The 108,413-nt window shown below is 61.2% G+C and overlaps 1 protein-coding gene across 5 annotated transcripts; it reads right to left on the bottom strand.

Annotated features, from left to right (window-relative positions):
• Window positions 1-40,246: 40,246 nt before the first annotated feature.
• LOC123589132 (serine/arginine repetitive matrix protein 1-like) lies at window positions 40,247-96,611 on the bottom strand. Of its 5 annotated transcripts, none has more exons than XR_006708176.1 (7): window positions 96,105-96,611; window positions 78,649-78,738; window positions 45,691-45,786; window positions 43,353-43,556; window positions 42,815-42,934; window positions 40,829-41,839; window positions 40,247-40,502 (listed from the first exon to the last, which is right to left on the bottom strand). XR_006708176.1 is itself a non-coding variant. In XM_045460795.1 (7 exons), the coding sequence occupies exon 3, from the start codon at window positions 45,737-45,739 to the stop codon at window positions 44,708-44,710; it is 1,032 nt and encodes a 343-aa protein (XP_045316751.1). In that variant the 5' UTR covers window positions 45,740-45,786; window positions 78,649-78,738; window positions 96,105-96,611; the 3' UTR covers window positions 40,247-40,502; window positions 40,829-41,839; window positions 42,815-42,934; window positions 43,353-43,528; window positions 43,627-44,707. The 5 variants fall into 5 exon arrangements, 4 of the variants coding, with proteins under 4 accessions (XP_045316751.1, XP_045316753.1, XP_045316750.1 ...); XM_045460795.1 differs by having other exon boundaries at window positions 43,353-43,528; window positions 43,627-45,786; XM_045460797.1 differs by adding an exon at window positions 42,651-42,730 and having other exon boundaries at window positions 43,353-45,786.
• Window positions 96,612-108,413: the final 11,802 nt, after the last annotated feature.

Raw genomic sequence — 108,413 nt, forward strand, 5'->3', positions numbered from 1 at the left:
GAGGAGAAGGGCGGGGGCGGGGGGGGGGGGGGCTGGAGGGATGGCCACCCCAACCATAAGAAAGGCTCAGAGCCGGCACAGCCAGGGCGGGCACGGCAGCGGGCGAGCCCTGGGCACCGTATCTCGTGTGTCCCACGCAGACCCAGCCTCCCGTCCAACAGAGGAGGCAGGGCAGACTCAGCTGGGGCTCCCGCCCCTCCAGCCACACGTCTGAGCTGAGGCAACACCGGCCCTCCCTGCCCTTGAACTTTTGCGCTGACACCACTGCCCATCCGCCCCATCCCCTGCCGGGCTCCCCCGGGGTCACTGCCGACACATTTGCTGCACAGAGTCTGGCTCGGGCCGCGTGTCGAGGACCAGCTGCTGACCCCGGCCCGGCCCCTCCCGGCAGGAGTGATGCCCAGCCCTGTCTGTCCAGGCGCTCTGGACCAGGAGCAGAAGGGGCTTCTCCCACCATCTGTTCACCGGTGTGGCGTTCTCGGTGTGAGTGTGAACACGGGGTGTGCCGAGGGCCGGTTTGCGCCTGAGGATGACCGTGTACCTGCGACCGTGTGCTCCTCTGAGTGTGCACCATTGTGCATCCACGTGCAACCGTGCATAGTGCAGGTTTTGCTGGCGACTGTGCGTGTGCACACGAGTGTGCAAAGCGTGGGTTCTCTGGATGTGTCTGGGGGGGGCGTGTCTCACCCTCCAAGTGACAGGTGGCTGGGGAGGGCGGAACAGGCACGCGCAGGGGTCTCCGGGACCTCACGCTCCCTCACTCCCAGACGGGGGTCTGTCGCCGCCCTCACGACCGGCTCACATCAGCGCAAACCCGGCGGCTTCTCCCAGTCTTTCTGTGCCAAGACGTGTGTTCAGTGGCTCCTGCGAGGGCCCAGATCCCGCAGGAGTGTCTCCTCCCAGGGCAGGCGGCGGCTGGGGTCTCGCAGGGGTCTCCACGGTGAGCTCACCCGAGGAGCCAGCACCATGCGGCCGAGGAAAGCAATCAGCACGCCGCCCCGCTGAATGGAAAGGTTAGTACATAAATCAAGGGAAATGTCAAACGCCTTTTTACACTGATTGAGATGTAATTTAGGGCGGGGCCGTACCGGTCCCTGGAGCGCAGGGAACCGGGAAGAAATCACGTCCGTAATCACCTAGAGATTGATGGACCCTCACCCCAGACCCAGCCTTTGTAGCCTCCCAGGACACAGTGACTGTGGCCGGTGTGGGTCCTGCATCCGTGGGACTGACCAGAACCCAGGATGTGTCACAAACACAGGCCAGGCCACAAGAACTTTCCAAATGCCCCACCGACAGCACACATCCTGGGATCATCCCTGAGGGGCCGGGGAGGTCGTCTCTGGGCATAAAGCTCAGCTCCAGCGGCCGGTCTCTCCTCAGCCAAGACCTTCCCAGGCACTGGGTCTCCTCCTCTCCCCTGGGGCCCCCGACGGACAGGATCCGGCCCAGGGCCTAACCGGCTTAAGAGGGAGGTGGGGCTCCAGCCTCGCAGGTGTGACAGGCTTCAGATACACTTTTTACATAACATGATCCTCCCATGGGACGATGCACACAGTCTGTGGGTGTGTCAAATGTGTTATTGAACACAAGCATTAAAAACACTTTTAAAAATCACAGCCCTGGGGCACCCGAGTGGCTCAGTCGGTTAAGCGTCTGACTCCTGATTTCAGCTCAGGTCGCGATCTCATGGTCCGTGCAGTCGAGGCCCACGTCGGGCTCTGTGCTGACCTCATGGATCCTGCTTGGGATTCTTTCTCTCCCTCTGTCTCTGCTGCTCCCCTGGTCAGGCTGTCTCTCTCTCTCAATATAAATAAATAGATCAAAGTGGCCCCTTCCCTGTCTCAGCCTCAAGAGACCCTGGCCGTGCCCTGCTCCCCGACCCCGCACTGACGCGTCCTCCGGGTTCCCGAGCTGAGCCTGGCTCCCGGTTTTCTGCTGTCTGCTAAGGAACCAAATATTAGTCCCTTGTTCAGGCACCTGCCTTTGCAGCCTGGCCACCGGTCACTGTGCTCTGAGACTCGGTGCTCAGGCTGCCTCCTTCAGGAAGACTCCCCACTGCCCTTCTGTCCAGGCTAGGCCGCCTGAGGACTCTCACCACCTGCCCCAGGGTTTCTGACTCTCAAACCTCTTTCCTTCCCGTCTGGATCACAGCACCTCCCAAAAGGGGTTCCAACAGCCCCTCATTCCCCTTGGGAAAGAGTGTGCCTGCCCACAGCACCCCGGCAATGCAGAAGGACGGACCTCGAACGCTGCCTTTCCTCACCACGTGGGCCCTGAACTTGCTGATTATATGGCCCGTAACCATGGCTTTATTTTCTGACTCAGCTCACGGTGTCACCCAAAATAACGCTCATGGTAGCAGTGGCTTTCCCTGCACAGAGCTTCTGACATTCTGTTCCAGGCGCTGGGCCTACGTTCACTCATTGAACGGTCCCAACAGCCCTACCCGGTTGGTGCCACATCACCCCACTTTACAGATGAGAAATCCAAGGCACAGGAGGTGGAGACCATGCCCAAGGTCACACAGTCTGCAGGTTGTGAGGCCAGCGTTTGGACACAGGCATCCTGGCCCCAGAGTCCTCATCTTTACGCATTCTTCCCGAAGGACGTCAGGTTTAATTTTTACAGAAGAACCCGGACTTTATGTAAGTCTGGCCTTGAGGGGGGAAAGCAACTCGACTGGAGGGCTGCTAGCACAAAAGTCCATGCCGGCAGGAGGGCAGTGGGGCTGGATGGAGCAGGAGGGACACCGACGCAGGTGACCAGGGACGGGGCAGCAGGGACACCCATGTGGCCGACCAGGGGCGAGTGCGAGCGGGCATCCAGCGCTCACGTTGTCCCGTGGAGCTGCGTCACCTGGTAATCATGACAAAGGGACAGCTCTGAGGGGATGGGATTCGAAGGCTCTGAGGCTACAGCCAGACGGGGGAGGGCAACAGACAAGAGCAGGTCAACAATATATTTGTATTGCCAGAGTAGCCGTAACAAGGAGTGTTTTCGCTAACAAGTTAACAGAAGGCAAGAGCTAAGAAAACATTTGATTCGTTCAAAAGAAATCAAAGCTAAGAAAACATTTGATTCGTTCAAAAGAAATCAAAGCTAAGAAAACATTTGATTCGTTCAAAAGAAATCAAGAAAAAAAAAGGGAACGAAACCCAGAGAGGCAAAAGGGAAAGTGGACAGTAAGAGAGTTGACGTACGTCACATCTAAGGTAAAGGGACTGAAAACTCAGCGACACTCCCAAGACCAGTCTAACCACAAGGTCACAGAAAGGTCAGAAGCCAAGCAGCAGGGATCCGGGCCAGGACAACACGAGCCAGCAGGACGTCCTCTGATGCGACTTTACTGACGTCGTACGAGGCAGACACGCAGAGATGCAGAGGGGCGCCTCGGAACGGCAGATCCGAGCCCCGTCTGCAGCTCCAAACGGGTCCCAACGGAAACGTCGGCCAGCCCAGTCGTTGGGTCGAGACACGAGGTTGTCACGTTCGACGTCGGATGAGGTGCGCAGACGCAAACTCGAGGAGCGAGAGGACCCGAACCGGCAGGAAGACAGTAAATACAAAATGCAGATGCCCTGGCACGGGAAGGGAGGCGGCCCTACTCAGGGTGTGCACACTGTTACCGGAGGGCGAGCCACAGGAGGAACTCACAGGCACACAAACAGGAAAGGAAGGGACAGTCACATCGGCGGGCGACGTGGCTTTTTATGCAGAAAAGCAAAAGACTACACACTGTTGGGTTTGGTCGGCTGTATTTGCACAGCGTGGCAGGAACGCCCCTCACGACCGTTTCATACACACAGGAGCACGGGGAGCACGGACGTTACCAGAAGGAGCTGGGCGGTAAAGGGACAGCGTGTCGCAAGCCCGGGGCTGGAAGACCCAGGGCTGAAAACCGCCGATTCCCTGAAAACGAACCTGTAGATTCAGTGCGATCCCAATAAAAACCTCAGCAGGTAGCTCCTTCTTGTTTTGTCAATTGAGGGCCCATTCTAAAACTCACATGGAGGCCCACGCACAGGGCACAGGGTCGCCTGGCTGGCCACACCCCGGAAAACACTCCCAAATGGAAGGAACGAGGCGGCCGAGAGAAGAGGGACTGGCCGCCTGCCAAGCCCGGGCGGAGGGGGCACAGCTCAGGAGCATCTGCACAGACGCCTTTCTCTGCTCCTGCTCCCGCGGGCGAAGACGGGAGCTTCAGCCGACGGCCCCTGGGGGTCAGCAGTTCCGGAAGCAGCTGGCCACACGCTATGGCGGCACCGTTCCCCCCCCCCCCCCCCCAGCACTCAAGCACGGTTCCAGCCGGGGGAAGGTGCTGGAGAGCTGGCCGTGTGTCGGCATGACGTGGACCCTGCAGTCTGACCCGTGGCCGGCCTGTGGCGCTGAGCACCCAGAGGACAGGAGTCCAAGGGCAGAGGGCAGGCGGGGAAGAGCACGTCCCTATTCACGCAGGGGCTGTATCTCCGCCCGGCGTGACCCGAGGCCAGCGCACGTAGGCCTTGGAGCTGCCGCGGGCAGGCCTGGCCTTCAAGCCCCGCGTGCTCCTCTCAGGCCGCAGTGGGGATGTCGCTCGGGCCCCTGATCACCACTCGCGTGGTGTGGGACCCTGTGACCAGGCTCTGGCTCAAAGGCCGGGACACAAGCTGCATGCACCCCCTCCGGGTCGGATCCTCAAGCGGGAGGAATATGCTTCCTCCCCCGACCCCGTCCCACCGCCTGCCGGCTTCCTGAAGAACTCAGACGGAAGCCACCTGCGGAGGGTGAGCGAGCTACAGGACGGGGGTCCCCTGACCCCCAGCCAGCCCCACAGCACCCACCTGGACTTCTCTGATAGACGAATGCGTCCAGTGGCTGCTTAGCTGCTCCGCCCTGGATTTCTCTGGCACAAACCCTTCCCAAGGCATCGCCAAGGGGGACTGCTCCCCCTGGAGATGGGACAGCAGTCCCTGGGGCTGGAATCAGGCTTCCGAGCGGCCCCGCACCCACCCGCCCAAACCGAAGAGGCCCTCGCTGGACTCGGTCGCCTGCACGAAGCTGGTGTTCTCACCGCCACATCCCCATCTCAAGGCCACGTCCTCGGGGCAGCCCTGAGAGCGGGGGAGGGGAGCGAACCCACATTCCCAGGATGGGCAAGGAGCCCCCGAGTGTCCCGGTCCAGCTCGCAGGCCTACCAGTGGTCATGTCTCCCCGACCACGTTCCCCGTGCCACTGCCCCCAGCTGAGCGCACGAGGGGCCCCTCAACACGGCAGGGCTCGGGATGAAGGTGCGGCCACAAAACAGGGTCACCACAGACCAGACCCAGGCTGCCAAGGACAGAACCCAAGCCTGAGGACGGAGGGAGCGAAGGGCACAGCGGTTGGGGAAAACGCGAAAGGGACGTGGGTGCCAGCCACAGTTTGCTCACCGTCCTCCTTCTTGCTCTGTTCCCCGCAGTGCTCCAGGGAGTGATCCCTCCTCCCCAGGACATGCATGGCAGAGTCTGGAGGCAACACTGGTGATCACAACTGGGGGGCGGTGCCCACGGTGTGCACTGTGCAAAGGCAGGGATGCTGGTGAACACCCTACAGCACACAGGACAGCTCCCACTGCGAAGAATTATCAGGCTCCAAACGTTGATGTGCCCAGAGTGAGGCCCTGACGCGGGCCGTCCGGTGTCTCTGCGTTACATTTTAAATTTTTTTTTTTTTTTCAACATTTTATTTATTTTTGGGACAGAGAGAGACAGAGCATGAACGGGGGAGGGGCAGAGAGAGAGGGAGACACAGAATCGGAAACAGGCTCCAGGCTCCGAGCCATCAGCCCAGAGCCCGACGCGGGGCTCGAACTCCCGGACCGCGAGATCGTGACCTGGCTGAAGTCGGACGCTTAACCGACTGCGCCACCCAGGCGCCCCTCTGCGTTACATTTTAGACCTCCGGTTGTCGGATGGGTTTGTGACTCAACTAGAAGAACAGACGTTACCGGGTGGTCGGCACCCCCAGCGTGGAGGTGGACGTGGTAACTGATGAGACTCCACAAGGCTTCTGAGTACAGTTGTGTAGGTTGTGCACGGCCCCTGTCTTTTTACCGCCCTGCTCGGTGAGTGCTTGAAAAGAGTTTCCAGATGTTGGCCATTTTCTCCACTGACCGCTCATTCTTGCGTCTCAGACCTTCCTTTTCGGGTCAGTTTTCTCCTTCCTGAATTAGGTCCTTAAGTTTTCTTTCCATTAGTGGTCCTTTCTCGGTCTGAAGATGGCTTCTTCCTCCCCTCCTTCCCTCCCTCTTCCTTCTTCCCCTCCTTCCCTCCCTACCCCCCACCCTCCTGCCGTCCACCCCTCCTGGCTTCCGTCCCTTGTTGTGACTTCAAAGGGAGAGCATTCAATCTTCACTGCTCAGTGTGATGGCACTGGGTTTTATAAACAGACGCCCTTTATCAAGTCAAAGAAGGTTACTTGTATCCTTAGTTCGTGTTGGGAATGGGTATTGGAATTTGTCAAATTCTTTTTCTGCACCTACGGAGATGATTACGTGGCTGTTCTTCTCGACTTCCCAGCATGGTCAGCTACGTCGATTGATTCGCAAACGTTACACCACCCTGCGTTCCTGGGACGAGCGCCCTTGGTCATGGTCTATTTTTCTTCTTACACGCGTTGGTACCGATTCTATAGAATTTTGTTTGGACTCTACGTCTGTGAGGGATACCGGTCTGTAGTTTCCCTGTCGTGACTTTGGAAAACCGTGCGGCCACTCCTCCAAAAGGGAGGCACAGACTTGCCTCGTGACCACTTGTACGTGTGAGTCTCGGGGCTGAGCAGACGCCCGTGGACGCACTCTCACGGCAGCCAAAAGGTGGAAACGCCCCAAACGCCCACAGATGGGTGGGTGGGCGCGCACAATGTGGCCTGTCCAGACGGTGGAATATCACGCAGCCATAAAAGGTGCAGACGTGCCCAGAGGCGTGCTGAGTGACAGAAGCCAGTCGCCGGGGCCAAGTGCTACAGGAAACACCCAGGCAAATCTGGAGAAGCCCAGGGAAGGGAGGAGGAGAGACTGGGGAGCGACCGCTAACGGGTGAGGGGCTTCCTCTTGAAGTGGTGAGCATGTTCCGGAACTAGGTATGTTGCTCGGCCTTGTCGGCCTACTGGTACACTGAACCGTACAAGTTAAAATAGCGAATTCCACGCCATACGGATTACCTCCCAAGTTTTCCACTCCGTGCGCACACACACGACCTAACCTGGGTGAGCCCTGACCACACTCTCGCTGCCATGGAAACTGGGAGAGTGTCACTCCCTCAGCGTTTGCTTCCTTGTGTCGGAGACGGGGGCAATAACCCTGACTCACGAGGTGGCTGTGCCAATCAAGTCAGATAAGGCACGGAACACCCTGGGTTATTGTGCTAAATGAAGAGATAATGCGCCCAATGTCACCCGAGGCTCAAAAGTGGGGCCATTTACAAAACGTCACCTGGCCCTGTTCCCAGCACACCTGTGGGTGATTTGGGCCTGACACCTGGGAGTCAGCCTTCACCCCCCCCCCCCCCGGCAACTCCTCCCTCAGCCTTCTCCCCTGAGCCCTGCTCCCCACCTGCTCCAGCCACAGTGGGACTTCGAGAATCACACCGTGCCCACGCTTTCCCTGCCGTGCCCTGCGTCCCCACTAGGATTCTCACGCACCTACAGTAAGGTCACGTCCGTATTACAGTCCCACGAGGCCTTGGGATCTGCTCATCCTCACCCCGCTTTCTCCTCCGTGCTGCCTGCCTCTCCCCCACTCACTGGGCTCCAGGTGCTCCCACCCCAGGGCCTTTGCACCACTGTCTCCTGGCCTGGGATGATCTCCACTCCGTGTCCTCACTCACGTCTCTGTAGAAATGCCACCCCGTGGAACCCAGCAGGGCAGCAATCACCGGCCTCTCCCTTGGCTTTGCCCATAACTGCACTTACCACGTGAGACATGACGATGTTACGCTCTATGGCGTTATGGTTGATTAGCTACATTACAATTTGGGGCATTGGTTTCCTTGTTCACTTGCCTTCCCCATTACAATACAGGCTCCATGTACACACCAGACCTTTGCTGGGGGCTCTCCCCATGCCCCAGGACAGTGAGCGGATGCCGTGGGAGCTAATGTCCTCACGGGCGAAGCACCACGGCTCCCCAGGTGCAGCGCAGGTCGTCCCACACCGCGGGCGGCAACGCACTTGTCAGGGACCCTCGAGGCACGAAAGCTGAGTCCAGAGGGGTGGGCAGCTTCCCCTCCATCCCCACCCTCTCCCTGTCACTGCGTCAGGGTGGCCTTCCAGGAACACGCACAGCACCTGCTCGCCCCCAGGTGAGGCCAGAGGTGCACGCCCGCGCCGCGACACCAGGGGGCAGCAGAGCGCCAGGGAAGGACCCGTCCTCGGAGCCCGGAGCCCGGCTGGAGCGCGCGCAGGGTGGTGATCGGGCCCCGCCCCTCGGCCCAAGCCCCGCCCCTTTCCCGGCCCCGCCCCCCAGACCGAAGGGACCCAGGTTTGGGCTGCAGGGTCTTCCCGGGGGTCGGCATCCTGAAATGTGTGCCACGGGCGACGGAGCTGGGGAGTGGGGCGGCGGGAGGCCTCCGCCAATTGAGGTGACCCGGCCAGGCCTTTCTAAGGCCCTGGACTCCGGTTCTCCTGAACTCACCGCCACCCCGGTTCCGAGGGGACACTGCCAGGGAAACAGCAGACATCTCACTGGAACGCGTGCAGCCCGGAGAAACCAAGTGGGGGGTGGGCTGAGGCATCCTGGCCCCTCCCACAGCCTGCACAGCTCCAGCCTGGGCACAAACACGGGGCCCGGGGGGCCTCTGACCTGGGCCGAGGCCCGGGTGAGCTCTCTTGACCCCCAGCCCAGACGGGCTTCCTGGCCCCACGGAGCCCTTCGGCCCTGCCTGCCACTGCCCCTCGCTCTGCTCTGGTGGGGGTGGGCGGGAGGACCACTGTCCGCTGGGATGCGTGGTGAGACTGAGCCGGGAGGCCAGAGTCAGCCCAGGTGTCCAGGTCCCGTTGGACCTCACCCCCTCTCCCCTGTCCACCCCCAAACGCCACTTTAGGGTCTCTGGACCTACTCCCAGGCAGGCTGAGAAAGGGTCTTGCTCTCAGCGGTGGCCAGGAGGGACCCCTGCCTGAGCTGCCGTCCTTGAGGGAGACCCTAGGGAGGTCTCTCAGTCTGGCGCCTGCAGGCACCCCTTTGAGGCAGCCACGGAGCCTGGAAATCCCACAAACGGATTCTAACCTGTCCCACTAGTGTTTTGTACGAAAATAAACACATGTCCTCCGGCACCGAATTCGGATTTTCCATTAAATCCGGTTTAAAAAACAGGAATGTTGAAAAAAATCTGAATCTAGGGAGGGCTGTTTGGGGTGGCGCCCCCCAGATCCAGGTCAAGGGCACACTGTTCGTGTCCTCTGGGTTTAAAGGCGTACCCACAGAAAGGCCCCAAAATGTCCATCAGCCACTCACACCGCAGTAAGATTAAGAGTGGATTTGCCAGGAGTTTGGAGGCGGTAGCACCTGTATGAGCAGGTCACCGACAGCTGCAGGGGGAGGCAGGGCTGCGACATCCCAGGCCCACGGGGGGCTCTCCGGAGGGGGGTGCAGGGCGAGGCGGGCGGCTGTGCGAGCCTCCTCCAGCTTAGCATTTCCATCTTTCCTGGAGCCCTCCCCAGGATCCCCAGGACGCCCAGGATCGCCAGGCCCTGCCCACTGAGCCCCAGAGCCTACCTCAGATGACCAGGGGGTGTCGAGGGGTTGTTCCCGAAAGGGAAGATCGCGACTATCATACAGGCACAAAAGGTATCCGAGAATGTGTGGCACTCATTAATTAATGAGGAAACCAGCAGCATGTTGGAACTGGCTGGCAGGAAAATGCAATCCCCACATCACACAGGAAAGAGGGAGAGCTGAAGGGAGTTTATACACGACGGGAGGCAGGTCTCCCTGCAGGGCAGTGATCGATCACACTCGCCAAACAAAATGAACTTCATTTCTAGGGCCGCGAATCGGTTTTCTGCACAAGAGCTCACCGGAGAGGCAGAGGTACCCCGGGGTGGGGGGGGGGGGGGGGTGGTGTGTGTGTGTGCTGGACGGGCCCCTGCAGAGCCTCCCACAACTCCTCCCACCTGGCCAGACCACCTCCTCGCTCTGTTGTCTCCAATGCCACAGGTCTGAGCCCCGAGCTGGGCAGCTCCCTGGGGCCGGGCTCCCCGTCCATGCTCCCTCCCCACGGCTGCCATGACCCACACCTAGGCTGTCCCCACCTTGCAACCTTGCATGTCTCCTCTCCCGGAGCAGCTGGCCCTGCGCTTGAGAGTCACACTGGAAAGAGGCTGACGGGACTAGGTTCGAATCCTGCCACCGCGGACTGGCCATGTGATCCTGAGAGCCACCGCTCTGTGCCGCGGTCTCCACGTGGGCAAGGGGGGAGTGCAGAAGTGCCCACCTGGCTGACCGGTTGTGAGGGCAGAAGGGGCAGAGCGAGGGCCAGAGCTGAGTGTCAGGAGGGTGGGTAGGGGCGCCGGCTTCCCCCTCCCCCATCCACCCCCTACCATCCCCCCCCACTCCCCATCCCCCACCCCGCAAGTCCTCCCTCTGGGGCCTCACGGCCAGCTTCCTGCCAGGACATGCTACTCCTCCCAGGTGAGGCAGGGGACACTGGCCTGCACAGACCTCCCTCTGTCCTGCCCGCAAGGCAGCTCTCGCCTTCGAGTTCATAGGAAATAGTACCCAATGCCTTGCTGCAGCACGCGGGCTGTGTTCTGTCCGGCCCTGGGATGCGTAGTTCTGGCCCTGTCTCCACGGTCTTGAGCACGGAGACTGCCCGCATCCCTCCTCCCTCCCCATCCCAGTAACCACAGCCCGCGTGCCCGGGGCCTAGAGATGCCCGCGCCCCCTCTCTCAGACAGGGCCTAGACTCACTCATATACATCACACCCTCCTCTCCTGGTCCCAGGCCCCAGGCAAGCGTGGCTGTGTAAGCTAAAGGTCCAGTCAGGGTGGTTCCCTATGTAGACGGTTGGCACAGACCTTCTCTTTCCTCACATGTCAAGTCTGGAACTGGAGCAGCCATTCTGTGCCCATGAGGGAGAGCTGGATTTGGAACGGGGCCACCTATGCAGAAGGCACCCAGAGATGGAAAGAAATTCACAGCATCACTGAGCCATGGATCAAACCGACTCTGAGAAACACACACACAGCCCCACCCTGCCGTGTCTCAGGGACTCCCAGTACCTTCTGCCGTCAGCCCTGTTTCAGTTAAGGCCCCTGTGTTCCTCATGGACACCCTCCCCTTGTGTGCAGCTGGAGCTGGGTTCCGTCTTTGCCCTTATTTTCTGGGACGCTTCGGGCAGCAGAGCAGCAGCCCAGCCGGCCCGCTGCTCTGCTCGCCAGCTAGCCGGCACTCGGGGCCAAGCTCCCAAAGACCCCGGAAGGGGCCCCTGCCCAGAAGCAAGCCGTTCCCATGTGGGGAACCTGATGCGGCTGCCCGGCTGTCGTCACACTGCTCAGTAAAGGACACGGCGGGTCAGGGACACAGTGGCTCCCCTGCCTTCGGGGTCCTCGGCGTTTTCTCGGTAAGTATCCCCTCCTCACCAACCCTCCAGAATACACAGACTGAGACCTCCACCCCTGGGAGGCGGCGAGGAAGCTCCAGGCTGGAGGTTTACGGACAGATTGGCCGGCCCCACCAGCAGGCCCGAGACCTGCTGATTCCATGCCATTAGTTAACGAGAGCCCCGGGGTTTTCCTTACACAGCAGCTTGAGGTAATCACCAACCCCGGAGTGCCCGGCACGCCGGCCTGTGTCCTGTGCTTTTCAAATACCCTGAAATGCGCGTCATGATTCTGGAAGCTTCAGGGACGGCTGGGCGGCTCAGTCGGTTAAGATCACGGTTGGTGCGTTCGAGCCCTGGGGTCGGGCTCTGTGCTGACAGTTGAGAGCCCGCTTGGGATTCTCTCTCTCTCCCTCTCTCTGCCCCTCCCTGCTTGCTCTCTCTGTCTCTCTCAAAATAAAAACTACACTAAAAGCAAGAAGATTCCGAAAGCTTTGGCCAGTCTGCAATTTCAAGTAGCCCTTACGAAAAGTCCAGACAGCCTCCCCGTATCAAACGAGATTAATCAGTAACGAGCGGTAATGTTATGAGGTCATCTCCCGACACACGGTAACTCGGGGGCAAACCGACCTGATTGGCCAGCACCTAAAGCCTCGGGAGCTCCCCCGCACTTATCTGTGCCGCGAGCCTTACTCGAGATGTTTGTCTTGCTTGAGTTACGTGTGGGCGTTGTTTCACTGCGCACGTCCCCGTCGACCTGGCGGGCGTATCTCGTGGGGCACATGCCACGCACACGGCCACCTCAGGCCAAGACCACGAGGAGAGGTGTGGTTCCTGTAAAGGGGAGGCCCTCACGTGCGATGTGGCCAGAGTGAGCCTTTGTGACGTCCCCCGAATCTCATCGTCCACAGAACCTGCTTTCGGCGGACCTCGTCGCCCTCGTGCTGGCCTGGCCCGCGTCCCTGCCGGCCTGCGCGCCCGGCCCCTCACCCTGCCCTGGCGGCTGACCTCTACGGCCGCACGGTGTGGCCACCTGCGCTCCTCCAAGACGACACCACGGCCCCCCCCCCCCCCCCCCCCCCGCGCCGTGGCTCTCCCTGCAGGACCCTAGGGAGGTGTGGGTCTCCTACCGACAAGCTGGCCCTCCCTCCATTCCCGGCGGACAGAATCCGCCCGCGGTCGTGGAGGGACCGTGCTTTCCGCCACGGAGTCGTGGGGCGCCCTCGCACACGGCAGCAAGACCGCAGGCTTCCCCCGCCGGCCCGGCTCACCTCCACGTGCCCTGCACGGTGCCCCTGTGCTGCGAGCTGCGAGCTGACCGCCCGGGTGGATGAACGCGTGACTGTGACAGACGAGGGGCCTGGGGAACGCGGACCCGTGAGAACCTCCGAAAGGGGGAAGCGACGGGCGGCAGGGCTCTGGGGTCTCAGTGGGTACGGGCGTCCCTGCTCCGACGGCCAAGGAAAGAGGACTCTGCCCACGCCAGGACTGTCCGGGCGCTGACGTGGGAGGGAGGCCAGAGCCTGGTCAGGCCCAGTGCCCGGCGCCCAGCTGCGGACCCTGCCACGGAGGAGGGTCACCCACAGGGGAGGGCGGAAGGGATACCAGCCGCCCCAGGCACCGTTCCCAGCAGGCGGCACAAAGTGGCTGGTCCGACCTCAGACGGCCCTGAGGTGGGGAGCAGCTCAGAGGCGATGCAGTCGGGCACAGAGAGCAGAAGGCCTGGCAGGCCCCCCGCTGCCACGTGTCAGAGCCAGGAAGGGGCCCCGGCCACTCGGCTGAGTTCACCTCAATCTCGCTTTTGGATCTCGTTAAAGAAACACACTTTTTTTTTTTTTTTTTTTTTTTTTTTAACATTTATTTATTTTTGAGACAGAGAGAGACAGAGCATGAACGGGGGAGGGGCAGAGAGAGAGGGAGACACAGAATCCGAAGCAGGCCCCAGGCTCTGAGCGGTCAGCACAGAGCCCGACGCGGGGCTTGAACTCACGGACCGCGAGATCGTGACCTGAGCTGAAGTCGGACGCTCAACCGACTGAGCCACCCAGGTGCCCCAAAGAAACACACTTTTAAAGCAGGCTGCTTTCCGTAGAAAGTAACAAGAACCTTGCCTCAAACTGGCCTCTGTAAGTCCCCCCAAGCGGACATTTTGAGAGGTGCGCAGGGTTCTGGGGGGCGGGGGGGGGACCCAGCTGCTCAGCCAAGTTCCCAGAGCAGCGACAGCCCGCCGAGTGGCTGGCGGGACAGCTGGGCCCCCAGGCCCGCCACCCACCAGTGCTGGCGGCCAGGAACACGGCAGGTGTCGGGGCATCCAAGCGAGGGGTCCCCGACGCGGGTCCACAGCTCGGGCGGGGACAAAGGTACTGCTTTATTGTCAGGTGGCCTTTCGCGGGAGCAAGAGGGTAATTCTCTCTCCAAAGTGGTTGCTGCCATTCTGTTTCTCGTTGTATCGTATGCACGCATGCAGACATTGCCCCACATACGTACTCAAGCATACGGCCATCTGTAGCCATATACGTGCCTTTACGACCTCATCTGAGGTCACTACATGCTCCAAAATGCCACGCGGAAAGCTGCCTGGGATCCCGAGGTATGGATGGCCTAACTAACCTGCCAACCCGCCCTCTGAGCCAGGCGGTAGGCCCCCTGGCAGCGCGCTGCTGGGATGAAGGAGGGCAGGACACGCTCGCACGGCTCTCGCTGCGTGTGCTGTGCATGTGTTCTCTGGGACGGCTCTCCACAGTGGTCTCTCCCGCGGAATGGGGTTCTTCTAGCCGCAGTCCCTCTCACTCTGGGTTTCATCCCCCAAAGGATCCTTTGCCACTTTGGGGAACTTTCACGTTCACGGTGTGTATTCTTTGTCACGTGGAAACGGCCGGTCCACGTCCCGGGCCCAGGTTCCACCCGGGCAGCAATCCCACCCGGTCCAGCCAGCTGCCCAGCCGCCCCCTGGGTGGCCCGACCCCTCAGATGCCTGAGTAGCAAGCACAATTCATCTGTGACAAGCCGGTCCCGACCACTTGCCTGGCATCACCCACCGGTCCCCGTCCGATGGGCATTTTGGGGTCCTGTCTTTTTCAATAGATTCTGAATGATTCACAAGGACTAAATCTTCATCTCTGGGTCTTCTCAACACCCAATAAAGCCTCTTCACTCAGAGAATATTTTAAACGATAGGTGGGTGCCCATTAAACATTTGTCATTTGCCCAGTTGGTTGGCTTGACTCTGTTTAGCATTGCCCAGAGTGCTGGCCTCAGTTACCGAGCAGAGAGATTAAACAGCATATTTTAGTAGCAGCAAAACAACAAATGCCTAGGAATAAACATAACGAGAAACATGCAGGATATATACGTAAAGAAAATATTAAGATACTACGGGTAAAGCCGAAAGATAGTAAGCCAACTGGGGAAAAGATATTAACAATTTTATAATAAACCATGAACTAATCTCCAAAATATGTAAAGAGCTCCTAGAAAACAATAAGATAAAGTCCGGCGACCTAACTGAAACATGGGAAAAGAATCCAAATAAGCAACTGGCTTTCCAACGAGATGCTCAGTCATATAACAAGAGAATGTAACTTAGAACTAAGGGAGGGGCTCAGTCAGTTAAGCGTCTGACTTTGGCTCAGGTCATGATCTCACAGCTTGTGAGTTCCAGCCGCACACGGGGCTCTGGGCCGACAGCTCAGAGCCTAGAGCCTGGAGCCTGCTTGGGATTCTGTGTCTCCCTCTCTCTCTGCCCTTCTCTGCTTGCGCTGTCTCTCTCTCTCTCTCTCTCTCTCTCTCTCTCTCTCTCTCTCAAACATAAATAAACATTAAAAAAATTAAAAACAGAACAACTAAGGGAGATTCCACTTAATTATCAGATCATGGAAGCAAAATGCTGGACAACCTTCCATATCAGTGAACTTGTGGGAAAACAGACACTCTCGTACCCAGCTGACAGACACACAAGTTAGCGCGACCCTCACAGTCGGGAAGTGTCACCACCAATACGAGGGGTAAACACCTGTGTCCTCTGGCCCAGTGATTCACGTACCCTGTGTATACAGCCGCACTTCTCCGTGTATACAGCCACGCTTACCCCCATGTATACAGCCGCACTTACCCCCGTGTATACAGCCTCACGTCCCCCCGTGTATACAGCCGCACTTACCCGGTATACACAGCCGCACACAGGTGGATGAGTCCCATGCAAAGTTATTCGCTGCATCATTATTCACATGACCTAAAAGCCCATTAATAGGAGACTGTTAAATCATATCGGGTCCATAAAATGAACACAGTTTTTAACACGAATGAAGAGTCTGATTCGGGCTTTGGTCAGCCAGGCGGGAGAAGGCCCCTGCCTGTACACGTCGGAACGGCCAAACGGCCAGGGCGTGGAGGCCGGGGACGTCACGGCCAGCGGGAGGCCGGAGCTCGGTGCCTCTCCTATGAAGCAGGTACAGCTGTGAAGTGGTGCGAGCGGGGGTGCTGAGAAACAGAGGGAGGCCGCTAAGACACAGGGCAGGTTCAGCAGGGCTGGCAATGCCACCGGGGGGCGGGGGGGGGGAAGGACGACGACATGGAGGTTTGGAGCCCCTCACACAGCCAGGCACTCGGCAGCAGGATCCCAGCAAGAAGGCTTCCCCAGCGGAAAGACCCACAGGCGTTGCAGGCAAGGCGCTCAGAACCACCCCCTCCACTCACACCTGCTCCCCACTCGCCACTGCCCTCTGGTCTGGCCCCCACCGCCCCCCCTCTGGGCTGCGCGATCCTGTCTGGGCCCCGCGGCATCAGTGGCCCTCGGGACAGCACTTGCAGAAGCACGAGTCAAAAGTCCAATTTCCTTAGAATGCCTGCGTGGTCAGGCCCACCTCTTTATAAAGAGTTTCTTTTAGAACATTCTCAGGTCTACAGAAAGGCTGTGCAGGAACCCCAGGACCCACTCTCTCCTGTCGCCAACATCTTCCATGCGTGTGGTGCGTCTGTCGCAATCAATGAGCCAATAAGGCAAGTGGTTAGCTGAAGCCCACACTTTATTTGCATTTCATTGGTTTTCCCACTGGGCTCCTTGCTATTTGCAAGCCTGACTAGAGTTGTGACCCATGTGACTATGCTACCTGTTAATGACATTATTCCATTTCTTTTTCGACCATGTCTCAGTGGGCCCGGACCCACGACTCAATGGTTCGAGGACCCATGGGCCCCCACCCGCGACACCACAGCAGAAAACACCCAGGCCAGGTCAGGCTGGTTCAGGGGCTCCCCTCCTGGGCAGGGAGGGCGGTGAGGACACTGAGCCTCCGGCGTGTCTGAGCCCTGAAGGGCAGAGACCTTGGCTGGCCTGGCCTCCACTCCGCCAGCAGACGAGGGAGGACAAGGTTCAGGGCAGAGAGACAGGGGGTGTTTTCCCCCGGCTGCCTGGAGCTCAGCACCGTGGCAGATGACTGACAGTGTTTGCCTCCTGACCTCCGGTGATGCCTGCTACAGCCTGTAGGGCTGCTTTCCAGGAGAAATGCTATCTGAAGTGTGAAATCAGCCATTCCCGGGGCATGAAGTCACTGCTGGGGTTGGGCAAGGAGGGGGCCCCAGGCCCGCCCCAAGCCCTGACCTGGAACGATCATTTCCCAAGGAAAGTGCGGCAACCCTGCAGGTGCCAAGGCACCCTGGGGCAGCGACGTGGCAGTGGGCTCCCCTCCCCTGAGCGCCCTCACCAAGCCTTGGACCACCGTGGCTGAAACAGTGCAGGCCCAGGGCCCCCACAAGAGCGGCTCAGGGCATCTGCTCACCCGGCCCTGCACCCTCCCAGGAGGCTGCACCTTGACCAGCTCTGTCTCCTAAAGAGGCCACGGTGCCAGTGACAACCCCTCAGCAGCCCCGCCCTTAGAGCAGGGGTCCAGCCCCCAATCTTGGTCTGAGGGACTAGGTGGTGGGAGAATTTCCTCCAAAAGAGTCCTGAGGGGTGGCCTGGGATCTCCCCAGCACAACAGCAGCGGGCCCCACGGCTCACCCTGGACACCCAGTGCATGCTGGCCTCAGGGGATCCTGCCCCCAAGCCCCTGACCATCTGGCCTTGGAGCTCAGGGAGCCCCCCCCCCCCCCCGCTCCCCCACGGAAGGGGCAGGACCTAGCTGCCCCTCCTCCACCCCCCAAGTTGGAGCTTTGCGGGGTAGGCCCCTCAGGGGCCTGCTCCTAAGGGCTGCCCTGCTGCCTCAGGCCCTGCCTCCCCCCCCACCCCCCGCCCCCGCCCCCGCCCCCGCCCGCCGCCAGCCCTCTCAAAGGCCTTTTCATCCCTGTGTGGACAACACCACTGGCCGCATCAAAGAACTTCTATGGAAAGTCATATTTTTCCCCAAACCAGAAAAGTTCAGGCTCGGAGCACAAACATTCAGCTCATTATTTAGAAATAACAAGTCCTCTGGGTCCTGGTATCAGATCAAAGCCCAGAAATTAAATTCTCCAGAAGAGGGGGAGGCCTGGGATCAGCAGATTTGTGTTTGCTTATTTTTTTCATTCGGCAGCTAAAAAAAGGGGATCGAAATCTGCCTAGCGGTTTGGAAGTCTGGCCGGGGTTTGCGAGCCGAGGAGACAGCGTGCTCCGGAGGCTCCTGGGCGTGGAGGCTGAAAATATTTGGTTGACATGACAATGGAGACGACTTGGCGGCGGCTCAAGCGCAGGTCTGCAGGGGAACGCGGCCCCACCTCCCCACCCTGGTTCACACACGCAGGCGCACACATGTGCATGCGTACACACGTCCGCCGCAGCATCTGCACCCCGGAACCCACACGTGTGCACGCACGGGGACCCGCCCACCACGTGCACAAGCGAGCGCGCACATGCACAGAGCAACCGCCAGAAGGGGCACCGGGGGAGGCGCGGCTCTGCGCTTTCACCGCGAACCCAGGGAAGACCCAGCGCACGTGCTCCAAGGCCCCCAGCGCCAGCGCCCCCAGACCTGGGGCACGGACCCCACTCCTCTGCCCCTCCACTTCTGGGGCTCCCCTCGGCGGGCCTCCGCCACCCCCGCCCCGCAGACCCTGACCCTCACCCGGGGCGGCAGGAGGGAGCGAGCCCCTGGAGCAGCCGGAACCTGGATCTGAAGCCCCGCCCCTGGCCCTGGGATTGGCTCATCCGTGGGCATGTGACCTGGCCCCAGCCAATGAGATGGCAATAGCCCGGCGCAGGTGCCGGATGGTCCGTCGCGGTGGGTAAGCCAGGTGCAACGTAGCCTCTCTGAGCGCTGGATCGCACGGGCCCTGAAGCCCACATCAGCGCCCACGTCCCAGTCTCAAGAGCCCATACACGCCTTTATTACTCAGGTAGTTTGGGTTGGGCTTTCTCCTAAATGTGAATCCTGGAGGTTGGAGCCAGTGGTCAGCCCTTCCCGTCTGTCATGAAACGGGCTGACAAGGCGATCTCGGCTGCTTGCCGCCCCTCCGCCCCCAGGGCCTAGCAGGGGCGACCCCTCAGGCTCTGCACTGCCTCCCCTGCCCCCATCCTGGCACTGCACACTATCCCTCCTCAGCCTCTCCGGTTCTCCCCCCTTTAGGTCCTTCCTGCCACTTGGCCTTGGCCTGGAGACTTCCTCTGCCCGAGACACCTGTCCCCGCCCTCTTTTCCCCCTTCTCCCTGTGCACGTGATGCACTTGGGGCCCTCCCACCTAACCCAAGACAGCGCACCTCAGATCAAAGCCCCATTGTCATATACTCACCTGTGACATTGCCAGTTTCCAATAATTAGGATGTGGATATCTGAGCAGTTTTGGGGGGGGGGGGCACATTATCCAGCCTACCCCCTACACATGTAAACCTAATTGTGTATGTGTGTACACACAGGTACATGACATGCACACATGCTCACACATGGAAACAGACATGATCCTCTTGCCGAGGTTCCCTCAAAGCAGAGCCTGAGACAAGGATTGGGGTGCAGGTGGTTTCTTTGGGAGGAGATTTCAGGCAGCAGGAGTGTGAGGGCATCGCTGAGAACGGGAGCCTTTGCAAGAGGACACTCCCTTGGCCCCCGGCCTGCCTGCGCTGGGCCCCTCTGAGAGACCACAAGGCTGGAGTACTGATCATATTTATGACGCAGTCAGTTGGGGGTCACTCCTGATGCATTACTGGGCCAGCCCTTCTGGGGTCCACAGACAGAGCCCCGATGCAAGTACACTGAGGCAGGGGCCTCAGAGCCAGACATGCCCGCAACTCCCATGTGGCAAATGTCCTCGGCTGGCCATGTGCTTGAGCCCCCATGGCACCCCGTGTCAGGAAGTTGTCCCAGAGCAGGACACATCAGCACATCCCCAGGGTGGGGGGCTTGTGGGAGCAGACACAGACTGAGAACGCACTACTGTGAAACGGGGCGGATGGCCTTGGGTTTCTCCCAGAATTCCCGTCCATCCATTTGGCAACAAACACCGAACAGAGGGGAAGAAATGGGAAGTAGCTGGAAATGCTGAGATGTGAGGCTTTTTTCCTCCAAAAGTGACAAAAACTGTATCATAGATAAGCCCATCTTCCAGGCAATGTTGTCTCAGGCTGTGTGTATTAAAGGCGCGAGAATGAGTGCAAATTAAGTCCTCAGGTGCAGCTGGCCTCTGGAGCTGATGGGCGCAGGGCACCGGCCAGGGCCTGGCTGGGGCTCTCGGGGTGGCTGTGCTCTGGGCACAGGCCGGGGAGACGCGGTAGCCCCGAGGCAGCCGGCGGACCGGGAGCCAGCCAGAGCCCTTCCTGGACAGACCGAGGGCCCCCAGCATCGCGTTCTCCCGCAGGGATGTCGAAGCGAGCCGGTCCGCACGAGCCACGCCTCCACGAGCACCCAGGTGGGCAATGTCATTGGTGATGTCAGCCCTCATGCAGCCCCTCTCCGAGAGGACTTCCGACTCCTTCCACAGAGGAGCAGACTGGGGCCCGGGAAGATAGCTGAGTCTCCCCGAGCTACAGAGCTGAGATCGGAGACGCGGGTCTGCCCCACTCACCGCACACCTTCCCAGGTCTTGGGGGCACAGGGCTCAGTACAGACCCAGCCGGATCCCCACTGCCTGGGTGGCGAGGGAGACACAAAGGCCACCTCTGCAGAGCATACCGGCTGTCTGGCGTCCTAAGGACACGGGCGTGGGGTGGCGTCCCCCTGGGGTCCTCTGGGCTCTCCTGGCTGGGGCTGGGCACACCTGGGTTCCACGTTGCTGGTTGCCTGTGTGTGGCCCAGGGCAGGCCTCCCCCCCACTCCTGCAGAAGAGGCTGTCTGGTGGCCAAGAGGGCTTACCTGGGAGCTGTGTCCTGTAAGGCGAGTGACACCGCAGCAGGTGCAAAGTGCTCCGTGATGACCCTTATCAGTGTCACTGCCGCCACCATAAAGCTCCAAGCCCTCAGGTGCCCGACCTGCCATCTCAGTGACCTCTGGAGCCCAGTTCTGCACATCTTTAGGACCGCCTGAGCTTCTGGCGGAATCGCCTCCTCGAGGACAGACCGAACCCTCTGACCCTTTGCTGTTTACAGCCTGCACGCCTGAGGGCAGAGGTCACCCTGCTCTGCTCCCGGGTCGTCCCAGCAAACAGTGCAGTGCTCAGGGAGCATTTCTCGGCCGCTCGGATGAGCTGCAGGTGCTCATTCCTCCCAGCTCCTCACCAGCCCTTCGAGGCCCCTCCATCCTCATGCTCTGAGCCGGAGGGAGAAGTCGTGTCTGTGCTGCCCGCCCAGGGAGCCCCCACCCCACAGGAGCCTGGCCGTGGCCCCCAGTCGCCTCCAGCGAAGTCTCAACGTCCTCCCCCAGCAGAGGCTCAGACCCCCACGTCGGCCTTGGTTTGGGGCTCCTCACATCAGAGCCCACAAGAAGGCTGACGCAGGGGGCGCCCGGTGTGGGCGTGGGGCAGGGAGACGGTCACTGGATGGTCCGCCCGTGTGCAGATTCCGGCTGCAGAAACTGGGGGCCGCCCTTCATGGTGACCCGAGGACCTAGGACACGTCCCTCAGCGCGGTCCTCAGAAGGGTGGAGGTGGGGACGCGGGTCCGGGCTCCGATCTGCTGATGATTGCAAGGCTGCCCTGAGGGACGAGGGCGCATTTTTGTGGTGCCAGAGCGACCCCCCCCCCCCACCCCGTGCGGAGAAGCCAGGAGGAGGAGCTGCCCGGCCGGTGGGCGGCGGGGCCTGGGGCGGGACCCCACGCAGGACCGTGCCCTTCCCGCCCGCAGGACCACGAGAGGTGGACCTCCACGGTGTGAAGGCCCCCTGGCCTGCGGTGCTCTGACAGCCACCGAGGATGTCAGGCTGAGGTGCCGGGTGGACGTGTGCTTCCCGTGAAGGGTCCGGGGAAGACAGCACTGACCCGCCGAAGCCCCGCTGAAGCCCCGCGGCCCCGGAGGACAAGCCCTGCAGGCTCGTGGCAGAGGCCTGCTTGACCCCGAGACCCCGGGTCGCCGGCTCTCGAGGGTCCCTGCCCTGTGCCGTCCCTTCCTGGTGCCCTTCCCGCCAGAGGGGAGACAGTCGTCCCCCCCACTCGGGCTCTTTGGAGAACTAAACGTCCTGAACTTGAAGGCCGTGGCTTCAGAAGCGGCTTCTCCGCCCTCGTCCTCTTCAGCCTGGCACTCAGCCTGGGGCCCCCGAAGCAGTGGCATCACCAGCACGGGACGCCCCAGACCTCCCGAATCAGAAGCTGTGTCCAAACAAGACCCCCGGGGGCCTGCGCACGTGTCAAGGTCGAGAATCGCTGGCCGGTGGCCAAATGGACAACCTGTCCCAGACTGTGGTCGCCTGTCCACTCGGGGCAGCCACGAGTAAGCAGCCACTCCCACCCACGGAGCCACACCAGGCGTGTCCTCGGGCCCGAGGTCTTAGCGCGGCCCGAGGCTCCAGAAATACCGGGGTCTGCGCCCTCTCGCTCCGGTGACCTCCCAGCCTCTTTGACCATCACACGCGTTTGCCCAGGAACCTGTCGCTCCTGGCAGAAGGCGGGCCCGCGGGGGCCGGTGCACTGACCACGTCCCACGCGGAACGCGGGAAGGGCGACTGTGCTGCCTCCGAGGCCCCTGCAGCTGCCCTGGGCCCCTCTTCTGGCGCTCCGCACCCGTCCCCCGCCTGCCCCCGCCTCCACCCGAGGGGAAAGCAGGCCTGGCAGTGGGTGCAAGCCTGTCCCCGGCCCCAGCTGTGGAGCGGCTGAGCTCACGGGGAACCGGGCTGCGGCCTGAATGCGGCCCTTGTCTCCGGGCTCTTGTCAACAGCCTCCATAACCGCCCAGCGTCCTATTGACTCAAGATAAGTTCCGGGAGGCCCAGAGCAGCTCTGTCTGGCCCCGCGTCCGCCGGCCAAGGCCGGGCCGGGCCAGCTGGGCTGGGCAGGGCCTGCAGGCCGGGACCCAGCTCAGCACACACCCTGCCCAGCCACGTGCTTCGTCCTCACCCCGGGGCCCTCCCCGGGAGCCCTGCGGGCGGCCGCACTATCAGCTCCACTTGGCGTTGGCAGGGAGGACTGTCACGTGTCCCCACAGCTCTGCCCACAAACAGGTGCTGGAGGTGACATCATCGCTCATGGCAGGGATCACTGAGGCCTCCCGACTTCTATCAATATTTACGTTTCCAGCTCCGCGGAGGATCTAATCAGACTTCCGATGACACCTGCCGTGTTTCTGGCCCACTGTGTTCCTGGCTGGAGGGCCGCGGTAGGGCCCGGTGTGGGCTGCTTTGAGAGCTTATCCTCGTCAGGGCCTGGGCAGCCGACGGGCGGGGCCTCTGGGGCACCAAGCGAGGGGACAGAGCTGGGTTAGGGGACGAGGCACAGGAGTGGTGCTCCTGGCTGGTGTCCGCTCCAGGCCCCGGGGCGGGGGTGGGGGGGGGGGGGGTGGGGGTGGGGAGCAGAGGGCCTGTCCCCTCCATCGGGGTCCTCAGGCTGCAGCCAATCTCCCCAAACCTCTGCACTCATGCCAGATGAGCAGGCCCTACAGTCAGAGGGTCATCTGAGAAAGAAAGGGGGCGGAGAAGGTCTTTCCAGAAAATTCTTTTGGGAAAAAGCAACTCTGCAGAGGACAAGTATGGGACAAGGCGGCCGGGACCACCAGGCCTGGGCTGTGCTGCGGGGATGTGACAAGGCTCCCGCCTGCCTGCCTGCCCACCACCACCACTTCTGTACCTGTTTGGCTGCAGAGGCTTACTTACCTCTCTGCTCTGGGCACCTGCACCCTTAAAACAAAGCAGCAACAGAGGCCCCTGCGAAACTGCCCTGGTGGCTTCTGGACGCAGACCCTCACACCCTCTGCTGCTTGGGGTCTGGGGAGAAGTAAGTCCCCTCTATGTGCTGTGACCCCCCCGCCCCCCGCAACCTGCCCCAGGGGGCCCCAGAGCCTCCGAGAGACTTCCCAGCAGCGTCTGGGGTTTTATTGACACGCCAGAGCAGGAGATAAACCCCACCTAATGTCAGAACAAATACTAGGCTGAAACCGGAGAGGCCCGGGAGAGATAAGGCAGGCATCCGCCCGGGGCTGTGAAGTGAGCAGGGGAGGGGTAGGCTGTGCCCCTAGCCACCCCCACCCCCACCCCCACCCCCAGCCAGGAGGAGCTCTGAGGGGAGCCCCCGCAGCCATTCCCGGTGGGCCCAGGGCGAGGCCTGGCTCCAGGGGCCCAGACAGACCCGCCCCTGCCCTCCTCATACTCGGGTCTGGCAAGGGGCATGCTTCCCAGGTGACCGCACAGCTGAGGCACAGTGACGGGCGGTGGGCCCTCACCCGTTGGTGGCAGAGCTCTGGGTCTCTCGTGGGCGAGGGGCGAACGGAGACAGGTCAACCTGCCTCCGATTGCACACTCAGGAAACTGGACGGGCGTCGGGAGGGGCCCCACCCCACATGCCCCAGTGCTGTCTCATAACGTTCATGGAGTATCTGGACAGGGGAGGAAGACGTTGCCTCCAAAACCCCATCCCCCTGGAGTGAAGCTGACAGAGCTGGGCCCGCGGAAGGGCATCTCGCAGAATCCCAGGAGTTGTGTACCTTGGGTCGCCCCGGGGCCCCTGGCAGAGCGCCCCGCCTGAGCCCGAGGTGCCATGGCAGGTGCGAGGCAGAGCTGGGTGAAGCCTGCCAGGTTCCACGGGCAGATCTGGGGTCCAGTCCCCCCATCTCCAGTCTGGGCCCAAAGAAGCCAGGCGGTCAGAGAGGAACAGGCTGGGGTCCTTCCCTGGGAGAGCAGGGGGAGGGCCCAAGGTTGTCCAGGAGGTGGGAGAGGCCCCAGTGGAGGGGTGGGGACCGACAGGGGACCTCCTCCAACAAGGCCGGGAGTCTGCAACCCAGAGGCCCCGAGGGGAGGGGCAGGGAGCCCTGGGGGCAGCCGACAGGGGGCCTGGGCCAGACCGACCCCACTGGGCTCCATCATTTCTCTACTGTATGTCAACTGAATTACTTTAGTATAATATAATAATTATATTTATGTCAACCAAGTGGTAATTTTAGATGAAATGGACAAACTCCTAGGGAGAAATGGCTCACCGGGCTGGCGCGGAGAAAGTTTGGGGAATGTTGATGAGAATTTGAACTCCCGTTCAGTCCCAGACAAGCCCTGAAGCCGGAGAGCAGGTCCCTCTGACCCCAGAGGCTTGACTTTTCCCCTAAAAAGGAGACGTGTTCTAGCGAAGGCGGGAGAACTCAGCAGGCCCTGGACAGGGCCTGTACGTGTGTTGCGTACGTGTGCATGGATGTGCGTGTAAACGTGTGTGCACGTGTGTGCATGCGTGTGTATGTGCCTGTGCACGTGTGTGGAAACACGCGTGTGTGCGTGTGCACGTGTGAGAGCATGGCGTGAGCCTGTGTGCGCAGGCACGTGGGTGTGCACGCAGAGGGAAGATGCGTGGGCCTCAATGATATTTAAATATAAAAACGGTTACTATAACCTTGCCTTCATTGATTAATGTTCAACCAGAAAGTAGTTTCCAGAGCAAACTCTATTAATCTCACATAATGAATCCTGGCTCCATTGTCCAACCCTGATACAAGTTTTCAATTCTCTGTCTTTCATTTCCCTGAAATTATATTCATAACAATCATTTCTCTTCCAGTGCAGTTTCGCAGTAAAATGATGATTTACTCACTGTTATTTGTTCACACCCATTTTCGTCCTTATGGCACCTCGTACTGGGTCTTTGGGGGCAGGAGACAGACCCCGTGTAAGTCTCCCCAGGGGACCAAGCGCTATGTCGCCCCTTCTCACCCACTCCCCCACCTTTGCAGACACAACGTCCACTTGTCCTGGGTCGACGTTTGCACCAAAAGCAAAATGTACCACGGAGATTTCTACTGTTCTTGCTTTTTAAAAGATGATACGAAGGGGGCGCCTGGGTGGCTCAGTCGGTTAAAGCGTCCGACTTCAGCCAGGTCACTATCTCGCGGTCCGTGAGTTCGAGCCCCGCGTCGGGCTCTGGGCTGATGGCTCAGAGCCTGGAGCCTGTTTCCGCTTCTGTGTCTCCCTCTCTCTCTGCCCCTCCCCCGTTCATGCTCTGTCTCTCTCTGTCTCAAAAATGAATAAACGTTGAAAAAAAAAATTTATTAAAAAATAAATAAATCAATCAATCAATAAATAAAAGATGATACGAAGGAGTGGTCATTTCTGGGGTTTTTTTTCCCCCTTGCTGTCTGGTCTTGTTTTTGTTTTTACAGCCAACCCAGGAGAAAGTTGTGACCAGTGAGCGGTGCCATGTGAGTGGGGACAGGGGTGCAGGGGAGAGGGGGGCAGGGAGGGGTAGGGGCACAGACGTCACCGAAGGGGAGACGGACTTGGGGCCTCCCACTCCCACGGTGGGTCTGCAAGCTTTCTGTGTCAAATGCCAACGTCACCGTTGGCCGCCGTGCTGCCTGGAGACGACCTCATGGAACCAGAGGGTTTGGGGTGCAGGACCCCGACACCAGGGTACATCACTCGTGCCCACTAGCTGCCCTGCGCCTAGAGCCCCACAGGGGCTTATAGAGGGGTGGCGCCGGCTCAGACCCCCTCAGCCTCTGCCCTCTGCGTCGTCCGGAGCGAATCCTGCCTGTTCTGTGCCCAGGCCCCTCCAACGTTGGGGCAGCACACGTCCCCAGGCATCAGATGCAGAAATGTTTGGAAACCGCAAACCCAAGTTTTCACTGTTACGTCCCCTGCGGGACTCAGCCAAGAACAGAGCTTTAGTGGAAGGTCTCGAGGAGGGCCCTCAGTGGCTTCTCCGAGACCATCAGACCACGTGGCCTGGGGGCCACGGACATCTCGTCCCCCCTCCTTCCTGCACCTGGCTAGGTAGGGGCTGCTGATTCCTCCTGGGCCCGTGGCTCCTCGGGATGACCTGGGGGTCCCAGATGGGGAGCTAATGCCACCCCATGTCTACCACCTCCAAGAGCTCTGGTCACGGTCCGAGCCAGCCCCACGTAGGAGGGGGCAGGACGGAGACCCTCAGAGGCCTCCGGCCTTGGGCGCCTGGCACTGCACCTGTGTGCCGTCAGCACTCTGTGTGCCTGTTTTAACTTAACCTGAATTCATTACAGGAGGGAAGGCTTCCTCTCAACCTCCCTCCCCTTTATTTGCTTGCAAACAGCTCAGCAGCCTGTGGTGAGAGCCCTCAATGGTCCCTGGAAGGGGGCTGAGGGGTGGGGAGCTGGCCTGAACGTCCTCAGAGAGCTGGGTCTGCTCCCGGCACCCACCCGGTCCTGGCGGGTGGGTCTCCCTCCGCTGTGCCAGCTTCCAAGTCCTCTCCTGGGTGCAGCAACTCAGGTCGTTGAACCAACCGGCAAAGGATCAAAGAACCGGCGTCCGGGGGGACCCCCAACTACCCCTGCGGTGCGGGGTGAAGGAGTGCCCTTTAGACCCCTAGGCTGTGGACTTGGCCCTGAGCTGGTCCCTGAGATGATGGGTGGGCTGCAGACACAGCGGGATGGAAGGGCTTGGAGCACAGCCCCAGGGCAGAAGGGTCCCAGGGTTGGGGGCACTTGCTTCTGAGGCCACGCAGGGTCAGGGTCCCCAGGACTAGAGGAAAGTAGAGAAGGAAGTGGCTCAGGGAGGTCATTCCTCTGCCCTCTGTTCTTCGCCCTTTGCCCTCTGCCCCGTACCCTCTGTTCTCTGCTTCCTGTTCTCTGTTCTCTGTGCCGCTGCTGGTCGTGGCCCTGTTTCCAAGGAATCTGGGAGAGTCTGAATTGCACAAAGACAAACAGGGACAGAGGAGGGAGCCAGGGGGCATCTGGCTGATGGTCCAGATGCTCATGATTCAGGACTGCAGGCCCAGCGCCCACAGGGAAAGCCCTCAGGACAAGCAGCAGACACTGACAAGCTCCCGGACATTCTTCCCAGGCCGATACACGTTGCCAGGGAACAGATGCCAGGAGGGAGTGTAATGTGCATTCGGTCACCACAGGATGTACTTCTCTGATGTGCCCGAGACTGGCACAGTGCCTCGGGCTCACCAGACCCCTGCGAGGCCCACAGAAGGGTGACTGGGGGCATGCGGGGCAGCCTGGGTACTGGGGATGAAGGCCTGGGGGGGGGGGGTCCCTGCCCTTTCACTTGAGCAGGATGGCTTCCTGTGAGTCCCACGTCATCTTGGCTGGACGGTGGAGGCCACACAGCGCCCATCTCAGTGGCTCACAGGAGATGGCCCAGGTAAGATCATTGGTTTGTGCACGGTACATACCTGATAAATGGACGTCTTGATTGGGGTTTCCATGTTTAGAAAGCATGACCACATATTGCACATATGCCTCTGGGTGTGCAGGGAAGTCTGGCCGAGAAAAGTCTTGAGCTCTCCCCACTTGTCTCTGGAGAAGAGCTGGTTCTGCAGGGCTGTAAGATGCTCCAGAAAGAGAGGCACTGCTCCGCCTGGCACAGCCACCACCTGCTCCCCTTCAGGGTCGTCCTGGGCCCTTGGGCACCAGCTGTTCTGGGCCTCACTTTGCAGCTCTGTTCTGGAGACCAAGGCAAAGCCACGTGGGTCTCAGACCCCTCATGGCTCCTGAGGCTTCTTCTGTAGTTCAGGTCCTCTCCATGGTGGTGATCAGACCTGGACCCAGGTCACTGCCATCATCATCACCATCATCATCACCGTCACCATCATCCCCATTTCACCAGCACCATCACCATTACCACCATCACCATCAGCATCACCATCATCACCACCAACATCATCACCACCAACATCATCACCATCACCATCATCATCACCATCAACATCACCATCATCACCATCACCATCATCATCACCATCAACATCACCATCATCACCGTCATCACCATCACCATCATCATCACCATCAACATCACCATCATCACCACCACCATCATCACCATCACCATCATCACCATTTCACCAGCACCATCACCCTTACCACCATCACCATCATCACCACCAACATCATCACCACCAACATCATCACCATCATCACCATCACCATCATCATCACCATCAACATCACCATCATCACCGTCATCATCACCATCATCATCACCATCACCATCATCACCATTTCACCAGCACCATCACCGCCATCACCATCAGCATCACCATCATCATCACCAGCACCATCATCACCACCAACATCATCACCATCAACATCACCATCATCACCATCACCATTTCACCAGCACCATCATCATTACCATGATGGGGGTCGCTGACCAGAGCAGCTCCCAGAGCACTGGCTCGACAACACTTCTGGACTATCCTGAGCCTTGGCCAGGTGGCTAGGGAAGCCAGGCATGGCCTTCAGTGCATCCTGGAGGCTTGCCCACATAGATGGAGGCTGGAGTGGGCCAGCAGCTGTGAGCACTGAGCCCCCTCCCAGAGGTGCGGTCTGGCTGGTGTTTGTCTTTGACCCCAGAAGGCTGAGGGAAGACAGGTGCACGGGCACCTAGAGAGGCTGCCAGGGGCCGCCTTTGTTCACTGCACCTCCTGAGGGAGAGGGCAGAGGCCCATGGCCCTGCTCGGGACCTGCAACTTTGCGGAAAACAAAACAGTCTAACCGGCAGGTGAAGGACATTCTTCCAAATACAATTCCATCCCTTTCTAACCACTGATGCCTCTGGCTTGGCCAGAAGTTCAGGTCAGGTGCTGTTTACGCCCCTGCTTGTCCCGCGTGGGCCCCACCTGCCTGGACCCCAGCTGCCCTGGGTTTTGGAGGGCTTCTCCAGCCAATCATGTGCCCATTGCCACAGCTCCAGGGACATCCCGTGCAGAGCAGTCCCCCCACCCCCATCGGAAAGCGTCAACAACCCAGCCCCGCTCCAGGCAGAGCCATTCGAGAGACACCGCTTCTCCTGCACTTTCCCCGGAGGGAAGGACGCTTGAGTCCCCTCCAGGCCCATTTACCTGCTTCAGGGAAGAAGGAGTGCCTTAGGAACAAAGGTCTTCCTGTGGGACCCCGAGACTGAAAGAAAGAAAACTTCACCAAGATGGTTTGGGCAGGGTGCACCGGTAACTCCCTTTCTCCCTCTGCATAAAAACCTTCCTCAAGAAGACCCCCAGGGGGCCCCCAATGATCCCAGCTGCCTGTCACTTGCCCCTGTATGTGGCCAGTCCCACCGTGAACGTGAGGAGGTGACAGGGTGTGACCCACGGCAGGCCCGTTGATCTCTGTGGAAGCAGCTCTTCTGAGAGGACTAGCGTCCCAGCCCCACGACGGAGCCGCCTGGGAAGGTCACGCTTCTTTTTTTTTTTTTTTTAATTTTTTTTTTCAACGTTTATTTATTTTTCAGACAGAGAGAGACAGAGCATGAATGGGGGAGGGGCAGAGAGAGAGGGACACACAGAATCGGAAACAGGCTCCAGGCTCTGAGCCATCAGCCCAGAGCCTGATGCGGGGCTCGAACTCACAGACCGTGAGATCGTGACCTGGCTGAAGTCGGACGCTTAACCGACTGCGCCACCCAGGCGCCCCAAGGTCAGGCTTCTTGAACACAACCCAAGCCAGACAGCCCAGCATCAAATTCCTGATCCACAGAGGCCACGAGACAGGGATGTGGTCACCGTCCTCATAAGCCACCAAGTTTTGGGGTGACCTGTTACCTCTACACATAATCAACACACTTTCCAGCATTTCTGGAGCTTGGATTGTGGAACTTCATCAGGGGCGGTGCAGGGACAATAAGGGGCCTCGAGGACCAACCAGGACCCTGGTCTGAGAGCCCCTTCCTGTCACTCAGGCTGAGTAGCACCACAGACCCTCACGTTCTGGCAGCTGGACGTTCCAGATCAAGATCCTGCGGGGTGTTTCTGGTGAGGCCTCTCTTCCAGCCTGGCAGAGGCCACATCCCTGCGGTGGGCTCACGGCCTTCCCCAGGCACGTGCGCGTGGAGAGAGAGCTCTCCCCCTCTTCCCATGAGGACACAGTCCTGTGGCATCAGGGACCCACCCATCTGACCCCATCTACCCTTAATTACCTCCTAAAGCCCCATCCCCAAATGCAGTCACGCTGGGGGTATGGCTGCAGCCCATGAACCGGGGGACACATAATTCTGTCCATAGCAGGCTCTGCGAGGAGACAGGGTCCTTTCCTTCTGAACCCTGCCCGTTGGGAGCCCATCTCCAGATGCCAGCCCTGGGCACCAAGAGGTCAGGCCCGGGGGCGCCTGGGTGGCTCAGTCGGTTGAGCATCCGGCTTCGGCTCAGGTCACGATCTCACGGTTTGTGAGTTCGAGCCCCGCGTCGGGCTCTGTGCTGACAGCTCAGAGCCTGGAGCCTGTTCGGATTCTGTGTCTCCCTCTCTGTCTCTGCTCCTCCCCCGCTCGTGCTCTGTCTCTCTCTCTCTCTCTCTCAAAAATAAATATTTAAAAAAATTAAAAAAAAAAAAAAAAAAGAGGTCAGGCCCGGCCCAGCCCTGGGCCCTGGGTTCTTCAATGTTTCTGCTCCCAAGGCGGCTCCCCTCATGGTGACCCACCCCTCCCGGTAAGCCTGTGTGTTTATGGAAGGGGAAACTCGGGTGTCGGCCTCCAACCACATCCCAAGGGGCCTACGAGGTCCCGTGTTGCACCTCCCATCTGGACCGTCGATCCCAACCTGCCCCACCTGTGGGGGAGAGAGAGGGTGAACGGCAGGGGCTGGTGTCGGAGGCTCTTGGCCTCAGAGGGGCTCAGGGACAGAGTCGGGGGAAACCGAGGCCCAGGAGACCGTGGGATCTGCCGAGCCTGCCCAGTAGCCCAGCGCCGGACCACCTCCTTCCAAAACACTGTCTTCTCAAAGATGCTTGGAAAGCTATTTCTTCTCTGAAAATTAAACAAACACTTTGATCTCACGGGTAGAAAGTCAGAAAGCATCTGCACACACAGCTGACCCCAGGCTGCCCCCGCCCGAGACCCCAGGCTGCCCCCGTCCCTGAGACCCCTGGCTAGCCACGCACGGGTTTCCGGGTCTTGGTCCGGGACCGGAGGGTGCCCTGCAGACACGGGGCGGCCAGCAGAGCCCAAGACCCCAGGCGGGGCGTGCTCCTCCTTCCCCAGAGGCCCCGGGGAGGTGCCCAGGACGGGTGTGGGCACTCGGGGTGGCCAGGCCACTTCCTGGAGGGTTTGCTTACTCTGCAGGGCCCAGCCGGGCACCCCAGCTCCTCCGGCGACGTATTTACTCAGACCCTGACCACTCGCGAACGGGATCTGAGGTGGGCGGCTGGCCTGTGTGTGCAGCAGCCAAAGTCAATGGAAAGCGCTCTCCGGGGAGGAAGGGAGGGATGCGGGACGTTTGACCTTCGGAGACAGGGCTCCGGCTGCTGTTGGCCACGGCCAGCACCGGAAGCAGGTGCACCCGCCTGGGGGGGTGGGGCACAGGGGAACAAGAGGGTGGCAGCCTGATCCCAGCCCCGAGGAGAAGCTATTCCACTCCGTCTCGAAGTTTAATTCTCTCCCCTCTCGCTCTCTGCCCTGAGTCGTGTGAGGTCACTGCCTTGCTTCCTATACAGTTTGATCACGCACTAGTCAGTCTAACAAACAAGGTCACGCTTCCCACGGTGTGTGGCCGGCCCCTCCCCTCCGCTGAGAGAGCCTTCCTGCTGCCGGTGGTGACCGCGCTGTGTGAATTCGCACACGTCCTTCCCGCCGCTGGGGGTGCACATCTGGGTCGCGTCCAGCTTTCTGCTCTGTAAATCACACTGCCTCGAACATTCCCACAAAGCCCCCAAGTCCACCGCACAAGACGTCCCCCGAGACAGACAGCTGAGCGGGGAGCCTTCCCCGACACTGGCGCCAAGGGCCCCAACCCGGAGGCGTGAGGGTCCTGTGGCCTCGCCAGCCCTTGGTATGGTCAGACTTTTTAAGCTTTTGCCAACCTGCTGGATGAGTAACGGTCTCTCATTGTGATTCTCACTGGCTTTTCCTGGTTACTAATGAGGTTTGATCCTATCTGGGCTTCCTCTTTGGTGAAATCACTGGCCCGTTTTTAGTTTGGTGCTTTGTCCCCTTGATGCCTTTTAAAGTTTGTTTTTCATGCGCTGGACCTTCCGTTTTTCGGTGTGAGTAGGGCAGACCTCCTCCTACCTCAACGTTTGTCCCTTGTCTCCTTTTATGGTGCCTTTTTATGAAACAGAATTTCTTAACATTAATTTGTATCAATCTTTGCCTTTATGACGATTATTTTGTGAATTGTTGAAGAAGTCTGGACAGGGCACCAATTATGAAGATGTCCCCCATATTCTGTCCTAAAACCGCTGTAGTCTCGACATGTAGCGTTCAATCTGCCCAGGCGTGTGTGTGTGTGTGTCACAGCCGTGTGAACCAGAGGCGCACGTCTCACTTCTTGTGTGTGGATACCCAACCGTCCCAGAGCCATCTGCCGAAAACCCATCCTCCCCACCCGTGTCTCCTGCTCAGCATTAGGAATCGTGTCTGCTCGGGGGCCCTGCCTCCCTCGCGTGACGCCCACGCCAGCCACGATGACGCTCGCTGCTGGAGAAGCTCCTTCCTCCCCACTGGGATGGGCGCGACTGTTTTCTCCACTTCTCACGTGTACGTGTCTTTACGTTTGAGGTGGGCCCCGTGCGGACCGCACCGGCTGGTCTTGTCTTCAGATCCACTCTGACGATCTTTCTTTCGCCAGAGCCCGTGGACCGCTGACGTCCCAAGCGGTGGCTGGTACACAGATGGGCTAATATCCACCAGATTCGGCAGTTTTCGGTTTGTCACCCTTGTCCTCTGTTCCTGGCTTTGTCTTCCACGCCTTTTCTCTGTTTTGCAATTTTAACGGGGCATTTTACATGGTTTCGTTAGAAGTATATAATATTTATAAACCTTGGGGCGCCTGCCTGGGTGGCGCAGTCGGTGAAGCGTCCGACTTCAGCCAGGTCACGATCTCGCGGTCCGTGAGTTCGAGCCCCGCGTCGGGCTCTGGGCCGATGGCTCAGAGCCTGGAGCCTGTTTCCGATTCTGTGTCTCCCTCTCTCTCTGCCCCTCCCCCGTTCATGCTCTGTGTCTCTCTCTGTCTCAAAAATAAATAAACGTTAAAAAAAAAAAAATTAAAAAAAAAAAAAAGAAGTCACACAAGGGAATCATTTCACCAGTCTGATGCTTCCCCAGCAAATATCCTCCTCCCTTTTGTCATCGCTCCAAGCACTCGACCGCCGCCGTGTTTATTTTTTCCACCAGCCTTCGCCCGTCCTCGGCTCCTTCTCTTGGCAACAGGCCCGTTCCTGACCTCTGACACTCCACTTGGGGGGATCTCAGCACTTTGCATCATTGAATCACCTGTGTCGTCACATAATTGAAATGTTAACCCCTCACCGTAGTTGTTGCAAATCGCATGCCCACGTAATTAGCCTTTTACCTTGGCCACGGGTGTTTGGCACACAAAAGCTTCGAATTTCCTTCTAGATAAATGTTTATCTGGATCTTCACACGCGAAGATGTGCGGTGCTCTCCTGCTCACCGGCCGAGCAGACTCGGCATCCGTGGCCGTGGACTGCCCGACCTGGCTGCCGAGATCAGGCCGCAGCCATCCCGGGCGTTTTCCTGAGTTGCCGGCCCCACCCCAGCCTGCCACGGTGGGGAGCGGGTCTCACCCCGAGCATCACAATCGCCTTCGGGCTTGTTAAAGCCTGGAAATTCACATTCCCCGTGGGTTCCGGGGCTGCTGCTGCTGTGGGGCCAGGGACAGCGTTGCCTTCCCGAGACGAGACCTGACAAGGACTCTCACCCATGAACCTGAAGGGCCTCGGGGAAGGAGGAAAGGGTTCAGGCCGAGAGGGGAGGGTGGGGACGCTGCACAGGCCGGGGCAGGAAAGGCCCAGAGGGAGACCGTGTGCAGGGGGCAAAGGCCGGAAGCTCTGGGTACTGGTCCACGGGCTGAGCGGCCCTGATGCCCGGAGGGAGGGGGAGCCCCGGACCAGCCCTGGAGCCTGGCTGTGCTCTGGCAGACGGGCAGCGGGAGCCTCACCGGCTACCACCATCGCCGCATCCTCAGTGAGACACGGGGAGGCCTGTGGCCTCCCGTCTCTCAGATGGTGGGAGGGAGGGGACTGAAAAGCCAATCCCTCCCCGGCTGAACCCAGCCCCAGCCTACCCAGAGGGTGCCAACCTCCTCACTGGTCAGCTTTGCTCCCCAGATGAGCTCCCCGAGGAGCTGAGGGTCTTGTGAGGATAAAATCAGTCCCAGTTCACCGGCCTCCCCCGGGCAGGTCCAACAGCCTGCAGGCAGACACGAGAAATCCTCTGTGGGCTGGTTGTTAGGCACACCACGGGCCTCAGGGGAAAGGCGGCTTTGCAAACTGACAAACTGACCAGGCCGGGGAACAGAAGCCCGGCGAGGGAGGGGCTGCCCGAGGCATGGGGTAGGCGCCACGAATCTGAACTAGGGCTGAGGAGGCCCCACCTGCTGCAGAGGGAAGGTCACGGGGGAGCACACACCCCATCCGGAGAGGCTACGTGTCCCGTGGCCTCAGGGCTCAGAGTGGGGTCTCTCCGGCTTGGCCTAAAGCCCACCAAGCCATCACAAGAGTGGGGACCTGAGGCCCAGCTGGGTCTGCTGAATCAGAACCCCGGTGTCTGGGCAGTGCCCCTAGGGTCCCACAGAGTGTTCTAGGGGCACCCGGTTTGAGAACGGGTCCCGTAGTGGTCCCATTTCTCCGTATGCCTTCCAGACCTCGGTCCGGTCCCCCAGCTGGCACTCGACCACCACCAAGGGGGTGGGAGGAAAAGGACAGATCTGTATCTCAGCTGCAGGGATGTGGTGACCCACACGGTCACCACAACTGGCAGCCTCCCCCTGGGGCCCAAGCACGTGTCCCAAACCCGTGGCTCCCCTCAGAAATTCCCCCCAAAACTCCATTTGGGTCCTGGGACAAATGTCCTGAATTCCACCCGGTAGCTGAGTGACAGGTTGTTTTATTCAGTTGGGACACGATTTCTGAATCCACAGGCACTGCTCCCCCTACAAACCCTGAACCCAGATTCACGCCCCCCCCAGGGAGGACCCCAAGGAAGAGTCCCCCAAACCCACCCCCACCGTTTGGCGACACCCAGTTCTCCTCCGGATTCTCGGGTCTATGGGTCGGAAACGTGTGATTGGCCCAAACCTGTGGAGCCTGAAGTGAGGACGCGAATGGCAGAGGGGCCTGGGAACAGGCGGCTTGGGCGGGAGGGAGGACGGCAGGACATTCCTGGACAAGAGGAGACACGGGCTGCAGCCGCGAGGAAGCCGCTCTTGCCGAATCCCGGATGCGGCTCGGGGCACATGTCTGGTCTTGCGGGGACAGGCGGCCCCCGCTGGTGCTGACAGCCCAGCCCCTGGGGTGGCCTCTCCAGGCTGCAGGTGGCCTATCAGCGGTGGGAGATCAGCCCTGGGGCCGGGAGATTGATCGCATTCCTGGGGACCCAGCCCGCACCCGCGCGCCAGTCCCCGGAGCAGAAACCCTGCGCCCCAGTCGGCGGCGTCCGTGGCCCTGCGGGCTGGTGGCGAGGTGAGCCCAGCGGCCGGCCTCGCTTGGCCAGAGGGAGATAAGACACCTACACAAACAAGGACACAAAGCCGGCTCTCACGGCCGCGCCAGCTGTGCACCAAGCCCTCGGCGGGCACTTTGCCCCACAATAGCCCTGCCAGGTGGGAATTCTGCTCCCATTAAACAGATAAGGAGACAGGGTTCCGAGAGGCAAAGGGGTGGCCAAGGTCACCCAGGTTATAAAGCTGCTGGGCCTGGATGCAGCCCAGGCCCACCTGGACACCAAGCCCACCCCCCTTTGATGGAACATGGCATAAATAGACTCTTTGTTTTCGAGAAAACGTTTTGAAAAGGAATGTTGGTTCCAGGGAGGAAGCAGGGGCAGGACACAAACTGTGGCTTCTCCCTTTGTCACCCACATTCACACAAAAGGGGGGGGCAGAGCCCCCTCCTCTCTCTCTCACACACACACACACACACACACACACACACACACACACGGGTTGGGGGGGTGGGGGAAGATGGACATTTGTCCCAGGCCCAAAATGGAGTTTGGGGGGAATTTCTGCAGGGAGCCCATGGCTGGCTGGGGCCACAGCCCAGAGGAAGGTGGAAATGGGGGGCTGACACTAGGGGGAGGCTGCATGAAGGACCCAGGGGGAGCCAGGGGTGGTGGCACCAGGCGTCTCGAGCCATGGGGGTGACGAGGGCAGGAGAGCAGGTGGAGGGACCCCCCGTGAGCACCCCCTACTCTGCATCCCCATGACTGCCCCCCACCGACCCAGCAGGATTCGGGGGGCTTACTCAGAGACCCCCGGTCTGGGATGCCAGGAGCCCTGAGGACGAAGGGGAGATGCTGCGGGTGGGTGTGTGAGGGGGGAGTCTTCCGGAAAACTGACCCCCAGGGCGGATGCGGCCTCAGGGGTCCTGGTGAAATGGCCTGGCCTGATCAACCCACGGAGGCTCGCAGCACAGTCAGCCAGCTGTCGCAGGAAACAGGTTGTGTGAAACACAGACCCAAACAGACACAGAGAGAACCCGCCTGCCGGGCGAGACCAGGGTGTGGGGTGGGGGAGACGCTCATCAAAGGAGAGGGCAGCACAGATACCCTGCGTGCATCCAGCAGCGGGGTCGAAGCTGAAACACAGCACCGGGCTCTTTGAAGGAAGCCCAGAGAACAAAGACAAGCTCTTAGAAATAAAAAATTCAATAGTAAACCAGATCAGGGGACGCCTGGTGGCTCAGTCGGTTAAGTGTCCGACTCTTGATCTCAGCTCAGGCATTGATCTCAGGGTCATGAGTTCAAACCCCAGGTTGGGCTCCACGCTGGGCATGAAGCCTACTAAAAAAAAAAAAAAAATCTGCACAACGAGGTCGAAGAAATCTTCCAGAAAGCAAAGCCAAAGGACAAAGTGACAGCAAACTAGAGAAAAGAGAGTTTTTAACCTGTGGGTGACCAGGTTGGTGGCTCAACACCCTAATAGGACTTTTAAAAAGGGAATGGAGAACACGGAGGGAAGGAAATCGTTGAAGAGACAATTCAGAAACTTCCAGGCCTGCTGGCCGGGGACAGCAGGATGCCCCAGGGCAGCGGTCACAGCTGGACCCAGAGCTGTGGGAAAAGACGGCCTGGGACCCAGTCCTGTCACAGGAGGGCTAAGGAAGCAGCTTCGGGCTTTCCCACAACACGGTCGGGGGGGGGGGGGGGTGCGCTGCAAGTCAAATGAAGAATCCAGAATTTTGAAGGAAATCACGTCCCCTGGGATTTGATAGCCAGACTATCACTGGCGCGTGAAGCGACGGGGGACGCGTGTCAGGCACCTACCCTCCGTGCTGTGCGATCACACGCACCGCAAAGGGCAGGCTTTGCACAAACAAGCCGATGCGATGAAGGTTCTGTTCCGTGTGGCTCCCCTTCCTTTACCACGACCTGCTTAGCCCCCTGTCGGTGAGCTGTTAATCTGTGTCGTATTTCTCACCGTCACCGGAACAGCGATTGCCTGGCACACTTGGGGTGCGGCACACGCTTAGGGTGCCGAAATACCCACAGACACCATGAGGGTGGACAGGCACGGCCCTCCGGGATGGTGGAACCAACCCAGCCCCGTGTTGGTGGGAGAAGCCCACTTATCTGCACCCTTGCCCACGCACCAGGAGGGAGGTGGATCTGGGGACGTGGCGGGCGACCCCCACTCGTCCTTTTCGGAAGACCCCAGCCGGGCCACAGAGGCTTGGAGGCCCGGAGGTCGGTGAGGGAGGAGCCCGCCCACGAGACCCTTGCCGACCAGGCAGATGAGCTGAACCATCTCTTGGGCTGGGCCTGGGAGCAGGTGGCCCCTGGGGCGGTTCTGCCAGAAATGAGCCCTGAGCTGTCGCTGGGGACACGAGGGGACAGCGGGGCCCGCCTGTCGGCCCAACCCAGCCCCGACCGAGACTCACAGGCCTGGGGGTGCCGGTCCATCCGCCTCTCTTCTTAGCGGCCCTCTCCCAACCTGCCTCCGGATCCTCCTCGGCCGGGGGCTTGGTGGGGGGCCCAGAGAGACCACCAATGCTACTTGTCCTGGAAGCTGTCGTCAGCTCAGCAGACCAGCGCCCCGCCCCCACCAGCTCTGCAACGGTTCACCCAAGTACTAAAAACAGGCGACGATGCAGCTTGGACCCCGTAGCAGCATCTCCAAGGGCTGTGGACGTCCCACCCCGGCCCGACCACCCTTTCACGTGCAGCCAAGAAAACGTTCCCAAAGCAAACACCCTTTGCCAGGGCAAACTTTGCAGTAAAAACAGAAGAGGAACTTCCTAATCTGCCGCCTCATGGGTGACCGGCGGTCCTGCGGCAGGACAGCCACGGCCGCGAGCCCTGTGCCTCCAGCTGAGGCGTCCCCGCCAGGCTTTGTTGTGGGGACCGCAAACTCGTGGGCTTGCCCGCGTCTTTGATCTGCATTTGGCACCGTGAAAACTCCGTTGGCCTGTCCGGGCCTCAGACCCCGGGGGGCCTCTGTCCCCCACAACACCGTTTCCCCAGACTCTGCAACTGTGCGTGCAGGCAAGCCTGGACACGGGGGCCAGAGAGGCCCCGATGTCACCTGCGGCGGCAGCCAGGGCATGTCCGGGGGAAGGAGGAGGTCAAATTCCTGGGCCGCCCGGCTGCCCCCCCTCGCTGCGTCTTCGTGGCTGAGGTGCGTCTCACCTTCAGCTTCCGAGGAAGCACTCTGCTTGTGTGCCCAAGCGCGGCAATTGTGAATATACTTTCCAAAACCTATATATACCAAGAAATAGTTCCAGCCGGGTTTTCCTGACGCTTGAGGGCCCCGGGCTCTGGGACGGGTGGATGCCAGATGCAGGAACGGTGGCACGAGCGAGACAGCGGACGCGGGAATGGGACGCTCTCCCGGGGCACCTCTGCTGGGGTCTCGGGGCCCGGAGCACCTTCTTTCTCCACGAAGGCCTGGCTCCGGGCTGCTCGCTCAGGGGCTCTGCCTCCTCCTGGGATGGGGCAGCCCCGGGGCCTCCACAACGACCCTCCTGTCTCAGGAAGCCAGGACTCTGTGCCGCGTCTCCCTTCAGGTCACGGCTCCCTCACGCGCACATTTCCGCTGAACTTCTACAGTTCCTACAACTTCCCACCTGCTCTCACGCTGGGCTGTTTGATGATGCTTTCCTGGCCCCTTGAGACCAGAAGGATCTCAGGTCCCTTGGTCTCTTGATGATCATTCACTCATTCACACACTCATTCATTCACGCGTCCACGCCTGCCTCAAAGGACGTCTGCGCCAGCTGCTGAGGACCCACAGGCAGAAAGAGACACGGTTCTGCTGTGGGACGCGTGCTCTGCTGCACCAGGAAGGCGTGGAAACAAATGACCCCGACTCGGGGTTCAGGCTTCTGTTTTCGCCCCGACCCCCACATGCTAAGGCTGGCCGGAGGGGCAGGTGGGGACCGAGCCTCCGCTGTGGGGGGGCCCTGGATGTACAGTGATGGGGCTGGGACACGGACAGGACAGGGAGGCGTCACACGGACCCAGCTGCAGTGACAATCTCGTCTGGCCTCCAGATTCGTCACGCCGACCAGAGTTGTTCATTTCAGGGAGACAAGGACCGTCTGCCTTATGCCTGCTGGAATGCACAAGGGATGGGTGAGTAAATAGGGTGCGTGGGAAGGGTGTGGGGACCCTGCCACTTGACTCACCGAGCCCGCCCTCCATGCAGCTCATCATCAGATGGGCCCACGGCAGCCCCTCCTGGCTCCCTCCGGCTGGAAGAGACTGGGGTATGGCTGCAGGGCGGGCCCAGGGGTACGGAGCTTCCAGGGAGGCCCACAGGGAGGGCCATAGGGACAGGGATCCCGCAGACGGACCCCACCGGAGTCTGCACCAACACCAACCGGGATGCTGCCCTCCCAAAAGTCTCCCGGTGGCCTGGGAGAGCAGCCCAGCTCTCACCGAACGGCCTCCAGCAGGAAGCTTGACTGTGCCGTCCCTCGGCCCGGCAGCTGGGTGACCCTAGGGGGGCCCTCGACTGCACTGGCCCTGAGGGTCCAAACCCCAAGGTCCGTTTCCATTTGAAGGTGGTGGGTTCCAGCCCTCTGATTGGCGAGGTCAGAGCTCAGAAAGCGATAACCCCGAGGTACGTGAGACCAGGCGGGGGTGAGTCCTCGAAGTGAGCCCTGCATGGAGCCTGGCGGGGGGCATCAGCACTTGCCTGTTTTACAGATGGAGAAAACGAGGACAGCCCAGTAGGAGGCACCAGGGCAAGCAACCCCTGAAAAGTATGGAAAGCTAAAAGAATGAAGATAACGGGACGTCTCGGGCTAAGATGTGAACGTTCACTTGAAGGTCACGGAGGCTTTCCGCGCCCATGGCTTGACTTGCTGCCGGGGCCGTGGGAAAACCGCGGCCGAGCAGAGAGCCAGAGGCCGTGTGAGGAGCAGGTCCCGGGCCTTGGAACTCTGGGTGGGCCCAGCCTGGGGGGAGAGCAGAGGTGGTCTCTCTGGTGTGGGGGCCCGACGGGGAGGGGGCAGACCAGCACCCCCCAAGAGTCATCACGTGAGGGGCCAGCAGGGCTGGTTCTGACTCCTATCGCCTCCCTCTCCTGGGCCCACGCCCTCCCCCTGCTCCCCACTGCCTGCTGATGTGAGTCCGAACGTCTCCGCAGGAGCCTGGCAGGATGGGGAGGAGCTCACTGGGCAGAGGGAAGGGTGGCCCGCGAGCATGGGGACCGTGGAGCACAGACCCAGGGGAGGGACTGTGGAGTCACAAGCGGTGGGAGACGCAGCGCAATTTGCAGAGGGTGATGGGGACCCCAGAGGCCGGGGGGAAGACAGCCCCCAAAGAGGAGCTGCAGGGTCTAGAAAGCCCTCAGGCACGGGGGGGCCCTGCAGGCTGCTGGCAGTCAGGCTCTGCCCTGGCTGGTGGCTGTCGGCTTCTCGAGAAGGAAGTTTGCTTCTTCTCCAGCTGGAAAGGAAAGGCAAGAGAGGCAGGTGGGCGGCAGCTTCGGGGCAGGGAGGCGTGGGGAGGGGCCCTGCGGGCTGGGCTCAGGCATCCTGAAGGAAGGAAGGAGGGCTGCAGGCAGGCGGCCGCTTGTTGGAGTTGAGGGCGGCTGTACGGCCCAGGTTGGGACACGCCAGCCACAGCGGCCTCTGCCACCACCTCCCACTCACAGCCCCCCCCCCCCCCACCGCCCCTCCTGACACGTCCTGGGAATCCCTGGCTCCACATCTGCTCTCCACTGTCTCACTGCTGCAGGTTGGGGGAGGGGGGGCACGGGAGAAGGGGTCCTTATAGTGTCATGTCTGCTCTGTGCCAGCCCAGGGCTTGAGGTGTGGGAACGGAGGGACACATCTTCTGCTTGGAGGGCCTGGGACACAAGGTTCGGCCCCAGGCAACAATGAAACAGCAGAAGGAGACGGGGTTGGTGCCAACGCTCCCAGCAAGAGTGGACGGTGCATAGAGCCTGTGAAGACCTGTGTAAACGTTGTCAAATCCCTTCCCCTTTCTGAGCCTCAGCTTCCATGCCTGAGCAGTGGGTCAATAGCCTGTTATAAGGATCATCTCATCAGCAATAGTAGACTTAGGTGCTTCCTAGGGGCTGTATAAATGGATGGGTGGGTGGATGGATGGATGGACGGATGGATGGACGGACGGACAGATGGATGGGTGGATGGATGGATGAGTGGGTGAGTGGGTGAGTGGACGGAGGGATGGATGGAACGATAGATAACCCGGTAGTGTAGCAAACTTTAGAAAATGTGGAGACAAACGCAACTGGAAACTTTCAGTCCGTTCAGGAGTATTTTCCGTGTGCCCACGTTTTGTCCATATCCATGCAAGACACCAGGGGAGTTTCTACATGAGGAGTAGAAGGCAGGATGATTTGGGGGGTTGAGCGCAGCATTTTCTGCTGCTAATAATTACAACACAAGTCCTCACCCGATACTGGAGACAGCCCCGGCAAAAACGGTCCTCATCCTCTTAATTCTGTGGCAAACAGAGATGGTCAGTGGTGCCCTCCTCCCTGGAGAGACGAGGCTATGGTGCAGACAGGCCAGGCTGCAGAAGAGGGGTCCACGGTGGGGACGGTGGACATAAGTCAGGTCAGTGTCCTCCAGCCTGGCCAAGGGCACCCTGTGACTGGCCTCTGTGGGTCTGGTCCTACCCCCCCCCCCCCCGCCCCCAGCACTGACCCTAGCCGACCTTTGTTTCACTTTGTGTCCCCTCCATGCCGGGCTCTGTGTCGGCTCACGCTGGTTGTATTATCATGGGAAAAGGGAAGTCTAAGGTCAGGTCAGTGCTGATGCTGGAGGACAGCATCGGAAGCAGCTGAGAGCAGCACCCCTCACTCGAGGGGCCGCCAGGCCGCTCAGACCCCCCGCCTTGGTCTGCACACCCAGCTCCCTCCAGCCTTGGCTTCTGCTCCCTTGTGTGTCAGGCTTAAGTGAGGCCCTGACCGTACACCGACTCTACTCACTAGTGATTCTGCAAGTTCCTGAGTCCCAGCCCCGTGACAGAGAGAAGTTCTGACTGTCCGGCTCATTGCTAGAAGCCTGGTTGCACCGGCCACGGGGCTCCAGGCAGCCTCTGAAGGCGGCGTCTCCGGTCGGTGGTCTCTCCCGGATCAGGCACGGCCAAAGCGGAGTTGCAGAGCTGACACCCAGGGCCTGGGTCGCGGGGGCTGCGGACAGAGACGGCTCCTTGACTAACACCCACGGCGTCCTGCGCATGTTTAGGGCAGGACGAGGCACCTGCTATGATGGGTAATTCTGTGCGTCAACTTGACCGGCCAGAGGCGGCCCAGGCATCAGGTCAAGCACCGCTCTGGGCGTGTCCGTGACGATGTTTCTGGATGAGGTGAACACTGGGACCGGTGGACTGAGTCAGGAAGTCTGGATGGAGCGGAAGGGCTTCGCAGGAACCTTGTGGTTCGTTTCTCTGGGGAGCCTCACTAACGCACCTGCCTTCTGGGACATCAGGAGCAGCTGCCCCTTCGCAGCTGCCCCCTGACGTCCTCCGCTAAGGGGAGCGAGGGTGCAAGCCCAGGGTGGGCTGGGCAACTCTCGTCCTCACTCGGGATTGCATACTACAACTGACCCGCAGCTCCCGGGGCTGAAAAAACCCGGAAACGCGTCATCTAGAATCGAAAAGAACCACCCTCTTGCGCCTCGCTGCCCGCTGTGCCTCTGACTGTCCTCCTCTGGCTTCTCAGACACGTGAGCGGCCTCCAGCCCCAGGGGACAGGCACGTGGCCATCCCTGCCTCGGACGGCGCTGCCCAACACAACGGCTGCCGGCCGCGCGATCCTAGCGAAATTTAAGGTAATTACAAATCAGGGAAACTAGAAAGCCGGTTTCCAGGGCTCTCGGGTCACAGCGTGGATGCGCGACATCCATCATCACGAGCAGCTCTGTTGGCCTGTGCTGACCCAGTCCGTGGCCACGCGCCCCCACCCCGGCCACCGTGGCCTGGTTCACGTCTGCGCTCCCTTCACTCAGCCCAGCAGACACGGCCTCGAGCAACGTGCGTCCCCATCTCCGCGCTGGTTGTTTGTTGGGCTGGGATCAGATGCCCGCGGGCCCAGGCGCATTGTGGGTTCGGGCACTGCCCCTGTCTGTTCCCGGGCCGAGCAGGTCCACGTCCCAGTAGGTGTCTGCAGGATGAATGCAGGAAGGCGGCCCCCCGAGGAGAACAGAACCACACAGCTCACAGATCCAAGCCCGCTGTGTCGAGAGGGTCGGAGGCTGGCAGCGTCCACGCAGAATCGACAGGTTCCCTGGCTTTGCCCCGAGAGGGGCTCTGAATCTGGAGCTCAGCCCAGGTGAGGGCTTTTCACCTCTGAAGGGAAAGTCCTTGCAAACCGATGTTCGGAATATTGCCCAAGAGGAGCCAGTTCCGGGCTGGGGGCACGAGGCCTGCGTCTGAGGGAAGCTCTGCATGGGGCCCCTCCTCCGAGTACGGGCTGAGACCCCCGGACAGGGAAAGCTCGTGGCCCCTGTGCACAGGGGCGGGGTGTGGGACATCATTGTCACTGGCTCCACAGCAGGAAAAGGAATGGTCCCGGGCTCCCGGACTGCCCCACACCCTGCTTCTGGGGAAAGACAATGGGCCAGGAGGGCAGGGGCAGGAGACAGACGCCAAAAGGGCGGAGGCCCCGCCGGAGGGGCTGCGGGAGCCCAACAGGCAGCCGGGCCGTGGTCGCACTAAGCCAGCCATCCCAGGGCCAGGACCCCGGGCACGGAGGGGCGTGGGGACAGGAGATGCGGGACTTCTGCTGCCAAGGCCTGGGCGGGACGGCCTTCCCGAAGGGGCAGGAAACAGATGGCCTGACCAGGATGGTCTCTCAGGCTTTCTGGGGGCAGGGAAGGGCCAGGACGAGGGAGGAGGCCCTTGCCTGTGCAGAGATGAAGCTGGTGGGGCTCCAAGTCGGGTTCCCCCCCACCTCGTCACAGGAGGGGCTGGGGGCCATCTCTGACCCAGCACCACGGTCGGCCTGGATAAGGAGAGTGAGGCCCAGAGCAGTCCCGAAGGGGCCAGAGTGGACCGACCGGGCCTCCTCCGATGTCCCGGCTCCGCGGGGATCGTGGGCGTGCGGCCCTCGGTCCACGTGGGCCAGGGGGTGGGGTTCGGCCTCCACCTCCAGCAGAGGCAGAGGAAAAGGGGGTCCGGGGAGGGGCTCACCACAGTCAGAGGAAGGCTCCCAGCCCCTCTCCCACCACAAGGGCACCCAGTGCAGGCCGCGTTCAGCAGACCGCTAACAGCTCTTCTGAGAGTCAAAGACGCACTGGGTCTGAGATGTGGGGCCAGTGACTCACCTTCTCTGAGCCTCAGTTTTTCATCTGGGAAATGGGTGGATAACAACATCACCTTGTAAATTCATCAGGTAAAATTAGCAAGGGCGTGCACACTGCCTGGAACGGGAGAGATAACAAACAGCACAAATTACCGTCATTACGACCGTTTATGTTCCAGTCAAGAAATCCATAAGAATGCACCAGGGTAAGACACCAACATGCTTTGTGGGGACAAGAAGAGCGACTCCGGGGTCCCACGCGGCCCCCGCGAGGCCTCTGTGAGGTCCCCACACCCATCCTGAAATGGCACGGCTGGGAGACAGAAGCCCCCTACCTCCCCACCAGTCCAGGCCTCCCTCCCTCCACCAGGACCCCAAGCCTGAGGCGGATGTCCATTTCTGAAACAGCAAGCCCTTGGCCAGCCCCCGTGCGAGTCCCCGACCCCGGCCACGCAGGCCCCTTCCCCAAGGTCTCCGCGTGGGCCGCCCGTGGGGCCTTGGCCACGGGGAGAACGTCCATTTGCAATGAAGCCTCGGGCAGGCTCTGGTTCCACTGACCGAGGCCGCTGCCCCAGTCTGCGCCCCTAGCCCAGCCACTGGACACTACAAACTGGGCCTCAGGGGAGACTCCGCCTCCTGGAAGCCCACCAGACAGCACAGGTGATGAGGCCGACTGTCCCTGCCCTCCCTCAGGTGCAGGGACACTGGGCCGGGGCCGGGAAGGGCCCCAAGGGGACCCACAGGACCTCTGCATGGGCGGACTCGTGCCACAGATGGTTCTTGCTTGGTTCTGCTCATGTCCCTGCCGTCACCTGCCCTGTCCTGTGCTGGCACCTCTGAGCCGGTCCCTAATCTGTCACGTGGTAACAGCCACCCCTTGAAGAGGAGGTGCCCAAAGGCGGTCATCGCTCTGGCCGCAGCCCCGGGGCTTGGGGCGGTACCCTTTGAACTTGACTTTCCTGGTCTGTGAAGTTGAGGGAAAGTGACCCACCCAAGACCTGGCTCTAGTTCCTGGCAAAGTGAAGACTTGGGCGGGAGCCTGGGCTCCAGGAGATGCAGCCTCCTCCCCGGCCACCACGTCGGGGGAGGGCGCGTGGGTCCCACGCTGCCCCGGCTACTGCCGAGGGCAGAGGAAGTGGAGGCCAGGCCGGCGACCCTGCAGGAGCCCCAAGCCCTGCGGGTGGCACCTCCCTGCTGGCTGGCAGCCTGGGTCATGGATGCTGCACAGAAACAAGCATCGTCAGAAAGCGTGGGTGAGACGCCGTCCTCGGGGTAAGTCACAGCGTCTTGGGACCCGCGGGAGGTGTTGGGTGGGGATGTGCCCCACAGGCCAGCCTCTGAGCGAGTTTCTGACCAAGCTGCCACGAGTGGCTTTCCAGGCACTGGATGTCAGTTCAAGGCCCTTCAGCCCTCGGTGAGAGGCCCCCCAGGCCCCCGTCCTGGCACTGTGGTGCCAGGCCTGCCTTGAGAGCAGGGAGCTGGGGTCTACGTGACATGAGAAGCCCACATCATGTCCTGGGGTGGCTGTGACAACAGAAATGCACACCCTCCCAGCTCTGGGAGGGGGGGGGTCCCCAATGGAGGCCGGGCTCCTCCCGGAGGCTCTGAGGGAGAAGCTGTTCCAGGCCACTCCCCTCACCCCCCAGGCTTCGCCGTCCTTAGGCTTCCTCGGCTGGGGACGCCTCCTCCTGACCCCTTCGCCCTTCATCACACTGCGCTCTCCCTGCATGCACGTCTGTGTCCAAATCCCCCTTTTATGGGGACACGGTCATGTTGAACTAGGACCCACCCCACTCCAGCATGACCTTGTCTTCACTAATCACATCTGCAATGACCTTATTTACAAATAAGGCCACGTTCTGAGGCACTGAGGTTAGGGCTCGAACACATGAATCTGATGGTGCAAAGGCAGCAAGGTGGGGGGCTGGGGGGGGGGGGCTTCTGTTTCTCAGGACGCCCCAGCCTTAGGAAGACCGAGACAGGCCAGAGGAACCCGGCTTTCCCGGAACGCAGATCTCAGGGCAAAGCCCACAGGCACAAGCTTTATTGTGGGCACAGCCCCAGGGCAGCAAGACAAGGGGAGGAGGAGAGACAGGTGGCTGGTTCCTGGGTGAGAAACAGCTTCCCCAGAAAACAGCCTGTCATCAGCCCCGTCGGAGCCCTGGCCTCACCTGCGGCCAGGTAGAGAGGAAGTCACCCGTGTCCCCGGGCCCACTAGCAACATGGCTCGTGGGGTGTTAACCTCCACAGCCCTACAGGGGGTTCCCTCAGCCCCTGGGGAGGCGGGGGCTCTGGGCCACGGGAGGGCAGCACAGGCAGGAAGGCGGGGGCTGCTCCATGCAGAGCCCATCCCAGCATCCGGCTACACTCGCTACACTGGAACCTCCAACCCCCATGTGGACCCTCCAAGTTCTCCTTGCCCCCCCCCCCGCCCCCCTTTGCACCACCCACCGAGCCGAATGAAGGCCAGGCTTCCCCGGGCAGCAGGAGGCCTCTCCTCACTCCTCTCCAGCTCAGAGTGACCTGTGGCCACCTCCTCGGCTCAGAGCTGCCGTGGTTCCCACCCCGGGAGCTTCCCGTGAGACGTGCAAGTCACGGGAGGACAAGGTTTGAAGGAACCGGGTAGATGGCATCAGAGGCCACCTCTCGGGGCCCCCCAGCCTCCCGTGCTTTTCAGGCCTTGAGCACTCATGGACCTTGCCTCCGAACGGCCCGGTGGCACAGGGACCCTGACAGGGGAGGGTGCTAGGGCAAAGCCAAGAGACCTGCCAGGGTCCTCTTCCAGAAGGACGTGGGGAGACGTGGGCCCAAGAGGACGCCCGAGAGCCGCCAGCTCCTTTCCACGGAGCACAGGTGCAAAGCCAGGAAATAAAAAAGGCAACGAAGGGAGAGTTCCAGATGGGACCTGGGCGGGGTGGTCAGGAACCCCAGGACTGGAGAGGCGGTGTAGCCTGGGTGCCTTCCCACGCCCCGCCAACGGGACCCAGGGGCCACAGCCCGGCACCTCCTGATGTCCAAGCAGAAGCAAAGTGTTCATAGCACATCAGCTGGAGCCCGGTGCCCCCACCCTGGAAAGACCCCTGTCCCCTCAGGCCAGATCCCTTCCCACGAAGACACACTAGGGGGCCCCGGCAAGGGGATCCCCACATCAACAACCGGCCCGGCAGCTCCCTGCCCAGAGCCACAGCGGGGCGTGGGGAAGCCCCTCGCCTCAGGAAGGCCCAGAATGCCCCGGAGGCCCCAGATACACCGAGGAAACCCGAATAACACCGCAAGCGCTCTGAAAACCGAGAAGTCATCAAGTTCAGCCGCGGCATGGGCCCGGACCGCGTGATAACCCTGCACAGGGCAGCGGCAGGCTACAGGGAAACGTTTAAAAAGACTCGGCCACAGCGTGCAGGGTACGACCGAGAATCACAGCCCAGATGAGAAGACACGTAGCTGCGACCAACACCAAGAGGGACAAGATGCCGGAACTTTCTGGCGAGGGTGTCGGCGTGGCCACGTGGGAACGCTACGGGAAAGCACCTACCAGTCCTCCTGGAGCAAATGAAAACATAGAAAACCCCAGCAAAGGAACGGAAATTATATGAAAGGACCAAACGGAAACGACAGAACTGAGAAGCGTAGTAACAGAAGCAAAAACTCAGCAGACGGGCTGAGCAACAAAGAGGAGACGAGAAGGACACGGTCTGTGCGTCTGGAGACAAGTCAACAGAAACAGCCCCACGTGAGCCACAGAGAGCACGCAGACCCAGGAAAACCCGACTGACCCCCAGGGCCAGGGGAGCGATCGCAGGGGCCCACAAGTTTCCGGAAAGTGTGCACAGCTAGAAGATGTTCAAATGAGTACTGAGGGCAAACTCGTCACATCTGGTCAAAGACAGAAACCCACGGTGTGAGCGGTGACGAAGGCACCACATGTGGTGCGTGGCCTGGACAGGGCAGTGCTCGGAGGGAGAGTTACAGCGCTGCGTACCCCCCAGACGGCATCCCCAGGCCCCCGCGGACCCCGCTGCAAGAAGCCGGACACGAGGACAGTCAGAGGCGCAAGACCAGCCACGGGGTGGGGCGGAGGTCAGCGAGGAAGACGGGGAAGCTGACAGAAATGGAAGAGACGGGACAGAGCCTCCGCTCCCGGGTCGGCCAGGGCCCGTCACTGGCTCCCACAGCCTCGCCAGGACAATAGAGGGCGGTGAGTCGCTGCTCGTGAGTTCTGCACCCCAGAAGGAGCAGACCATCGATAAGCGCTAAGCATCAATACTCAACCGAGACGGAAGAGGTGAATCCAGCAGTCCCATAACCGAGGGAGACTGGATCCATAGTTCAAAAGCTCGTAAGACAGGCATCTCCTGGATCTGATGATTCTACTGGAGAATTCTACTACACATTTAAAGAAAGAGGGGCGCCTGGGTGGCTCAGCCGGTGGAGCTTCCGACTTCAGCTCAGGTCATGATCTCAAGGTTCGTGGGTTCGAGCCCCGCGTCGGGCTCTGTGCTGACAGCTCGGAGCCTGGAGCCTGCTTCCGATTCTGTGTCTCCCTCCCTCTCTGTCCTTCCCCCCCCCCCCCGTCTCTCCCTCTCTCTCTCAAAATAAGTAAACTTAAATAAAATAAAATACAAAAGAAAGAAAGAAAGAAAGAAAGAGCAGCACAAGTTTACACAATTTCTTCTAGAACATGGAGGAAGAAGAAAAAGGCTCTTCAACCTATGTTATGAAGCTGGTGTTATCCTGATACCAACACTAGACAAAGACAAAAAAAACCAAAAAAACAAAAACCACTATTAAGTGCTATCTCTCCTGAACACATTGCAAAAATCCACTGCAAAATATAAGCAAACCAAGTCAAATGAGGCATAGAATGAATGCTATACACGACCAAGAGGGGTTCATCCCAAGTTCTCCCGGCTAGTTCAACGCTTAGAAATCAGAGAAAGGATTCGCCACGTCAACAAGCCGAAAAGAAAGATAACGTGACCCTATCAAACTACACAGAAAGTGCATCTGACAAAAGCCATCACCCATTCCTAACGAGGACCCTCGGCAAGTCAGGGTCAGAGGGACATTTCTCAGCTCGGTAAGTATTCAGTCTGGTTCCCAAGGTTGGAAGCCATCTCAGACGGCCGCAAACGTCATGGACGACGAAGAAAACCCCAGACACAAACAAACGAAGAGTCATCGTTTTTGAGCACTTACCATGCTTCAGGTGCAGCCCGGGCACTGACATGAGGGCCGCCCCAGGGGGAGAAATAGTCCCCGTTCGCAGACACAGACGCTGAAGCGCTGACGGGCCCCACGTCAACGGGGGCTCAAGTCCCGGCTTTGCCCTGCCCTGTGGTTTCCAGTCCTGAGCCTGGGAGGGAGCTCATTGTCCTTAACTGGATTCCAGCTCCCAACGCAGTCAGAGTGGCTGAGCCTTGCCCTGGACACACACGGTGCCACCACGGTGGGGACAGCGGGCAGAGCAGGCCCACGGACCTGGGCAGGAGGGAGCACCCCCCTTTCAGGAGAGGCCCCGGCTCGGCAGCAGACGGACGGGCAGGGTTTCCCGGCAGGCAGGGCGTCTGTGGGAACGTGGAGGTCAGGGACGCCACACCAGAGGGCCGTGGCTCAGCGTCCCTGACACGGGCTGGCTGCTGCCCTCTCAGCAGGCCGGGCAGTGAGATGCCCTCGGACTGTGACGTACGCACGATGGCAGAACACGAAGGTTTGCCCCAGTGGGTGGCGGCTTAGGGGAACCTGTGTCATCCCCGAGTGTGCTACCAATCGCTCACACTAATGATCACTGAGGCCCCCTGTCCCACCCCAGCCCACGTAGGCCTGGAACAGCCTCTTAGGCGGGCAGCAAGGCCTGAGTCCTGGGTCCTACTGGCAGGACTTTGTGAAGGCCAATGGATCTACATGACGAAGGGCTGGGACAGAGACCAGGGAAGGGAGCCCCTCAGCTCACAGGAGGCCTGGGGTGGGGGAGGAAAAGGTGAGGAAGAGGGGCCACCTTCAAGGACACAGGGAAGGCGGGTTCTCTGATCGCTGCTGCCGCTGGGCTGGGCAGCTCCTGGGACCAGGTCCTTAGGGGCAGGAATCACGGGCCCGCGGTTCTCGGCTCAGAGCTCAGGACGCGGCCGGCGCTTGGACCTGGGACTGGAGCAGTTACTCGTAGCCCTGACCTTCCAGAAACCATTCGCCGGGGCTGGGATTCATCCTGCCCCACTCAAGCTTGCAAGGAGACCCCAGCCTCCCTCCAGAGCCCTCCCCTGCTCACTGCTCCCATCCTGGGTGTAGAATGGACAGAGACCTGGGAGGCTAGGAGGGCGTCAGAAATTGAGAGGGAGATTTATCCCTGGGGCCCCCCTTCTCTTCCAGTCCCTTGGCTGCAGGGTAGGGACTCTGGATCCATGTCCCCGAGAAAGTGACAGCTATGTCTGCCCCGCTTCCCCCCCCCCTCCCCCGCCCACCAAGGAAGGCCGGAGTCAGCTACCAGCCCCGTTTGAGATGTCACAGAAAAGAACACCCACGATGCCCCAAGGAGGCGGCCTCAGGCCCTCTGGAGTTTCCTCGCCCTGGATCCCTTTCAAAAAGCCATCCCTGGGGCGCCTGGGTGGCGCAGTCGGTTAAGCGTCCGACTTCAGCCAGGTCACGATCTCGCGGTCCGTGAGTTCGAGCCCCGCGTCGGGCTCTGGGCTGATGGCTCAGAGCCTGGAGCCTGTTTCCGATTCTGTGTCTCCCTCTCTCTCTGCCCCTCCCCTGTTCATGCTCTGTCTCTCTCTGTCCCAAAAATAAATAAACGATGAAAAAAAAAATTAAAAAAAAAAAAAAAAAAGCCATCCCTGCAGGGAGCGGCACCGACCACAGGATCCTGGGCCGGATCCTGGGCCGGATCTGCGTTGAAGGGAGCCGGCACGGCAGACAGGGGGCCCTTCAGGCCGCTCGTTGCGGGACGCTCGTTACGCAGCAGTGGCACTGGAACAGCACACCTCCTCCCTCACACGCAAGGCCGCCTGCCTGGGGCTGAGCCCTGGGTTCGCTGCTCCCCAGTGTTGGCTTCTGGGCGGGTGAGTCTCGGGCAGTTCATACCAGCAGCACCCCCGAGGCCCTGCCCATAATTGTGGGTCCCTTCTTCCTGCTCTAACAGGCCTTCACCGAACGCACCATTCCGGGCACGGCTCGCTGCGGTGGCCCAGAGGGACGGAGCCCTGCCGTGCTGGAGGACCGCGGCCTGGGGTGTCGTGTGAGGCACGGTGCACAGCCTGGGAGAGGACCCCAGGGCTAGACTTAAAGCAAACCTGAGCCCCCCAAGCTTGCACCTCTCTGACCCACCCCCCCTGGCCATACGGGGCTGCCGTGCCGGCCCGTGTCGCCTCCTTGAGCACCTCTAGCTCCAGGCCACCTTGGGCCTTTAGCACTTGTCATTCTCCCCCCAGAGGCCCCGCTCACGCCCTGGCCACTCGCGTACACGGTCTCCCTCCTTCCCCACGTTAGCCTGCCTCTCCACACCCGACACGGCCTGCGGCGGCTTCGTTCATCCGCCTGCGGCTTCTCCCACCGGCCAGTGAGTTTCTTGGGAGCAGGGACCAAATCTTCTTGGCCGTCTTATAACCTTGGGGAAGCGCCAGGCCGGATAAACACAGGGCACCAGATGAATATTGTTGGACGCACAAGTGGATGAATGGGTGGTTCGTAGCAGGGGGAGTGACATGGTCTGATTTGCATTTCGAAGGAGCGCTCGGCGCAAGGCAAGCCTACGGACGGATACGGTAGATAGAGGACGCCGTCAGGGTGCGAGAGGATGGAGGCCGGGCCGGACCGGTGCTCCCGGGGGCTGTCAGGGAGGACACGTGACACCGTGCGCTTGCCAGAACCCGCAGAACTGGACGTCAGAGACAGCCCCTATGTAAAGTGCGGGCTCAGCTAACAAGAACAGGACGATATCCGTTCATCAATCGTGCCCGTTAAGAACGTCCGACGTTGGGGCGCCTGGGTGGCGCAGTCGGTTGAGCGTCCGACTTCGGCCAGGTCACGATCTCCCGGTCCGTGAGTTCGAGCCCCGCGTCGGGCTCTGGGCTGATGGCTCAGAGCCTGGAGCCTGTTTCCGATCCTGTGTCTCCCTCTCTCTCTGCCCCTCCCCCGTTCATGCTTTGTCTCTCTCTGTCCCAAAAATAAATAAACGTTGAAAAAAAAAGAACGTCCGACGTTGGGGCGCCTGGGTGGCGCAGTCGGTTGAGCGTCCGACTTCGGCCAGGTCACGATCTCGCGGTCCGGGAGTTCGAGCCCCGCGTCGGGCTCTGGGCTGATGGCTCGGAGCCTGGAGCCTGTTTCCGAGTCTGTGTCTCCCTCTCTCTCTGCCCCTCCCCCATTCATGCTCTGTCTCTCTCTGTGTCAAAAATAAATAAACATTAAAAAAAAAAAAAAAAAGAACGTCCGACGTTACCAACCAGGGAAACCACCTGTGTGTGGCGGGGTGGGAACTCCATACTTCCCGTTCAACTTTTCTATGACCCTAAACCTGCTCTAAAAAAAAGGATGTCTATTAACCTTTTACAATCTCTGGGAGACGACAACGAGGCCACTCCGTCCCCACCAGAAGGGTTCAAAGAAAAACAGATGTCGGTGAGGCTGGGGGGAAGCCCCACGCCGTTGGGGGGCGCCCGCAGCCCCCCCAGAGCACCAGCAGCGGCCCCGCGGCCGAGGGGAGAACGCAGGAGGACGCCGCGATTCCCGCGGAAACGCGTGGGTGCCTGTGTTCATCAAAAGTACGCGCACGGCGACGATTCAGGCGTCGCACCAAAGACGCCCCGGGCCGCGAGCCGTAGAGGTGGGCGTCTCCTACGGCCGAGCCCACGCAGAAGTGGTAATGAATGAACACAGCGGCACGTGGATGGATTTCATAAACATCAGACTGAGTGATGGGAACCAGACACAAGGACACGCCGCCTCGTTCTATTTATATGAAGTGCCAAACGGTCCAAACCGCGGCGGGATGATAAAAGTCGGTTGTGGCTGGAGCAGAGGGGAGGCGGGCGGTGGGCCGGCCGCGGTGCCCTCTGAGTTCAGCCCGGGCCCCTCCTTCCCTCCCCCGCCTCCCCTCCTCCCTCACCCCGTCCCCCACTTGCCTGCTCCTCCCAGCCCCCTCTTCTTGGGGAGCACGGCAAAGGCCAGCGGTCCCTCCAGGGAACTGGCCTCACTGGGCGAGGACTTTTTGAACCAGACTTCAGAGTGGAATTTTTTTTCCTCTCAAAATAGAGAGGAATTGGCTGTCCAGCAGTTAAAGATAGAATCCTGCGGCAAGGCCGAGGTCTGAGCCCCTGTCCCAGCTGGCCGCAGAGAGGGGTGTGGAGGCCTGGCCCCACCGCTCAGGGGACTCAGGGGTTTGCTGTCCCAGCTGCAGCGGGCACCAAGTCAGGTGACCAGTACCCCCCACCAGCGTGGGCCGGGGGACTCGAGGAGTCAGGGGGAGGGCCAGCTTGCTTCCACAGAGGTGTTACAGGGGGTTTCCTGGAGGAGAGGACCCCACGGAGGCAACAAAGTGGGCTGGGAGCAGGAAGTGGCTGGCAGCTCAGGGCCTGGAGCACAGGAGAGAGGAAGGGCAGCGGTGGGCAGGTCAGGAGAAGCCCTGAATGTCAACTCAAGGAGGTGCGCTTTGCGCGTGGGCGGGGAGGGGCCTCCGAAAGGCTTGCAGCTGGGGCGTGAGGGCCACTGGGCAATGATGCCTGCCCCAGGCGAAGGTGGTCCCCTGGGAGCGGGGTCCAGCCTGGGTGTAGAGCTGGGGGGCGCTGGGGACACTGGGCACAGCTGACCAGAGCGAGGCTCCCCACACTCCGCACTCCGGGTGGGGCTTCTGAAGGCAAGCTCTGGTCCGTGGTGGGGCCCCCCGTCCCTGGGGTAAGGGCCACACCCACCCTGGGGCCGGGTGGCAGGTGCCGGGGAAGAGCAGACCCCGGGGCAGCTCAGGGCCGACCTTCTGACCAAGGACAGGCTTACAGCCGCCATCCCAAGTAAGAACAGGCTCTTCTCTCGGGAAGCCCGTCGCCATGGAATGTGTGTGTGTGATAGCCCGTCCCCACCAGGGGCCCAGGTGGAGGGCGGGACACCCGTGGGCTGTGTGGCCACCTCAGCTCAGCGCTCCGATGGGCTATGCCCGTGCTGCCAGCCCGTGGGCTCGGACCTGCCTCTCAGGGCCACTGCTCTCCCAGGGCCAGGCAGGGAGGTGGCCGTGCACCTGAGCCACCAGGACGGAGGCACTGGAGCGACAACGGAGAGGGGCGAGTCCGCGCCACGTGTGGGCTCGGGGCACTGGCTTCCCTTCCCACGGCGCGACCCCCTTGGCTTGGCGGCCAGAAGCCCCCCGCGCTCCACCTTCTCTCCGAGCAGGAGACGATTGTGTGTCCCACATGGGCAGGAAGACTAGGAGGTCTCCGGCTGGACCCTACCCCGAATTCCATGGGCTCATGGTCACCGCTGTGCGCGGGGGGAGGGCGTACCTCCCCAAGGGAGCTGGGAAGGAGAAACTGAGGCTCGGCAAGGGCCGCTGAGGGTGCCACGTGCCGTGCTGTGCAGTGTGGGGGCCCCCGGGGGACGGTCCCCGTGCAGCCCGGCTGGGCGCTGGCCCCAGGCTCTGCTCCGGTGTCCCCATCACAGACTGACCCCGCCAGGGCCCTGCCCCTCACAGAACCTCTCCCCAGACCCCCAGGCAGGGCCGGGCAGGCCAGCACCCGGGGAGAAGTGGTGCCCACTCCCAACACGGCTGGCATCAAGCTACCAGGGACGTCACTGAGGGCAGACTTGGGACGGAGGCTCCTTCTCCCTGCAGGTGCGCCAGATGGGGTTCCTCCACGCAGCGATGGTGGCTGTGAGCCGTGGCCGGGACCAGAGCCAGACTTACACCCATCTTGTCAGGAGTTTTACTGGAGCACAGCCGTGCCCGTCAGTGACATGAAAATAAGTAATTGATGTGGTAACTAAATATCGTAAAATAATTCAGAAGGGATGTGATGTAAGTGTTTATTAGCTCTTTCAAAAACAGCTTTGTTGGGGCGCCTGGATGGCTCAGTCGGTTAAGCATCTGACTTTGGCTCAGGTCATGATCTCCTGGTTTATGGGTTCGAGCCCCGTGTCGGGCTCTGTGCTGACAGCCCAAAGCCTGGAACCTGCTTCGGATTCTGCGTCTTCCTCTCTCTCTGCCCCTCCCCCCACTTGTTCTCTCTCTCTCTCTCTCTCTCTCTCTGTCTCTCTCAAAAATAAGAACTTTGTTGAATGACAATTATCATCCAATAAACCGCACGTGTTTAAAGTATAAAATTGATAAGTGACGTTAGGCATGCATATTATTTGCACAAACACGTGTCTGTGAAACCATCCCCACAATACAAGAATGAGCACATCCATCACCTCGATGTGACCTGAGTTTGAATTTCCTAGAGTTTTGTACAAACAGAATCACAGAATTTGAAATCTTTCTGCCTTCTTTCACTCGACATAATCATTTTGAGATGCGTCCGTGTGCTGGCATGTGTCTTTCCTTTCGTGCTGCTGAGGACTATTGCGTGACATGACCGTGTTAGCGCGTTTTCCATAGTCACCCGCCGGTAGAGACCCGGGTTCCTGGGACTATCACAAATACGGTTGCTGTGAACATTTCTGCACAAGTCTTTTTTTGTTTTATTTTTTAATTTTAGAGACAGAGAGCACATGATTGGGAGAGAGACAGAAGGAGAGGGAGAGTGAATCCCAAGTAGGCTCCCTGCCCAGCACCGAGCCTGACACGGGCCTCCACCTTGCGACCACGAGATCATGACCTGACCCTAACTCAAGAGTCAGCCGTTCAGCCGACGGAGCCGCCCAGGCGCCCCTGTGCACAAGTCTTCTCGTAGGAATGTGTGCCGTCCTTTCTCTCGGGCAAATAGCTGAACCAAGTGGCAGGTGTAGGGTTAAGCTTTGCAAAAACTGCCAGACTGTTTTCCAAAGTGTTTTTAAAACCTTCCCACCTCTCAGTCGGTTGAGCTTCCGACTTCGGCTCGGGTCATGATCTCATGGTCTACGAGTTCAAGCCCCACGTCGGGCTCTGGGCGGACGGCTCAGAGCCTGGAGCTTGCTTCGGATTCTGTGTCTCCCTCTCTCTGACCCTCCTCCGTTCATGCTCTGTCTCTCTCTGTCTCAAAAATAAATAAATGTTTTAAAAAAAAATTTTTTTAAGAAAACAGAAGGTTTTTACTTGTCAGAAATCCAATTTTTTATAAAGTCAACTTTTTCTTACCAAAGATTACAATTTGGGAGTCATATCTAAACAATCTTTGCCTAACCCAAGGTCACAAAGCCGTTCCTCTAGGACTTTCATAGTTTTTGACTTTATATTTAGGTCTGCGATCTATATTGAATTAATATTTGTATAGCTGGAATGCACAGATCAAAGTTTTATAGTCAGGTAAGTGATGGATGGGAGGAGAGATGGTAGGAAGACAGACAGACAGATGATAGACGGATGGATGGATGGATGGATGGATGGATGGACACAGACACATGATGAGAAGAATGCACTCACTCCAGCACCACTGTCTAAAGAGACTATCCATTCTCCATGGAATTGTCTCAGTTCCCTTGTTGATGGCTGGCTGTCCACGTGTGCAGGGTGTTTCTGGACTCTACTCTGCTCATTCCTCTGTTTGTCTATCTTTCTAAAAATTTTTTAATGTTTATTTTAGAGAGAGAGCGAGTGAGCGAGGTGGGGGGGGGGGGGGGGCGGGCCACAGAATCCGAAGCAGGGTCCAGGCTCTGAGCTGTCAGCACAGAGCTTGATGCAAGGCTTGAATTCCCAAACCGTGAGCTCATGACCTGAGCTGATGTTGGACGCTTAAGCAACCGAGCCACCCAAGCGCCCCCTCTCTGTCTATCTTGACACAAAGATTACACTGTCTTGATTACTGTAGGTCATGATGAATCTTGAAATCATCGAATGTAAGCCTCCAACCTTGTTCTTACTCCTTGCAGCCATCTGGGCGGTTCTGGGTCCCTTGCAATCTCACAGGGATTTAAGGTTCTAACTGTAAGTTCAATGTCCTGAACAGACAGAGAGCTATTCAGTTACGCATTTCTTCTCGAGCGAGATTTGGTAGTTCGTGCCCTTCACGGCATTTGTCCTTTTCACCTAAGACGTTGAACTTACTGCCATAAAATGGTTCATTATTATTCTCTGTTATCTTCTTATTTTTTCCTACCATCGTGTCACCTCCTTCGCTCCTGACCCTGGTTGTCTGTGTCTTCTCCCTTTTTCCTTCTGACCAGTCCACCGAGGTGTGTGCCAAGTCCATTCATCTTGTCAAAGAACCAGCTTGTGGACTCACCTGTTTTCTCTTGGTTTTTTGTGTATTTTCCATGCCATTCACTTTGTGCTAATCTTCATCATGCTCCCTCTTTTTGCTTTCTTTGTGTTTACTTTGCTCTTCGGTTTAGAGCTCAGTAATGTGGAGTTGAGACCAGTCTTTTCTTTTCTCACATAGGCATTCAACGCAGGGACTAGCCAGCTTTCTCCATCAGCGGCCAGATAGTAAGGATTTCAGGATTTGCTTCTAGTAACAGCTTTGGGCCCAAGGGTATCTTGTTGGATATTAAGATATTAGTAAAACCACCGTGATCTTTCACGCTTGCTGTTTGTGAGGCATATCACCTTCGGATGGCACACGGTTGGACCTTCGTCTCTAACATCCAGTTTGACAAGGTCTGCCTTCAGTCTAATCTAATCCATTCGCGTTTAATGCTGTGATCGATGTGGCTGGGTGTACGTGGGACATCCTCCTTTTGGTTTCCGTGCGTCTCACTGCGGTTCCTGCTTCAGCTCCTCCTTCTCCGCCTCCCTTTGTAGCTGGTGCACATTTTGTAGTGTGTCGTTGACATCCCTTTGATCGTTTGCAGCTAGGCATCTATATTTGAAGTTAATTTTTGAGCAGTCGCTCTAGGGCTGATGATACACAATTTAGCAGAGTCTGTTTCCGGAGATACTAACCTGCCTCCAGGAAGACACGGGAGTTCTCCTGTGTAGCTCTGTCCCCCCTCTCCTGCTGGTATTGGTGCGCCTGCACCTAACAACGCAAGCTGTAACCGATGCTTTATGTGACCTCATGGCGTTACTGACCACGCCCCCTCCTCTTTGTCTCATCTGCGGACTCAAGTTACCCCTTGGTGCCGTCTGCTCTCTCTCCAGTGTACCTTCATTCCCACCCCTCCTCTGTGTTGTTATTGTCAAATACATGACATTTCTCTATGTTACAGATCCAACAGAAAATGTTAGAGACGTTGCTGTATGCAATTGCTTTTTAAATCGGGTGAGAGACGCAAGGAGAATGCACGTGGAATTGGAGTGTCTTTTATAATTGCACCCAGGGTCACCCTTTGCATCCCAGTGTCGGCTGGAATTACTGTCCAGTGTCACTCCCTTTCAGCCGGGAAAACGAAGCGAGCATTTCCCTGCCAGCAATAACTTTGTTCCTTGTTTTTGTTTGCTTGTTTTCCTAGTAATAGCTGTATCTCACCTTCCTGTCTGAAAACCTGTTTTGCCAGATACGGGGTTCTTGGCTAACGGTTCCTCTTCTTTGAGCGCTTTGCACACAGCGCCCACGGCGTCTCACCGCCACGGTTTCCAAGGAGAAGCCAGCAGGCCCCCTTGTCCACGCTGAGTCCTTTCTCCCTCACTGCTTTCCCAGTCCCACGCTTCGGCTGTGATCTGTCGGCTATGTGTTTCGTATTTTGTGCTTTTGCATTTTTTCCTACTTGCAGTTTGTTGGGCTTCTTGGCTGTAGATCATTGTTACTTGTGAACTTTGGGAACTTTTCAGCCATTATTTCCTCAAATATCTTTCCTCTCTCAATACCCCCATCACATACGTACTCTTGTGCCTGATGGAGTCCCACTCGTCTCCTTGCAGCTGTTCCTTTTCTTGGCTATTTTGTTTCTTGTTTTCTTTGGGTTTCACAGTCCCCGTCATGCTGTCTTCAAGTTCATCGGGGCTTTCTTCTGCTAGCTTAAATCTACCGTTGAGCCTCTCTAGTGAATTTTTCATGTTGATTATTATACTCCAACTCCAGAATTTCCATTTGGTTCTTTTCATGCTTTTTACCACTTTGCAGATGGTCTCTATGTCACGAGTCACTGTCACTGCGCCTCCCTCTGCATCTCTCAACACGGCCTCCTTCCTTGAACATATTTGTCATTGTTTCTTTAAAGTCTTTGCCTGATGAGGGCAGTACTGGCCCCTCCCCGTCCCTCCTCAGTGGGAGCAGTTTGGGTAGCACAGGGTCAACAGACCACCAAGGATGCACAGGTTTTGATGACCACCAAGGACGCACAGGGTCCAACAGACCATCAAGGACGCACAGGGTCTAATGGACCACCAAGGACACACAGGGTCGACCGACCACCAAAGACGCACCAGGTCCAATGAACCACCAAGGACGCACAGGGTACGAATCACCAAGGACACACAAGGTCCGACAGACCACCAAGGACACGTGGGGTCCAAAAGACCACCAAGGACGCACAGGGTCCAACAGACCACCAAGGATGCATGGGGTCCAACCCACCAAGGATGTACAGGGTCCAAAAGACCACCAAGGACGCACAGGGTCGATGGACCACCAAGGATGCACAGAGTCCAATGGACCACCAAGGATACACAGGGTCTGGTGGACCACCAAGGACGCACAGAGTCCAATGGACCACCAAGGACGCACAGGGTCCGACAGACCACCAAGGACGCGTGGGGTCCGACAGACCACCAAGGACGCATGGGGTCCAACCCACCAAGGATGCACAGGGTCCAAAAGACCACCAAGAACACACAGGATCAACAGACCACCAAGGACGCACAGGGTAGATGGACCACCAAGGACCCACAGAGTCCAACGGACCACCAAGGATACGAAGGGTCCAAAAGACCACCAAGGACGCACAGGGTCGATGGAGCACCAAGGATGCACAGGGCCCGATGGACCACCAAGGAGGCACAGGGTCAACGGACCACCAAGGACCTATGGGGTCCGACCCACCAAGGACAACTCCAGAGTCAGCTCGGTCCCCTTTGATTGTCTTTTTCCATGATCTCCCACTGAATCTCTGCCTCGTCTGCCTCTATAGATATCACACCAATCTGCTGCCAGATGATGGCTCTATTGATTTCAACAGCGCCCTGGAGCGTGAATGAATCCAGTGTGATCCAATAAAGTCAGGCCTGTTGGCAACGGGAAGGCGTTGGCAGTCTTTGAAGCTCTCCCTGCCCCTCCCCTGCATGGAGGCTCTGTGCTGATGGGACAGGAGCTGGGGGTGGGGGAGCTCAGTCTTCACCAGCCGCCTGCCCCCCAGATCCTCACCACGGGGTAGGAGCCAGAGGGAAGGCAGGGGCATAACTGGTGCCAGCCACCGTCTGTCTGCACCACCCAGCACAGGTCGTGGAGAACATACGGCCCGGCAGCGCGGGACCTGCCAGTGTCCCCTGAGCACACCCAGAATAGCTCTTGTACGCTGTGATGTCGGGGGGGCTGGGAGCTGCCTGTCTGCCGCTAACCCCCCCAGGACGGCCCTCCGGCAGCACAGAGCTTGGGGCGGGACGGGGGTGGGGGGGGGAGGACCGTGTTCTTTCTTTGTAACGTTCATTCATTCCTTTTGCAAGAGAGAGCGCGCGCGCATGCACAGGAGCGGGAGAGGGGCAGAGAGAGAGGGAGAGAGACTCGCAAGCAGGTTCCATGATTGGCACAGAGCCCGACGTACAAAGGCTTGACGTGTGCGTGTGCACATGCGTGTACATACAGCCTAATTCCTGGGATTTCTTCCTCCCGTTGTTTCGCCTCGGAGAGCTGCCTCCACGAGAAAGCCAACACGTTTCAAGGAACGACAGTGCTGCTGTCAGCCCACAGTGTGCCTCGGGTTGGGACGTTTTGCTGTGTCCCGATTGTGCTTCCAGAAAAACTTCCAAGCCAACAAAAAATATCCGGCCTCCCAAAACTAGTCCAGGGTCACAGGTCAGAGGGCACTCTTCTGCAGGGAGGGGGCAGGAGGGGCTGGCCACACCGTTCCTCGACTGGCTCCTCAAAACAAACTGTTTGTTTGTGTTAATGATGAGAGTGGACGCCTAGGACACATGCACGTTTCTGCACGTGTGCATGTGATGCTTTCATAAAGAATTTACAACTAAAAAGCAGGTCCCTCCTCAGATGAGCCCTCTGGAGCTGCCATTGGCCCCGTCTCTGTCATGCTGCCAGTGACCACCCCAGGAGCCGTGGCCAGCTGGCATCGGCCTGAGGCCCTCGAGCGATGGCGGGCTGGCACCAGCCGCTACAGAACGAGGTAGGGGTGCGGGACGGTAGGCACCACACATCCGAGAGGCAGCACGAGCTCCGAGACCTGCATGCCTGTCCTCCCCATGCACTTTGGCGACTGGCTTGAACCCCCCGCCTCCCCAACGGAGGGCGGCACCCCTTGGGGGCTGTGTCTTTCCTTCCACACGGTCAGAGCCCAGAACTCTCCGAGGCCCCAGTGCCCCCCCCCCTCGCTCAGGGTCTGGGGGTGCCAGGACCCAAGATGGGGAAGCGCCAGCTCTCTGAGTTTCTGGAACCCAGCAGGAGTAGGGGAGAGGGCGGCCGGCCGGCTAGCGCTTTGCAAGGAGGCAGGTCTGCAGCTCTGGGGAGGGGGGGGGGGTGGGCGGCACAGCCAAGCCGCCCCTCCCCCTGGAAACCCCTGGGCCCGGAGCCGTACTCTGCTGCTCTTCCTACCACCCCCAGGCCATCCATTTGCCCACCAGACAGCCGCAGGGAGGGGTGGGGGCTCTCGAGGTCTGGCCCGGGCCCGACCCTCCCCTTGGGAAGAACCACACCGATGCCTTAGTCCTCACTCCTCTGGAAGGGCCGAAACAGGTCTTTAGAGGGAGCAGGCAGCAAAGGCCTGCTTTGAATATCAACGTTTTCTGAAGATCAAAAAAGAAAAAAGAAAGAAAGATATTTTGGAAACATCTAATGTGCCAACTAATTAAGTGTCTGATTATTAACGAGCTCTCTCCCAGAAGAAGGGAAAACAACCAGGATCCTCGGCCGCCCTGGATACAATCAGACAGAAAGACAGAAAACACGGGCAGCGAGACAAAACAGACAAATAGGACCACGTCAAAATTTTCCGATTCTACGCGGCAAAGGAAACCACCATCAGAGTGAAAAAGTGACCCAGAGAACGGGAGAGAACGTTTGCAAGTCATTGATCTGATAAGGGGTTAGTAGCCCGAATATGTCAAGAGCCACAAAGGCACGTCAGCAAACACCAAATAGGCTGATTTTAAAATAGAGGAAGGACTTGAACAGGCGCCTCCCCAGAGAAGACACGCGAACGGCCAACAAGCACGTGACGCGGTGCCCGGGGCCACTGCTCACTGGAGAAGCTAAAATCCGAGCCACAGGGAGACTGGGATGGCCACGATCAAGGAGATGGAAACCGGTGTCGGCAGGAGCGCCGACGGTGGGAGTGGAGGGTGGGGCGGCCGCGGGGGAAACGGGGTCACTTCTTGCAAAAATGAGGGTCCCGCCGTCTTGCTTCCGGGTGCATCTGCAAACCAACTGAAGGCAAGATCTCAAAGAGATATGTCCATGCTCACGTTCAAAGCAGCATTCTTCACGGTAATGGAGAGGCAGGCACAACCCCAGGGTCCATGGACAGAGTACCGTCCAGATACAATGGAGCATCACTAAACCGTAAGGAGGAAGGAATGACACCTGCCAGCACGTGGACGAGCCCGGAGGACGTGATGCTGAGTGACACAAGCCAGACAGAGGAGGACACACACTGGGACCCACTCCCACGAGGTCCCGGGGTCGTCAGACTCTCAGACACAGAGTAGATGGCGGGGCCAGGGCTGGGGGAGCAGGTGGGGGTCCGTGTGTAACAGGGACAGAGTCTCGGTGTGGGGAGATGGGACGTCCTGGAGACCAGTTGCACGACAGCACGTATACAGATAACACTACCACACACTTACAAACGATCAAGACGGTACATTTGTGTGTTGTAGGCTTTCTTTCCCACAATTAAACTTAAGAAAATAGAAAAGGAGAAGAGAGTTTCTTTGTCCTCATCCTGCAACTCGAACTCCCTGCCACCGTCCCCAACAGTCACAAGAACGAGGTGACGTGTCGGCGTTGCTCTCCGCCACGGCCGGGGTTTACAGAACCTTCTCATGGCTCGTCTTAGCCCCGCCGCACGGTCTCAGGAAAGCTGGCAAACACCCCTCCCCCTCCATCCGTCCTTCCATCCATCCACCCACCCGCCCACCACACACGCACCCATCCAACAAATATTCGTTGAGCGATTATTCTGTTCCACATGCTGTTCCAGGTGCAGGGAGCCGAGCAAAGAGGAGGCAGACAGGTCCCTGCCTTCCCGGGGTTCCCAGGGGGAGAAGACAGGGAAGTAGAAACAGAGAGAGTGAGAGAGACGGAGAAAGGATAGACGATGCCAGATGGAGACAGGGAGCTAGCTAGATGATAGGTGATACAGATGATAGATAGATACGTACATACATAGATGATGGGTAACAGATGGGTCTTGTGCTAAACTGCACGAACTATACCCATCAGGCTGTTAAGATCACAGGAAATGGTGGCAATTGTTTTCAGAGTGAAATAGGGTGAGGTTGTAGTGGGTCAGCCTCACTCAGAAGGGGCTCCATTGGGGGGGAGGGCGGCCTGAGGGAGGGGGAGGGTGGCCTGAGGGAGGGGGAAGGGGCCTGAGGGAGGGGGTCTGAAGGAGGAGGAGGGCAGACTGAGGGAGGGGACCTGAGGGAGGGGGAGGGGGACGGAGGGAGGGGGCCTGAGGGAGGGGGCCTGAGGGAGGGGCTTTGAGGGAGGGGGAGGGGGATTGAGGGGGGGGCCTGAGGGAGGGGGCCTGAGGGAGGGGGCGGGGGCCTGAGGGAGGGGGACTGCAGAAGGGGGAGGGGACCTGAGGGAGGGGGCCTGAGGGAGGGGGAGGGGGATGAGGGAGGGGGACTGCAGAAGGGAGAGGGGGCCTGAGGGAGGGGGCCTGAGGGAGGGGCTTTGAGGGAGGGGGAGGGGGACGGAGGGAGGGGGACTGCAGAAGGGAGAGGGAGCCTGAGGGAGGGGGCCTGAGGGAGGGGCTTTGAGGGAGGGGGAGGGGGACTGAGGGAGGGGGCCTGAGGGAGGGGGCGGGGGCCTGAGGGAGGGGGCCTGAGGGAGGGGGAGGGGGCCTGAGGGAGGGGGCCTGAGGGAAGGGAGGGGGACGGAGGGAGGGGCTGCAAGCTGGGAGCCAGTCTGAAGAAGGGGAGGGGCGGGATCAGAGCAGGGTGGGGGCAGGTGGAGAAGGACCCTGCTGATTCAGGGCCTGGTGGGGCTGAGAGCAGGGACCACCGAAAGTGCCAGGCCCCGGGCAGGGTCACGCGTGGTCGACCTCCGACCAGCTCCCCTCCCTGCCCGGCCTCAGCAGTCTGTCCAGCCGGCACTTGTCCTCCCGTCTGAGGCCCCCAGAGACTAATCCATTTGCCTGCACTAATCCGGGCTCGAAGGGGGCCCGGCACTTGGGGGTGGTCACCTGCAGGAGAGGCCCCCGGCCCCCCCCTCCCCAGCTAATCCCTGCCAGGCAATCGGGCTGATCAGGTTTCCAACAGCTCAGCCCTTGCTTCCCAGGCCCAGGACGCCCCACCAGGGTGCTTTGGGGACTGTCCCGACAGGCCGAGGGTCAAGGAAGGGAGAAGCCTGCTCTCACCAAGTGTCCTCAGCGGGCAAGCACCCTGACCCTCTGGGCCTACCTCCGTCAGGAGAGGCGGGAAGGGTCTGCCCGGCCCCACCTCCCCAGGCCCTGCGGCGGGGGGACCGGCCCCCTAGGCTCCTGCCACCCTCCTCCCCCACGGAACCTGGTCCTGGATGAAGCAGCCTGCCCCTTCCCAGGAACCCGTCCGTGTTTTTGAAAGGCCTGCCCGTCTCTCTGGCCTCAGATAAAACGGGAAAGGGAGCGTCTCTTCATCTCAGGGGCCTGGTTTAATACTCCACCGACCCTGGTTTGGGATTTTCAGGGTGCTTGTCTGGAGGGTGGGGGGCTGGCAGCGGGGGGGGGAGCGCCTGGGGGGCCTCCCCTCGCTCGCTCCCCAGAGCCCCCACTTCTGCTCCCCAGCAGTGAGGCTGGGTGCACTTCTGCCCACCCCCCTGCCTTTACTGGAGCTGTGTTTGCTCTTCCAAATTCAGAATTTCTGAGACGCGATGTTTTCGTGTGAACAAGCTGAAACACAAGTAGAACTCACCGTGCACCAGGCCTGTGCTGCTCTCCCTGTCACAGCTACCTTGGCCACTAGAAATGTGTGTTCCTGCACCAGGCTGCTGCAGCCAGGCCGCTCGCCTCCTCAGGCTGGGCAGGCAGGACCCTCTGGGGGGTGGGCCGGGCTGGGCGGGGGCAAGGCCTGCTCTGTGCCTGCAGCCCTCAGCCGGGCCCCGGACAGACGGACAGAAGCCCGAGGACCAGCCTGTGCGGAGACCAAGGCCTCCTCCGCATCGGGCACCAAGGCCGGGCCCCTTCCTGACTTGGGGGTGGGGCGGCAGCCGGGCCGGACGCAGCTTTCCGTCTGAGCCTGGCCTGGGACCGAGTCACGGGCGCCTTGGGGTGTTGGAGCCCAGCCACACACCCTCCTCCTTCTCTGGGGAGTACAAGCATATTCCACGAGAGCTGTCTGCTTCCTCTAATACACACCGACCAGCACTGGCTGAGCACCGACTGTATACCAAGAGCTGTGCCAGCTGCCTGTGTCCGGGGAGCCTCGGGGGGCAGTGCCCCCCGCCCCGGGCACCAGGATCCTGAGGAGCTGCCGGCCCGTGCGGTGCCCAGGGCGTGGATCCCGGCATGGGGTCACATGCTCACGCCCTCTGGGCCTCAGTTTTCCCACTTGTGAAGTGGGGACACAAGTCATGCCTGCGTCACAGGCCTAAAGAGAGGACAGACAGACAGGAAGCTGCCGTGATACCATAGGCGGGTCCCGTGGGCGCCAGGCGCCGCCCGTGTCACTGCATGTTTGGCGTGAGTCACGCCCAGTGGCCGGGCTCTGAAGACTTGGGAACCCCCTGCCACACGAGTGCTGAGACGCACGCCCGGCCGCCTGCCACCCTCCAAGTGGCCGCTGAGAAAGCTTCCTCCTGGAGAGAAAGAAGCTGACCAAACACTTTCCATGACAAAGGTGATCCAGAGACATTTCAACACTTTATAACGGGCGGCACAAGCCAACAACCGCTTGTGCAATCCGGACCACACGGGCACGATGAGTCTCCGGCTCCAGAAGCTCGGGGGGAACGAACAGAAACTCTAGAGCCTGAGGACCCTGTGCTGATAAGGGCTCACCTCTCCCGGGTGCGCCTCCGTGCACTGAGCACTCGCCGTGTTGCACGCTCTGGAAGCAGGGTCTGGCCCCAGATCAGAGCACGAGGCACGGGGACCCTGGGCGACACCAGGGCTGAGCTGGGGAAGCAGGACCGCCCTGTGCAGATAGGGGCTCTGTGGAGGGACTAAGCCCGGGAACCATTGCAGGGAGAGGGGAGCAAAGAGCTAGGAAGGGATTTGGGGGTCCCAGGAGATCGCCAGCCGTCTGCTGGGAGCTGAGCTGTGTCCCCCAGAAAGAGATCTGTTGGCGTTTGCAGAGTGGGACCTTATTTGGAGATGGTGTCTTTACAGAGGTCATCAAGTTACAATGAGGCCACCGGGATCTCAGCTAGGGTGACTGGTGTCCTTACAAAAAGGGGAAATTTGGACGCGGACACACACACAGAGGGTAGGCCACGTCAGGTCTGGAGTGCCGCGGCCACCAGCCGAAGCAGGCACGTCCTCCCCCAGCGCCTCGGCGGGGACGTGGCCCTGGGGCACTGGTCCCGACTTCCAGCCTCAACACTGCAACCCGAGGATGTGTGTTGTTTGAGCTGCCCCAGGAAGCAGGCCAGCCGTCCTGAAGCCCGGGTGCAGGTGGACAGCTGGAGCTCGCGTGGAGGCGGGCGCAGGCCGGAGGACCTCGGCCGGCGAGGAAGCGCAGGGAGGGCATTGTCGCTGCCAAGCTGCTCCCCAGGGAGCCTGACGTGGCTCCTGCACCAAGAAACCCCCGGAGAGCCAGAGCCGCCGGGCTCCCCTTCCACCCTCTACAACCCACGCAAGGTCCCTGTTGGGGCCACACGGAGAAGGGGTACAGTCCCAGCTCGGCCAGGTCCACACCTGTGCCCTCCACCTCCGCCCCTGGCTCGGCAGGAGGCTGTGCTGGGCTGCTGACTCGCCCTAGGGTGTTGCACCCGTCCGTTTCCCTGGTGTAAACCCTCCCTCCTCAGGGCACGTCCGGCACCAGCAGTCTTAACAGCGGCTTGCAAAATTCCCAAGTATTGGACGGTCGGCCCTGGGAGCACGTGGGTTCAGAAGGACGTCCCCCCGGGGAGGCAGCGCGCCTGGCTTTCCTTCTCTGCCAGCAGGCAGCCCCACAGGCAGGCGGGCAGGTCCAGCCTCCACCAGCGGGTCCCCTGCTCCCCTCCCCCCCCGCCCGCCCCCACGGGCCCCAGCCCACAACGGCTCCACGGCCTCTGCCACGGTGTTGCTTCAACTGGAGACGGGCGCTATGCAGACGCTCGGAATGCTGGTTCCACAAACCCTTCCAGAGAAACTCCCGAGCTCAGTGCTGGGGATGCAGAGGTGGGCCGGGCAGGGAACCCCCAGGATGCCACATCCGTGCCCCGTGAGAACACGCTGTCTGCCAGGCTGAGTCTCTGCTTCCTTTCACCCGAGTACTTTATTTTAAGCCCAAACGTTAAGGAAATTTGCAAAAACGTAAAACAATGCTATTCTTCTTACTATTTTTGCAGATTATAGTAAATTTTCTTAACAAGTTCACTTATGCTCACGTCATGGCTTTATTATTGTTCACGATCATTTTCCTGGGAGTCGGGTTTTTATCCCTACCACAGAGATGAGCAAAGAGTGACTCCTTATGCCAACCTTGGTGTGACCTTGGCTGTCGGTCCAGCGTTGATCCTTGACCACAGGCCCACGTATCCTCTCTGCCCGTCGGCCACTCGTGCTCTTGGCAGGGAACCCCTCGCTGGCACCTCGCGCCCCAGCACCACTCCGAGGAGGCCGGGGCGCCGTCCAGCGAAGGTGGCGGGGAAAGCAGGATGTTTTGCTGGAATCCCAGCCCAGTTCGTGCAGAGGACCGTTGGCTCCAACTACCTGGAATCCTGCCCCTCTCGGCAGCTCACGTCCAGGCTCGGAGGGACAGCCAGCAGGGACAGGGAGAGCCATCCACCAGGCACACGGCCCAGGAGGCAGCAGAGGCTCTGGAAGCTTGGAGGCCCAGGGCTCTCCCTCAGCTCATTTCCCTTCTGCAAGTACCTCCCGGAGAGTCCCCAGCATCACCAGTCCTCAGACAGGACTGGGGTGTCCGAGCCCCAGGGCCAAAGGCCAGGGTGGGCCCTGGGTCCCTGCCCAGGGTGGGCGCGCCCTCCCGGGCCTCCCCGGCCATCCGGCTTCCGGCTGCTCCCGTCTGGCTGTTTGCTGTCAGAGCCAGAGGCCAGAGAGAGAGGGACCCACACCTGCACACCCCTGGAGGCCAGCCCTGGGGCCTCCGTCTTGGACGAGGCGGGCAATGCCAACCTCGGTCAGTCCCCAAGCACCCGCATGCCCCCGTGACCCAGCCTGGACAGCACAAACAGACGGCCATGGCTGTCCAGGCCTGTGATTTATTTCCTCCTCGCTATGGGGCTGCCCTGTGTCCTGCCAGTGGCCCATGGCTGGTGGGGGAGGGGGTCACTATCTCAGCAGCTATATCTGAGCATAGGCCGCCCCCCCCCCCATGTCAAAAACTAGTATTTCCCTGGCTCTCAGCTTTGAAAGGGCTGTCCGCTGTCCCTACGGCCCCGAGACAGAGAAGCCCAGAACACAAAGCCTCCAGCTGGCCTAGAAAGGGTGGAGGTGGGAACACCAGGTAAGACCTGGCACGTCCCCTTACCATCGTCCCCCCTCACGCCAGTCGGGCCTCCGAACTTCGGAAGGAGAGAATCCGTTTGGCCCAGCTCTTCTCCCGGCCCTGATACTGCAGAGAGACCCCTCGCCACCCCCACCCTGTGTGCGGTGGCAAGGAGGCCCCTGCCTGAGGCCCCACCCCCCGAGCCACGAAGGGGCGGTTCAGGCTGGGGGTCCAGCTTTCCCACTCCTCCTCTGGTGCCTCACTGAGGACCTACAGGCAATGCCCGCAGGACCCGGGGCCACCTCTCGCCCCAGGCGATGCCCGCAGGACCCGGGGTCACCTCTCGCCCCAGGCGATGCCCGCAGGACCCGGGGCCACCTCTCGCCCCAGGCGATGCCCACAGGACCTGGAGCCACCTCTCCCCCCAGACGATGCCCGCAGGACCCGGGGCCACCTCTCCCTCTGGGCGATGCCCACAGGACCCGGGGCCACCTCTCCCTCCAGGCAATGCCCACAGGACCCGGGGCAACCTCTCCCTCCAGGCAATCCCCGCAGGACCCGGGGCCACCTCTCCCCTAGGCGATGCCCGCAGGACCCGGGGCCACCTCTCCCCCCAGGCGATGCCCGCAGGACCCAGGGCCACCTCCCCCCCCCAGGCTATCCCCGCAGGACCCAGGGCCACCTCTCCCCCCAGGCGATGCCCACAGGACCCAGGGCCACCTCTCCCACCAGGCGATGCCCGCAGGACCCGGGGCCACCTCTCCCACCGGGCGATGCCCGCAGGACCCGGGGCCACCTCTCCCCCCGGGCGATGCCCGCAGGACCCGGGGCCACCTCTCCCCCCGGGCGATGCCCGCAGGACCCGGGGCCACCTCTCGCCCCAGGCGATGCCCGCAGGACCCGGGGCCACCTCTCCCCCCGGGCGATGCCCGCAGGACCCGGGGCCACCTCTCGCCCCAGGCGATGCCCGCAGGACCCGGGGCCACCTCTCGCCCCAGGCGATGCCCGCAGGACCCGGGGCCACCTCTCGCCCCAGGCGATGCCCGCAGGACCCGGGGCCACCTCTCCCCCCAGGCGATGCCTGAAGGACCCGGGGCCACTTCTCTCCCCAGACCTGCCCTGTCCTTACGGGCATCTGTGCACAGCTGGGACAGGGTAGCAGCTGGGGGCACGCGGACAAGGCGGGTGGCAGAAAGGCTGGAGGTGTGGAGCCACGTGCTGTTAGCCTGAGACGCCAGAGGAGGACCCCGTGCGGAAGAGCCCAGGCCAGGCGCCAGGTTCCGGGCTGCGTCCCCTCTCTGGGCCTCCACGTGCCATCTGCCCACGTGGGCAGCGCTGTCCTATAGACTCCCTCGCCGTAACGGCTGTGTCTGTGTCTGCACTGTCCAATACGGGGCCACCAGCCACACCGCGGACTGACTGCTTCCGGTCACTTGACTTTAATTACTTTAAGCAGGAACGGCTCCTGGTGGCCCGTGGGTCCACCCTGGAAAGAGCTGTGTGGCTGCTCCATGAGGTCACGCGGCGAGATGCCGGGCACAGAGCAGGGCCCCGAGGTGGACTGGTGGCAATCCTTCCTGCTTCTGCTGTCACCTGCCCCCAGAAGCAGGCCGGCTGTGGTGCGGAGGGTCTGACGGAAGGCCACGGGGCCAGGAGGGCTCACCATCCCGCTGACCGATCGGGGGCCAGGGGTGGGGGTGTGACTTTCTCTTCCCCTATCGTGAGCCCCCCACCCCGGCCTGGCCGTCTGGAGCCTTGAACCACCGAGGCATTTGGGGGCGGAGGACCAACCTCACAATTATTCCAGAACAAAACTGCCAATGCCAACACGTCTGATGTAAACTCTCTGTCCGGCCAACCCCCAGCCAAACCCCACAGGCGCCTGGAGACCCACCCTGCCTGCCTGGCCTCTGCAGATGGGGCCCCGGGGGCCGTCAGGTCGTCAGCCACGGCTCGAGGCGGGGAAGGAGCCCCGGGTGCCGTGTGTAGCTGCGCTGCTCTGCCTGGGGAGGGCCCAGCCTCCCCCAGCAAAGCGCAGGGCTCCACGTTCCAGGAGAACAGACCCACAGCCACGAGGCAGGGGCAGTGGGGAGGCCCGTCTGAGCCGTAGGACAGGCACGCGGTCGCAAGGCACACAGGCCCAGGTGGCCTTTCTCCCGCTCCTGCGGGACTGTGCTGGAGCCGGGAGAAGGCGGAAGGAGGGGTGAGGGCAGGCAGGCCATCGCGAAGCACTTTTCTAGAAGGCAGGTTTGCTCTGAAATCTCGGCAGCCCGGTGAGCAGGACCGTCTGCCTGTGTCTGGAGGCCACACACTGAGCACCACCGGACTTGGTTAACAAGCAAGGTCCTTCCTCACGGGGGACCCAAGGTCAGGGTGGGGCGGGCACATCCCTCCGCAGCAGGAACGCCCCCCAGAGGCTGTCCTGCCTGCGGTCGGCGACTGGCTGGGGGGCAAGTGAGAGGCAGCACGGGCCTGGGAAGCCTCACAAAGGCCATGACATCCCAGGAGGGCCTGCCTGGGTCCCTATGTGACAGAACCAGCCCGGAAGGATGGGGAAAGTGAGGCCCGGTGAGCAGCTGCCCTGGGCCCGCGAGGGAGCCAGGCCATCTGGGCCAGGACCAGCCCTGGGCCTCCTCCCTCCACTGCCCGTGACTCAGTGTCCCCCAGAACAACCCCTCCCCAGGGCTGGGTCCAAAACCCCTTTCAACCCACACCCAGCCCTCAGCCAACAAGGGCTCATTCAGCCGCCAGGAGAGCAGGGCTGGGAGCCTGCGAGAACAGTTTGTCAAAGTGTAAACTGTGCTTCCCTCCAAGGGCGCGGAGAGGCCATCCCGGGGAAAGGAGACAGGGACCACCAACGCACGGGAAGAGGCGGCCAAGCTCACCGGCAATCAAGGGCGTCCAAGCCAGACCCACCAGACGGCGGAGCACAGGGGCCTCCCTGCCACTCGGTGCCCTGCTTCCCCACAGGGGCGTATGCGGTGCTGCCCCTCGGAGGGGGCCGGGCAGAGGCCCACCGAACGTCAGCGCCCATTCCTCCCGATTCCGGAAACGCAGCCCAGGAACCAGCAGACGGAGGGAGGGACGGCTGGAGGCGTGTGGTGCCCGCGGGCTGCAGACAGCAGGCAGAGCTCGCGGCTGTGTGTCCACGTGAGTGATCACAGGGTGGTTAGACTGCAAGCAGGACAGTTAGGTGCCAGAAAGCCGCTTTATCAAAGACTGGTGTGTGTGAGGGTGTGAAAGTGAGAGGGCGTGCGCATGAATGTGTGCACACGCATGCGTGGATTTGTGTACACGCATGAGTGCGCACGTGTGAGTATGCACATGTGCGTGGGCACACGTGTGTGAACGTGTGCACACGTGGGGGTGTGCACGTGCGTGTGTGTGTGAGTGCATTGCGGGTTCACATATGTGTGTGTGCTCACATGCATGTGTGTGCGCGCGTGTGTGTGGCTGTGCGCGTGCACAAGTGTGAACATTTGTGGTCATATGCACACAGACTCCCCTGGGCATCAACCGTGTCACCGACACGGGCCACCCTGGAAAGTGGCCCTCGAGGGGCACAGACATGGCTCAGACACTTCCCATCGGCCCACATCGCTATGCGTGTTTCACGGAAGCAAACGGTTCTTTGCGCGTCCGCCTTCCTGTATGGGGAGGTCCTGACACCGCGGCCTTGGGCCTTTGAAGTATTTCGGGCCAATATTAATAAATCATCGGGCACAGACTGCGAGGAGACCATTAGCCGTCGGAGAGCCGGGCTCGAGAACGGCATTCTGCAGAAATGAGGCTGCTGCCGGGCAGGGAGAGGGGGGACCGGGCTCCTCGGGCACAAGTGGGCCCTGTTCACCTGCCTCACGCACGTGCTGTGTGGCCTCAGCCAAGCTGTCTGACTTCTCTAAGCACCAACCTTCCCAGACCCCTGGTCAGAGGGAGTCCCATCTCCCTCTGAGAGCCCCGCGAGGGAGAGCCTCGGGGGTGGGCGAGCCCAGACCTAGGAAAGGGCCCACAAAGCCCCGCACGCTCTGGGCCGGCTGACCGCCAGGCCCGCCCCCACGGCACCCCAGCCCTGGCCTGGACCTCAGGCAGAGACGCCCAGACCGGCCTCGGCTGCACCAGGCGAGACTCCCTCCAGAACTGCTTTCACTGGTCTGCACCCCCTCTTCGGGGCCCAGAGCGGGACTGCGGACGGGGCCTGGGGGCTCTGTGTGGACGTTGAGTACAGCACGGCAAGGTGAAACCCGTTTAATAAGGTCGGTTCTGTCCCCCCGGCCCCCGCCCCAGGACCCTGGCTCCACCGGCTGCCTGCGGAGCACCGGGCCTCAGAGCCTCCAGTCTGGCGTCCTGGCTAAGTGACCGTCTCACTGCTCCCCAGGCTGAAGCAGGCTCCAGACTCCCTCAGCCCAGGGGAAGGGAAGCGCTCAGACTGTTTGACTTCTGAAAGTCCCAGCATCTAGGAAAGGCCAGAATCATCCCTTCAACGGCCCCCCACCGCCTCCAGGCTCCCTGTCCTCTGCCCCTGGGTCCACTCACGCCCAGCAGGAAGGCCACCAACCTGGGAAAAAGCTGGGCCTGACAGGGACCAGCGGGTGGAGGGGTTGGGCGGCCACAGGGACCTTCCTCCCTCTCAAACTGGTCAGCGCTCTGCCCGGCCAGGGCGTGGGGGCCTCCGACAAAAAGACCGGCAGGTGGGGTGGCCGTGGCCCCCCTCCCCACGGCCTCCAGACAGTCTCTGGCCCACAGAGGAGTTCTGTGTGGCCTCTGAGGGGGGCCAGCGCCCACACCCTCAGAGTGGCAGCCTGACAGGCCCCGTGGTCCTTGGAAGGAGAGGCTGGGGCCAGGACAGAGCAGAGCTGCAGAACTGAAAGGGCACAGGCCACCGTGGGCGGCGAACAGGGAGGCAGAGAAGGGAGCTGGGCTGCTGGGCACCGGGAGTCGGGACACAGGGACCTGGGCGCCAGGGCCAGCGGTCCGTGGGCTTGAGAGCCGGGGGCCGGGGGCCAAGGACGGGCCGACCGGAGGTCTGGGGGACACGGAGTTAAGACCAAGGGCCACCAGTGGTGTGGGTGGCTGGCAGGCTGCAGGAGCACCAGAGGGCTGCGGCCAGGAAGCTCAGAGCTGGGGGGCTGCAGACTGAGGGACTGGGGGGCGGGGGGCCCCGGGCCCAGAGCGGCCAGCCACAGGCCGTGTGTGCAGGGTCAGGACGCTCAGCCTCGGAACGGAAGAGGCCAACAGCCCAAACTCTATAAAGCCCTGCAAAAGCCACGAGCGGCTCACCTGCAGCTAAGCAGGACCTGAGGGCTCTAGCTGTGCGACCTTGGGCAAATCCCCCGACGGCTCACCGCAGAAGCAACCTGCCCGCGTAGACTTTCAGCGTGGAGCCTCACTGGGGTAATAACCCCGCCCGTGAGGCTGCTGAGGCGGCTGGGGAAGCGTGCAGGGAAGTGGGCAGGGGCCCCTCCCTGCCCGCTCTCCACGGGGCCCTGTGCTCCTCGGGCCCGTGGGTCAGCTCAGTCTGTCCCAGGCACAGTCTGCTGCCCCTGCCTTCATGGGAACGACGGCTTGGCAGCCTGTCTTCTTCTGACTCTGCGAAGCCCACTACAGATCACACAGGGCACCCCCAGATCACTGGCCCCTGGTCCCCGCCCCTAACCCCGCTGATTAATACTCAGCCCGGGAGTGAGGGTGAGGAAGGCGGGGTAGGAGGGGAAGTGGGGGGGGAGGGAGACCCGGCCGGCCGGGAGGGGTCGGGCCCTAGAGCGCCACAAGGGCAGCAGGTCGGGGCGCCCCTCCTGGGTCCAGCTTGCCGGGGGCGACCTGGGACTGTCACCTCAGTGAAACGCTAGGCTCTCCTCCCTCCCCTGGGTCACCTGTACCGGCCCTTAAATATCCACCCCGGCGGCAGGTGGGCCAAAACCACTGCCCAGGCGCAGCCACGGGTCAGCAGGCTCTGGCCTGGGGGGAGCCGAGGGCGGCTGGCCCCTCTGTGGGCATGCCACCCTGAGTCTCGGAACTGGGGATTCTAGGAACTTCGGTGGCCCGTCTCCCATATGGGCCGACTGAGTCTCAGAGAGACTCACCTGGGGCCCGACGTGGAGGCCCCTGGGGCGCACAGTGGGCCCGCCCCAAACCCACCTTCTCCACCTGCCCAGGGCCCGGCCTGGCCTGCAGGTCTCCCTGGGCACTCGTGGCACCTGCAGGGCCTGGGACAGAGGAGACGCCTGATGGAACTCAGACCTCAAGACGGCCAGAGGCACGGTTCCCCTGTCCTGGGAGTCCAGACCCCCTGACCTTGGAGCCCTGAATCCCAGCCAAGTCTCAGGTTGTCGGGCCACAGGGTTGCCAGGAGACAGCTGCCCGCACGGGCCGGCGCAGGTCAGACAGAGCGACCAGACTCCACACTGGGCCGGGGGAGGCCCCTCAGACGCCCCTGGACCGCCCTGGACCGCCCTCTTCTCCCGGCCCGAGCGTGAGGGGCAGAGAGCGTCCAGAATGCAACACGTTCCTTCCACAAAACCTCCAAGAGCGTACGGGCCATGCCAGGTGTGCAATGTGGGGACAGACAGACGATGGAGTCCCCCAGACCTCCCTGCTCCGTCTGTGAGACGGGGCCAGGTGTGGCTCCCTTGGCCAGTGCCCTCACAATGTTGGCCCAGGGCCCGCCCCCACTTGCAGCTGGGAGCCCCCCTCCCCAGTCCCACGGGGAGGCCCTTCTGTATGCTGGAGCAGGTGGGGCGCTGCCCCCAGAGGCCCCACACGAGGCACCCTTCCTCAGATCCAAATCCCCCTCCCACCTCCTCCCCCAAACACGCGCTCTCACAAGCTGGATGAGGGACCGGTTTTCTGAATGGAGGTCAGGGTGGAGGGGAAGGGGCCTGGGCCACTGGCCAGTGGGGTCACCCCGGCAGGCTGCTCTCCTGGGGGACAGTAGCACCCACTTCTCGGGATGGAAAGAACCGAAGTCGACAAGTCCGGTAAAATGTTCCATCCAGGGCCCTGACTCAGGAAAAGTCACCCATCCCGCTGCCTGGTGACGATGACTCCTTGTCACCGGACCTCACGCCTGCTGCCTCCAGAGCTGGCGGGAACGGGCCGGACGGACGGGGAGCGGCCTTTGGTGTCGACAATAAACAGAGCACTGCTCGCCGGGCCGGGGTCTGAGAGCCGCGCCGTGGCACCCTCCGGAAGAAAGCCTGGAGCAGAGCCGCACTCTCGCGGGGGAGCGTCACCCACCAGGGGAGGCGGACGGGCTGCAGACAGAGACCTGGCGGGGCGGGAGCCGGGCCGGGAGGCTCACAGGCCTGAGGGGCCGATCCCAGGCTCAGCCCCGAGCTCCGGGGACGTGTTATTTATGTAAGCCGCAGTTTTCTAGGCGCATAGTAATTTTCACCTCCCTCCCTGTCAACCAGAAGACAGGTTTTCACCTTAAAGTCGTAGCTGATGAGCAACCAAAGTGGCAGGAGAGGTGTCTAAAGGAAAGTAATTTCGCAAAGGGGCTTGACTGACATGTGACGGCAATAAAGTCGGGATGAGGTCCGGGCTATCAAAGCAGCCCCAGGCGGACCGGCGAGAACGGGCACGTCCCCAGGAAAGGCCCCCTCACTCCTCGCTTGTCTGTCTCTCGGGGTCCAAAAGCTCGAACCAACAGGCACAGCGCTCGCTGTTTCAGGGTGTTTCTCTGTAAACACTTTCTAAGTCCCAACAGAAGTTTGATTACAGTTTGGGTGAGACGGAAGACGAGAGGAAGAAACCATATTATTCCGCAGTTAGAGTCACTTTCCTCTCTGCACGTGGCACTTCACTGCATTGCTTACGCTCTCCCCCCGTGGGTCCTGACAAATCCCCTGGCCCGCGTCCTGCAGGCCCTAGGCAAGATGCCCCTCCGTGGTGACAGCGTGCTTGCGTGGAAAGCGTGACCTCGGGGGTCGGGCCTGGTTTCAGCAGCTCTGTGGCTCACTGTGCTGCCTTTAGAGAAAGAGCCGACCTTCTCCGAAGCTCTGCTTCCTGGCCTGTGAGCGAGGGGAGGGAACCTACCTGCAGGGCTTCCGTGCGAATCCAACGAGGGCATTCAGGGCACGGGCATCAAGCGACAGCCGTGGGCGAACGTCGGGCACACACGTGGCGCTGTGTGGAATAGCATGCAGTGGTCAGAGGCAGCCCCGTGGAGGAGCGGTCTCAGCTCAGAGGCCCCCACTGCCCCACAGACCCGGCCCCTCCGTCCCGGCCTTCAACAGACAAGGGGGCCTCCGCCTCGCTCTCTGAATGCATTCCTGAGTCTGGGATCTCACGGGGAAGTCTGGAAGGGGTGGCTCACTGGGTGGCCCACTTGTAAATCTTGAACAATGACATGTGGCTCAGTTTCCCTCCTACAAGATGGACTGAGCCACCTCCCGAAGCCGTGGGAGGCTAATGAGTCAGTGTTTGTAAAAACGCTTTGCGGATCAGATGAAAGGGGCTCCGGGAGGGGGAGCTGCCCGTCGGGGGTGATTATCGTGGGCGCACAGGCACGCTCACCCCTGCTCCCTGCGCCCCACACGCAGATCTCAGCACGGGGCCCAGGCGGTGGGAGCCCTCCCACCTCGCACCTGCTCCCGGTGGGGCCATGGGGCCTGGCCCGAGGGTGGCCAGGAGGGCCCTGCGCACAGCTGTGCGGTGGCGGCTGCCCCCAGAGCCGGGGGGGTTGCAGGGAGGTTGGCTGCGGGGAAAGAGCGGGAGGTGGCGGCTCCCCTAACCCCCTGTGTTGGGCCACGTAACCCCCCGCCTCGTTCATAAACCAGTGCACGGGGGCTCTCTCTGCACAGATCCGTGGGCAGGACACCCTCTCCACGGGCCGCCGGGGCCGGTGCTATTCCAGAAGCGTGTCTGAGAGCAGGTGGAGGAAACACGTCCCACTGCAGCCAGAGGGCCGCCCGCCTTCCCACCAGACACACGCCCTGTGGTCGCGGCAGCAGGAAAGGCCTCAGGAGTGGCATGGGGTCACAGCGGTCCTCCAGCTGCCCAGACCTGCACCCCCGCTCGGCTCCGAGGGGTCCGCTGGTCGCCCCGGACCTGCACCCCCGCTCGGCTCCGAGGGGTCCGCTGGTCGCCCCAGACCTGCACCCCAGCTTGGCAACGAGGGCCCTGGGACAGTCGGACAGGTGGCCTGGGGGCAGGTGAGCGTGAGGGCCAGATACAGGAGCGGCGTCGAGTCTTGGCCCTGAGAAGGTAAAAAAAAAAAAATACCTTCTGAGAGGGTTTTATTTGGGTCCCAAGCTGAAATGACAGCAGTCTGGATTACTGGGTTGAGGTTCAGGGTGGAAATTATATTTTATTGTTCCTTTTTAGGCGATCGAATGCAGACCCAGGCAATTTTAGAGTTACACCTGCAGTTCCCCTTGGGTCCGTACTGGACGCTCTGACCTCAAGAAACTGCCTGGGCTGGTGTCAGGACTGGGCCTTGCCTCCCGGGTTCCGTAGGGAATGAATGAATGAACGAATGAATGAATGAATGAATGAATGAATGAATCCCCGTGGGGAGAACCAAGCTCAGAGAGCAGAGGACCCACGGGGCAGGTCACAGGTACCTGATGCATAAAGATAGCTCTGTCCTTTGGATTTCACTTTTTTATTTATTTTTTATTTTTTTTAATTTTCTTTTTAACGTTTTATTTATTTTTGAGACAGAGAGAGACAGAGCATGAACGGGGAAGGGTGAGAGAGAGGGAGTCACAGAATCCGAAACAGGCTCCAGGCTCTGAGCTGTCAGCACAGAGCCCGACGCGGGGCTCGAACCCACGGACCGCGAGATGGTGACCTGAGCTGACGTCGGACGCTTAACCGACTGAGCCACCCAGGCGCCCCGTGGATTTTAAAACTTAAACTGCGCTATGGGCACGGACACTGCCCTAAACCAGCCCATTTCCTGGAGAGCCGCCCCCGCCCCCTCAGCTCCCGCCCGGCAGAGGCTTGTCGTCCAGCAGGAAGGCCCCCGGTGAGGTCAGAGGCTTGGGGCCACTTGCAGAAAGACCACAGAAACGCCAGATGCCTCAGAGAACCCACCTGCCCGGCTGCTTTCCGGAACTCCCTTCTCCAGCCCCGGGGCCGCGTCCTGCCCCTGCGGCCAGAGGGACTCGGGCTCACCACCCACGGGCAGTAACCCAGAGCCCCCGGCCCATCCATCACTGTCAGGTCCCGAGACCGGCCTGGCTGCCGCTGCTTCTGTCGCGCACAAGGCGTGAGGAGAGGGGTCGCCTGGGGCCAGCGCTGGCAAGGGCGCCGTGGGTCCCACCGAAGGTGCCTTGCCAAACGCACACTGGCTTGCTCTGGCTGGAAGCCCAGCCTCCTCGGGGTCACACGGCCCGACCGGGCTGAGACAGGGGCTCCTCTCCCTGTGCGGCCCCAGCTGGACAGAAGCCCTGAAGTGGCGGGTGCTGGGACTCAGGCCTGCCTCCGCCTTCACCATGGTGACCAGCTGGCAGCCCGTCTCGGAAGCACCTGCTAAGGGCCAGAACTCTTCGGGGGCCATGAGGCGGGACCCCACTTCTAGACCACTGGAGTCCCTCTGCGAGCTGCCCTGTGGGCCGGCCTGGGGACGTGGGAGGCCCCTGCCCCAAGGAGTAGTGCAGGATGGCTCTGGTCCCCATGAAAGACAAGACCTCACTCTGCTTTGGGGCCATGGAGGCAGGAACAGATTGAGGCCCACCCACTCCAGGTGGGGGAACAGCATAGTCCTCAAACTGCTATGGCCGTGGTCCTGCCCCAGGCGGGGGGACAGCCCTGTCCTCGAGCTGCTAGGACTGTGGTCCTCCCCCAGGCGGAGGGACAGCCCTGTCCTCGAGCTGCTAGGACTGTGGTCCTGCCCCAGGCGGGGGGACAGCACAGTCCTCGAGCTGCTAGGACTGTGGTCCTGCCCCAGGCGGGGGGACAGCCCTGTCCTTGAGCTGCTAGGACTGTGGTCCTGCCCCAGACGGGGGGACAGCCCTGTCCTCGAGCTGCTAGGACTGTGGTCCTGCCCCAGACGGGGGGACAGCCCTGTCCTCGAGCTGCTAGGACTGTGGTCCTCCCCCAGGTGGGGGGACAGTACAGTCCTCGAGCTGCTATGGCCGTGGTCCTGCCCCAGGCGGGGGGACAGCCCTGTCCTCGAGCTGCTAGGACTGTGGTCCTGCCCCAGACGGGGGGACAGCCCTGTCCTCGAGCTGCTAGGACTGTGGTCCTGCCCCAGACGGGGGGACAGCCCTGTCCTCGAGCTGCTAGGACTGTGGTCCTCCCCCAGGTGGGGGGACAGTACAGTCCTCGAGCTGCTATGGCCGTGGTCCTGCCCCAGGCGGGGGGACAGCCCTGTCCTCGAACTGCTATGGCCATGGTCCTGCCCCAAACAGGGGGACAGCCCTGTCCTCGAGCTGCTATGGCCATGGTCCTGCCCCAGGCGGGGGGACAGCCCTGTCCTCAAGCTGCTAGGACTGTGGTCCTGCCCCAGGTGGGGGGACAGCACAGTCCTCGAGCTGCTATGGCCATGGTCCTGCCCCAGGCAGGGGGACAGCCCTGTCCTCGAGTCGCTATGGCCATGGTCCTGCCCCTGTCCATGGGTGATAAACCCAGACCCTAAAGATCTACACCTACGGGGACCCTGACAATGGTCTGACCCGACTGCTCCCTCCATAGATGGAGAAACCAAGGCCCAAAGAGAGCTGGGCCTCTAGGCCTGCCCTGATTCCTGACCCTAAGCAGGTACAAGCATTTATCAGACTCCCTGTGGCTGAATTCCACATCCCTAAGACACGGAAGGGAGAGGTCATTCCAGCACAGATGAGCGTGTCAAGGCCTCCCGCTGGGCTGGCTGGACGTCGGGGGTCCTGAGTCTCTCCCGCACCCATCAGGCAATGCCCCCTGCCAGGAACAGCAGTCACTCAAGGACAACCCTTATCTGGGGGCCCCAGTATGTCCCCCATGCCCCAGGAATGGAGAGGAACGTTGGCTGTCCTTGGACAGCACCCCAACTTGGAGTCCTGAGTGTGTACTGTTGCCCTTGCCAAGACCAAGCCCTCCCCAGCCTGCGTGTGGCCTCAGAGGAGCGGCCAGCCAGTGTCAGGCGGGGAGGAGCCTCAGAGGTGCTTCAGCACAACATTCCCATCCTGTGGTGGGAAACGGAGGCCCAGGAAACAACAGGGACTTGTCGGAGGTCACACAGGAGCCGGCGGCCCAGGTGGGTCCGGGACACCCAATCCAGGACTCCTGCCACACGGCTTCCTGTGCTTTCCCCTAATCATCGGCAGGACAGGGAGACGGGGCCATGTCGCCATGGGACTGGGCGAGTGGATGACTCTGCTGGGGCTCCTGTGACCAAACCCTGCAGACGGGGCCACTCAGACCACAATTCTTTTCCCCCCGAGTCCCGGAGGCTGGAGGCCGTGGGGCTGGTTTCTGATGAGACTCTCCGTCTCGCAGGCCCTTCTCACTGCTCTGTGTTCACGTGGCCCGACCTCTGTGCACCCACACAGTGGAGTGGGGGTGCTCTGTGGGTCTTCGTCTGATAGGGACACTGGTCCCACTGGGTGGGAGCCCCACTCCATGACCGCATTTAACCTCAGTGACCCCCTAAAAGACAGCCACACTGGGGTCCGGGGTGGACTTAACTCAGTCCAAGGCAGAGCATCAGGTGCTGGAATGACTCCTTCCAGGAAAGTTCCAGAGTGTTGGGCCCGCATTGTGAGGGTGGGAGGGCAGGAACAGTCGCCCGGCCTGCCCCCGGGAGCCGCCCGTCTGCTTCCTGGATGGTTACGGGACTCGTGGGCACCCAGGAACTGGATGGGATGCCGCACGGGCTGACAGTGTCTCAGCAGAGGAGGAGCCGGGGGACCCTGCATGGCTGCGGAGGCGAACACGGCGGGGGGGGGGGGGGGTGTCCGTGCCGCTCGTGTGCGAGCCCTCTGTGCATGCCCCTCAGGACGATTCCCATGTGGCCCCCCGCAGCCCGACGTCCAAGCAGGCACTGACACACAGAAAGCCACTGGTCCCCTGCGTCACCACCTCCCTCTGGGCAGGAGTCTGATCCACAGCGGGGCCTCCCAACCCCGGGTCTACTGCCCCTCCCCAGCTTCACCCCCCCCCCCATCCCAGGAGCAGCGGGTCCCGGGGGGAGGGATGAGCTCCCAGATCCAGCTGGGCGGCCCACCCGGGCTGTTCCTGGGCTGATACTTGAGCTCTGGACTGAGTTGTTTTTCCTCCACCAAGAAATCCTGGCAGAGGCCACAGAAAAGCCGAGACTCACCCCAGGCCAGAGCCAGGAGGCCCCGGGATAACAGGTCATGCTAGGGTGGCTTCCTGCCGTCCCCAGCCAGCTCCTGAATGAAATCAGGCTTGGAGAGACTCTCGGGTGTCCCAGCTGGGCCCTCAGCCACCACCAGCCCGGAGGGGCAGGTCCTCGTTGAGAAACACACACCAGAGACCAGCACCCGGGTTCAGACCAGGTTCCGGTCTTCTCTGCAAGACGGAACCTCCCGTCCATCTTGAGTGTGGGTGAGTTCACCACCGAGGGAGGGGCACTCAGCAGGTGCTCGGTAAAGTGGCCCCCAGCCTGATGTCTGCCAAAGGCTTGTGGGGCCCTCAGCCAGTTCTGCGGAATGATCCCTGGTGCTGGGCACCCCTGACACCCGCACAGCAGAGAACCCCAAGCCCCCAGCTGGACAGAGCCCCCAAGGCTGAGGCAGGTGGGTGCCGGGCCTCTACTCCCTCATGCCCCTAGGGAGTGAGTGTGAGGGCAGGAGGAGGAAGCAGACAGACTGTCCATCTATCCCCACTCTCCCTGGGAACTAACCCTGCACAGCCACTCAGCCACATCGCAGAGGGGAGCCCCCGGGGCGACAGAGTCTGGGGCATTTCCGCCCCCTATTTGCCACGACGCTCTAAGGTGCTGGAGTGTTAGCTTTAGGAGGACAGGACTGTCTTGTCCCTTCATCCCCTCGTCCAAGGCCTGACACCGAGAAGGTAGTAACTATTGGGCGGGAGAGCGGGGGAGCGGTGGGAAATGGGTGAGTGGTGGATGAACAGCCGCCAGGCACAGCCACGGTGCAGCGTTGTGTTTTGAGCCTCCCTGCCAACTTTTGAGACACATGCCCAAGCATTAAGAATATGCTGAGGACTTTCCAAGTTTCTTTCCTTTTCTTCTTTCAAAATGCGGTCTGCTGGCTTCCACATCAAGCAGCCCTTTCTGAATTACAGGGTATATTCCCCCAGGAAGCTCAGGCTGTGTTTCTTGGCCCTTGGAAACGGGACGTGTCTCAGTGCCTCTTCCCGAGGGCCCCCTGGAATCAAGGGGTGCAGCACCCAGGGTTCTGGCACCCTCCCACTGTGCACACACCCTTGGGGCAGGGAAACAAGGCCCACCTGCCTCCTGGGCAGTAGCCACTTGTCGGGGAGAGCAGGGGGGTGCGGAAGGGCCTCCCCTCTCCAGCTGGAGTGCTGTCCCGGGAGCCAGGGTGCTGGACCTACAGGGGGGCCAGGATGAGAACCTCCCGCGTACCGAAGAAAGACGAGACCCTACCGTGAGAGGGAGCAAGGCCACTGGAGCTGGCCCTCACGTCACCGGGGACGCCTGACGAGCGCCCCTCCGTGTCCACGCATCCGTGTACACAGGTGAGCTTTCGAATTTGCACATGACCCCTTTCCACTTGGAAAAGACCTGCCCCGCTCTGCTCTCCACCCTGCTGCAGCCCCGTCCGGGCCCCGGTGCTCCTCACCCTCCAGGTCTCAGCTCAGATGCCCCCCAGGGAGGCTCGCCAATGCCCCTGGGTGAGCATCCCCGGCTGCCACTCCCCACAGCGGTTCATCTTCCTACCACACCCAGCCCGTCACTGCTGCAGCCCAGTGCCCAACAGGCCACATGGCGGGGGCTCAGTCTGTCCGTGGGAGCAGCCTGTTTGGCCTGATGGTTTACGAGGTTTTAGGAGAGACCAAGAACCCATCAAGCTGGTGCAGTCCACTCGTGCAGCCACTAGCCATATGTGGCTATTGGGCATGTGAAACGCAGCTGGGGCAAACGAGGAGCTGAATTTTGATTTGTATCGCATTTTAGTTCATTTTGAATCCAAACGTAAAATGCAAGAAGCCACGATCGTCTGTGAACAAGCCCCGTAGGAACGTACAAAGACCTGTACACAATACTCACCAAAGCTTCATTTGTAATACTACAACCTGGAACCAGGACAAATGCCCACCAGCAGTTGGATGGATGAACAAGCATTGGACACCCATCCCCCGGATCCATCCACCCCCACATCCCTACTAAGGGCATGACGAAGCTCTGGGGTGACAGGCACGTTCGTGATCTTCGTTTTAGTGAGGGTTTCACGGGTCCGTGCTGACGTCAGAATTTATCAGATTGTACACTCTAAATATGTGTAGCTTGTCGTACGTCAATTATACCTCCATAAAGCTATTTTTAAAAGGAAAAACGTGGTTTGGGGATAAAAAGATAGCCATACGAAAAAAGATTAGATCGGACCAATTCCTCACACTTTACACCAGGGGTAAACACCGATGGGTTAGACGTGCATGTGAAATAAAACAAAACAAAGCCATGATGAGAGAGATCTTGCTGGTGAAGGCTTAGCTCTGTGCCTTGGAGCATTGGTGGTTACACAAAGCTACACGCGTGACAAAATGCCATCGAACTACACACACACTGTTCTGGCACTGATTTCCTCACCTTGATATTGTGCTATCGTCGTATAAAATTCAACCACCGGGGAAAGCGGTGAAAAGCACAACGAGCCTCTCCGTACCATCTCTGCCGCTCCCTTCGAATCCACGATGTTTCACAGCAAGCATTGGAGATAAATAAATAGACCAACGATTCGTAAAGGCCTAGCAGAAAACACAGATCGGTTTTTCCACGATCTCTATGTTTAAAGATATTTTTGCTTTTTAGAAAATTAGGAACTAGATAAGCAGCCATCAGGGAAAACAGCCTCGAACCATCAAAGACAGAGGGTGACTGGCAAACGCAGCACGACGCCAACAGAGGCCGCGTGGCCCAAAGAAGCGCGTGGGGAGCCCCAGCTCCTGAACCCCATGAACATGGCAGGCGCAAGGTCAAACAGCCGGTCGGGGAAAACGCGGATGTTCGCGGAAGAGTGAATCTGGGGGGATGTTCCCGTCAAGTACAGTTCAGGCGACCCAGCCACGTAAATCTACTCTTCACCTGTAAATTTTGTGAAATCGACACACAGAGCAAGCATTTCTAGTGGAAACGCGGTGTGCAGACTGAGACGCGCGGTAACTGTGACGCACGCGCCAGATCAATTTCTTGATGGATTACACGCCGAGACGATCTTTTGTTACTCCAGACTTGACCACCCTGCTCTGGGTCCAAATACTCGCCCTCCGAGCGCGGGGAGGGGAGACCCTTCGCTCGCGCTCTTGTGCCGAACGTGGACACGGAGTTGTGCGTCTCGTGCTCCTGCCAACAGCCCGTGTCCCCAGAGCGCCCCGAGGATGAGGACAGCTGCGCGAGGGCGGCCGTGGGTCTCGGACAAGGTGCCGAGCGGCCGGCCACCGTGGCCCTGTCCCATCTCCCGCTCCTCACTCCTTAAGCGTTGCCTATTTTGTGTCGGGTCGAGTGCAGCCAAAGCACTCCCCGATGCCCAGCAGCTCTCAAGTTTCGGGAAGGCTCCCACGGGGGTCGAGAGGTAATTTAGGAGGTACAAGGACAGGCTAGAGGAAGCTTGATACCCAGAGGGGGAAATGCAGTTAGCGTTCACGCGTGAAAGAAAGAAAAAGTGAGGTCATTTGAAGAAAAACGTTGGGTCAACGCCAATGCAGCGTAGGGCGGGGGAGCGAAACTCAAGATGGCACTAAGCAAACAAAGGCTGCCCAAGTGGGGCAGAGCGCCTTGGTGGTGCAGGTGGGTAAGCTGAGGCCCAGCACACAGCAGCATCCCTCCCAAAGTCACCTGAGCCCAACTCCCAGCCCAGGCCTGTCTCAGTCAAGCTCCTGCCCCTCCCTCCCTTGCCCCCGTCTCTCCCTTTCCCTCTGTCACTGCCTCTCTCTCTTCGTCTGTTTCTGCGTCTGCCTCTCTGTCTCCCTCTGTCTCCGTCTCTCTTCTCTCTGTCTCTGCCTCTGTCTTTCTCTGTCTCTGTCTCTGTCCCCCTCCCCTCATCCCACTCTCCTCTGTCTTGGGAAGAAAGCTAGGGGACGCTGTGTCCCCTCTCTGTGCCCCCGTGGGCTGGGCTGCCCCCACGGGAGCTGAATGAGAGCCCAGCTGGGACCCCTCAGATCTGGTGCTTTCTTCAGCTTCAGGGAGGGTGTGGGGGGTCTGGGGGCGCAGCACTGGCAGGACGGGGCTCACTGGACTTCCCCCGGGCTGGCTAAGAGCTTGGATCACACAGGCTCCAGGACGGAACCTGCTAAGAGGCCAGGGCCTCCTGCATGGTGGGGGCCCCACTCAAGCCCTCCCTTCTGGGCTCGGGCAGGCCGCCCTGGAAATGACAAAGGCCAGTTAGTCACTTCCCTGGAATTGTCACATCCAGCTGCCCGGTCCTAAATAAACAAGCCAGCACTTCGCCCAACGTTTTCGATTTTCCCAGGCACACACCGTATCCCGTGTGGCTGTGTGGTCTCTCCGGGAGGGGGCTCTGGGCCTGCCCCCAGGTGGCAAGTCTGGAGTGGCCCGGCAGGAGGCAGTGGAGCGGGCCCCCCAGCAGGTGCCCAGGGTCACCCCCTCTGCCCCCCTCCGGCCCCACCGGCAGAGCCCTTGTAATTTGGGGTGACATCGCCCTCCTATTGGCCATGTTTGATGAGAATTCTCCATCGGCGGGAGGAGGGGGACATTTGTGGCAATCCCAAAATAGCCCCCGAAGCTGCCCGCCACCCCAGGGATACCCGGAAACCACGCCCAGCTAAGGGCAGAGGTCACCCAGCTCCCAGGCCTTTGATGTTCAAGGGGCCTTGAAGAAACTTCCAGAAGAGGAGCGGGGCCACGGCTCCGCCAGCGCCTGGTTCACGGGAGCCACGGCGAAATATCTACAGAGGGAACAGATGAACGATCGACTGGATGAAGGAACGAAGCCAGAGATAGGGAACGTGAAGAAACGAGTGTCCCTGGGGCCTCTGGCGGGGACGCCCGGCAAACGTGGTCGGAAGCGTGGCCTCCAGAACTGTGGGAGGTGGACCCCTGCTCCCAGCTGGCGTCTGCTCCCTGGTTAGGGCAGCTCCAGGACACTGAATCACGACAGCACCTGGGCGTGTGATGCCACCACTATGTCACCCTGCTCAGGGAAGGACTGGCGTCACCCCATCTGAGAGACGGGAGCGGCTGCAGGAGGATGTGCCCAAGGTCACACAAGGTCTCACGCCGCCCTCTCGGCACCGGTCGCGGGGCCCTGGGCGTTATGCCTCAGCACCACACCCGCCACGGGACCGTCCCGGACCCTGCGCCCTCATGGTGGCCACGGACACCTGCCACGTGCAGACGTGGGCACAGCGAGCTCCAGGTGGAGCGTCGCAGAACTGCGGTCCCCTACCTGGCCGCCGTGTCCCTCCCGGTCCCTTCCCCAGATGTGGATGAGCCTGGGGGCCCCGCGTGTGGCCTTGGGGCCCGGGAGGCATGTCCCCACCCTCTCCATCGAGGGGCACGGCGGGGGGTCGAGAGTCAGGACCCACCTCACAGCCTGGCGTGGGCGCGTTCTGGGCGTGTCTTCCGCTCCCGGAAGACAGCGAGGGGGTGAGGACGAACGACCCCGTCCTCTGGGCTGCCCAGAGGTCAGAGCCAGGACCCTGCCCCGCCTGTGTCCCTTTCATCCGGCGGCCAGCCAGAGCTGTGGGGGCAGGGCCACAGAGGTGCCCAGACCCAGGCAGAGAAAATGCAGGCGCGTGTGGGAAACCCTGGAAACCCAGGAAAAAACGATGTTACGTTCAGCAAACGTGTGTGTTGTGTGTTTTCTCCAAGATACATCTGTTTATCGGCTGGCCTGTGAGCCCCCATTTCACAGACGAAGAAACCGAGGGCAGAGAGGGGTGAGCCACACCCCAAGGCCACGCCATGGTCCCAAGGTCACACCACGGTAAGGAGAGACCCCCATGTCAGCCCCCAGTTGTTTAAGTCATACCTTCCTGTTATGGTCAGTGCTGTTTGAAGGGAGTTACTTAAGGAAGATGAAGTCCACGTGGGGTCATGTCTCCCCGTGGCGGGCACCTCTGTCCTGCCTGGGGCTGCCGTTCCCCGGACCGCCTGGATGCTGGATGCCTGTCCTACCAGCGAAGCCCGGTCTCCCCCCAACCCTTCCACGCACGGGGGCCGTGGCCGTCCTGAGATTCGGGGAGGGGAGTTGATGACCCAGGTCTGAGTTCCCGACCACCGAACCACACTCAGGAGCATGCCGTGCTCTGGGCAATGGGGGGGGGGGGGGGGGGGGGAACGGACCGGCAGGACGTCGATCCCCTCTCTGAGCCTCAGTTCCCCTGCCCCTCACTTGGGTTCCTGCTAGAGAGTTCCAAGGCTCCTGGCCCCAGCCGCCCACCGGAGACCAGCACAGCGGGTGCACAGACCCACGACAGGGCTAGATTTCCGTTGCTGGGGTGGGCTGGGGTCTAACGGGTAACCTTCCCCGTGCCTCCCAGGAAGGAGGCTGTTCTGTGAGCTTCCTGCCCCTACACCCACAGGGCGGCTGGTGGGAGGGACACTTCCTGGCCGCCTGCCAGCTCCCCGGCATGCCTGCGGGTGACTTCTGGAGCCTGGCCAGATGCCGTCACACGTCCCAGGGGCCCCTCCGCATTCTTGGCTTTTGTTTCCGATGACGCGGGGTCCCCCGGAAGAGGGGAGTCATGGCGGGGAGGGGCCTCGGCGTGATTCCGGATCCTCACCGGGACATCAGGCCCTGAGCCCAGTGGCAGGAAGGGGCCGCACAGACCCACGTGCAGAGCACAGGCCGGGGGGCTGAGGCCCGGGGGCAGGGAGAGCAAGACTGCCCAGGCCTCGGGGCACACGGGGGCCAGGGAACCCGGCCGGGTGGCTCCGGCCCCACAGTCCACTCCCCTGGCTGTGGGCGTCGGCGGGGCCCCTCCGGGTGACAGGCAGCAACAACTGTGTCCTATTTATACCATCGCTTGACTGTCCATGGGCTGCGGCCAGCAGATCCCGACCAGGATTCCACTGCGATCGGTTTACATTTAAAATAAATGTTTCCTTAGCTCGAGTCTGATCCCCGGCAATGAATTTCGGGAAGCGGGGAGCCAGGTCCAGCCTGCAAGGGAGGCCTCGCTGCTGGGCGCTCGGGGACAGCAGCGACGCGGCCAGCAAGAGTGGTCCCCCGACCCTCCTGTACCCCGGGGGGCTCCGTGCACCCTGGAGCCTCACCCGCCAGGGGACCCCGAGGCAGTCCTGCCCAGCCAGCCTCCACGCCAGCCTCCCTCCTCCCCGCCGGAGTCCCGGCTTCCTGCCCACCTTACAGACGGCTCTGGAGCCTTCCCAAGGCGGGCTGTGAGAGAGACTAGCTCGAGGCACGTGGGGCCTCGTTTTCAGGGACCCCGGCGGATGCCAGTGGGTCAGATTGAACTTCATGGCTCTGCCCGAAGACGCCCCTGACCTCCTTGCTCTGAATGCAAAGCGACTCTCAGAGTTCGCTTGGGGAACACAAAATGCAGCCTCCTAACCATGATGGCAGCAGCCTGAGCTTGGCTGTGCCTCAGGAGCCAGTCCTGTCGGTCCCGGCCCCAGCACGCCCCACGGAAGGCAGACGGGGAAGAGGCCAGGGGCAGCTGAGGTGTGCTCATGGCCACCTGCTCCTCTGAGCAAAGATCGGGGAGGGGAGCGCGAAGACGGCCCTGGCTGGGCCCCCAGGGAAGCCACCAAAGCCCCCAGACCGAGGAGCAAAGCCTCCAAGGAGGCTCCTAAGTGCCCCTCGCTGTCAACCCGAGCTCTCGGAAAGGCTTCTTCTCGGCCGGATGAGGCCCCTGGGCCCGTGCTCTGAAGAGGGGCCGGGGTCATCAGCCCCGCCTCGGGGGGTGGCACGCAAGGCCAGAGCTCGGTAAGACAAGGGTGCTTGTCACGTGTGTGAAGAGCGTCCGAGCCCGACGAGCCCCAAAGGGGCTGGCCCAGCTCCAGCCGAGGAGCCAAGCCCTGACGCAGGCGTCAGGGCCCCCGGGTGGCCCAGGGAAGGGGAGGGCGACGGGGACCCCGCCTGCATCCCACCCCGGCCTCCAGCAGCCCTGCCCTGGGGACCCAACTTGCTTCCAGGCCTCACGGTTTTGAGGGCACACGACACCCCCAGCCACCTGAGGGAAGCCTCTGCCCAGGGGAGACGTGGCAAGGTCATGGGCGGGGCTGGCAGGGGAGGCGGGAGGTCTTGGTCGGCCGAGGCCGGCGCTGGGCCAGGCTCCCCTTCCTTTGTAACCCTTTTGGGGCTGCAGTGCTCATTACCTCCCCTCCGCTAGGGCGAGGGACTCCAGCCTTGAAACCCACAACTACTGTGCCCCGCTTGGGGCCCTCTTCTCTCCAGACAAGGGGGTCTTGGCGGGGTGGGGGTGGGGGGCGAGTAAAAGCAGCCCACGGGACTGAGCGCCCGCTGGGCACCGGGCTCTGTGCCTAGAGCCTCACCCTCTGAGGTGGGTGTGCAGTGATGCCCATCTGACAGAGGAGGAAACTGAGGCTCGCGGGGCCAGGGGCCAGACGCCGGCATGCTGACTCCCGAGGCCCTGTGCTGGATCACGGTGATGTCGGGACGGTGGCGACATCGGGTGAGGACTGTGTCCCGAGAAAGGCAAAGACGTGGTCTGATCCCAAGGCCGCCTCTCAGGCAGCGGGAACCACAAGCATTTCGTTTCCAAGCGCAGCAAACCCTGGAGGCCACTGTGCGTCCCACCAAGTGCTGCGGTGACCTGGAACTCTCGGCCTAGCGGAGGAGGCAGAGAGTGGGTAGGTGGCCCCGGTGCAGGCGGTCAGGGCTACAGAGCTGCAGGAGAGCAAGGGAGGGCCCAGTGTCTGTGGGCTGGGGTGCTTCGGGGACAGCTCGACCCAGGAAGTGCTACCAAAGCTGGGTTTTGAATGCTGAATGGGAGTTTTTCTCCGAGGAGAAGCGTTCCAAGTGGAGGAGACAGTATATGAGAAAGCGTGAGGTCTGCGAGAGCGTGCTGAACGCCAAGTGCGTCGAGGGGCTCGTGCATCAGGAGGGGAAGTCGAGGGGGAGCCCCGTGTGTATGGCAGTGGCAGAGACAGGATCCACTGTCCCGGCCCCAGCTCCCCCGCCATCCTGGGGCCCCTCCCGTCTATTTGCAAACATCCCCTAGAGGCCTCTCACTGCGGACCGGAGGTGGTGCGGGACCGGCACCCACTCGGCGGGGGCCAGAACTCCCGAGGCCAAGACAGCAGGCACTTCCTGGCTCTGGGCTCAGATCCCGGGGGAGGCTGGGAGGGGCACCCAGGGTGGCATTCCAACTCCTACTACACAATTTGTCCATTTCCTGCCCTGGCTGCAAATTTCAACCATTCCCTCACAGGCCATCTCCGGCCTCTGCCCACTGCCTGGCCCTGCATTGACCCTGGAACCGGCCAGGCCCTCAACCAGCATCCTGATGTGGGCACGGGTGCCAAGCCAGAGTGGTGGGGAGACTGGGGTCTCACGCGGTCTGTGCCTCCCCGGGCCACGTGCCTGGCCACGGTGCCACCTGCTTTTGGCCATGTGGGGCTGTTGCTAGAGGCCCTCTAAGGTAAGAGGCGCCGGCCAGAGGTGGGACGTGGGCTCCTGCCACCTGCTGAGGGTGGGCCTCTACCTGTTAACCCTGAAAGCGTGGTCCTTCCTCTCGGGGAGGGGGGCCTTGAGGGGGGCCCGGGCCCGAGGCGTCAGCGTTCCAGGTCCAGCATTCAGATGCCCAGCACCCCACTCCCCGGCAGGCCGACCTAAACAGGTCCCGGGAGATCTGGCAGGGATCCTTCTGGAAACTTGAGAGAGCAGAGCACTACATCTCTGCGGGGACCCTCTCTAAGCTCAAAGATTGCCCCGCCCTTAAGAGCATTATCCTGGAGACCAGGTGAGGGCGTCCGGCCTCCCTTGCAGCTAGAACGCAGTCCTGCGAGCTGGGCCCTGCACGTCTGGGCCCCGAGCAAGTCTTCTGGGGAAGCTGGGAGCCCCGGGGACCCCCTCCTGAGGGCCTGCCAGCAGCCCAAGGCCTTTGGGGTGCGTTCAAGTCCTGCCCACAGAGTCTGGGGGCTACCCTTAATAAGTGATCCTTAACGAGTGTCCTTGGGCATAAACTAGCTGAAATGGGGCCTGCTGCTGGCAGCCAAGAATTTAACCCAGGCTGACGCCGGACGGGAAGCTAGGTGCCGGGGCCGACGGGCACTCTGTGGATGGTGGCAGCCTTGTATGGTGCCCACCCAGCCTGGAGACCGCCCCCCCCTCCCCGCCCGCTCAGCTCCCATTTCCTGGCCCCAGCCTGGGCCTGCCAGGAAGGACCCTTCCCCGATGCCCTAGTGGGGTCGATCTCTCTTCATCCCCAGAAGCAGGCACCCAGCTGAGCCCCTAGGGATGGGAGCGGAAGACCCCTGCCTCCCAAACCCCGTGTTGAGAACGGCAGGCCCTGGGAGGTCCCCGGCGCCGTGACAAACCCCAGGAGAACCCTCGGGGGTTCAGGCCCCCCCGAGCTGGGCCAGACCTCCAGCTCCCAGTTACAGCCCCAGAGCATGCTTCCGGGGCCTGAGGAAAGGCTGTCAGCGGACACGTCCCATCTGGGGACACCCGTGATCCGGCCGGGACGGCAGGGTCCCAAGCGTGCCCCGCGGTCACCTCACGCTGGAGTTTGCACGCAGGCCCAAAGGATCCGGCCATGTCTCTAATCGGGGGATACCATGGCTCTCCGTGTGATGTGAGCCCACTGACCACCAACCAGCGACCTCGTCCTGTGGCCTGGCTGACCGTGGGGGAGGATCCGCTGAGAAGGTGCCCCGAGAGGGAGGGGAGAGTCCCCCAGCCTGCTGCTCCCGCTGCCAAACCAGTGAGCAGCCATCTGTGCGGCATGGGGGCTCCAGGAAGGGCACAGAATGCCACGCGGATGCAGACCCTGGGGGCCACCCCGCCAAGGGGGAGCCAGGAGAACACAGGGTGTGATGTGGGGCCAAGCTCACATAAAGGGTGTGTTCATCCAGGCCGCGTGGGGCTGGGCGCCCTCCAGCCCAAGCTGTGAACCCAGACAGATTTTCCATGCTGGGGCCCAGGGCCCCCGCCAGCCTGCTGTTAATAAAAAGTCACAAGGCTCAGCCAGAGCAGCTCGGAGAGACGGGACGGCCTTCCAACACATTCTAGCTCAGTGATTTAATGGCAGAGCCGGCGTGCACTATTTATGTAATAAATCCATCCATTTGGGGGTTTTAGTATGTCAGAGGAGGCTCCTCCCCAACCCCACCCCCCCCCCCCCCAAACACAGAATCCTGAGAAAATCTCATTTCACAGGTTCCCATGAAGCCAGGTGCAAAGCAGCCGTGGCCGGCGTGGAGCCCGACTCCGGGAACATCGCTGCTGGCAGCCGGAGGGACAGCACAAGGCAGGGCTTTCTGGGTGTGGCCGCCCTCGGGCAGGCAGGTGGCTCTCTGCTTCCCGGGAGAGGCGCCCCCCCCCCCCACCGCCTGACCCCGCTCTGGGGGGAGGGGGTCGGCCCCTCCGGGCAGGGGCTCCATCCCAGCCGAGAAGGTCCTAATCCGACTTGCTCACCGGCGACCGCACTCCTGCAGACTTAGGCACTGAGGCAGATGCTTCGGGCACAGGCTTAAAACCCGCCTCCGAGCTAGACATTCAGCTAAGGTTCATGGACCGAATTTCAACTCCAACATCGGAGCAGACCCTGGTAATCTGACGGACGCAACTCAAACAGCCGGATTACACCCCAATCTGCCCCAGGCAGCAAACCAAAGACCTCTTAGTACTTGGCTTGCAGGTGCGGGCAGAGGGCGCGAGGAAACGCCCTCTTGCAAGACACCAAAGCCCCTGAGGCGGGTTGAGCTCCAGGCCCCAGCGGGTGGGGACAGGCGACTGCCCCCGAGTCTGCCAAGCAGCCCCCTCCTCCATCGGCCGCCGTGATAGGCGGTCAGTTTGCTGCGAGGCGGGAACCGGGAGTCCCTGCACGGTGGCGGGCTGGTCACACACAGGGCCCCCCAGGCCCCACACCCACCCCGAGAGTGAGGTTATGGTTCCCCGGGGCGGACAAGGGCACACGAGAGCCTGGGGGTGTTGAGGGGTTTGCCAAGGCGCCCCAGCCGGAAAGGGAGAGACGGCACTCAGCCCACCGCCCACCGGGGGAGCCCACTGGGCCCTGCCTGCTCTCCTCTGCTCCCGCAGGGCCCTGGGCCCGGGAGGGCGTGGGGGAGTCTCAGCAGGCCCACCCCGTGACCCCGCTGTGCAGAGGCGACAGGCAGACGTGGGCCCTGCCGATGACCGACGAGGGCCCTGACCTCATGCGTGCCCCAAGAGGCACGACCAAGCGGGCCAGCTCTGCCCCGAGCCCCGAGCCCACCGACCGGCACCTCGTACCTGGGTCAGCGCCGCGATGCGCTGTCGGTCATCTGCCTCCCGGGGCCGCCAGCGCCGTCAGTCGGTAGCGAACACAACTCGCCTCTAATAAAACAAATCATCTGAGGCTGGGGAAGCCACAAGAGGAAACAGCTGTGTGCTCTTGGCTGCGAACACGTGTTTCTATGCCCATCTCCCCGCTCCCCGCTCTGCTTCTGCGGAATTCCGGATTCTTGGCCATTTTCTGACGGCAGAGCATTCTGTGCTGTGGAGAGCGGTTCCGAGGCCTCGCGCACATCGCCTGGTCACACGCAGGCAGAAGCCGGATCCGCAGGCCACGCTCAGTGCCCTCTGTGTGGGTGCGGAAAAGTGAGCCGTGGACCCTGACCCGAGCGTACCCCACAAAGGCCGTCCCGGCCACAGATACCGACAACGCCCAAGGTGAAATGTCTCCTGTGCACAAAGGCGTCGGCCAGGACATTCAGATCGGCCCTGTCCATAATTGTCACAAATCGGGACACATCAAATATCCACCAGTAGGAGAAAAGAAAAACAATCTGGACGGCGGGGGGGGGGGTGGGCGCCTGGGTGGCTCAGTCGGTTGAGCATCCGACTTCGGCTCAGGTCACGATCTCGCGGTCCGTGGGTTCGAGCCCCGCGTCGGGCTCTGTGCTGACGGCTCAGAGCCTGGAGCCTGTTTCCGATTCTGTGTCTCCCTCTCTCTGCCCCTCCCCCGTTCATGCTCTGTCTCTCTCTGTCTCAAAAATAAATAAAAACCGTTTAAAAAAAATTAAAAAAAAAGAAAGAAAGAAAAACAATCTGGGGAACGCAGCGGGACCCTCATGAGAACGACAGACTGACCTGCTGATAAATTCAACGACACAGGTGACTCTCAGGGAGCGAAAGCTGCAAACCAAGAGCACACGCAGTGTCTGCATCCGTTGCCGGGAATTCTGGAGCAGAGAGCATGGGTCTGCGCTCGCCGGGGCCAGAATAGCAGCTCTCCTGACGGGGGACTGGTCCCGGGGTGCAAGGAAGTCTCCTGGGTGTCAGGGGATGCCCCACACTTTGGGAGCTGGGTACCCAGGTGTGTACGTGTAAGAGGGCACGAAGCTTCGCACACGGCTTCGTGCATTCCAGCAGAGTCCCATGGAAAGACGGGTAAATGCTTGAGGAGCGTCAGCCCTCCCGCACCCTGACCTCCTTCAGCTGAGCTTTACGTCCTCAAGGCAGGAGCCAGAGGCGGGTCCTGCAGAGGGAAAGTTGTCTCCACCCACCCACCTGTGGCAGCAGAGAGGTGGTTAGGGGGCTGTGTGCTCGGACCAGGTGAAGACAGGTGCCTACTTCGGCCCCAGGACCACTGTGTTGCGGCGGGTCTTAGAAGTGGAGACGCCGAGATCTGAGCCCGCGGGCTCCAGCCTGATGTCCGGGTGGAAGGGTGTCAGGCCCACGGCGCCAGGCAGGTTCCCTCGGGAGTCGCCGACCCTGGGGAGAAAAGGCAGAGTCCAGAGCCTCCCCGAGGACCGCATCCCATCGCCACACGCCTCCACCAATAACAGCACCACGGCTGCGGGCCTCACCTCCGCCGTCACCTCGACCTCCGCCACCTCCTCCATCACCACCTCCGCCGCCACCGCCATCGTCTCGGTCATCCCTGCAACTGTCGCACCACTACCCCCATCCCCTCGTCACCATTGCAACCCCTCTGAGCCCATTCCCTTCGCTGCTAAGATCTATCTGGCATCCGGAGTCCCGAGGCAAGTGACGAGCCCTGCAGTCCAACATGGGTCTTCAGACTCCGACCACAGGGCTCTTGCCCGTCTGCCCTCGGTCCCACGGCCCCACCAGCTCCCTCCACAGCCTCGTTCCGAGATGCTGAGATGTGTCCCCTGGAATCCCAGCTAAAAGTCATGCTGAGATCCTGTTTTCAAAGCTCCGTGCAATCACGCAGATCTGGACATCCTACCCTCTTCCTCACGCACCCAAAAGCGTTAACCTGAAGGCAATCCCGTGAGTTGTGCCGAGTACCAGGGCTCTCCTCGGAACCAACATGGCGGCACCCCGTCTCAGCACCCTGAACTCAAGCCTCCCCCGTTGGAAGTCTGCTGGGGGGAACTGCCCCCCCCAAAGAATGGCTACCACCGACGCAACAGCCGTGCCCTCGGCAGGCACAGAGCAGAAACCTCCCCCAGGACTCGACAGCCAGGCAGAGCTACCGTCCAACAGGGTAACACTCGTCACACGTGCTACTTACCTGTCAATTAAGGGTGAGTGACGCTTTGGGCACTCAGAACCTCGGTCACACGGGCCACGCTTTCAGGCGCCTGGTGGAGACGGGCAGCCGGTGGCTGACATATTGGACGGAGGCTCCGTCCATGGGATATGGAGCACACCTGTCACCTCAGAAAGCCTGTTGGACTTTGTGGAGGTGTGGAGGTGACAAGCCCCGGTCAGCACTGCCTCAGGATCCAGAGCCGAGGGTCCGGAACCCGTGCAAGTGTCCTGGGGGAGGTGGGGCAGAACCAAGCACCCCAGACGGGGTGGCTGTGGGCAGCACATATCTGCCCCCCGCGGCCCTGGAGGCTGGAAGCCCCAGAGGAAGGGGTCTGCCGGCCACTCCCTTCCGATGCCGTGAGGGACAGTCTGCTGGATGTCCCTCTCCAGCCTCGACTGGCTGCTGGCCGTCCTTGACGCTCCTTGGCCTGCAGGTGGCGATGCCGATCCCCTCCGCCACTGCCACGTGGCCTCCCGCGCGCGTGTCCGCGTCCCTCTTCTGTGATGACACCAGCGTGGCCTCAACCATCACGTCTGCAGAGTCCCTACTTCCAAGTAAAGCCACTTACACAGGGTCCAGGGGGACATGAGTTCTGGGGGGGGGGCGCTGCCTGACCCAGCAGGCCCCCGCCCCTCCACCCTGCAGCTCCTCGTGCCCCCATCACCATCCGCACTCTTTCATGGAGACCCACCTGCTGACCGTCTGTCTCTACTCCTAGGGCACGGCTCCCGCGTGGGCGCCTGGCCTTATCAACACCGCTCGGCAGGAACCCGGCCCACGGGACACGCTCAACAAGCACCTGCTGAAGGGACGGGCGAGTAACGCAGGGGCCGCAGTGGAGATCAGATTCCAGATTCGCTAGAAGGCCTAGGTGGCGTTGCGCACCCCAAACAAAGCATTCCGGATCCGGGCGGATGATCAGGGAAAGATCAGCCTGGGTCGGAGGCCGGCATCTGCTGGGTGAGGCAGTCAGCCGTTCACTGCCCTGAGCCCCCGTTTCCTCATCTCTACAACAAGCCGGGAGGCTCGCCCCTGCAGGCTGACCTGGGGGTGGGCAAAAGGATGGCCAGGGTCGGGCCCGATGGAGCATCACCCCGGTCTCCAAGATGGCCTTGGGCGAGGAAGGGTCTTGAGGAAGGGGCTGTCTGCGCTCAGAAGCCCGTGAGTGCCGCACCAAGTGATGGCGTGGCCGTGTCGACCAGTCCTGGGGAATCGGCTCCAGGGAGCCACTTGTCCGACGTGGTGGCCGGGAGCCACGGCACAGAGCTGAAGTCTGGGGACCTTGCCGCTCCCGCCTGCCCCCAGAGACCCGGGGGGGGGGGAGGGGGGGCTGGGGTGGGAGGGAACCGGGGAGAAGGCAGCTGGCGGCCCAGGGAGCTTCTGGAAGGGAGCCACTCTGGAGTGGCGCTGGGCCTCTTTACGCGGCCCGCCCAGGCCGGGGCCCGTACTCCTCCTCCCCCGGAGAGGAGGAAGGCCAGGGGGCTGGTGGCAAACCGTCCTGGCAGCTCCCCAGGGGCTCCTGGACAGGCTCGAGTTTCCAAGGAGCATAAACTGTCTTACAAATTAAGATGGCAACTCCGATGACTGAGAACATTAAAAATAGCTCTGCTTGCTTAGCCCCTCCTCAGGGTTCTGTGGGAAAGAGTCCGTCAGCTGGACGGCTGACCCCACGGGCCTCACGCAGACGCGGGGCCGGCCCAGCTCCTGGAGAAAGCGTGGGAGGAGCTGCAGGCCTGGGTGCCCCGTGGGCGGTGAGCGGCCAGGCGGCCCACCCTGCAGCGTCCCTGGTGACAGGAGGGGACACCGCTCAAAGAGCGTGTTGCCACGGCGTCTGCCCCGGGGGACCGGTCACAGCCCCTCTGGCCCCTCTTTGTGTCACTTCCTCTCCTACAGCTGCCTCTTCCCAGCCTGCCGTGCGCAAGAAGGAATCCTTTGGCCCCACTCGAACGTTAAGAAGGGACATGTTAATACACAAGTCCTAGCGCGTGCCTAACAAGGACGTAACCGAGTCAGGGTGCCTTTGGCTCAAGTACGGAAGAGCTGACTTGAAATGGCTTTAAAGCGTGCTGTGTCGCGTGACAGGAAGTCTGGGCTGGGGCACTCAGCGATTATGTGACATCACAGGACTTGGGATCCCTCCTCTTCTCTGCTCGGTCGTCCTCACTTGGCCTCAGTTCTCAGAATTGGTCTTCGTGTTTGTAAGATGACTGCCATGGCTCCGGGCATCACATCCCCATCCACCAACCTCCAAAGACGCCCCTGCCTTGTGCCTCTTTGTAAGAGCCAGGAATATATTCTCAGGGACCCTCTAAAGTCTCATTGCCAGAATAATTACAAGAAGTTGTCTCTTTGTGCTAAAGGGAACATGTCTTCCTTTCGTAGTACAAAGAAAATTTAATATACTTTTCTAAAGAAACCCTCTTGTCAGTGGAGTGCGGGATGTGGACCCCAGAGCCGTGGGCTCGGTCCTCCCAGAGCAATCCCAGGCTTTGCCGGAAAGGTCCAGGACAAGGTGGGCCCGGGACAGCCAGCACCGCGTACGAGAACCCACCAAACCCCCGGATCCCAAGGAAGACTTTTCTCTCCTCAGTGCCCGCCCCCCCCCCCCCCACCCGGCTGGCACTCCAGCACGGAGGGTTCCAGAGGGCGAGGCCTTTTCCCCTCACCGGCTGCAGGGTCCTTCCAAGGAACACAAACGGGCATCTTGCCCCACGAGGCCCGGCCCTGTGTCAGCTCACGGGCTCCGCTGTCCCTCGCCACTCTAGCGAATCCGGAACTCAGCGGCCTGACGTGACAGGAGTTTACTACGGATGGCTCACTCGAGGCCCCCGGATGCTCCGCGACCCGGGGATCACTCAGGACCCCAGACTCCAGAGGGAGGAGGGCCCCCCCCCCCCGCGGGCGCCTTCCTTCCCCACCCCTCCGTCCTTCGTGGGGACTCGGGTCCCGGGGGCACTCCGTGACTCCACGCCGTAAAGCCACAAGCCGGCGTGCAGAGCGGCCCTGTCTCCTGATGGACCCTGGCGGTGGGCTTGGATCCGCGGGCCGTGATGGCAGCAGGAAGCATCCAGGCCCCCCCCCCCCCCCGTGAGGAGCGTCACTCCAGCGGCAAGGGGTTTGTAGGGAGGAGGCCCTGTCCGCGGAGCCCGTCCCGCTCTGTCCAGGCCCCCTGGTCCGGCCCGGCTGGACCAGCTCGCGGGACTGGGACAAAGACCGAAGCCGTGTGGCTGTTTCTGTCACGTTAAAGCACAACATTAATTCAGCCATGTCTCCTGACCTCGAAATGTCTGAGGAGCAGAGCTCTTCGAGATGAATTATTCATATCTGGGGGACCCATTCTCCCAACATGTGGGAAAATACATTGGGTTTTCCTCCTAAAATGGGGCTGTTCCACCTGAGGGGCTTGCGGAGAAAGAGGCTTTCCCGGCAGACCCCCCCCACCCCCCACCATGGTCTCCCCTGCGGGTCACGACCCCCGACGCGGGCCTGGCCCAACGGATGACCGATCGGGTCTGGATCGATGGCAGGCACGCGTGGATGGAAGTCTGCAGGAAGCTGTGCTGGGTCTTGTACCCCGGCCAGAGGCCAGCTGGGGGAGCGGGGACACGGGCGGGGAGGGAGCGCTCACGCCCAGCACCCCCGGGTGTCGGCCTGCTCTGTGGCCTCCTCACCACCCCCCCCCCCAACACCCGCATTCATAAGCTGTTTGCTGAGCCAGACGGTGACCAAAGGGCCCTGAGGCTCAGTGCCAATATTCTGTGGCTCGAAACCAGAACATTCCTGGAGATTTGCCTTAAATTCACCAGCACCGGGGCCGGGGTCTCTCTCCCAGGCTGGGAAGTCCCTGCGGCCCCTCGGGCTGCGGGAAGGACCAGGTCCTCCCAGAGCTTTGGTGAGGGAGGGGGGTCTGGGGGAGCTTGGCCCCTCGGCGACTTTCTTGTGGTCACTCGTGTTTGCGTCTCCCTGAGGGCTGATGGTGGACAGCATCTTCCTCCAAGCCTGTTTGCCAGCCGTGGAGCTTCCTCGGTGGTGCATTGGATATTCGCACGGCTGCTGTGTGTCCGTCCCTGGCTCCCAACACCCACCGTAAAGACCAGAGACACCGTCCTTTCCCTTTCCTGAGGGCCGCTGTCCAGTGAGTGAGGCCCGGGCGTGACGCTGTTTGGTAAAGGGAGCACAGGGCTTTGGCCGGGCTGGGCCGGGGGCCCCTCTGGATCCACATGACGAGTCCCGCCCTGGGCTGCCACCCCCCGGGTTCCAAGACCTGGAGAGACACCCCCCCCCCCCGCCCCACCCCGCCCAGGTCCTCATCTATTAACCGAGGACAGGAAGGGTCCTGCCCCAGGCCCACTGCGACGGGCACTGTCTCCTCCACTGCTGGGTGGAGAATCAGGGAGGGCTCCCCGGAGGTGGAGCCAGAGCCAACCCCGGAGAACGAGCAGCCAGGCGTGCGTCCCAGGGGTGGGCTCCAGAAGATGTCCTGCGTGAGCATCGGCACCAGGGACCATGTTCCAAAGCTGTCGGGCCCGCTTTGTTTCCCAGAACTCAGGTCCAGGGGAGAGGGCAGGTTGCTCGGCGTCCCGATAAGTGCGGGGAGCGTGACCCGGCCAGCCCCTCCTCCACCCTCCCCTGGCCAGCTGGGGCAGGAAGGCTGCCTGACCTCCCCTCCAGGGCCCAGGCTCAGCATGGCCTTGAAGGGGCGGGTCTGGAGCTGACCTGGGGGCTCGGCCCGGGGGTGCTGCGGGGTGGGGTCCCCCTACAAGCCTCTGCCCCCTGGCTTTGCCAGGGCCTTTTACCGCCACTGTGTGGGACCCTTTCAGATTCACTGACGGAAGGGCTACCAAGGGCCGGGGGCCGGCAGGAGGCCTGCTCACAGCTCCCACGCAGGTAAAGGTGGGCTGGGGGCCGAGGCCCAGAGGGGCAAGTGGGGAAGTGGCCAGGCTGTGGGTCTCTGTACTTGCAACACGCACCCTCCCTGGACGTGGGCGGGCACCAGGCGTAGATAATCCAGCCTGCGTGCCAGCGGGGCAAAGACATCCTCTCCCTCTAGACCCGGGAAGCAACACTTAGGGGGTGTTATCCAGCAGACAACCAGAAAGAAGGGCCGGGGGGAGGTAACAGACTGTGCAGAGGGATGCCCCCGGGATGGTGGGGCCCAGAAGAGAGGTGAGCAGCGGCAGGAGTCAAGGGCCTGTCCCGTGGCCCTGGCAGGAGCTGACCTCCACTGGGGCCTGGGGGGGGGGGGGGAGGGACTCGTGACCCTTGTCCCGCAACTGCCCATGGTGACAGGGCACGGAGCCTCGGGGGAAGCCCCGGACCGAACTGCCTGGCTGCCTTAGACCCCAGTCCGAGTGCCAGGCACCGCTGAGCGTGGACAGGAGGGCAGAGGGGGCACCGGGTGCCCGGCCTCACCCAAGGTCACTGCTTGAGCTCCAAGGAGGCCCAGAGGGCCAGCTGGAGGCCAGGAAGCAGTGAGCCCAGCACGGGACCCCAGGACAGGAGGCCGCTGTGGCTTCTCGCAGGAGCCTACCCCAGGCCTCAGTTTCCCATGAGCCCCAGGGGAACGGGCCGAGCCAGAAAGCACGCCGGGGCAGGTCCCACGTCTGCCGGAGCTGGGCCAAGCCGCTCCCGCCCTGGATCAGGAGCGCCCCTGACAGAGGCCGGCCTCCAGTGCGCGCGGGAAGGCTGAGGGGAGGCTGAGTGGCGGCAGGGAGCCAGCACCTGATCCCGCTAATTAATGGCTTCGAACTGCCCCGAGGAGCAGCCCCAGCCCAGGAGCGTCTGGCCTCCAGACGGTGGCGTCTCCTCTGAAGAACCCCTTTGTCTAACTTTGTTTTAATGTTTGGAAACCAGAGGCTAACCTCGCCTAATCTCTCCATCTCGTCCTCACGGGCAGTCCCTCAGCAGAGCTCAGCAACAGGTGGTCCGGGGTGGCAGGCAGTCACCCCCCCCCCCGCTCCCGGGCCCCCCTCCCCTCGCCCCCGCCAGCCCCCCTTCTGTTGGCGGCAGAGGCTTCCCCGAGTGGCCAGAGGGTCGTTCTCAGCCGGCCTTGCGGGAACGCTCTCCACCCCACTGCTTCGGCCTGGGCCCCGCCAGCCCTGGGGTCCCCACTCCCACGGGGGTGTCTTCCCTGATCCCAGGAGGGCAGGGCGGGTGCCCTCAGCAGGCCCTCTCAAGCCCCGGAGAGGCCGAAGGCCCGAGGGAGTTGAACCCCAGGCTCAAGCTCGAAGTCTGAGTCCTCTGTGTATGAGACCTGGGGTCGGGTTCCTTTCTGAACCCGCACCCCACTTTTCCTCCTGCGAAACTGAGGTTGCTCCTGGCTCCTGTCCCGAGGGGTGGCTGTGAGGGTCAGACACACAACGAGACACCGGGACCCAAGCCACTCTAGCCCTTTTCCTTCAAGCCTGCCTTTTCGTTTACCGTGTGCCGAATGCCCGACTTTCCCCCTCAGCCAGGAGCTCCGTGGAAGCAAAGATTCAATGGTGCCAAGCACAGTGCCAGACCCGTGGTAGGTGCTTAAGAGATGCTTGCTGGGGGGGGGGGGGGGGGGCGCCGGGGCGGCTCAGTCGGTTGAGTGACTGACTTCGGCTCAGGTCATGAGCTCCCGGTTGGTGGGTTCGAGCCCCGCCTCGGGCTCTGTGCCGACCGCTCGGAGCCCGGAGCCTGCTTCCGATTCTGTGTCTCCCTCTGTCTCTGCCCCTCCCCTGCTCACGCTCTGTCTCTCATTCTCTCAAAAATAAATAAATATTTTAAAAAATATATTAAAAAAAAAAAAAGAAATGTTTGCCGGATAGATAGATGAATGGCAAATGGATGGAAGGATGTGGGTGGGCGGATGGACGGATGGACGGACGGAAGGGTGGATGGGTGGGTGGGCTGATGGGAAGGTGGATGGGTGGAGGCAGGTCCCTTTCTGATGTCTAATTGCAGTGCAGTCAGGGGCACCCGGCCTGGCAGGAGGCACGTCTCTTCCCCCCCACTGTGGAGTTTAGGTGCCCTGGAGCACAGTTGTGCAGAGAAGGGTGTTCAGCCTGGGTTCCTGAGGGCCGGGCCGGAGGGGGCTCTGCCACGCCCCATCTCCCAGGCAAGGGGGCGGACGCTGGCAGAGGCCCCTGTGTGGGGACCGCCCTGCCTCAGGGAGGGGCACTGGCCTCTGCGGAGCCCGGCTGGGCCACGTTTGTGGGCCTCGGGGTGAGTGCTGCTTGCCACAGGGCGTCCTCCCGCGGCCTACAACCTGGTGCGCTTTGCGACCCCCCCCCCGGCCCTCCCCCCACAGGCCCCCCCCCGGGATGCCTTCACGCTGGAGTCACTCTTCACAGTTTTTGTGGAAAATCCGTCCATTGTCTTCATGGCTCGGAGAGCTGTCATCTCGAGGCTGGGGCTTCCGAAGGCGTTGCCATGGAGATGAATTTTCTGTCATAAATAAAAGTATTCTGGGGTCAGGAGATCTCAAGCATAACTAGGACAGATTTTGAGGGGGAAAATGCCAGAATTCTTTAAGCACACGAGACGATGATCTGGGCTGCTTTTTTCCGGAGGGTGTTCTCTGGGCTGTTATGAATTGGCACGGGAGCCCAGCCTGCCTCGGAAAGTGGGGTCTGTCCCTCTGCTGTCCCCAGGCGGGCCCTCCCTCTTCCTACTGCTCATGGACCGGAACCCCCACCCCGCCCCCGACCTGGTGTGAAACCCAGTTTACCTGTTCAGTGAGGCCTGGAGAAGCCAAGAATGGGAGGGTCCCTGGGGGTCCCCCGGGCCTCCCTCTCCGGCCCTGAAGCTGTGACCGGCTCACCCTACGTTCCTTGGCACATTCCTCAGCCGCCCCGAGGGGCCGCAGTCTGCTCAGGTGTTTCCCTGTGAGCTTGGGGCCAGAGAAGACGTGAGCGGGCGTGCCTCCCGAGGCCCCACAGACGAGCCCCCAGCCCACCAGCCCGGTGGAAGTTAGCTTTAGGGATTTCCTGTGTTCAGGGTCGCCGAAGGTCAGTGTTGCAGGAGGGAGGGGAGGCGGGAGCAGAGCCGGGGTGGGGGGGGGGGGGAGGGAAGGTATGCAGGGCTGAGGGGGTACAGACGCCACCCAGGCAGACAGACGGACGGTGCAGGCCCGCGGCCAAGGGCTGTTTGCCAACCCCCCCCACAGCCCGTATTAGGTAAACAGAGTCTCCGCCCGGGCCCCAGCGCCATCCCTGCACAGGGCCCCCCATAATCCGGGAGCTGTGGCTGCTGCCCGAGGCTCCGGTCCCCAGGGTCTTCCCAAGGTAGCTCCAATCCCTAGGAAGGTGGCTTCCAAATAATGAAGGAGGAGGAAGGGAAAGGGGAGGAGGGTGAGAAGGAGGGAGGAGGGGATAAGAGGGAGAAAGAGTAGAGGGGAGGGGAGGAGGGAGGAGGGAGAAGGAGAGAGGAAGGAGAGTGAGGAGGGAGAGGGAGAAGGGAGAGGGAGGAGGGAGGGGAGGAGGGAGGGGAGGAGGCAAAGGGAGGAAGGAGAAGGAAGAGGAATGGGGAGAAGGAAGGGGAGGAGGGAGAGGGAGAAGGGGAGGGAGGAGGAAGGGGGAGGAGGGAAAGGGAGGAGGAAGGGGAAGAGGGAGGGGAGGAGGGAGGGGGCAGAGGGAGGAGGGAGAGGGAGAAGGGGGAGGGAGGAGGAAGGGGAGAGGAGGGAGAGGGAGAGGAGAGGGAGGAGGGAGAGGGAGGAGGGAGGGGGCAGAGGGAGGGGATGAGGTAGGAGGCAGAGAGAGGAGGAGGAGGGAGGAGAAAGGGGGAGGAGGGAGGGGAGGAGGGAGGGGAGGAGGGAGGGGAGGAGGGAGGAGGGAGAGAGCGAGGAGAGGGAGGAGGGAGAGAGAGGAGGGAGGGGCAGAGGGAGGAGGGAGAGGGAGGAGGAAGGGGAAGAGGGAGGGGAGGAGGGAGGGGGCAGAGGAAGGAGGGAGAGGGAGAAGGGGGAGGAAGGAGGAAGGGGGGAGGAGGGAGAGGGAGAGGAGAGGGAGGAGGGAGGGGACAGAGGGAGGAGGGAGAGAGAGAGGAGAGGGAGGAGGGAGAGGGAGGAGGGAGGGGGCAGAGGAAGGAGGGAGAGGGAGAAGGGGGAGGGAGGAGGAAGGGGGGAGGAGAGAGAGGGAGAGGAGAGGGAGGAGGGAGGGGACAGAGGGAGGAGGGAGAGGGAGAGGAGAGGGAGGAGGGAGGGGGCAGAGGGAGGAGGGAGAGGGAGGAGGAAGGGGATGAGGGAGGAGACGGAGAAAGGAGGAGGAGGGAGGAGAAAGGTGGAGGAGGGAGGGGAGGAGGGAGGGGAAGAGGAAGGAGGGAGAGGGAGAGGAGAGGGAGGAGGGAGAGGGAGGAGGAAGGGGATGAGGGAGGAGGCGGAGAGAGGAGGAGGAGGGAGGAGAAAGGGGGAGGAGTGAGGGGAGGAGGGAGCGGAAGAGGGAGGAGAGAGAGGGAGAGGAGAGGGAGGAGGGAGAGGGAGGAGGGAGGGGGCAGAGGGAGGAGGGAGAGGGAGAGGAGAGGGAGGAGGGAGAGGGAGGAGGGAGAGGGAGGAGGGAGAGGGAGGAGGAAGGGGATGAGGGAGGAGGCGGAGAGAGGAGGAGGACGGAGGAGAAAGGGGGAGGAGTGAGGGGAGGAGGGAGCGGAAGAGGGAGGAGAGACAGGGAGAGGAGAGGGAGGAGGGAGAGGGAGGAGGGAGGGTGCAGAGGGAGGAGGGAGAGGGAGGAGGAAGGGGAAGAGGGAGGGGAGGAGGGAGGAGGCGGAGAGAGGAGGAGGAGGGAGGAGAAAGGGGGAGGAGGGAGAAAGGAAGAGGGAGAAGGGGGAGCGAGGAGGAAGGGGGACGAGGGAGGAGGACGTAGGGAAGAGTCCCGTTCTGGTGGGTCATGTCCCCACTCCCCCAGCTGAGAGGGTCTGTGTCACAGTGGGATGCTTGGCTAAGATGTCTGAAGTGAAGTCCTGAAAAAAGTTCTCCTTAACCTGCAAATATTCCGTAAAGCACAGCCCCAGATAATCACCAGGACAATCCTCTCAGGGCCCAGGGGCTGAGCTCCAGAGAGGCGAGGACCTGCCCAGGGTCACACGGCCAGGCCTGTGCC

This window comes from Leopardus geoffroyi, chromosome E3 (genome assembly GCF_018350155.1).
Source record: "Leopardus geoffroyi isolate Oge1 chromosome E3, O.geoffroyi_Oge1_pat1.0, whole genome shotgun sequence".
Classification (NCBI taxonomy): domain Eukaryota; kingdom Metazoa; phylum Chordata; class Mammalia; order Carnivora; family Felidae; genus Leopardus; species Leopardus geoffroyi.

Excerpts from the sequence above, each read along its gene's own strand:
- LOC123589132 (XM_045460796.1), bottom strand. The coding sequence starts at position 45,739 with ATGTTGTTATCCACCCATTTCCCAGATGAAAAACTGAGGCTCAGAGAA.